Source organism: Taudactylus pleione, unplaced genomic scaffold (genome assembly GCF_031769625.1).
Source record: "Taudactylus pleione unplaced genomic scaffold, aTauple2 ptg000484l, whole genome shotgun sequence".
NCBI classification, from domain to species: Eukaryota; Metazoa; Chordata; class Amphibia; order Anura; family Myobatrachidae; genus Taudactylus; species Taudactylus pleione.
Genome location: NW_028284886.1, coordinates 354,228 through 464,931, shown reverse-complemented (window position 1 = coordinate 464,931; position 110,704 = coordinate 354,228). Strand labels below are relative to the sequence as shown.

The 110,704-nt window shown below is 47.6% G+C and overlaps 1 pseudogene; it reads right to left on the bottom strand.

Annotated features, from left to right (window-relative positions):
- Nucleotides 1-45,963: 45,963 nt before the first annotated feature.
- Nucleotides 45,964-99,195, bottom strand: LOC148502730 (hyaluronan synthase 3-like; annotated as a pseudogene).
- Nucleotides 99,196-110,704: the final 11,509 nt, after the last annotated feature.

The following is a 110,704-nucleotide window of genomic DNA, read 5'->3' as shown; positions in this document are numbered from 1 at the left end:
GTGATATTGTTGTAGTTTGTAAAAAAAATTAATTACAGGCACATTGTGTTAATGTTAATTACTGGCTCCTTGGAGGTACGTGCAGTAAAGGAGCAAAAGATATAGGCAGGACTGCTGTGTGATTTTCTGGCAGGGCCGGCAGGGAGTCAATCGCTCTGCCATAGCGTAGACGGTGTTGGTGGAACCATGTTATGCGATTGCTGTAGAGGCTGCGGCAATCACCGGACGTACTTCCCTGTGGCTCCACCCATGGCGTCGACACCACGGGGGAGCACACATCAGAGGTCACTTCCTCCTAGGTGACTCGGCAGTATTGCAGCTGGGGGAGCTACCAAAATGAAGACCGCGAGCTACCGGTTGGAGACCACTGGTTTAGGATATGTATTTAGAAGTTTAGAGATACTTTCCTGACATCACCACCACCACGTGCTGAGCCAGCTCTTCCTATTCTGTGAATGGGAACCAGATCGCATCGACACGGGTTACCCGTTCACACTGTATAGCGAGCCGGGTTGAACCCGTGTAAATACTGGCTGCTTTTGCATGTGGCCCACAAATGCTGGACAGCTTTATTGTTACACTGGAGTTTAGTTTTTAATTTGGACACAACTCTCCCAAATCTAATAGTGCATACACACGGTCAGATGAATGATTTGAAAGATTTTACAAACGATTTTGAACGATTTCTGAGAGCATTAAAATGAATGGAATCGTCCAAATCTGACTGTAAACACATCAGATGTCAGATATCGTTATCTGACAAGCGGGAACGCGCATCGTTCATCTGACAAACATGTCAGATATGTCAGAATTTGCTTCAGATATGAACGATTTCTAAAATCGTTATTGTACAGATCTGAAGGAAAATGTGACCGTGTGTATGCACCATTACTGACTCTGCACATGTTACACCTGTCCCACCTGCAATGCAGCATGGTGTTACCAAGGTGCACAGTCACTGGCTCTATCTTACTCTATTCCTAACAGGCCCAGTGTTAATAGACAAAACAGGTTAAACTGAGTTGAATATGAGTGTGAAAGATCTACATGGGGCCCTTTATATAGGAAATATCCACATAGGGCCCCTTCAATTGGAAATATCTACATGGGCCCATTATCTACATAGGCACATTATCTACACCTATATAGGAAATATATACATGGGTGCTCCTATATAGGAAATATATACATGGGGCCCTATACATAGGAAATATCTGCATGGGGACCTATGACATAGGAAATATCTGCATGGGGTCCTATACATAGGAAATATCTGCATGGGGCCCTATACATAGGAAATATGTGCATGGGGCCCTATGACATAGGAAATATATGCATGGGGCCCTATACATAGGAAATATCTGCATGGGGCCCTATACATAGGAAATATGTGCATGGGGCCCTATGACAGGAAATATATGCATGGGGCCCTATGACATAGGAAATATCTGCATGGGGCCCTATACATAGGACATATCTGCATGGGGCCCTATGAGATAGGAAATATCTGCATGGGGCCCTATACATAGGAAATATCTGCATGGGGCCCTATGACATAGGAAATATCTGCATGGGGCCCTATACATAGGAAATATCTGCATGGGGCCCTATGACATAGGAAATATCTGCATGGGGGCCTATACATAGGAAATATCTACATGGGTGCCCTTTAAGCACTTGCCTGGCGTAGTGGCATAAAATGTGTCAGATTGCCCACAGGCGGTTGCTGGAATGTCATTTTCCCGCAGCTGGCAGGCTCCGCACACCTGGTTGGCCCCTTGTCGTCCTCTGGTCACTGCCGTCAGCCTCTTCCTCCCCGGCCATCTAGATCTCCATCCTCGGGCAGGAAGCCAGGAGCTAAATGGTAAAATGGGAAAAGTTAGATGTTTATTAATCCAAAAATCAGGCTTTCTGCAGCACAACTGTTATTGTTGAACTACATCTCCCAGCTTTGTGTTTTGGTCAGTTACTAGGAGATGCAACAGCAGTCAGGTAACTTCAGTCTCATATGCCAGTCATGTGCTAATTACCAAATACCCCCTGATGTGTATTACTCACGCTCACTCCACAGCAATGTGACTGTGACTAGCTATAGAAATTGCCTCCATGTTTACCTCCATGCAATTTGAGTCACCCGTAATTTCTCTAAGTTGCGTATGCAGGCCCCAATGCGTGCGCAGTTCGCTAAAAGTCACTAGATCCATCACCCATAGCGAGCGATCGAGGCTTAACGTCCGAGTCTGAATCAGGCCCTGAGTCCTCAAGGCACCCTGACGGTCCAGGTTTTAAGGATAACCATGCTTGAGTACAGGTGACTTAATTAACTATTCTCACACCTTCAACATTTACCTCACATATATTATCATATACAGTGCATCAGAAAAGTATTCACAGCTCTTCACTTTTTCCACATTTTGTTATGTTACAGCCTTATTCCAAGATGGAATAAATTAATTTTTGTCCTCAAAATTCTACACACAATACCCCATAATGACAACATGTAAAAAGTTTTTTTGAGATTTTTGCAAATTGAATTAAAAAAAAAGTAAATCACATGTACATAAGTATTCACAGCCTTTGCTCAATACTCTGTTGATGCACCTTTGGCAGCAATTACGGCCTCAAGTCTTTTTGAATATGATGCCTCAAGCTTGGCACACTTATCTTTGGGCAGTTTTGCCCATTCCTCTTTGCAGCACCTCTCAAGCTCCATCAGGTTGGATGGGAAGCGTCGGTGCACAGCCATTTTCAGTTCTCTCCAAAGATATTCAATCGGATTCAAGTCTGGGCTCTGGCTGGCCATTCAAATACTTTCACAGAGTTGTCCTGAAGCCATCCTTTGATATCTTGGCTGTGTGCTTAGGGTCGTTGTACTGCTGAAAGATGAACCGTCGCCCCAATCTGAGGTCAAGAGCGCTCTGGAGCAGGTTTTCATCCAGGATGTCTCTGTACATTTCTGCATTCATCTTCCCCTCTATCCCTGATTAGTTTCCCAGGTTCCTGTTGCTGAGAAACATTCCCATAGCATGATGCTGCCACCACAATGCTTCACTGTAGGGATGGTATTGGCCTGGTAATGAGCGGTGCCTGGTTTCCTCCAAACATAACGCCTGGCATTCACACCAAAGAGTTCGGTCTTTGTCTCATCAGACCAGAGAATTTTGTTTCTCATGGCCTGAGAGTCCTTCAGGTGCATTTTGGCAAACTCCAGGCGGGCTGTCATGTGCTTTTTACTAAGGAGTGGCTTCCGTCTGGCCACTCTGCAATACAGGCCTGATTGGTGGATTGTTGCAGAGATGGTTGTCCTTCTGGAAGGCTCTCCTCTCTCCACAGAGGAATTCTGTAGCTCTGACAGAGTGACCATCGGGTTCTTGGTCACCTCCCTGACTAGGGCCCTTCTCCCCCGATCGCTTAGTTTAGATGGCCGGCCAGTAGTGGTGGTTCCGAACTTCTTCCATTTACGGATGATGGAGGCCACTATGCTCATTGCGACCTTCAAAGCAGCAGATATTTTTCTGTACCCTTCCCTAGATTTGTGCCTAGAGACAATCCTGTCTCGGAGATCTACAGACAATTCCTTGGACTTCATGCTTGGTTTGTGCTCTGACATGCACTGTCAAGTGTGGGACTTTATATAGACAGGTGTATGCTTTTCAAAATCATGTCCAATCAACTGAATTTACACAAGTGGACTCCAATTAAGTTGTATGAGCATCTCAAGGATGATCAGTGGAAACAGGATGCACCTAAGCTCAATTTTGAGCTTCATGGCAAAGGCTGTGAATACTTATGTACATGTGATTTCTTAGTGTTTTTTTTTTTTTATTTGCAAAAATCTCAAAAAACATTTTACACGTTGTCATTATGGGGTATTGAGTGTAGAATTTTGAGGACAAAAACTAATTTATTCCATTTTGGAATAAGGCTGTAACATAACAAAATGTGGAAAAAGTGAAGCGCTGTGAATACTTTCCGGATGCACTGTATGATCTTCCCAGTGCTGCACAGTTTGCAATTAATGATAATAGTAATGACAGCCTGTACCTACAGGTGCATAACAGTGAATATGTTCTATGTGCTAAGACATGGCCAATGTGGTGCTGAGAATATGACAATGCATGTGACATGATTATACAATTCTACCTGCCAATTCCTTAGATAAACCTCTGATCCACCTCCGGATCAGCCATCTACCGGTAGCTCAGCGACTTAAAGCTAGGGAGGGCACTTAAAGTTACAATCTAGTTTATGTTCTATTTCTTTCCATTTAGGATCACTTTCATGTTGTACTGTATGTATATTTATAGATTTTTGTTTTGTGGCATGGGCGGGGGTTGTCATTTTTTAAAAGTTATTATGTTATTTTATTTGTTTAGATATTACAGTTGATTCATTTATTTATTGGAGAAAGCAGTTGGTTAGGGGCCTTTTTGTATTTTCCAGCTCTTGTTAGCGGTAGTAATTTATTTTCTGGGCATTTGTTTTCCTTGGCATGTGTACAGCAAATTGCAGCATTTACAATATATTTTTTTTGCGTCATTCACCAGCAGAGATAGCGGTGTCACCAACCAGGGTGCATTGCCTAGGATGAGGCACCATCGCTGCCCAGTAGTGGCACCTGTGTTTGGCTTTCAGGGTGTTTGGAATGGCACCTTGCAGCCTAGCGAGCCAGCACAGAGTTACCATTCAGCTGGGTACACTCTGAGACGATGTGTACTGGAACTACATCGGCCGACGATCCCTCGTTCCATCCTCCTTTAACATGTATGGAGCCGCGCACGGGAGCGCGCACATTGTACATGCACACTGTAATATCTGTTGTTATGGCGCATACACACGGTCAGATGTGTCAGATGAACGATTGAACGATTTGACCAACGATTTGAACTATGAACGATTTCTGGCTGCATTAAAATGAATGGAATCGTCCAAATCTCACTGCAAACACATCAGATGTCAGATATCATTATCTGACCATCAGGAACGCGCATCGCTCATCGTTCAGACATGTCAGATTTTCCTCCAGATAAGAACGATTGAACGATTTTTGAAATCGTTATCGTTCAGATCTGATGAAAAATCTGACTGTGTGTATGCAACATTACGGTTTGGCCAAATCGGACAAATTGTAACGTCATTGTCTCAATGTGTGCCCAGCTTTAGGAAGCTCCAGGTGGTTAGGTTTTTCCTAGCGCTGGCAGTCCCGTCTCCTCGGCAAGGATGGTTACTCTGGAACGGCACTGATACCAAGTATGTAAACACCTGGGGAAGAATTCAAGTCAGCGCTTTTATTGCGGTGTGCCGATCCAGAACTGCACATCGCGCCCTCCAGCATCACAAGTTTTCCTCGCACCTGTTACAGGTGCAAGTGTAAAAGTGCGCCATTGGCCCTACCGTATATGGATGATATGTGCGCAGCCGCGGTGCACTGTATTGAATTCCACAAAATATGGGTAATAATCACAGAAACAATGGCCCTTGGAATGATTGCAGTACTGAATTAAATAAAAAGGGAGGTGGGATGTGGCCAGCCCCACACAAATCAGCTGCTGACCTCCAGCAATGTGAGTCGCTGTTGGGGTAACTTATTAAAAAATAACATAAAAAAGGTTAATCCGAGGATGCTGCGATATAGCAAGGGCACATAGAGGAGAAGATGAAGAGCAGAATAGTTAGAGGTCACTAATAAGTCACAGGCCACAGCCACACATACCAACATCCACAGACTATTCCCCTGCCTGGAATAACCCAGGAAGAATGAGTGGCATATAAGACTATGTATAGAGATGGGAGGGATCCTTGCTGATTGGTCTCCATGTTTCCTGCACTCGGATGGATCTGATAAATTAATTGCTCTGCACATTTTTGGCAAATCTGGAACGATTTGCAAATTGCTGAATTTCGTCTACATCACTTTGTCCATCCCTAGCTGTGAGTCTCCAGCCGCCGTGGATCTTACAGTTGAACGGCTGCCGGAAAGGCGCAACATAGTCGTCCTAGCCGGTCTCGCTACCCAGCTGATCGTACAAACTGTTCTTGGTGCTTGGGACATGGGGGCATAATCTGGCTTATCTAAAATCAGTTTTTATAGAAAATGTGATTAAAAACACATTTAATCAATAGCGACTTCAAAAGGCCTAATTCCGATATGCTTACTTATACATGTAATAGAGTTTATAAAGAATACATTTGCCATAAGGGGTGGGGTACAGCTTAATTGCGGAGCACTGTGCAAGTGGTGGGAGTGGTGGACGCATAAAAGTGCCTAGGGCAGCGAAAATTACATCTGGGTGGGGCTACAAACGCGACTTCTAACACTCCTATGAAGATATAAAGTATTTGTGTTGTATCCAATATGAATCAATGGACTTCTCATACTGCATGCTGTTCCCACCTACAACGCACACGACATCGCGTTAGTTCTACAGGTACAAGCTGTGATTAAAGTACAAATAACGCCCCTATCTTGTTTTCAATTAATAATGCCTAATAGCTAAAATGATTATTATTATTATTATAATTAGTTATCAACACATTTGATTGTTAATTTGACCTGTTATAAAATTCATATTGCCTCCACCCCGCATAATATTACACTTGTAAGGGATGTATGTGGTTGCCTTGGGCATCTGCCACCAGGGCTGGTGCAAGGGGTTCTCTGCGCCCAAGGGAAAATGTAAGCCTGCCCCCTCCTTCCCCAAATACCCACCACCCAGCTCCTCACACACGTCAATTTTGTATGATAAAAATGAGAGCTCTTGCCTGATCCTGACAGCTGGCTGGCGAGTCTGCAGTCCAGGTACCCGGAGGTCTAGTGCATAATGCTGCCTATACTCCACTGTTGCAGCAAGATATCTAGATGGGGGTGATTCTAAATATAAGGACAAAGTAATGCTCAACTCCCCTATGATATTGGCAGGCAGCAGCAAGAAGAGACTAACCACATTGCTGGTCAGTCGGGGCCGTTCTGCGCATACGTGACCCGATATTGCCGGGTCACACAGGTGTACTGTAGTGGAAGCTCGGACAGTGGCTATCAGGGGCAGATTCAATGAAAAATATAAAGAAAATAATGCATTTGTAAAAAAACAAAAAAACAAAACAAAAGCAAAACATATATACACACCTACACACATACTGTATATATATTTAACTTTTTTTAAAAGGAAAATATGCTTTATCTCACTAATAAAGAACTGCTTTACCACTTTCTCTATCTGGCACCCCCTCTTTTTGGACGCACGCACCTTTGGCGCACATGGGGTCTTGATTTCAAGGGAACATTTGTTGGGGGGTATGATGTCACACTATGGACCTCATTCAGAGTCGGTTGTTGCGGCTGCACGGTCGTAAGGGAAAAGGGGCCGGATATGCAAATGATGCACTCGCAAGTTGAGTCGTTAAGATCGGATCGTTAGCTGGCCGACGAAGGGGAGGATGCGGCCGTAAGACAAAAAATACGCCCCCTTCTCGTACGCATTACATGTCATCTCCGGGCATATAAGGATTAATCGAGACCATCGGAACTGGTCGTAGACCTTAAGGTTGACCATACCCTCTCTTAAGCTCTACGATCAAGTCAGTGTAAAAACCACCCATGTCACGTGTGCTATGACACTACTTTGTTAATTATGCACTCCCATAAAATGCCGTTTGCAAAGTCAGGCACGCCTGCGTTCGGATCTCCACTCCCCCGTTCACAAGCACCTTCCCCTGTTACCACCCACAAACGCCTCATCCTGTCACTCAAACTAACGACCTGGCCAAGTTCAAGGAGAGAGATATTTCCGATCGTAACAGCTAGTTTGCGCACGCGCATTGTGAATTTTACGCATGCGCAGTTTAGCGAACATCTGTGGCGTTCGACCGTGCGGCCGCAACGACCGACTCTGAATGAGGTCCTATGTCCATACATGTTTACTCAGTCTCAACCATGTCGACATTCTATATGTCGATATAATGACTACATACCCAATATACCCCAATAGAACATTACTGCACAAACCCACAATGTTAATACCCCCCCCCCACAGAAACACACAATTACAACACAACCTAACCACAGATAATATTAATACAGCACAAGATAAAAGTAAAGAACACCCCAACCCATACTTGTCTACTTTTGAAAAAGCATTTCAGGGAAAAAGCAGCACCTGTGAGCGCGGCGGTAAAGTGGGCGTGTCCTGCTACATCCGAGACGTGTGTCATACACCTGACTTACATCCAAATGTGAATGAGCCCCAAAGCAGTTAGTTAAGGTGCGTATCACTAGCCGATAGTGGAACAATGGTACGATTACAACATTGTAATCATACAGTCGTTCCTCTTCCCCTGCAGTGCCTACACTGACCGATATGCCATTCAGTGTAGACACCCTCCCTCATCCCTGAACATGGTGAATCTGTCATTATCGGCAGATTGAACAGCATGTTCAGGCGATGATTGATGTAGGAAATGACCAGCGGGAGTGCGCATCGCTGCTCGTTTCCGGACATTTTCATGCCCGATTTGTGCACGATTAATGAGCGATTGAACGATAACGATATCATTCAATCACTCATTTTAATTGGCAAATGGATACCCGCCTTAAGATCTACTTGGTGATGAAAACACACGGATTCTTCTCAGAAAATGCCTGTAGCCATAGGGATCATTGTGCCTTATACCCAATGCAGGGAAATGATACTAATGATCCCATTTGAATGTACATATCTTTTTGTTTTTTTATATAACAACTTCATAATGGGGGTAAGGTGCCCTCAGGGAGATTGCTGGAGTCTTCAGGGAGACAGGGAGATTGCTGCTATATCAGGGAGACAGGGAGATTGCTGCTATATCAGGGAGACAGGGAGATTGCTGCTATATCAGGGAGACAGGGAGATTGCTGCTATATCAGGGAGACAGGGAGATTGCTGCTATATCAGGGAGACAGGGAGATTGCTGCTATATCAGGGAGTCTCCCTGACAATCAGGGAGAGTTGGTAAGTATGCCCCAATCCCCAGATATCATTGAGAATTGCCCCTCCTCCACAGATCCTTACCTCTGCTTGTAGGAAGCTCTTCTCTGTGTGTGGTCTCCTCCCAACACTCACTTCACCCCAAGGAGCTGCAGGCAGGGGAAGGATAGGAAGGTGGCACATGTTAGGAGCAGAGAAGTAGGAGGGGGCAGGGACTCATGGAGGACAGCTAGCACTGCAGTACACCAGTGGTGTCAGGTCCCAGGGGAGGTAGCAGCAGCCACCATGCAGAGAGCAAAGGCTGGAACAGCTTATAAGTTCTGTGGCTGAGGCCAGGATTTAGTACAATAAGGATTTCTCTTTCACAGACATCTTTTATTATTGTGCTAGGCAGCCTCAATTCTGCCCCTCAGGTGTCGGCACCCTAGGCAGCTGCTATAAATCTGCCTGATGGCAGCACCGGCCCTGGCTGCCACAACTGCCAATGTTAAAACGTGCAGCTGCCTCTTCTATGAATGTCCTGATGGGTGAAGGTGACAACGTGACATTGGACAGTGGCCTCTGAGAGGTAACATACAAGTGCTCCTGTGTGAAGTCGAATTCAGGCATATAGTAAAGCCAGTGCTGGTGCTGAGGTAAATGGAAGCTTGTTACACATGGTGCAGTCTAAACGTACATTGGTGTATTGTACAATCAGCACTTGCTTATGCTCCCAGAATGCCCGGGAGTCTCCCAAATGTCTTAGAGTCCCCATTGACTCCCTGAAGAGCAGGTGTCCCTCCCACTTCCTAGTAAAATGGGTGTGGTATCAGTATTTGCATCCACACGACTCCGCCCTCTGCAATTTGCACTGAGGCAATTATAACGCGATTCATCCCTCCACGCCCCCCATAGCGGCCACCTGCATTTCCTGCAACACATTGTTATTGCTGGTTTTTATTATATTGCCTTCAATAAATGGTTGGTGCTTTCTTTCCCAAAATATGCTGCTATTTCATCAACTCTAAAACCAATACGTTTTCCACAGAAACAGATGACGTTGTATAATCGCTGCTTGCGGCAGCCTTTGTAGTTGCGCAAGCTGTTAGCTGCAGGAGGTAAAACGCTGGGGCTTGTGAATGAATTTTCATTTGATGTCCCCTCAGGCTCAGAGGTGTTGCCCTCAGAATTATGTGAGTGCTGTAATACCGGAGGATGCGCTACAGTTGCAGAACTGCAATTGTGCTTTGCATTGGAAAGGGCGGATATTACTGTACTGCTCAGAGCACACTAAGGACCTGATTCAAAGCCGCTCGCAAGCGCCCTGATGGTATGCGACTGCGCACGCTTTCTAAGGCGTGCATAATTAATAGGCAGCGTCATAGTACACGTCACATGCCTGTTTTTTACTTTGAAGTCCTCGCAGTGCTTGCGGTAAGGTAAGGCAACCACAAGCGCTGCGATCGCTTCCGATGGTCCTCGATGTACCAATGCTAGTGGGCGTCTCAACATACGCTAACAGATGTTTGCATACACAGAGCGATCGCTCGCACAGCCAAAGTGGGCGTGCTAATGCCTTTCCGAGCGGAAGCCTGCCATGGCATCACTTTGCTGAATTTGCATACGCTGGATGCGAGCGGCTCTGAATCAGGTCCTTAGGTCGTGACCAGTCCACGGCTCCTGTGGTGCAAAAATGGATCTTCTTGGGTTTGAACAAAGAAAATAAGTATTTCTCTTTTCCAGCAACACTGTAGCCTGATGCTTGGGCGTTCAGCATCCCTTCTTTCTACTTCAGGGTCCATAGGGTATCCACAGGATACCTTGGGGTATAGGTGTGACGTCAGTCGCAGGGCACCAAAGAGTTAAGCTTTCAGCCTCCCAGGATGCACTAGGTCCCCCTCCTATACCCCGCCCCCGAGCCAAGGCACCTCAGTTTAGTTTGGTGCCCGGCCGGAGTCGGGTGCACCTGTTGGAGTGGGGGCTAGAAGAGCCCCTGAAGATTATTCTTCATGCAGCTGTGGCTGCACAACTGGATGAACAGCATGGACAGTCAGTCCTGACGTCCATGCTGTCTTCCCTACACCCCGCCGGTACCAGAACGCCGGTACTGATCCGGGGATGCTGGTGGGCGTCTGGGGTCACAGCTAGCGGTGACCCCAGATGCTCCGGACCATGGCCGGATTCAAGGGGGACAGAGGTAAGCAGCGGGGTCCCGCGGTGGGTCCCCGCTGATCACATGGTCCTAAGTCCCCAGGCAGGGGGCTCCCTGGGGACTGGCTGCAGCGTGGAGCCAGGCGACCAACCTGCGCTTCCACTACCCCCTGGGACAGCGGACCGCAGCAGAGCGGTAGCGCTGCGGCGTCCCAGGGGTTAAATGCATGCCAGGGGAGCGCGCCTTCCCTGTCTCACAGCCGGCGCCTCCCCCGCTGCACACAGCCCTCTCTGCATGCTGCCGACTGGTCCTGTGGCAGCGCTCCTCCCCCAGGCCAGCCTCCTCTCTGCTCCTCGGCGGCCATCTTCTCCAGAACGCATGGTGAACGCTGCTGGAAGCGCTGGAAGGAAGCATCGTGGTCTGGGTCCCCCCGCATACCTCTCCTCCGCTGTGGTCAGGTCTGTGTATGCAGCGCTGTGTCCTACCAGGCCCTGTGTCTGTGTAGTTGAGTGATCAGCGCTGTTAGTGCAGGAATTGTTATTTTTCTGCATTGTATGTGACTGTGCTAGCGCTGCTGCCTGTAATCTTTTCTTCTCTAAACTGTCAGCTTTATTACTGTCCCTGTTCTTTCTGCTAAAGCCCTTGCGGTGCGGTGCTGCAGGGTGATTTTCCCCTCCGGCTACAGTGTACCACGTGCAAAGTACCGTTAGCGGAGGGGGAGGGTAGCGCGGAGGGCCTTTGCCGGCAGTGTTTGTCCATGGCGCGGCCTATTACGGTTACAGCACCGGTACAGGAGCCGCCCTGGGCTTGTTTCGCTCAGGCGTTAACAGCTTTAGTGGGCCAGTTAGCTCCGCAGCCCGCGTTTACTCCGATGGGTTTGTCCCAGCAGTCTGTGGTGTCGTCACCCATGCAGGGGTTCCCACGACAATTGGTGGTACCCCACAGTCTCCCTATTTCCCCGCTCCCGGGTTCTCAGGAGCCAGCGTGGGTTAACTCCCTGACGAGTTCTGTACAGCACTTGTCGGATGTGTTGCAAGGGGAGTCTGTGATGCGGTCTCATAAAAGGCCGGTGGCGTCTCTGTCCGCTCCTTATGAGGATGACGAAGGGACGTCTGATGATGGGGAGATTCTAGATCCTTACGATCAGGAACCTCTCCATACTAAGGACGCTGATGCTAAGTCCAAAGTATATATTCCTGGACTTATTCGGGCGGTCCGCACAGCCTTGGTGATTGAGGACGAAGTTCCCCCAGCGGCTAAATCTAAGTATGCCTTTTTCAAAGATGTGAAGGGCGATGCCACAGTCTTTCCTCTTTCGGGTCAGTTGGTGGACCATTTAGAGGAGGCGTGGAAACAACCTGGCAAAAGATACCAGCCGCAGAGACGCCTGGCGGTGGCTTATCCGTTCGCGGATAATTATTTTGCGAAGTGGGAATCCCCTCCACAGGTGGATTCTCACGTGACCCGTCTTGTCCGTAGTGCCACATTGCCGATGCCATCCATGTCCTCCCTTAAGGATGCTACGGACCGCAAGGTAGAAATCTGCCTGAAGTCCGCTTATTCCCTTGCAGGGGGGGCAGCACGGCCGGCTATGGCCATTTGCTGGGTTGCCAGAGCGATGGAGCGCTGGGCGGATTCATTAGAGGCTTCTTTTGAATCCGACTGTCCGGCCGATCAGGCGGAGTTGATTGGCAATCTCCGTGATTCGGCCACCTACATCAACGAGGCGGCTCTAGACATTAGTACTCTGGTGTCTAGAATTTCTTCAGCAGCGGTAGCTGCTCGTCGCACCTTGTGGCTGCGATCCTGGAAGGCGGACGCAGATTCCAAGAAAGGTCTGGAAGCGTTGCCGTTTACCGGAGAAGTTCTCTTCGGTCCGGATCTGGATAAGATTGTGGCCACGCTGGCGGCAGCCAAATCTGCCTGTCTCCCGTCGGCCGCTGCTCCTTCTGGTTCGGGACCATCGTCCTTTCGGTCATCTAGGGCCCAGGGCAGGCCCAAACCACAGTCGTTTCCTCGACAGGCTGGCCCTAAGAAATCGGTCAAGCCCCGGAAGCAGGCATGGAGTACCAGACGTCCGGCCCCCAAGCCAGATGACAAGCCTGCGGCCTGACGGTCCGGGCCTCCCTTTGGGGGATCCCAGGGTGGGAGGCCGCCTGCTACAGTTCGCCCAGTGTTGGTCGACCACTACGACAGACACTTGGGTTCTGGAGGTGGTTTCCCACGGATACGCCCTCTCCTTCCGGCACAGACCCCCGGCTCGCTTCTTCACCACGGGTCTCCCATCAGACCGGAACAAGGCTACGGAGCTGCGGAAGGTATTGCACACTATGCTCCAGGCTGGAGTTATAGTGGCGGTTCCATTCTCCCAGAGGGGCCAGGGTTTCTATTCAAATCTATTTTTGGTACAGAAACCCAATGGGTCATATCGTCCGATTCTCAACCTCAAAGCACTCAACAAGTCTTTGCGGGTCCCGAAGTTTCGGATGGAGACCCTACGGTCCATCATTCTGGCGCTGGAACCTGGGGACTACTTGGTGTCATTGGACATACAGGACGATTACCTGCATGTCCCTATTCTTTGGCGCCATCAACAGTTCCTCAGGTTTGCAATCAGCAGCGTCCACTTCCAGTTTCGGGCGTTACCTTTTGGCCTGGCAACAGCACCACGTGTTTTCACCAAGGTGATGGCGGTCATGGCGGCTTCTCTGCGGCTGCAGGGAGTCCGCATGTTGCCGTATTTGGACGACCTGTTATTGGTGGCAGGATCTCCAGAGCTCCTGTTACGCCACTTGGACCTGACCATTGCACTGCTGCAACGGCACGGCTGGCTAATCAACTGGCAGAAGTCCACTCTAATCCCGTCTCGGAGGATTCTGCATCTTGGAGCCTTATTGGACTCGGGACAGCAAAGGATCTTCGTGACGGAGGACAAGATCTCTGCTTTACAGTCAAGGGTGCGCAGTTGTCTGCACAGCCGCCGGGTGTCCTTACACTCGGCGATGAGGTTACTGGGCTCCATGGTGTCGGTGTTCGACATGGTGGAATACGCCCAGTTTCACTCCAGACCTCTGCAGCACCTGATCCTGTCCAAGTGGAACGGGCTGACTCAGTCTCTGAAGTCCCAGACGATTGTGCTCACCCAGGAGGTTCGCCTGTCCCTTACGTGGTGGTTACAGACGACCCACCTCAACAAGGGACGTCCGTTCTGGGTTCCAAATTGGGTCCTGTTGACAACGGACGCCAGTCTTCGGGGCTGGGGAGCAGTTTCGGGTCCACACTTGTTCCAGGGAAGGTGGACGCCGACAGAAGCGGAGCTTCCAATAAATATCTTGGAACTCCGTGCGGTCTTCAATGCTCTCCAGCAGGCACAGCGGTTTCTCCAGGGTCGCCCGGTGCAGGTCCAGTCGGACAACGCTACCACCGTGGCCTACATAAACAGGCAAGGAGGAACTCGCAGTCGGGCGGCTCTCGTAGAGGTCTCTCGGATCCTGGTTTGGGCGGAGCGCAATCTTCCGGCCATATCAGCGGTCTTCATCCCGGGAGTGCTCAATTGGGAGGCGGACTTTCTAAGTCGCCAGGACGTTCATCCGGGGGAATGGTCCCTGCACCCGGACGTTTTTCAACTACTGGTGGACAGGTGGGGTCTTCCAGAAATCGACCTCATGGCGTCCCGGCACAACAACAAGTTGCCGGTGTACGGGTCTCGCACAAGAGACGAAGGGGCGTCTCTGGTGGATGCTCTGTCCGTCCGGTGGACGTTCCGGTTCGCATACCTGTTCCCTCCGGTCTCCCTTCTTCCACGGGTAATCCGGAAATTCAAACAGGAAGGAGGGACGCTCCTGTTGATAGCTCCCGCGTGGCCCAGACGGCACTGGTTCTCAGACCTTCAGGGTCTGTCCGTGGACATTCCTCTGCGGTTGCCGCTACGACCGGACCTTCTGTCTCAGGGTCCTTGCCTTCACCCGGACCTGACTCGGCTGTCTTTGACGGCGTGGCTGTTGAGACGGCCATGCTGAGGTCCCGGGGGTTTTCCAGCTCTGTGGTGCGGACCATGTTACGAGCTCGGAAACCGTCTTCCGCGAGGATATACCATCGCGTGTGGCATACGTTCTTCCAGTGGTGTCGACCGAGAGGTTATGCACCGCGGGAGTTTCGTCTATCTCGGATTCTCGCCTTCCTGCAAGCGGGACTAGATCATGGGCTTCGCCTTGCTTCTTTGAAGGTACAGGTTTCGGCCCTATCTGTCTGGTTTCACCGTAGGATTGCTACAATCCCGGATGTGCGCACCTTTATGCAGGGTGTTCTCCGCATTCAGCCGCCCTTTGTTCCACCTGTGGCGCCTTGGGATTTGGCTGTGGTCCTGAGGGCTCTCCAAGGACCGCCGTTTGAACCACTGGGCTCAGTGGATCTTAAATGGCTAACAGCTAAGACTGTTTTCCTTCTGGCCATTGCTTCGGCCAGACGTGTTTCTGAGTTAGGGGCTCTTTCTTGTAGACCCCCTTTCTTGGTTTTTTATGGGAACAGGGCAGTGCTCCGCACTCGGCCCGAGTTTCTTCCCAAAGTTGTTTCCCAGTTTCATATTAACGAGGAAATAGTTGTTCCGGCCTTTAACTCACCGGGTCTTTCCGTGGGTGAGGCCTCTTTGGATGTTGTGCGGGCCTTAAGGACTTATGTTGACCGCACTTCTTCGTTTAGGAAGTCGGACGCTTTGTTTGTCCTCTTTGGCTTCCGTAAAAAGGGTTGGCCTGCTTCAAAGCAAACTTTGGCAGCCTGGATCCGTATGGCTATTTCTGAAGCTTATCTTCATGAAGGCCTACCGGTCCCTCCTTCTCTGAAGGCTCATTCCACTAGGTCTGTGGGTCCTTCGTGGGCAGCTCGACGTGGTGCCTCGGCAGTTCAGATCTGCAAGGCTGCTACGTGGTCTTCTGTCCATACCTTCGTGAGGTATTACAGGTTTGACACCTTCGCCTCTCAGGATGCTTCCTTCGGGCGGCGGATTCTCCTTTCTGCACAGGAGCGTCCCCACCCTTAAAGGATACTGCTTTGGGACATCCCCAAGGTATCCTGTGGATACCCTATGGACCCTGAAGTAGAAAATATGAGATATGGTAAGAACTTACCCTTGTTATCTCTATTTCTACGAAGTCCATAGGGTTCCACAGGACTCCCGCCCTGTCGCACCTGTGCTGCAGATGGGCTTTGCTCTGGTCACCGGTTTTCCGTCTCCCTCTGGTGAGAATGTGATTCTTGTATGTGTCCAGATCTTTGTTCTCTCTCTTCCTTCTCCTCCTCCGGCCTATGGCTTGGTAACTAACTTAGGTGCCTTGGCTCGGGGGCGGGGTATAGGAGGGGGACCTAGTGCATCCTGGGAGGCTGAAAGCTTAACTCTTTGGTGCCCTGCGACTGACGTCACACCTATACCCCAAGGTATCCTGTGGAACCCTATGGACTTCGTAGAAATAGAGATAACAAGGGTAAGTTCTTACCATATCTCATATTATTTGTTCCCGAACACATATTGTATCAGAGATGGACGGATTTGCACGGCCTCACACAAGCGGCTGTACAAATCCGTCCATCTCTGATATGAATGCAGAAGGAGGTGTCAGACACCCTCCTTGCTGCATTAGCAATCCCAGCACTGCGACTGACCTCGCAGGCTGGGATCATCATCATGATCGATAGTCGCTTGATCCCCCGCATTAGTTGATCGGATAATTGGACAGATGAACCCTGGGAAAACTACCATCGTCTCCACTATTCGTTACTAAATTGCCATTATTACCACAGATGGACCGGAGCACAAGATCTGAACCAGCTCCTGCCTTAAATCCTAAACCCTCCCGTCTCCAGGCGCTGAAGCCAAGAAAGACATCTGATCCTCCGGCTTCCAAACTGAAGACCAGAGGCGCCCTTAGGGGGAAGGTTTGCTGTACCACAGCACCTCCCACACACCTGAATTAGGGCTGCTCTGTGGTTGAGGGAGTAGAAGTCCAATCAAGTCCTCCCGTATCCCACAGCTGACTCTCATAAACACATCTGGGGTAGGTGCTTCCACAGCCTAACTGAAGACCACCTGTATCCCACGGCTGAAGCCTAGTTCCTGCCACCAAAGTGACTGCTTCCCGTGTCGCACAGCTGCAGCAATTATCTGTAGTTAGAGACAATTATAAATAAAATTCTGTTTGTATCTATTATTTATGTTGTGTCATAATCTGCTGGGATAGGGCAGCTGTGAGAGGTCTGGGGGCTTTTACCCAGGTTCCAATGCAGGGTGACATCAACTCCAGGGAAGGTGCAGTAATATCTCTGTGAGGAGAACGTCTTTATTTTCTGGGCCTGGAACTTAGGAATGACTGGAAGGTTGGGTGGGTCTGTTATTTCCCTCCCCCTCTCTTTATTCCAGTATTATTGTGTTATTATACCTGTACTGTATAAACAAGCACCTGTGTCACTAATATTGGGCCCAATAGTCATTATAGTCTTATGTAGAGTTGAACACAAGTTATGTAAAAATTGCTCTTATGCAGCGGCCACTCCGACCATTTATCTTTGTCTGCATAGAAAGCACTGGCTCATGTAATAACAACCAATCAGACGCTGGTGGGATTAAAGTAGCTGCTATAAATATATTTCCCATGGTCTTTTAGAGCATAATTTTATTGTTTCTGGTGCACTACAACCCCCAGACGTGGAGAGAGCTTAGTGCAGGTCTCCAGGGGTGAGTGGAAGCCGGGCTCTCCCACATCTGTAGCTATATCACATAGACTGGCAATTACCACTTGTGTTCGGGTGCATTCAATCAGACCTTAAACACATTTCCGTTCTCTTGAAAGTGTCTCAAACTCTATTTTAATGGTATAGCTTGAAAACATATATTTGGTCATTGGCTCATCTTTGTTGAGGGAACCCTACATTTAGGAAACTTTGGAATCTGCTTGACTTTGTGATCTGGCCCCACAGACATGTAATGTGTTTAGGACAGTGGTCGCCAACCTTAATTGAGGTGTGAGCTACTTTAGAAAGATGAAACCTCCTGAAGAACTACTAAAATTGTATAAAAAAAAAATCTGGCTAATAACCGAACAACTGAAGGTCATTTAATGAAAATGAAAAAAATGTTTCATAGACAATAACAATACATTTAATTATTACGGTGATATTGTTGTAGTTTGTAAATACAATTTAATTACAGGCACATTTCAATGTTAATTACTGGCTCCTCAGAGGTATGTGCAGTAGAGAAGCAAAAGATATAGGCAGGGCTGCTGTGTGATTTTCTGGCAGGGCTGGGTGGGAGTCAATAGCTCTGCCATAGCGTACACGCCGTGGGTGGAACTACGTTAGGCATTGCTGTAGAGGCTGCGGCAATCACCGGATGTGCTTCCCTGTGGCTCCACCCATGGCGTCGACACCACGGGGGAGCACACATCAGAGGTCACTTCCTCCTAGATGACTCGGCAGTATTGCAGCTGGGGGAGCTACCAAAATGAAGACCGCGAGCTACCGGTTGGAGACCACTGGTTTAGGATACGTATTTAGAAGTTTAGAGATACTTTCCTGACATCACCACCACCACGTGCTGAGCCAGCTCTTCCTATTCTGTGAATGGGACCCAGGTTGCATCGACACGGGTTACCCGTGCACACTGTATAGCGAGCCGGGTTGAACCCGTGTAAATACTGGCTGCTTTTGTATGCGGCCCACAAATGTTGGACAGCTTTATTGGTACACTGCAATTTAGTTTACAATTTGGACACACCCCTCCCAAATCTAACTCTCTCTGCCCATGTTACACCTGTCCCACCTGCAGTGCAGCATGATGTTACCAAGGTGCACAGTCACTGGCTGTATCTTAAGGTGCCCCAGATTGTGTAAAATATGGCCAAATCGTGAGGAAATCGTGAGTCCCCACTCACGATCACGATGCGATACGCGTCCCCGTTGGTCGCACATTGCATCGTCAGATCTGCCGTGCAGTAGGGCAGATCTGGCAATCTAGGAGGCGATGCACTGTGACAGTCTGGATGCAGGAGAGACCGTTTGAAGATTGGACACCAAATCGTGTACAGATTGTGTGGAGATCGTGTGCAGAGCTGCCGGGGAGAGTTTCAGGGGAAATCGTACACAAATCGTACACATCGGCTGATCGTGGGCAGATCGGTATTTGTGTGGGCACCTTTACTCTATTCCTAAAACAGGCCCAGTGTTAATAGACAAAACAGGTTAAAGGAATTGAATATGAGTGTGAAAGATCTACATGGGGCCCTATACATAGGAAATATATACATGGGGCCCCATACATAGGATATATCTGAATGGGTGCCCCTATACATAAGAAATATCTGCATGGGGCCCCATACATAGGAAATATCTGCATGGGGCCCTATACGTAGGAAATATCTGCATAGGGCAATTATACAAAGGAAATATCTGCAAAGGCCATATACATAGGAAATATCAGCATGGGCCCTATACATAGGACATATATGCATGTGGCTCTATACATAGGATATAGCTGCATGGGGCCCTATACATAAGAAATATCTGCATGGGGCCCTATACCTAAGAAATATCTGCATGGGGCCCTATACATAGGAAATATCTGCATGGGGCCCTATACATAGGAAATATCTGCATGGGGCCCTATACATAGAAAATATCTGCATGGGGCCCTATACATAGGAAATATCTGCATGGGGCCCTATACATAAGAAATATATGCATGGGGACATATACATAAGAAATATCTGCATGGGGACCTATACATAGGATATATCTGCATGGGGCCCTATGCATAAGAAATATCTGCATGGGGCCCCATACATAGGATATATCTATTTCTGGCCCTATACATAGGAAATATATACATGGGGCCCTATACATAGGAAATATCTGCATGGGGCCCCATACATAGGAAATATCTGCATGGGGCCCTATACGTAGGAAATATCTGCATGGGGTCCTTATACAAAGGAAATATCTGCAAAGGCCCTAAACATAGGAAATATCAGCATGGGCCCTATACATAGGACATATATGCATGTGGCTCTATACATAGGATATAGCTGCATGGGGCCCTATACATAAGAAATATCTGCATGGGGCCCTATACCTAAGAAATATCTGCATTGGGCCCTATACCTAAGAAATATCTGCATGGGGCCCTATACATAGGAAATATCTGCATGGGGCCCTATACATAGGAAATATCTGCATGGGGTCCTATACATAGGAAATATCTGCATGGGGCCCTATACATAGGAAATATCTGCATGGGGCCCTATACATAGGAAATATCTGCATGGGGCCCTATACATAAGAAATATATGCATGGGGACATATACATAAGAAATATCTGCATGGGGACCTATACATAGGATATATCTGCATGGGGCCCTATACATAAGAAATATCTGCATGGGGCCCCATACATAGGATATATCTATTTCTGGCCCTATACATAGGAAATATATACATGGGGCCCTATAAATAGGAAATATCTGCATGGGGCCCTATACATAGGAAATATATACATGGGGCCCTATACATAGCAAATATCTGCATGGGGGCCCCTTAACCACTTGCCTGGCGTAGTGGCATAAAATGTGTCAGATTGCCCACAGGCGGTTGTTGGAATGTCATTTTCCCGCAGCTGGCCGGCTCCGCACACCTGGTTGGCCCCTTGTCATCCTCTGGTCACTGCCGTCAGCCTCTTCCTCCTCGGCCATCTAGATCTCCATCCTCGGGCAGGAAGCCAGGAGCTAAATGGTAAAAAAGGAAAAGTTAGATGTTTATTAATCCAAAAATCAGTCTTTCTGCAGCACAACAGTTATTGTTGAACTACATCTCCCAGCTTTGTGTTCTAGTCAGTTACTAAGAGGTGCAATAGCAGACAGGTAGCCCACCGGTACACTTCAGTCTCATATGCCAGTCATGTGCTAATTACCAAATACCCCCTGATGTGTATTACTCACGCTCACTCCGTGGCAATGTGACTGTGACTAGCTATAGAAATTGCCTCCATGTTTACCTCCATGCAATTTGAGTCACCCGTAATTGCTCTAAGTAGCATATGCAGGCCCCAATGCGTGCGCAGTTCGCTAAAAGTCACTAGATCCATAAACAGGTGGGATTACACGCAACTCAGAATCAGGCCCTTTGTGCCCAATATCGCACTTAGGGTTATCTGCACTGCGAAGCCTGAGGCAAGACCACACAATTCAGCGGAATCACGTGATTGTCTGTCCATACCACGCACTTCACTAGGGAACGTGGGTTGGTGGCCTCCGGGAGACTTGCCCACTCTTCTGGGCATCCAGGAGAGTCACCCAAGATTCATGAATCTCCCGGATGTTCTGTAAGCAGGTATACTTATACTATTGTGCAGACACTGGGCCTGATTCAGAGCCGCTCGTAAGCGGCCGCTCGTTCGCTCCGAGCGATGTTCGCACATCTGCGCATGCGTATGGGTTGTAATGCGCATGCGCCAACCAGTCAGTGCAGTCGTAAATCGTGTGCTCGCAAAATGGCGAATGCCTGCTAATTTGAGTGATAGGATGAGGCGTTTGTGGGTGGTAACAGGGGAAGGTGCATGAAAACGGGGAGTGGAGATCCGAACGCAGGCGTGCCAAACGGTCAAAACGGGCGTTTAATGGGAGTGCATAATTAACAAAGCAGCGTCATCGACCACGTCACTTGGTTGTCTTTTACCGTGAACTGCTCGCATGATTGCTACCACAAGAATAGCGAGCAGTTCATACGCCTCTCGATGTACTCGATTAATCTAATAAATAGCGGAGATGACGTATGATGCGAGCGGCCAGGGGGCATCTTTACAAAATAGCGAGCGCATGTTTCGTTAGCTCGCTCGCTCAGACATAGAGGCGTCAACAGACCGCAAAGAGCGAGCGCTCAATTTAAATAGCCAGCCCCTTTTTCAAAACGACCGTCCGCAAATAGCGTCCGGCTTTGAATCAGGCCCACTGTGCCCAGTGGATAATGGGGCTGGCGCTGTACTAACCTTCAGCTGTATATAAGTAAAAAAGCTGAAAACATTATTAAAAAAAAAAAAAAACCTTTGTGTCCCTGAATACATATTATGTTCCTTTGTTATGTTAATGCAGTAATAAAGAAACGCCTCACACCTATTGGTAGTGAAATGAATGCAGCCAGTTAGTAACATGATAATCTGCAAATGATTAATGCTGACGTTTCTGCTGGTTTATGGTAAGGGGCAATTTTACCTTATTGGATGCATAATAGCAGCGCAGGGGCCTCATTCTACTCCGGCCAGGGTGTCTCTGTGCCTAGTTTGTATGTGTTCCCAGCATTCGTGTGAGTTATTTCCTCTCATACTGGTAAATTATTTGACGTTAAATTAATTGGTCCTGACTTGTGTATGTACCATCTATGCCTATGGGAAATTAGAGTGTAAGCTCCGCTGGAGCAGAAACGTATGTGCCTGAATAATGTTCTCTGATTATACAGCTCTACAGAATATGTTGGCGCTGTGTGAAAAAGAAATAACATAGTAACCGGATATTCTAGACCGACCATCGATTGTTTGAAGCAGAAGCCATAGTTACATGCATTCTGGTCTTACACGGTCCAGACAGTAATCTGAGTGAGGCCTTAATTACCACTGGTTGTGGGGTCAGCATCCCAGTGATTTATCGCAATAAACGGAACCGAGCTGAATCTCAGGAAAGAACTTAAGGTGCCCATCCACGTGCCGATAATACTGAGCGATTGCACGATTACGCCATCGTAATCATGCAATCGCTCAGTTATCAACTGCACATCGGGCATTTAAATGTCTAAAACGACCAGCAAGGCGTGCGCCCTCTGGTCATTTCTGACATCTATCATCGCCCGAACATGACGGTCAACCTGACGACCAGGGCTGGATTAAGGTTTGTGGGGGCCCCTGGGCAACAAACTTGTGGGGGCCCCTATATACCACCGTTTCTCGTCACCCTAGGATTTTTTTTTCTTTCTATTCACCTTAATGCCCCTCTTGCAATGCCCACTGTAGAAGTGCCCCTTATTCAATGTCCCCAGTAATTGTCCCCCTTATACAGTGCTCCTTATGCAGTGCCCCCTGTAGTAGTCCCCCCTATGTAGTACCCCCTGTAGTAGTGCCCCTTATGCAGTGCCCCCAGTATTGGTCTTCCCTATGCAGTGCCCCTTATATAATGCCCACAGTAGTGGTCCCCCCTATACAGTGCCCCCTGTAGTTGTCCCCCCTATGCATTGCCCTCATTAGTAGTACCCCCCTATACAGTGCCCCCAGTAGTAATCCCCCCTATGCAGTGTCCTTTATATAGTGCCCTCAGTAGTAGTTCCCCCCTATGCATTGCCCTCAGTAGTAGTTCCCCCCTATGCATTGCCCTCAGTAGTAGTACCCCCCTATACAGTGCCCCCAGTAGTAATCCCCCTATGCAGTGTCCTTTATATAGTGCCCCCAGTAGTATTCCCCCAAAAGCATTGCCCCCAGTAGTAGTCCCCCCTATGCAGTGACCTTTATATAGTGCCCCCAGTAGTATTCCCCCAAAAGCATTGCCCCCAGTAGTAGTCCCCCCATGCTCTGCCCCCAGTAGTCGTCCCCCTATACAGTGCCCAAGTAGTAATCCCCCATGCTCTACCCCAGTAGAAGTCCCCACCTATACAGTGCCCCAGTAGTAGCCCCCCCTATGCATTGCCCCCAGTAGCAAACCCCCCGTATACAGTGCCCCATGAAATGGCCCCCCTATACAGTGACCCTTGTAGCTGCCCCCCTATACAGGGACGCCTGTAACGCTCCCCCCATCCCCTATGCAGTGACAGTGCCCCACACACACACACGAAAAAAAAAAGCTTACCTGAATCCCCGCTCCTTACGAGAGTCCCGGCTCTTCTGTTGCACAGTTGGGAGAGACGTCAGCGTCATGATCACCAGCTGCGGGGGGGAGCCGGCTCCCTTCTGTTGTACAGCAGCCAATGAGAGTCTGTCTGACTATGTCACTATGTAGTCTACACTACACTAGCGGAGGGGACGCTAGCGGAGGGAGCAGACAGCGCAACGCTGCTAGTGGGGGCCCCTCCGTGTGTGGGGGCCCAGGGACGACCGCCCCTGTCGCCCCCCCCTTAATCCGGCCCTGCTGACGATGATTGACGGTCTACCGGGGATGATTGATGTGCATACACTGAACGTCTGAACGTTCAGTGTATGCACTTCTCCCCTAGGGAGGCAACGGCATTATTACGATGTCGTAATCGTGCCGTCACCCCCGCATCTACAAGTGGATGGGCACCTTTACTGTAAAGACAGATAAGCAGCGAAGGGATAGATACAAAGTGACAACAGATTCAGGGGCATGGCACCATATCTGCACCTTCAGGGCCGTAACTAGGGATGTGTGAGTGGTGCCTACGCCCAGGGCACAGGGGAGTGTCAGCGTCGCTGCTCCATGACACCTGCATTTGGTTTGCAGAGAGCCTGACACGGCACAATGCAGCCTGTAGAGGCGGCAGGAATGTCCCCTAACCCTACAGCTTGTAATGTCACCCGGAGTGTCTATAGGATGCGCCAGGTACTCCTCTGCTTGCTGGTCCCGTGACCTGGGCTGCACTGTAACTACTGTTGGGTTATTGACTCAATTGATTCTGAAATTAAATTTGTTAAAAAATTAATACAATTTCTGAATAAATAATTCACATCGGAGAATCAGACGTATCATAGTGCATGGAGAGTAATGCATCAACACACATGACTAGTCTATGGCCTTATACACTGAGCATCCAGCCCCTCACACACTGAGTGATAAACGCTAAACAAGGCTTGTCTGGCATTTATTACTACTGCCCTTTTAAAACTGAGCCAAAGGCGCTGATGATCGTTGGCTTTGACAAACCGCTCGTTAGTAAATCTACCCCTAATTCATCTTGGTTTGTTCTAGAGCAGTGGTTCTCATACTCCGTCCTCAGGATCCCTAACAGGTCATGTTTTCCAGACCACCTCGCTGGTGCACAAGTGTACTCAGGGCCGGTTCTAGACTTTGTGGAGCTCAGGGCGAAAGTTCCCAGTTGCGCCCCCCCCCTCCCCCCAAAAAAAGAAAGAACGAACTTTTTTTTAGATAACATAACATTACGCCACACATAGTAATGGCCTTTATAAAACATTATGCCACATGCAGTAATGCCCTTTATAACACACAATGCCACACGCGTAATGCCCTTTATAACACACGATGCCACACTCAGTAATGCCCTTTTATAACACACGATGCCACACGCAGTAATGCCCTGTATAACACATTATGCCACACGCAGTAATGCCCTTTATAACACACGATGCCACACGCAGTAATGCCCTTAATAACACATTATGCCACACGCAGTAATGCCCTTTATAACACACGATGCCACACGCAGTAATGCCTTTAATAACACATTATACCACATGCAGTAATGCCCATTATAACATATTATGCCACACGCAGTAATGCCCTTTATAACACATTATGCCACACGCAGTAATGCCCTTTATAACACATTATACCAAACGCAGTAATGCCCTTTATAACACATTATGTCACACGCAGTAATGCCCTTTATAACACACGATGTCACATGCAGTAATGCCCTGTACAACACATTATACCACACGCAGTAATGCCCTTTATAACACATTATGCCACACGCAGTAATGCCCTTTATAACACATTATGCGACACACAGTAATGCCCTGTATAACACATTATGCTATGTGCAGTAATAACCTGTATAATACATTGTGCCACACACAGTAATTACCTTTATAATACATTATCCCCAATTCAAATTACACCACACAGTAGTCCCTTATGTTATGACACAAAGTGGTGCCCCTTTTACATAATGCCAAAATTAGTGTACCTTATACACAAGGTCCACAGTAGTAGTGCCCCTAATACAATGCCCAGTAGTAAAGCTCCACAGTAGTAATTCCCCAATTAGTAATGCCCCCTATAGTAGTGCCCACAGTAGTAATGCCCCCCTATAGTAGTGCTCACAGTAGTAATGTCCCTTATTGTAGTTCCCTCAGTAGTAATGCCCCCCATTACTAATGCCCCCATTAGTAATGCTCCCCAGTAGTACTGCCCCCATTAGTAATGCTCCCCAATAGTACTGCCCCCATTAGTAATGCCCCCTATAATAGTGCCCACTGTAGTAATGTCCCCAGAAATAATGCCCACTGTAGTTGTGCCCACTAGTAGTAATGCCCCCTATAGTTGTCCCCCAGTAGTACTGCCCCCATTAGTAATGCTCCCCAGTAGTACTGCCCCCATTAGTAATGCTCCCCAGTAGTAATGCCCCCCATTAGTAATGTCCCCTTTAGTAATGCTCCCCAGTAGTACTGCCCCCATTAGTAATGCTCCCCAGTAGTAATGTCCCCTTTAGTAATGCTCCCCAGTAGTACTGCCCCCATTAGTAATGCTCCCCAGTAGTACTGGCCCCCTATAGTAGTGCCCACTGTAGTAATGTCCCCAGAAATAATGCCCCCTGTAGTTGTGCCCACTAGTAGTAATGCCCCCTATAGTTGCCCCCCAGTGCTGGTGCTTCCGACTGTAAAAAAAACAAAAAAAAAACAATACTTACCTTTAGCCGCGCTCCTGCTCCTGCTCCCGCTGCTGCTGCCGCTGCCTTCTGGTCAGACGGCGGCTCCTCGGATCTATGGGGAGACGTCATGACATCATGACATCCCTCCCATAGTACTCTCTGTCGGAAGCCGGAGCTCAGGAGTGAGCTCCAGCTTTCGGCTGCTGCTGCAGGGCGGGAGCTGGGTGCCTGCTGATAAAAAATATAAGCGGGCGCCCGGCAAATGCAGCGTCCCGGCGGCAGCTGGGGGGGGATTGGACCGGCACATTTTTTTTTCCCTTCTGATTTTTTTTTCGGTGGGGGGGGACTCAGTGGCGCCCTCTAGGTGTCGGCACTCCGGGCAACTGTCCTGCTAGCCCGCACCTAGAACCGCCACTGGGTGTACTCAGTACTAACCGACACATTTTAAAAGATCCACAGGTGGTCTGGAAAACATGAACTGTTGAGGGTCCTAAGGACAGAGTTTGAAAAACACGGATTCTAGTAGAAAGTGTCTGCGGATGCAATGTGTGACCAGATATAAGTACCCTGGTCTACTGTACACTAGTCTAGTGCTACATGTCTGTGTATTCAGTCTGGTTATCACTCCTCACTTTACTACTCTCCCAGGCATGATACATCTCCCCCAGAATCTATCAAGTGTAGATTTATACAGGCAATCCATTGCCAACACTTCTCCAAACACACTGGTCACCACAATACCCAATTATGTTCTGTACTTGTCATTAATGCTGTTAGCTATATAGGTGCAGGAATACAGGCAGCCACTGAGATCTCCACAGTTGCTAAAATGCACCAACATACTGTATTTTATGTTATTATATATACAATATTTGACCAGGGACAAGGTGCATGAATCATCCTCCTTATCAGCAGTGACAGGGTCACTCAGCCTCCACTGATGGGTGTGGTATAAGAGATAGACAGTAATTAGATAGACAATGTCTAGATAGACCCCAGATGATAGACAGTCAATAGGTCGATAGGTATAAAAAGGTCGACACACTAAAGGTGGACGTGTAAGAAGGTCGACAGGGTCAAAAGGTCGACATGAAAATGGTCGACACATGGTTTTTGTTTTTTAGCCCTAATCTGCACTTAACTCTAAGCCTAACCTTCCCCTTGGTGCCTAACCCTAACCCTCCTTTCTAGTGCCTAACCCTAACCCTCCCTTCTAGTGCCTAACCCTCCCTTCTAGTGCCGAACCGTAACCGTCTTGGTAAGTGCCTAACTGTAACCGTCTTGGTAAGTGCCTAACCCTAACCATCTTGGTAAGTGCCTAACCATGGGGGTAAGTGCATAAACCTAAAAAAAAAAAAAAGTGTCAATAAATTTTTTGTGTCGACAATTTTCATGTTGACCATTTGCATGTCGACCTTCTTACATGTCGACCTATAGTGTGTCGAACTTTTGAACCTGTCGACCTACTGACCGTCTAACATCTGGGGTCTATCTAGACATTGTCTAACTAATTACTGTCTATCTACAGTCTGGAACCCTCCACTGACACATTGTATAAGATAATTTATCCATTATGTTTATTGTGATTGCTTTCTGGTGGAAGCCTCTCAGTGTGGCCTCAGTGATGGTGGAAGGGCTTTCATGGGGTAGAGACAACACCAGCTAGATTGTACAGGTCTAACCTGGGCAATGCCAATCTACTGCACTTTAATGGCAGCTGAAGTGTTCCTAAACCTATATTACCCTATATTTAAAAAGCATAATATACAAACATAATTTAGCATGTCACTGGCCCTTTAAGGCATAAGTGGTGACATCAGAACCTGTAAGCAGTGTTATGTCATAAAGGGCATTGTCAGGTGACAGTTAAGAACCCTGCTGGCTGGCAATTCTGTACCACTGTGTGCCTGTAAGCCTACAGAGCAGCAGAGGTTTTTGTCAGTGAATTATTTACAATTTCCCAGAGAAATGAGAGAATTGGCCACGTATAGTCGTGGTTCTATACCATCAAGGAGCCCAGCTTGTAGCTCCACATTATTTTCATCCAGCCAGGACAGCTGCAGAACAAGTCCATATGCCACCATGAAGGGCACACATGGAGAGGAGAAACCTAGAAAGCCATATAGCCTAGGTGAGGACCTCTATGACTATACAGAGGAGGCAGCAAATAGAATCTACGCCAGGCTGCTACCTAACTCAGCCTCCAAACAGTCGCCTAACATGAGCCAGCAGGAACAGCGCTCTGCACAAATACATGGCATCAAAGCACAGCCATCTAGAGACTCTGCTGGTGATGGCTGTAGTAGGGCAACACTGGGCAAACCATCAGCATGTCCACTGCTCATTACTAAATTGCCGTTATTGCCACTGATGAATCCAAGGAAAACATTTGGACCAGTGTATAGTGCTTCAGATGTGAAACTCTCCCATCTCCCTCCATCGAGGAGCCCAGCATGTAGCTCTGCATCAACAAGTCCATTTTCATCCAGGCCGGACAGCTGTACAAGTCCATATGCCACCATGCAGGAGATACAGGTAGAGGGGAAACATGTCTCACCTAGAAAGCCATATAGCCTAGGTGAGGACTTCTACAGCTATAAAAAGGAGGCAGAAAATAGAATCTGCGCCAGGCTGTTACACAACTCAGCCTCCAAACAGCCGTCTAACATGGGCCGGCAGGAACAGTGCCCTGCACAAAGACACGGCATCAAAGCACAGCCATCTAGAGACTCTGCCAATGATGGCTGTAGCTGGGCAACCCTGGGCAAACTACCAGCGTCTCCACTGCTCGTTACTAAATTGCCGTTATTGCCATGGATGAACCTGAGCAAAATATCTGGACCAGCTCCTGCCTTAAATCCGAAACCCTCCCGTCTCCCGGCGCTGAAGCCATGAAGGACATCTGATGCTCCGGCTCCCAAACTGAAGACCAGAGGCGCCCTTAGGGGGAGAGGTTTCCTGTATCCCAGCACCTCCCACACACCTGAATTAGAGCTACTCTGTGGTTGAGGGAGTAGAAGTCCAATCAAGTCCTCCCGTATCCCACAGCTGACTCTCATAAATACATCTGGGGTAGGTGCTTCCTCATCCTAACTGAAGACCACCTGTATCCCACGGCTGAAGCCTAGTTCCTGCCACCAAAGTGACTGCTTCCCGTGTCGCACAGCTGCAGCAATTATCTGTAGTTAGAGACAATTATAAATAAAATTCTGTTTGAATCTATTATTTATGTTGTGTCATAATCTGCTGGGATAGGGCAGCTGTGAGAGGTCTGGGGGCTTTTACCCAGGTTCCAAAGCAGGGTGACATCAACTCCAGGGAAGGTGCAGTAATATGTCTGTGAGGAGAACGACTTTATTTTCTGGGCCTGGAACTTAGGAATGACTGGAAGGTTGGGTGGGTCGGTTATTTCCCTCCCCCCCTCTTTTATTTCAGTATTATTTTGTTATTGTACCTGTACTGTATAAACAAGCACCTGTGTCACTATTATTGTGCCCAATATTCATTATAGTCTTATGTAGAGTTGAACAAAAGTTATGTAAGAATTGCTCTTATGCTGCGGCCACTCCGACCATTTATCTTTGTCTGCATAGAAAGCACTGGCTCATGCAATAACAACCAATCAGACACTGGTGGGATTAAAGTAGCTGCTATAAATATAATTCCCATGGTCTTTTAGAGCATGATTTTATTGTTTCTGGTGCACTACAACCCCCAGACGTGGAGAGAGCTTAGCGCAGGTCTCCAGGGGTGAATGGAAGCCGGGCTCTCCCTCATCTGTAGCTATATCACATAGACTGGCAATTACCACTTGTGTCCGGGTGCATTCAATCAGACCTTAAACACATTTCCGTTCTCTTGAAAGTGTCTCAAACTCTATTTTAATGGTGTAGCTTGAAAACATATATTTGGTCATTGGCTCCTCTTTGTTGAGGGGACCCTACATTTCGGAAACTTTGGAATCTGCTTGACTTTGTGATCTGGCCCCACAGACATGTAATGTGTTTAGGACAGTGGTCGCCGACCTTAATTGAGGTGTGAGCTACTTTAGAAAAATTAAACCTCCTGAAGAACTACTAAAATTGTATAAAAAAAAAATCTGGCTAATAACCGAACAATTGAAGGTCATTTAATGAACATGAAAAAAAAGTTTCATAGAAAATAACAATATATTTAATTATTACGGTGATATTGTTGTAGTTTGTAAATAAAATTTAATAACAGGCACATTTCAATGTTAATTACTGGCTCCTTGGAGGTCCGTGCAGTAGAGAAGCAAAAGATATATGCAGGACTGCTGTGTGATTTTCTGGAAGGTGGGAGTCAATCTCTCTGCCGTAGCGTACACGCTGTGGTTGGAACCACGTTAGGCATTGCTGTAGAGGCTGCGGCAATCACCGGACGTGCTTCCCTGTGGCTCCACCCATGGCGTCGACACCACGGGGGAGCACACATCAGAGGTCACTTCCTCCTAGTTGACTCGGCAGTACTGCAGCTGGGGGAGCTACCAAAATGAAGACCGCGAGCTACCGGTTGGAGACCACTGGTTTAGGATACGTATTTAGAAGTTTAGAGATACTTTCCTGACATCACCACCACCACGTGCTGAGCAAGCTCTTCCTATTCTGTGAATGGGACCCAGGTCGCATCGACACGGGTTACCCGTGTACACTGTATAGCGAGCCGGGTTGAACCCGTGTAAATACTGGCTGCTTTTGTATGCGGCCCACAAATGCTGGACAGCTTTATTGGTACAATGCAATTTAGTTTACAATTTGGACACAACTCTCCCAAATCTAACTCTCTCTGCCCATGTTACACCTGTCCCACCTGCAGTGCAGCATGGTGTTACCAAGGTGCACAGTCACTGGCTGTATCTTAAGGTGCCCACACACATAGCGATATTTTACACGATCTGGCCGATTCCGACACATTTGAACGACAGATCGTGTAAAATATGGCCAAATCGTGAGGAAATCGTGAGTCCCCACTCACGATCACGATGCGATACGCATTCCCGTTGGTCGCACATCGCATCGTCAGATCTGCCGTGCAGTAGGGCAGATCTGACAATCTAGGAGGCGATGCACTGTGACAGTCTGGATGCAGGAGAGACCATTTGAAGATTGGACACCAAATCGTGTACAGATTGTGTGGAGATCGTGTGCAGAGCTGCCGGGGAGAGATTCAGGGGAAATCGTACACAAATCGTACACATCGGCTGATCGTGGGCAGATCGGTATGTGTGTGGGCACCTTTACTCTATTCCTAAAAGAGGCCCAGTGTTAATAGACAAAACAGGTTAAAAGAATTGAATATGAGTGTGAAAGATCTACATGGGGCCCTATACATAACAGGTTAAAAGAATTGAATATGAGTGTGAAAGATCTACATGGGGCCCTATACATAGGAAATATCTGCACGGGCCCTATACATAGGAAATATCTGCATGGGCCCTATACATAGGAAATATCTGCATGGGCCCTATACATAGGAAATAGCTGCATGGCACCCTATACATAGGACATATATGCATGTGGCTCTATACATAAGAAATATCAGCATGGGGCCCCATACATAGGATATATCTGAATGCGTGCCCCTATACATAGGAAATATCTGTATGGGGCCCTATACATAAGAAATATATGCATGGGGCCCTATACATAAGAAATATCTGCATGGGGCCCCATACATAGGAAATATCTGCATGGGGCCCTATACGTAGGAAATATCTGCATGGGGCCCTTATACATAGGAAATATCTGCAAAGGCCCTATACATAGGAAACATCAGCATGGGCCCTATACATAGGACATATATGCATGTGGCTCTATACATAGGATATAGCTGCATGGGGCCCTATACATAAGAAATATCTGCATGGGGCCCTATACATAAGTAATATCTGCATGGGGCCCTATACATAGGAAATATCTGCATGGGGCCCTAATCTGCATGGGGCCCTATACATAGGAAATATCTGCATGGGGCCCTATACATAAGAAATATCTGCATGGGGCCCTATACATAAGAAATATCTGCATGGGGACCTATACATAGGAAATATCTGCATGGGGCCCTATACATAGGAAATATCTGCATGGGCCCTATACATAGAACATATATGCATGTGGCTCTATACATAGGATATATCTCCATGAGGCCCTATACATAAGAAATATCTGCATGGGGCCCCATACATAGGAAATATATACATGGGGCCCTATACATAGGAAATATCTGCATGGGGCCCTATACATAGGAAATATATACATGGGGCCCTATACATAGCAAATATCTGCATTGGTGCCCATTAACCACTTGCCTGGCGTAGTGGCATAAAATGTGTCAGATTGCCCACAGGCGGTTGCTGGAATGTCATTTTCCCGCAGCTGGCCGGCTCCGCACACCTGGTTGGCCCCTTGTCGTCCTCTGGTCACTGCCGTCAGCCTCTTCCTCCCCGGCCATCTAGATCTCCATCCTCGGGCAGGAAGCCAGGAGCTAAATGGTGAAAAGGCAAAAGTTAGATGTTTGTTACTAAAAAAAATCAGTCTTTCTGAAGCACAACAGTTATTGTTGAACTACATCTCCCAGCTTTGTGTTTTAGTCAGTTACTAAGAGGTGCAATAGCAGACAGGTAGCCCACCGGTACACTTCAGTCTCATATGTCAGTCATGTGCTAATTACCAAATACCCCCTGATGTGTATTACTCACGCTCACTCCATGGCAATGTGACTATGACTAGCTATAGAAATTGCCTCCATGTTTACCTCCATGCAATGTGAGTCACCCGTAATTGCTCTAAGTAGCGTATGCAGGCCCCAATGCGTGCGCAGTTCGCTAGAAGTCACTAGATCCATAAGCAGGTGGGATTACATGCAACTCAGAATCAGGCCCTTTGTGCCCGATATCACACTTAGGGTTATCTGCACTGCGAAGCCTGAGGCAAGGCCACACAATTCAGCGGAATCACGTGATTGTCTGTCCATACCACGCACTTCACTAGGGAACGTGGGTGGGTGGCCTCCGGGAGACTTGCCCACTCTTCTGGGCATCCAGGAGAGTCACCCAAGATTCATGAATCTCCCGGATGTTCTGTAAGCAGGTATACTTATACTATTGTGCAGACACTGGGCCTGATTCAGAGCCGCTCGTAAGCGGCCGCTCGTTCGCTCTGAGCGATGGCCGCACATATGCGCATGCGTATGGGTTGTAATGCGCATGCGCCAACCAGTCAGTGCGGTCGGAAATCGTGTGCTCGCAAAATGGCGAATGCCTGCTAATTTGAGTGACAGGATGAGGCGTTTGTGGGTGGTAACAGGGGAAGGTGCATGAAAACGGGGAGTGGAGATCTGAACGCAGGCGTGCCAAATGGTCAAAACGGGCGTTTAATGGGAGTGCATAATTAACAAAGCAGCGTCATCGACCACGTCACTTGGTTGTCGTTTAGCCTGAACTGCTCGCATGATTGCGGTAGGAAAATGCTACCACAAGAATAGCGAGCAGTTCATATGCCTTTCGATGTACTCGATTAATCTAATAAATAGCGGAGATGACGTATGATGCGAGCGGCCAGGGGGCATATTTACAAAATAGCGAGCGCATGTTTCGTTCGCTCGCTCAGACATAGAGGCGTCAACAGACCGCAAAGAGCGAGCGCTCAATTTAAATAGCCAGCCCCTTTTTCAGAACGACCGTCCGCAAATAGCGTCCGGCTCTGAATCAGGCCCACTGTGCCCAGTGGATAATGTGGCTGGCGCTGTACTAACCTTCAGCTGTATATAAGCACAAAAGCTGAAATTATTAAAAAAAAAAAAACCTTTGTGTCCCTGAATACATATTATGGGCCTGATTCAGACACACTCGCGAGCGGCTGTCCGCTCGCAAGTGGGTCGATGGTCTGCACTGAGCATGCGCATGACGGAGGGAGCTCCGTCGTGCGCATGCGCCAGACACGACGAACGAAGGACTTTCCTTCGCTCGTTGTGTCCGATCAAAGGGGGCGTGCTGTCAATGTTGATTGACAGCACGCCCCCTTTGGTGGGCGTGCCGGGGGCGTGCCTCCCTGACGGGGGCGTTCCCACGGGAACGCCTCCCGTCAGAAGCCGGCCCACTGACATCACTAGTGATGTCAGTGGGAGTGATTTTGGCTCTGATAGAGCCAAAATCTCTCCGGAGTTTGCGGTTGAAAACCTCAACCGCAGGCTCCGGCTCGCAATTTCGATGGTCGCGATGGTCACGACCATCGCGGCCATCAAAATGCACGCTCGTATAGCCTGTGGGTGGTGACCCACAGCTATACGAGCGTCCAGGAGGACGCTCCATGAAAATGGAGCCCGGCCCTCATTCAGAGCGTGCGCTCTGCTCAGAGCGTACGGCTCTGAATGAGGGCCTATGTTCCTTTGTTATGTTAATGCAGTAATAAAGAAACGCCTCACACCTATTGGTAGTGAAATGAATGCAGCCAGTTAGTAACATGATAATCTGCAAATGATTGATGCTGACGTTTCTGCTGGTTTATGGTAAGGGGCAATTTTACCTTATTGGATGCATAATAGCAGCGCAGGGGCCTCATTCTACTCTGGCCAGGGTGTCTCTGTGCCTAGTTTGTATGTGTTCCCAGTATTCGTGTGAGTTATTTCCTTTCATACTGGTAAATTATTTGACATTAAATGAATTGGTCCTGACTTGTGTATATACCATCTATGCCTATGGGAAATTAGAGTGTAAGCTCCGCTGGAGCAGAAACGTATGTGCCTGAATAATGTTCTCTGATTATACAGCTCTACAGAATATGTTGGCGCTGTGTGAAAAAGAAATATGATAGTAACCGGATATTCTAGACTGACCATCGATTGTTTGAAGGAGAAGCCATAGTTACATACAGACTGGTCTTACACGGTCCAGACAGTAATCTGAGTGAGGCCTTAATTGCCACTGGTTGTGGGGTCAGCATCCCACTGAGTTATCGCAATAAACGAAACCGAGCTGAATCTCAGGAAGGAACTTAATCATGCAATCGCTCAGTTATCAACTGCACATCGGGTATTTAAATGTCTCAAATGACCAGCAAGGCGTGCGCCCGCTGGTCATTTCTGACATCTATCATCGCCCGAACATGACGGTCAACCTGACGACCAGGGCTGGATTAAGGTTTGTGGGGGCCTCTGGGCAACAGACTTGTGGGGGCCCCTATATACCACCGTTTCTCGTCACCCTAGGATTTTTTTTTCTTTCTATTCACCTTAATGCCCCTCTTGCAATGCCCACTGTAGAAGTGCCCCTTATTCAATGTCCCCCAGTAATTGTCCCCCGTATACAGTGCTCCCTGTAGTAGTCCCCCCTATGCAGTGCCCCCTGTAGTAGTGCCCCCAGTATTGGTCTTCCCTATGCAGTGCCCCTTATATAATGCCCACAGTAGTGGTCCCCCCTATACAGTGCCCCCTGTAGTTATCCCCCCTATGCATTGCCCTCAGTAGTAGTTGTCCCCTATGCATTGCCCGCAGTAGTAGTCCACCCCTATACAGTGCCCCCAGTAGTAATCCCCCTATGCAGTGTCCTTTATATAGTGCCCCCAGTAGTATTCCACCAAAAGCATTGCCCCCAGTAGTAGTCCTCCCATGCTCTGCCCCCAGTAGTAGTCCCCCCATACAGTGTCCAAGTAGTAGTCCCCCATGCTGTACCCCAGTAGTAGTCCCCACCTATACAGTGCCCCAGTAGTAGCCCCCCCTATGCATTGCCCCAGTAGCAAACACCCCCATATACAGTGCCCCCATGAAATGGCCCCCCTATACAGTGAACCTTGCAGCTGCCCCCCTATACAGGGACACCTGTAACGCTCCCCCCACCCCCTATGCAGTGACAGTGCCCCACACACACACACAAAAAAAAAAAAAAGCTTACCTGAATCGCGGCTCCTTACGTGAGTACCGGCTCTTCTGTTGCACAGTTGGGAGAGACGTCAGCGTCATGATCACCAGCTGCGGGGGGGAGCCGGCTCCCTTCCGTTGTACAGCAGCCAATGAGAGTCTGTCTGACTATGTCACTGTGTAGTCTACACTACACTAGCGGAGTGGACGCTAGCTGTGGGGTGCAGACAGCGCAACGCTGCTAGTGGGGGACCCTCCGTGTGTGGGGGCCCAGGGATGACCGCTCCTGTCGCCCCCCCCTTAATCCGGCCCTGCTGACGATGATTGATGGTCTACCGGGGATGATTGATGTACATACACTGAACGTCTGAACGTTCAGTGTATGCACTTCTCCCCTAGGGAGGTGACGGTACTATTACGATGTCATAATCGTGCCGTCACCCCCGCATCTACAAGTGGATGGGCACCTTTACTGTAAAGACAGATAAGCAGCGAAGGGATAGATACAAAGTGACAACAGATTCAGGGGCATGGCACCATATCTGCACCTTCAGGGCTGTAACTAGGGATGTGTGAGTGGTGCCTACGCCCAGGGCACAGGGGAGTGTCAGCGTCGCTGCTCCATGACACCTGCATTTGGTTTGCAGAGAGCCTGACACGGCACAATGCAGCCTGTAGAGGTGGCAGGAATGTCCCCTAACCCTACAGCTTGTAATGTCACCCGAAGTGTCTATAGGATGCGCCAGGTACTCCTCTGCTTGCTGGTCCCGTGACCTGGGCTGCACTGTAACTAGTGTTGGGTTATTGACTCAATTGATTCTGAAATTAAGGGCCTGATTCAGAGCCGTTCGCTATTTGCGGTCGTTCGTTCAAAAACAAGGGGTGGCTATTCAAATGATCCGTTCGCAAATTGCAGTCTGTTCACACCTCTAAGTCTGAACGAGCGAGCAAAACATACGCTCGTTTATTTGTTAAAAACGCCCCCTGGCCGCTCGCACCATACGTCATGTCCGCTATTTATTAGATTAATCGAGTACATCGACCAGCGTATGAACTGCTCGCTATTCTTGTGGTTGGTTTTTGCTACCACAATTTTGCGAACAGTTCTGGCTTAAAAAAAACCCAGTGACGTGGTCAATGACGCTGCTGTTTTAAATATGCACACCCATAAAACGCCCGTTTTGACCTTTAAGCACGCCTGCGTTCTGATTTCCACTCCCCGTTTTCAAGCACCTTCCCCTGTTACCACCCACATACGCCTCATCCTGTCACTCAAATTATCAGGCATTCGCTATTTTGCGAGCACATGAATTTCGGGCGCACTGACTGCTTCGCGCATGCGTATAACGATCCGTACGCATGCGCAGATGTGCGAACATCGCTCGGAACGAGCGTACTGCCGCTAGCGAGTGGCTCTGAATGAGGGCCTAAATTTGTTAAAAAATTTATACAATTTCCGAATTCATAATTCACATCGGAGAATCAGACATATCATAGTGCATGGAGAGTAATGCATCAACACACATGACTAGTCTATGGCCTTATACACTGAGCATCCAGCCCCTCACACACTGAGTGATAAACGCTAAACAAGACTTGTCTGGCATTTATTTGTACTGCCCTTTTAAAACTGAGCCAAAGGCGCTGATGATCGTTGGCTTTGACAAACCGCTTGTTAGTAAATCTACCCCTAATTCATCTTGGTTCGTTCTAGAGCAGTGGTACTCATACTCCGTCCTCAGGATCCCTAACAGGTCATGTTTTCCAGACCACCTCGCTGGTGCACAGGTGTACTCAGGGCCGGTTCAAGACATTGTGGAGCTCAGGGAGAAAGTTCCCAGTTGCGCCCCCCCCTCCCCCCAAAAAAAAGAAATCACTTTTTTTTAGATAACATAACATTACGCCACACATAGTAATGGCCTTTATAAAACATTATGCCACATGCAGTAATACCCTTTATAACACACAATGCCACACGCGTAATGCCCTTTATAACACACGATGCCACACTCAGTAATGCCCTTTTATAACACACGATGCCACACGCAGTAATGCCCTGTATAACACATTATGCCACACGCAGTAATGCCCTTTATAACACACGATGCCACACGCAGTAATGCCCTTTATAACACATTATACCACACGCAGTAATGCCCATTATAACATATTATGTCACACGCAGTAATGCCCTTTATAACACACGATGCCATACGCAGTAATGCCCTTTATAACACATTATACCACACGCAGTAATGCCCTTTATAACACATTATGCCACACGCAGTAATGTCCTTTATAACACATTATGCGACACACAGTAATGGCCTGTATAACACATTATGCACACACAGTAATGCCCTGTATAACACATTATGCTATGTGCAGTAATAACCTATATAATACATTGTGCCACACACAGTAATTACCTTTATAATACATTATCCCCAATTCAAATTACACCACACAGTAGTCCCTTATGTTATGACACAAAGTGGTGCCCCTTTTACATAATGCCAAAATTAGTGTACCTTATACACAAGGCCCAGAGTAGTAGTGCCCCTAATACAATGCCCACAATAGTAGTGCCCCTTATACAATGCCCACAGCAGTGGTGCCCCTTACACAATGGCCCCAGAAGTGGTGCCCCCATGCAGTGCCCCCCCATTAGTAGTACCCCCAGTGGTAATGCCACCTATAGTAGTTCCCCCAGTAGTAAAGCTCCACAGTAGTAATTCCCCAATTAGTAATGCCCCCTATAGTAGTGACCACAGTAGTAATGCCCTCTATAGTAGTGCCCACAGTAGTAATGCCAGTAGTAATGTCCCTTATTGTAGTTCCCTCAGTAGTAATGCCCCCCATTACTAATGCCCCCATTAGTAATGCTCCCCAGTAGTAATGCTCCCCAGTAGTACTGCCCCCATTAGTAATGCTCCCCAGTAGTACTGCCCCCATTAGTAATGCCCCCTATAGTAGTGCCCACTGTAGTAATGTCCCCAGAAATAATGCCCACTGTAGTTGTACCCACTAGTAGTAATGTCCCCTATAGTTGTCCCCCAGTAGTACTGCCCCCATTAGTAATGCTCCCCAGTAGTACTGCCCCCATTAGTAATGCTCCCCAGTAGTACTGCCCCCATTAGTAATGCTCCCCAGTAGTAATGCCCCCATTAGTAATGCCCCCATTAGTAATGCTCCCCAGTAGTACTGCCCCCATTAGTAATGCTCCCCAGTAGTAATGCCCCCATTAGTAATCCCCCCAGTAGTACTGCCCCCATTAGTAATGCTCCCCAGTAGTAATGCCCCCCATTAGTAATGTCCCCTTTAGTAATGCTCCCCAGTAGTACTGCCCCCATTAGTAATGCTCCCCAGTAGTACTGCCCCCATTAGTAATGCTCCCCAGTAGTACTGGCCCCCTATAGTAGTGCCCACTGTAGTAATGACCCCAGAAATAATGCCCACTGTAGTTGTGCCCACTAGTAGTAATGCCCCCTATAGTTGTCCCCCAGTGCTGGTGCTTCCGACTGTAAAAAAAACAAAAAAAACACAATACTTACCTTTAGCCGCGCTCCTGCTCCTGCTCCCGCTGCTGCTGCCGCTGCCTTCTGGTCAGACGGCGGCTCCTCGGATCTATGGGGAGACGTCATGACATCATGACATCCCTCCCATAGTACTCTCTCTCTGTCGGAAGCCGGAGCTCAGGAGTGAGCTCCAGCTTTCGGCTGCTGCTGCAGGGCGGGAGCTGGGTGCCTGCTGATAACAAATATCAGCGGGCGCCCGGCAAATGCAGCGTCCCGGCGGCGGCTGGGGGGGAATTGGACCGGCACATTTTTTTTTCCCTTCTGATTTTTTTTTTGGTGGGGGGGGACACAGTGGCGCCCTCTAGGTGTCGGCACTCCGGGCGACGGCCCTGTTAGCCCGCACCCGCACCTAGACAGTAATTAGATAGACAATGTCTAGATGGACCCCAGATGTCAGACAGTCAATAGGTCGACAGGTACAAAAGGTTGACACACTAAAGGTGGACGTGTAAGAAGGTCGACAGGGTCAAAAGGTCGACATGAAAATGGTCGACACAGAATCTATCAAGTGTCGATTTATACAGGCAATCCATTGCCAACACTTCTCCAAACACACTGGTCACCACAATACCCAATTATGTTCTGTACTTGTCATTAATGCTGTTAGCTATATAGGTGCAGGAATACAGGCAGCCACTGAGATCTCCACAGTTGCTAAAATGCACCAACATACTGTATTTTATGTTATTATATATACAATATCTGACCAGGGACAAGGTGCATGAATCATCCTCCTTATCAGCAGTGACAGGGTCACTCAGCCTCCACTGATGGGTGTGGTATAAGAGATAGACAGTAATTAGATAGACAATGTCTAGATAGACCCCAGATGTTAGACAGTCAATAGGTCGACAGGTAGAAAAAGGTCGACACACTAAAGGTGGGCGTGTAAGAAGGTCGACAGGGTCAAAAGGTCGACATGAAAATGGTCGACATGTGGTTTTTGTTTTTTAGCCCTAATCTGCACTTAACTCTAAGTCTAACCTTCCCCTTGGTGCCTAACCCTAACCCTCCCTTCTAGTGCCTAACCCTAACCCTCCCTTCTAGTGCCTAACCCTCCCTTCTAGTGCCGAACCGTAACCGTCTTGGTAAGTGCCTAACTGTAACCGTCTTGGTAAGTGCCTAACCCTAACCATCTTGGTAAGTGCCTAACCGTGGGGGTAAGTGCATAAACCTAAAAAAAAAATGAAGTGTCAATAGATTTTTTGTGTCGACAATTTTCATGTCGACCATTTTGCATGTCGATCTTCTTACATGTCGTCCTATAGTGTGTCGAACTTTTGTACCTGTCGACCTACTGACTGTCTAACATCTGGGGTCTATCTAGACATTGTCTAACTAATTACTGTCTATCTACAGTCTGGAACCCTCCACTGACACATTGTATAAGATAATTTATCCATTATGTTTATTGTGATTGCTTTCTGGTGGAAGCCTCTCAGTGTGGCCTCAGTGATGGTGGAAGGGCTTTCATGGGGTAGAGACAACACCAGCTAGATTGTACAGGTCTAACCTGGGCAATGCCAATCTACTGCACTTTAATGGCAGCTGAAGTGTTCCTAAACCTATATTACCCTATATTTAAAAAGCATTATATACAAACATAATTTAGCATGTCACTGGCCCTTTAAGGCATAAGTGGTGACATCAGAACCTGTAAGCAGTGTTATGTCATAAAGGGCATTGTCAGGTGACAGTTAAGAACCCTGCTGGCTGGCAATTCTGTACCACTGTGTGCCTGTAAGCCTACAGAGCAGCAGAGGTTTTTGTCAGTGAATTATTTACAATTTCCCAGAGAAATGAGAGAATTGGCCACGTATAGTCGTGGTTCTATACCATCAAGGAGCCCAGCTTGTAGCTCCACATTATTTTCATCCAGCCAGGACAGCTGCAGAACAAGTCCATATGCCACCATGAAGGGCACACATGGAGAGGAGAAACCTAGAAAGCCATATAGCCTAGGTGAGGACCTCCATGACTATACAGAGGAGGCAGCAAATAGAATCTACGCCAGGCTGCTACCTAACTCAGCCTCCAAACAGTCGTCTAACATGAGCCAGCAGGAACAGCGCTCTGCACAAAGACATGGCATCAAAGCACAGCCATCTAGAGACTCTAATGGTGATGGCTATAGTAGGGCAACACTGGGAAAACCACCAGCATGTCCACTGCTCATTACTAAATTGCCGTTATTGCCACTGATGAATCCAAGGAAAACATTTGGACCAGTGTATAATGCTTCAGATGTGAAACTCTCCCATCTCCCTCCATCGAGGAGCCCAGCATGTAGCTCTGCATCAACAAGTCCATTTTCATCCAGGCCGGACAGCTGTACAAGTCCATATGCCACCATGCAGGAGATACATGTAGAGGGGAAACATGTCTCACCTAGAAAGCCATATAGCCTAGGTGAGGACTTCTATGGCTATAAAAAGAAGGCAGAAAATAGAATCTGCGCCAGGCTGTTACACAACTCAGCCTCCAAACAGCCGTCTACCATGGGCCGGCAGGAACAGTGCCCTGCACAAAGACACGGCATCAAAGCACAGCCATCTAGAGACTCTGCCGATGATGGCTGTAGCTGGGCAACCCTGGGCAAACTACCAGCGTCTCAACTGCTCGTTACTAAATTGCCGTTATTGCCATGGATGAACCTGAGCAAAATATCTGGACCAGCTCCTGCCTTAAATCCGAAACCCTCCCGTCTCCCGGCGCTGAAGCCATGAAGTACATTTGATGCTCCGGCTCCAAAACTGAAGACCAGAGGCGCCCTTAGGGGGAAGGTTTCCTGTACCACAGCACATCCCACACACCTGAATTAGGGCTGCTCTGTGGTTGAGGGAGTAGAAGTCCAATCAATTCCTCCCGTATCCCACAGCTGACTCTTATAAATACATCTGGGGTAGGTGCTTCCTCATCCTAACTGAAGACCACCTGTATCCCACGGCTGAAGCCTAGTTCCTGCCACCAAAGTGACTGCTTCCCGTGTCGCACAGCTGCAGCATTTATCTGTAGTTAGAGACAATTATAAATAAAATTCTGTTTGAATCTATTATTTATGTTGTGTCATAATCTGCTGGGATAGGGAAGCTGTGAGAGGTCTGGGGGCTTTTACCCAGGTTCCAAAGCAGGTTGACATCAACTCCAGGGAAGGTGCAGTAATATCTCTGTGAGGAGAACGTCTTTATTTTCTGGGCCTGTAATTTAGGAATGACTGGAAGGTTGGGTGGGTCTGTTATTTCCCTCCCCCTCTCTTGTATTCCAGTATTATTTTGTTATTGTACCTGTACTGTATAAACAAGCACCTGTGTCACTATTATTGTGCCCAATATTCATTATAGTCTTATGTAGAGTTGAACAAAATTTATGTAAGAATTGCTCTTATGCTGCGGCCACTCCGACCATTTATCTTTGCCTGCATAGAAAGCACTGGCTCATGCAATAACAACCAGACACTGGTGGGATTAAAGTAGCTGCTATAAATATATTTCCCATGGTCTTTTAGAGCATGATTTTATTGTTTCTGGTGCACTACAACCCCCAGACGTGGAGAGAGCTTAGCGCAGGTCTCCTGGGGTGAGTGGAAGCCGGGCTCTCCCACATCTGTAGCTATAACACATAGACTGGCAATTACCACTCGTGTTCGTGTGCATTCAATCAGACCTTAAACACATTTCCGTTCTCTTGAAAGTGTCTCAAACTCTATTTTAATGGTGTAGCTTGAAAACATATATTTGGTCATTGGCTCATCTTTGTTGAGGGGACCCTACATTTAGGAAACTTTGTAGTCTGCTTGACTTTGTGATCTGGCCCCACAGATATGTAATGTGTTTAGGACAGTGATCGCCAACCTTAATTGAGGTGTGAGCTACTTTAGAAAAATTAAACCTCCTGAAGAACTACTAAAATTGTATAAAAAAAAAATCTGGCTAATAACCGAACAATTGAAGGTCATGTAATGAACATGTAAAAAAATGTTTCATAGAAAATAACAATGCATTTAATTATTACGGTGATATTGTTGTAGTTTGTAAAAAAAATTAATTACAGGCACATTGTGTTAATGTTAATTACTGGCTCCTTGGAGGTACGTGCAGTAAAGGAGCAAAAGATATAGGCAGGACTGCTGTGTGATTTTCTGGCAGGGCCGGGTGGGAGTCAATCTCTCTGCCATAGCGTAGGTGTTGGTGGAACCATGTTATGCGATTGCTGTAGAGGCTGCGGCAATCACCGGACGTGCTTCCCTGTGGCTCCACCCATGGCGTCGACACCACGGGGGAGCACACATCAGAGGTCACTTCCTCCTAGGTGACTCGGCAGTATTGCAGCTGGGGGAGCTACCAAAATGAAGATCGCAAGCTACTGGTTGGAGACCACTGGTTTAGGATACGTATTTAGAAGTTTAGAGATACTTTCCTGACATCACCACCACCACCACGTGCTGAGCCAGCTCTTCCTATTCTGTGAATGGGAACCAGATCGCATCGACACGGGTTACCCGTTCACACTGTATAGCGAGCCGGGTTGAACCCGTATAAATATTGGCTGCTTTTGCATGTGGCCCACAAATGCTGGACAGCTTTATTGTTACACTGCAATTTAGTTTTTAATTTGGACACAACTCTCCCAAATCTAATAGTGCATACACACGGTCAGATGAACGATTTGAACGATTTTACAAACGATTTTGACCAATTTCTGAGAGCATTAAAATGAATGGAATCGTCCAAATCTGACTGTAAACACATCAGATGTCAGATATCGTTATCTGACAAGCGGGAACGCGCATCGTTCATCTGACAAACATGTCAGATATGTCAGAATTTCCTTCAGATATGAACGATTTTTAAAATGGTTATTGTACAGATCTGAAGGAAAATGTGACCGTGTGTATGCACCATTACTCTCTCTGCACACGTTACACCTGTCCCACCTGCAGTGCAGCATGGTGTTACCAAGGTGCACAGTCACTGGCTCTATCTTACTCTATTCCTAACAGGCCCAGTGTTAATAGACAAAACAGGCTAAACTGAGTTGAATATGAGTGTGAAAGATCTACATGGGGCCCTTTATATAGGAAATATCCACATAGGGCCCCTTCAATTGGAAATATCTACATGGGCCCATTATCTACATAGGCACATTATCTACACCTATATAGGAAATATATACATGGGTGCCCCTATATAGGAAATATATACATGGGGCCCTATACATAGGAAATATCTGCATGGGGACCTATGACATAGGAAATATCTGCATGGGGTCCTATACATAGGAAATATCTGCATGGGGCCCTATACATAGGAAATATGTGCATGGGGCCCTATGACATAGGAAATATATGCATGGGGCCCTATACATAGGAAATATCTGCATGGGGCCCTATACATAGGAAATATGTGCATGGGGCCCTATGACAGGAAATATATGCATGGGGCCCTATGATATAGGAAATATCTGCATGGGGCCCTATACATAGGACATATCTGCATGGGGCCCTATGACATAGGAAATATCTGCATGGGGCCCTATACATAGGAAATATCTGCATGGGGCCCTATGACATAGGAAATATCTGCATGGGGCCCTATACATAGGAAATATCTGCATGGGGCCCTATGACATAGGAAATATCTGCATGGGGGCCTATACATAGGAAATATCTACATGGGTGCCCTTTAAGCACTTGCCTGGCGTAGTGGCATAAAATGTGTCAGATTGCCCACAGGCGGTTGCTGGAATGTCATTTTCCCGCAGCTGGCAGGCTCCGCACACCTGGTTGGCCCCTTGTCGTCCTCTGGTCACTGCCGTCAGCCTCTTCCTCCCCGGCCATCTAGATCTCCATCCTCGGGCAGGAAGCCAGGAGCTAAATGGTAAAATGGGAAAAGTTAGATGTTTATTAATCCAAAAATCAGGCTTTCTGCAGCACAACTGTTATTGTTGAACTACATCTCCCAGCTTTGTGTTTTGGTCAGTTACTAGGAGATGCAACAGCAGTCAGGTAACTTCAGTCTCATATGCCAGTCATGTGCTAATTACCAAATACCCCCTGATGTGTATTACTCACGCTCACTCCACAGCAATGTGACTGTGACTAGCTATAGAAATTGCCTCCATGTTTACCTCCATGCAATTTGAGTCACCCGTAATTTCTCTAAGTTGCGTATGCAGGCCCCAATGCGTGCGCAGTTCGCTAAAAGTCACTAGATCCATCACCCATAGCGAGCGATCGAGGCTTAACGTCCGAGTCTGAATCAGGCCCTGAGTCCTCAAGGCACCCTGACGGTCCAGGTTTTAAGGATAACCATGCTTGAGTACAGATGACTTAATTAACTATTCTCACACCTTCAACATTTACCTCACATATATTATCATATACAGTGCATCAGAAAAGTATTCACAGCTCTTCACTTTTTCCACATTTTGTTATGTTACAGCCTTATTCCAAGATGGAATAAATTAATTTTTGTCCTCAAAATTCTACACACAATACCCCATAATGACAACATGTAAAAAGTTTTTTTGAGATTTTTGCAAATTGAATTAAAAAAAAAGTAAATCACATGTACATAAGTATTCACAGCCTTTGCTCAATACTCTGTTGATGCACCTTTGGCAGCAATTACAGCCTCAAGTCTTTTTGAATATGATGCCTCAAGCTTGGCACACTTATCTTTGGGCAGTTTTGCCCATTCCTCTTTGCAGCACCTCTCAAGCTCCATCAGGTTGGATGGGAAGCGTCGGTGCACAGCCATTTTCAGTTCTCTCCAAAGATATTCAATCGGATTCAAGTCTGGGCTCTGGCTGGCCATTCAAATACTTTCACAGAGTTGTCCTGAAGCCATCCTTTGATATCTTGGCTGTGTGCTTAGGGTTGTTGTACTGCTGAAAGATGAACCGTCGCCCCAATCTGAGGTCAAGAGCGCTCTGGAGCAGGTTTTCATCCAGGATGTCTCTGTACATTTCTGCATTCATCTTCCCCTCTATCCCTGATTAGTCTCCCAGGTTCCTGTTGCTGAGAAACATTCCCATAGCATGATGCTGCCACCACAATGCTTCACTGTAGGGATGGTATTGGCCTGGTAATGAGCGGTGCCTGGTTTCCTCCAAACATAACGCCTGGCATTCACACCAAAGAGTTCGGTCTTTGTCTCATCAGACCAGAGAATTTTGTTTCTCATGGCCTGAGAGTCCTTCAGGTGCATTTTGGCAAACTCCAGGTGGGCTGTCATGTGCTTTTTACTAAGGAGTGGCTTCCGACTGGCCACTCTGCAATACAGGCCTGATTGGTGGATTGTTGCAGAGATGGTTGTCCTTCTGGAAGGCTCTCCTCTCTCCACAGAGGAATTCTGTAGCTCTGACAGAGTGACCATCGGGTTCTTGGTCACCTCCCTGACTAGGGCCCTTCTCCCCTGATCGCTTAGTTTAGATGGCCGGCCAATAGTGGTGGTTCCGAACTTCTTCCATTTATGGATGATGGAGGCCACTATGCTCATTGCGATCTTCAAAGCAGCAGATATTTTTCTGTACCCTTCCCTAGATTTGTGTCTAGAGACAATCCTGTCTCGGAGATCTACAGACAATTCCTTGGACTTCATGCTTGGTTTGTGCTCTGACATGCACTGTCAAGTGTGGGACTTTATATAGACAGGTGTATGCTTTTCAAAATCATGTCCAATCAACTGAATTTACACAAGTGGACTCCAATTAAGTTGTATGAGCATCTCAAAGATGATCAGTGGAAACAGGATGCACCTAAGCTCAATTTTGAGCTTCATGGCAAAGGCTGTGAATACTTATGTACATGTGATTTCTTAGTGTTTTTTTTATTTTATTTGCAAAAATCTCAAAAAACTTTTTACACGTTGTCATTATGGGGTATTGAGTGTAGAATTTTGAGGACAAAAACGAATTTATTCCATTTTGGAATAAGGCTGTAACATAACAAAATGTGGAAAAAGTGAAGCGCTGTGAATACTTTCCGGATGCACTGTATGATCTACCCAGTGCTGCACAGTTTGCAATTAATGATAATAGTAATGACAGCCTGTACCTACAGGTGCATAACAGTGAATATGTTCTATGTGCCAAGACATGGCCAATGTGGTGCTCAGAATATGACAATGCATGTGACATGATTATACAATTCTACCTGCCAATTCCTTAGATAAGCCTCTGATCCACCTCCGGATCAGCCATCTACCGGTAGCTCAGCGACTTAAAGCTAGGGAGGGCACTTAAAGTTACAATCTAGTTTATGTTCTATTTCTTTCCATTTAGGATCACTTTCATGTTTTACTGTATGTATATTTATAGATTTTTGTTTTGTGGCATGGGCGGGGGTTGTCATTTTTTTAAAGTTATTATGTTATTTTATTTGTTTAGATATTACAGTTGATTCATTTATTTATTGGAGAAAGAAGCTGGTTAGGGGCCTTTTTGTTTCCAGCTCTTGTTAGCGGTAGTAATTTATTTTCTGGGCATTTGTTTTCCTTGGCATGTGTACAGCAAATTGCAGCATTTACAATATATTTTTTTTTGCGTCATTCACCAGCAGAGATAGCGTTGTCACCAACCAGGGTGCATTGCCTAGGATGAGGCACCATCGCTGCCCAGTAGTGGCACCAGTGTTTGGCTTTCAGGGTGCCTGGAATGGCACCTTGCAGCCTAGCGAGCCAGCACAGAGTTACCATTCAGCTGGGTACACTCTGAGACGATGTGTACTGGAACTACATCGGCCGACGATCCCTCGTTCCATCCTCCTTTAACATGTATGGAGCCGCGCATGGGAGCGCGCACATTGTACATGCACACTGCAATATCTGTTGTTATGGCGCATACAAATGGTCAGATGTGTCAGATGAACGATTGAACGATTTGACCAACGATTTGAACTATGAACGATTTCTGGCTGCATTAAAATGAATGGAATCGTCCAAATCTGACTGCAAACACATCAGATGTCAGATATCGTTATCTGACCATCGGGAACGCGCATCGCTCATCATTCAGACATGTCAGATTTTCCTCCAGATAAGAATGATTGAACGATTTTTGAAATCGTTATCGTTCAGATCTGATGAAAAATCTGACTGTGTGTATGCACCATTATGGTTTGGCCAAATCAGACAAATTGTAACGTCATTGTCTCAATGTGTGCCCAGCTTTAGGAAGCTCCAGGTGGTTAGGTTCTTACTAGCGCTGGCAGTCCCGTCTCCTCGGCAAGGATGGTTACTCTGGTATGGCACTGATACCAAGTATGTAAACACCTGGGGAAGAATTCAAGTCAGCGATTTTACTGCGGTGTGCCGATCCGGAACTGCACATCGCGCCCTCCAGCATCACAAGTTTTCCTCGCACCTGTTACAGGTGCAAGTGTAAAAGTGCGCCATTGGCCCTACCGTATATGGATGATATGTGCGCAGCCGCGATGCATTGTATTGAATTCCCCAAAATATGGGTAATAATCACAGAAACAATGGCCCTTGGAATGATTGCAGTACTGAATTAAATAAAAAGGGAGGTGGGATGTGGCCAGCCCCACACAAATCAGCTGCTGGACTCCAGCAATGTGAGTCGATGTTGGGGTAACTTATTAAAAAATAACATAAAAAAAGGTTAATCCGAGGATGCTGCGATATAGCAAGGGCACATAGAGGAGAAGATGAAGAGCAGAATACTTAGATGTCACTAATAAGTCACAGGCCACAGCCACACATACCAACATCCACAGACTATTCCCCTGCCTGGAATAACCCAGGAAGAATAAGTGGCATATAATATGAGATATGGTAAGAACTTACCCTTGTTATCTCTATTTCTACGAAGTCCATAGGGTTCCACAGGATACCTTGGGGTATAGGTGATGACGTCAGTCTTCAGGCACCACAGAGTTAAAGTTTTCAGCCTCCCAGGATGCATCTGGGTCCCTCTCCTATACCCCGCCCCCGGGCCAAGGCATCTCAGTTACGTCACAAGCCATAGGCCGGAGGAGGAGAAGAAAGAGAGAGAAGAAAAAAAATCTGGACACTCACAAGAATCACATTCTCACCATAGGGAGACGGAAAAACCGGTGACCAGAATAAAGCCCATCTGCAGTACAGGTGCGACAGGGCGGGAGTCCTGTGGAACCCTATGGACTTCGTAGAAATAGAGATAACAAGGGTAAGTTCTTACCATATCTCATATTTTCTACTTCAGGGTCCATAGGGTATCCACAGGATACCTTGGGGATGTCCCAAAGCAGTATCCTTTAAGGGTGGGGACGCTCCTGTGCTGAGAGGAGAATCCGCCGCCCGAAGGAAGCATCCTGAGAGGCAAAGGTGTCAAAAGCGGAATACCTCACAAAGGTATGGACAGAAGACTACATAGCAGCCTTGCAGATCTGAACTGCAGAGGCACCACGTCTAGCTGCCCACGAAGGACCCACAGACCTAGTGGAATGAGCCCTCACCAAGGAGGGAACTGGAAGACCTTCATGAAAATAAGCTTCTGAAATAGCCATACGAATCCAGCCTGCCAAAGTCTACTTTGAAGCAGGCCAACCCTTTTTACGGAAGCCATAGAGGACAAACAAGGCGTCCGACTTCCTAAAAGAAGAAGTGCGGTCAACATAAATTCTCAATGCCCGCACAACATCCCAAGTGGTGTCACCCACTGAAAGTCCAGGTGAATTGAAAGCCGGCACAACAATTTCTTCATTGATGTGAAAACTGGATACCACTTCGGGAAGGAATCCCGGACGAGTGCGAAGCACCGCCCTATTCCTATGAAAAATCAGAAAAAGGGGGTCTACAAGAGAGAACCCCTAAATCCGAAACCCTTCTGGCCGAGGCAATGGCCAGAAGGAATATGGTTTTAGCTGTAAGCCATTTAAAGTCCACTGAGTCCAGTGGTTCAAACGGCGGTCCCTGGAGAACTCTCAGGACCACAGCCCAATTCCAAGGCGCCACCGAACAAAAGGTGGCTGAATGCGAAGAACACCTCGCATAAAGGCGGGCACATCAGAGAGCGCAGCAATCCTACGATGAAACCAGACTGACAGGGCAGACACCTGCACTTTCAGAGAAGCCAGGCGAAGCCCATGATCCAGTCCAGCCTGTAGGAAAGCCAACACCCTAGACAGGCGGAACTCCTTAAGGGAATACCCTCTAGGTCTACACCACTGGAAGAAAGTATGCCACACACGATGGTAGATTCTTGCAGAGGAAGGTTTACGAGCTCTTAGTATGGTTTGCACCACGGAGCCAGAAAAACCCTCTGGACCTTAGCATGACCGTTTCAACGGCCACACCGAGTCAGGTCCGGGTGAAGACAAGGACCCTGTGACAGCAGATTCGGTCGTAATTCGTAACCTCAGAGGCGCGTCTACTGACAGACTCTGGAGGTCAGAGAACCAGTGCCGTCTGGGCCACTCGGGAGCTATCAACAGTAGCGTACCTCCTTCTTGATTTGAATTTCCGTATTACCCGCGGAAGAAGGGCAAACAGAGGGAAAAGGTAGGCAAACTAGAACGTCTACTGGACGGACAGGGCATACACCAGAGATGCCTTTTCGGCTCTTGTTCGAGACCCGTACACCGGCAACTTATTGTTGTGCCGGGACGCCATGAGGTCTATCTCTGGAAGACCCCACTTGTCCACCAGACTCCGAAAGACGTCCTGGTGTAAAGACCACTCTCCCGGATGCACGTCCTGCCTGCTGAGAAAATCTGCTTCCCAGTTGAGGACTCCCGGGATGAACACTGCTGATAATGCTGGGAGATTGCGCTCCACCCAGACCAGAATACGGAACACTTCTGCGAGTGCTGCTCGACTTTGGGTTCCTACTTGCTGGTTTAAATAGGCCACCGTGGTGGCGTTGTCCGACAGGACCTGCACAGGGTGACCATGGAGAACCGGCTGTGCCAGCTGGAGAGCTCTTGACACCACATGGAGCTCCAAAATGTTTATTGGAAGCTCCGCTACCGCTAGAGTCCATCTGCCCTGAAACAAGTGTGGACCCGTGACAGCTCCCCAGCCCCGGAGACTGGCATCCATTGTTAACAGGACCCAGTTCGCAACCCAGAACGGGCGACCCTTGTTGAGGTGGGTCGTCTGCAAACACCAGGTTAGAGACAGGCGAACGTCCGGAGTGAGCCCCATCGTCTGGAACTTGAGACACTGAGGCAATCCATTCCATCTGGACCGGATCAATAGCAGCAGAGGTTTAGAGTGAAATTGGGCGTACTCCACCATGTCGAATACCAACACCATTGAGCCCAATAACCTCATTGCCGAGTGTATCGACACTCGACGACACTGCAGACAACTGCGCACCCTCAACTACAAAGCAAGGATCTTTTCCTCCGTCACAAAGATCCACTGCTGCCTGGAGTCCAATAAGGCCCCGAGGTGCAGGATCCTCTGAGACGGGGTGAGAGTGGACCTCTGCCAGTTTGTCAACCAGCCGTGACGTTGCAGTACCGCAATCGTCAGATCCAGATGGTGTAAAAAAAAAAAAAGCTCTGGAGACCCCGCTATCAACAGGAGGTCGTCCAGATAAGGCAACAGTCGGACTCCCTGCGTCCGCAGGAGAGCCGCCATGACCGCTATGACCTTGGTGAATACCCGTGGAGCAGTCAGCAGGCCAAAAGGCAGTGCCCGGAACTAGAAATGTTCGTTGCAGATTGCCAATCTGAGGAACTGCTGATGGCGCAAAAGAATAGGGACATGCAGGTAAGCGTCCTGGATGTCCAATGACACCATGTAGTCCCCAGGTTCCAGTGCCAGAATAATGGACCGCAGGGTCTCCATCCGAAACAGAGGCACCCTCAAGGACTTGTTGAGGGCCTTTAGGTTTAGTATTGAACGGTAAGACCCATTGGGTTTCTGCACCAAAAATAGAATGGAATAGAAACCCAGGCCCCTCTGGGAAATTGGAACATGCACTGAAACTCCGGCCTGGAGCATAATGTGCAAAACCTTCCGCAGTTCCGAGGCTTTGCTCCGGTCTAGCGGAAGGCCTGTCCCGAAAGGAGAGGGCATACCCGTGAGAGACCACCTCCTGAACCCAAATGTCTGTCGTAGTCCTCGACCAGCAGTGGGCGAACTGAAGCAGGCGCCCCCCACTTTGGGGTCCCCCAAAAGGAGGCCTGGACCGTCAGGCCACAGGTTTGTTATCTGACCTAGGAGCCAGACGTCTGGTACTCCAGACCTGTTTCTTGGGCTTGGACAATTTCTTGGTCCCAGCCTGCCGTGGAAAGTACTGTACTTTAGGCCTACCTTGGGCCCTGTGAGTCCGAAAGGACGACCCACCAGCAATAGAAGGCATCGTAGCAGACTGAAGACATGCAGATTTTGCTGCTGCCAACGTAACTACAATTTTGTCCAGATATGGACCAAATAGTACCTGTCCAGACCTTCTAATCCCTTTTTGGAATCCGCGTCCGCTTTCCAAGAACGCAACCATAAGGTGCGACGAGCAGCCACAGCTGCAGAGGAGATCCTAGAGGTGAGCATACAAATATCTAAGGCCGCTTCATTAATGTAAGTGGCCGAGTCTTGGAGATTGCCCACCAACTCGGTCTGTTCAGCCGAACAGTCAGAGTCCAAAGACGCCTCCAAATTATCCGCCCAGCGCTCCATAGCTCTGGCTACCCAACACACGGCCAGAGCCGGTCTGGATGCTTCCCTGCAAGGGAATAAACGGATTTGAGGCAGATCTCCACCTTGCGGTCAGTGACATCCTTCAAGGATGACATCGAAGGCATAGGCAACGTGGCACTTTTGACTAGGCGTGTGACATGTGAATCCACTTGCGTAGGGAATCCCACTTAGAAAAATAATTGACCGCAAACGGATAAGCCACGGCTAAGCGCCTCTGGGGCTGAAACCGTTTACCTGGATTTTTCCACGCCTCCTCTAAATGATCCACTAATTGATCAGAAAGAGGGAACACCGTAGCCTCACCCTTAATATCCTTAAAAAGGCATATATGAATGTGGCCACTGAAGGATCAATATCCTCAATAACTAAAGCCGAGCGGACCGCTCGAATAAGACCAGGGATATACACCTTGGACTTAGCATCCGGCTCTTTGGTACGGAGAGGTTCTTGGTCAGATAGATCCAGAATCTCCCCATCATCTGGCGTCTCATCGTCATCCCCATAAGGAGCAGATAAAGACGCCACCGGCCGTTATGAGGCCGCAACACAGACTCCCCCTGTAAAACATCGGACAAATGCTGAACCGATGTAGTTAGAGTATTAACCCACGCATGCTCCGGAGAAACCTGGGAAGGGACAGGGAGACTGTGGGGTACCATCAATTGTCTCGGGAACTCCCGCATGGGTGACGACACCACTGACTGCTGGGACAAACCCGTCTGGGTAAACGCAGGTGGCGGAGCTAGCTGGCCCGCAAGGGTTGTAAGCGCCTTAGCGAAACAAGCCCAGGGAGGTTCCTGTACCGGGACCGTGACCATAATCGGCCGTGACAGTGCCAGGCACTGGGGACATAACCCCTCCGCGTTACCCTCCCCCTCCGCTATTGGTACCTTACATTTAGTACACATGAGCTGGAGAGGAAAGTCAGTCTCAGACATGATGGTAAGTATGTGACACTCACACCTATACTTGGTATAGTGTGAATAACACCCTGCACACCACGCACCGCAAGGGCTTTGAGCAGAGCAAGATCAGGGACAGTAGAAAGTGAAAGTACAGACAGCAGGCTAGCAGTTAGTCACATACAATGCAGAAGAAACAAATCCCTGCACTATTAGCGCTGGTTCTCAACTACTCAGACCCTCAGGCTGGTAGGACTCAGCGCTGCATACACTGACCTGTGACAAACAGAGGAGAGGTATGCTGGGGGACCCAGACCGCAATGCCACAGCTCACAGGCTTCCAGCAGCGTTCACCATGCTTCAAAGATGGCCACCGAGGAGCAGAGGATGAAGGAGGCCGGCCTGGGGGAGGAGCGCTGACACACTATGGCCAATCAGACAGAGCAGAGAGGCTGTGTGCAGCAGGGGAGGCGCCAGCTGTGAGACAGGGAAAGCGCGCTCCCCTGGCATGCATTTAACCCCTGGGACGCCGCAGTGCATGCCGCTCAGCAGCGGCCCGCTGTCCCAGGGGGTAGTGGAAGCGCAGGTTGGTCGCCTGGCTCCACGCTGCAGCCAGTCCCCAGGGAGCCCCCTGCCTGGGGACTCAGGACCATGTGACCAGCGGGGACCCACAGCGGGACCCCGCTGCTTACCTGATATCCCCTGGGATCCGGCCATGGTCCAAGACATCTGGGGGCACCGCTAGCCGTGACCCCAGATGTCTACCAGCATCCCCGGATCAGTACCGGCGTTCGGGTACCGGCGGGGTGTAAGGGAGACGGCATGGACGTCAGTACTAACTGTCCATGCTGTACTCCCAGATGTGCAGCCAGCGCTGCCTCTCAAAGAAACTTCAGGGGCTCTTCACAGCCCCCTCTGCACAGTGCCTCCGACTCCGGACAGGGACCGACGAAACTGAGATGCCTTGGCCCGGGGGCGGGGTATAGGAGAGGGACCCAGATGCATCCTGGGAGGCTGAAAACTTTAACTCTGTGGTGCCTGAAGACTGACGTCATCACCTATACCCCAAGGTATCCTGTGGATACCCTATGGACCCTGAAGTAGAAAAGACTATGTATAGAGATGGGAGGGATCCTTGCTGATTGGTCTCCATGTTTCCTGCACTCGGATGGATCTGATAAATTAATTGCTCTGCACATTTCTGGCAAATCTGGAACGATTTGCAAATTGCTGAATTTCTTCTACATCACTTTGTCCATCCCTAGCTGTGAGTCTCCAGCCGCCGTGGATCTTACAGTTGAACTAGGGCCCACCAGGCCACGGCTGCCGGAAAGGCACAACATAGTCGTCCTAGCGGGTCTCGCTACCCAGCTGCACGTACAAACTGTTCTTGGTGCTTGGGACATGGGGGCATAATCTGGCTTATCTAAAATCAGTTTTTATAGAAAATGTGATTAAAAACACATTTAATCAATAGCGACTTCAAAAGGCCTAATTCCGATATGGTTACTTATGCATGTAATAGAGTTTATAAAGAATACATTTGCCATAAGGGGTGGGGTACAGCTTAATTGCGGAGCACTGTACAAGTGATGGGAGTGGTGGACGCATAAAAGTGCCTAGGGAAGCGAAAATTACATCTGGGTGGGGCTACAAAAGCGACTTCTAACACTCCTATGAAGATATAAAGTATTTGTGTTGTATCCAATATGAATCAATGGAGACCCTCGTCCGTCTGTTGCATTTCTCATACTGCACGCTGTTCCCACCTACAACGCACACGACATCACGTTAGTTCTACAGGTACAAGCTGTGATTAGAGTACAAATAACTCCCCTATCTTGTTTTCAATTAATAATGCCTAATAGCTAAAATTATTATTATTATTATTATTATAATTAGTTATCAACACATTTGATTGTTAATTTGACCTCTTATAAAATTCATATTGCCCCCACCCCGCATAATATTACACTTGTAAGGGATGTATGTGGTTGCCTTGGGCATCTGCCACCAGCAAGGGGTTCTCTGCACCCAAGGGAAAATGTAAGCCTGCCCCCTCCTCCCCCAAATACCCACCACCCAGCTCCTCACACACGTCAATTTTGTATGATAAAAATGAGAACTCTTGCCTGATCCTGGCTCAGGGTTGCCTACCCTCCCGATTTGGGCGGGAACCTCCCGATAATCGGGTGCAGCTCCCGCCCCCCGAAAAGGCAGGCAAGCCTCCCGGCAGCCGGCGATCCCCCCGACATCCCTCCGCAATTTACTCTTAACCCCCACTGCGAGGGAAGCCAGTGATGTGATTCACGTCATTTTGGCCCCGTCCCCAAAATGACGTGATCGCGTGACCCCACCCACGTCACACCTACAAACGTCAGGCACCCGTCCGGACACGCCCCCTTTTTCAGCCACGCCCCCCGCTGCCCTGCCGATCTGGCTACTCCCTCCCGGAAGGAGCAGCCAGAAAGTCGGCAACTATGTCCTGGCTGGCGAGTCTGCAGTCCAGCTACCCGGAGGTCTAGGGCAAAATGCTGCCCAGACTCCACTGTAATGTTCAACTCCCCTATGATATTGGCAGGCAGCAGCAGGAAGAGACTAACCACATTGCTGGTCAGTCGGGGCCGTTCTGCGCATACGTGACCCGATATTGCCGGGTCACACAGGTGTACTATAGTGGAAGCTCGGTCAGTGGCTTTCAGGGCCAGATTCAATGAAAAATATAAAGAAAATAATGCATTTGTAAAAAAAACAACAAACAAAAGCAAAACATATATACACACCTACACACATACTGTATATATATTTAACTTTTTTTTAAAGGATAATATGCTTTATCTCACTAATAAAGAACTGCTTTACCACTTTCTCTATCTGGCACCCCCTCTTTTTGGACGCACGCACCTTTGGTGCACATGGGGTCTTGATTTCAAGGGAACATTTGTTGGGGGGTATGATGTCACACTATGAACCTCATTCAGAGTCGGTCGTTGCGGCCGCACGGTCGTAAGGGAAAAGGGGCCGGATATGCAAATGATGCACTCGCAAGTTGCGTCGTTAAGATCGGATCGTTAGCTGGCCGACCAAGGGGAGGATGCGGCCGTAAGACAAAAAATACGCCCCCTTCTCGTAAGCATTACACGTCATCTCCGGGCATATAAGGATTAATCGAGACCATCGGGAACCATCGGAACTGGTCGTAGACATTAAGGTTGACCATACCCTCTCTTAAGCTCTACGATCAAGTCAGTGTAAAAACCACCCATGTCACGTGTGCTATGACACTACTTTGTTAATTATGCACTCCCATAAAACGTCGTTTGCATAGTCAGGCACGCCTGCGTTCGGATCTCCACTCCCCCGTTCACAAGCACCTTCCCCTGTTACCACCCACAAACGCCTCATCCTGTCACTCAAACTAACGACCTGGCCAAGTTCAAGGAGAGAGATATTTCCGATCGTAACAGCTAGTTTGCGCACGCGCATTGTGAATTTTACGCATGCGCAGTTTAGCGAACATCTGTGGCGTACGACCGTGCGGCTTCAACGACCGACTCTGAATGAGGTCCTATGTCCACACATGTTTACTCAGTCTCAACCATGTCGACATTCTATATGTCGATATAATGACTACATACCCAATATACCCCAATAGAACATTACTGCACAAACCCACAATGTTAATACCCCCCCCCACAGACACACAATTACAACACAACCTAACCACAGATAATATTAATACAGCACAAGATAAAAGAACACCCCAACCCATACTTGTCTACTTTTGAAAAAGCATTTCAGGGAGAAAGCAGCACCTGTGAGCGCGGCGGTAAAGTGGGCGTGTCCTGCTACATCTGAGACGTGTGTCATACACCTGACTTACATCCACATGTAAATGAGCCCCAAAGCAGTTAGTTAAGGTGCATATCCACTAGCTGATAGTGGAACAATGGTACGATTACAACATTGTAATCGTACAGTCGTTCCTCTTCCCCTGCAGTGCCTACACTGACCGATATGCCATTCAGTGTAGACACCCTCCCTCATCCCTGAACATGGTGATTCTGTCATTATCGGCAGATTGAACAGCATGTTCAGGCGATGATTGATGTAGGAAATGACCAGCGGGAGCGCGCATCGCTGGAGTTTCCGACATTTTCATGCCCGATTTGTGCACCATTAATGAGCGATTGAACGATAACGATATCGTTCAATCGCTCATTTTAATTGGCAAATGGATACCCGCCTTAAGATCTACTTGGTGATGAAAACACACGGATTCTTCTCAGAAAATGCCTGTAGCCATAGGAATTATTGCGCCTTATACCCAATGCAGGGAAATGATACTAATGATCCCATTGAATGTACATATCTCTGTGTTTTTTTATATAACAACTTCATAATGGGGGTAAGGTGCACTCAGGGAGATTGCTGGAGTCTTCAGGGAGACAGGGAGATTGCTGCTATATCAGGGAGACAGGGAGATTGCTGCTATATCAGGGAGTCAGGGAGATTGCTGCTATATCAGGGAGACAGGGAGATTGCTGCTATATCAGGGAGTCAGGGAGATTGCTGCTATATCAGGGAGACAGGGAGATTGCTGCTATATCAGAGAGTCTCCCTGACAATCAGGGAGAGTTGGTAAGTATGCCCCAATCCCCAGATATCAATGAGAATTGCCCCTCCTCCACAGATCCTTACCTCTGCTTGTAGGAAGCTCTTGTCTCTGTGTGTGGTCTCCTCCCAACACTCACTTCACCCCAAGGAGCTGCAGGCAGGGGAAGGACAGGAAGGTGGCACATGTTAGGAGCAGAGAAGTAGGAGGGGGCAGGGACTCATGGAGGACAGCTAGCACTGCAGTACACCAGTGGTGTCTGGTCCCAGGGGAGGTAGCAGCAGCCACAATGCAGAGAGCAAAGGCTGGAACAGCTTATAAGTTCTGTGGCTGAGGCCAGGATTTAGTACAATAAGGATTTCTCTTTCAGAGACATCTTTTATTATTGTGCTAGGCAGCCTCAATTCTGCCCCTCAGGTGTCGGCGCCCTAGGCAGCTGCTATAAATCTGCCTGATGGCAGCACCGGCCCTGGCTGCCACAACTGCCAATGTTAAAACATGCAGCTGCCTCTTCTATAAATGTCCTGATGGGTGAAGGTGACAACGTGACATTGGACAGTGGCCTCTGAGAGGTAACATACAAGTGCTCCTGTGTGAAGTGGAATTCAGGCATATAGTAAAGCCAGTGCTGGTGCTGAGGTAAATGGAAGCTTGTTACACATGGTGCAGTCTAAACGCACATTGGTGTATTGTACAATCAGCACTTGCTTATGCTCCCAGAATGCCCGGGAGTCTCCCAAATTTTTAGAGTCCCCATTGACTCCCTGAAGAGCAGGTGTCCCTCCCACTTCCTAGTAAAATGGGTGTGGTATCAGTATTTGCATCCCCACGACTCCGCCCTCTGCAATTTGCACTGAGGCAATTATAATGCGATTCATCCCTCCACGCCCCCCATAGCGACCACCTGCATTTCCTGCAACACATTGTTATTGCTGGTTTTTATTATATTGCCTTCAATAAATGGTTGGTGCTTTCTTACCTTACCGCAGTGCTTGCGGTAAGGTAAGGCAACCACAAGCGCTGCGATCACTTCCGATGGTCCTCGATGTACCAATGCTAGTGGGCGTCTCAACATACGCTAACAGATGTTTGCATACACAGAGCGATCGCTCGCAAAGCCATGGCATCACTTTGCTGAATTTGCATACGCTGGATGCGAGCGGCTCTGAATCAGGTCCTTAGGTCGTGACCAGTCCACGGCTCCTGTGGTGCAAAAATGGATCTTCTTGGGTTTGAACAAAGAAAATAAGTATTTCTCTTTTCCAGCAACACTGTAGCCTGATGCTTGGGCGTTCAGCATCCCTTCTATTTGTTCCCGAACACATATTGTATCAGAGATGGACGGATTTGCACGGCCTCACACAAGCGCCTGTACAAATCCGTCCATCTCTGATATGAATGCAGAAGGAGGTGTCAGACACCCTCCTTGCTGCATTAGCAATCCCAGCACTGCGACTGACCTCGCAGGCTGGGATCATCATCATGATCGATAGTCGCTTGATCCCCCGCACTAGTTGATCGGATAATTGGACAGATGAACCCTGGGAAAACTACCATCGTCTCCACTATTCGTTACTAAATTGCCATTATTACCACAGATGGACCGGAGCACAAGATCTGAACCAGCTCCTGCCTTAAATCCTAAACCCTCCCGTCTCCAGGCGCTGAAGCCAAGAAAGACATCTGATCCTCAGGCTTCCAAACTGAAGACCAGAGGCGCCCTTAGGGGGAGAGGTTTCCTGTATCCCAGCACCTCCCACACACCTGAATTAGGGCTGCTCTGTGGTTGAGGGAGTAGAAGTCCAATCAAGTCCTCCCGTATCCCACAGCTGACTCTCATAAATACATCTGGGGTAGGTGCTTCCTCATCCTAACTGAAGACCACCTGTATCCCACGGCTGAAGCCTAGTTCCTGCCACCAAAGTGACTGCTTCCCGTGTCGCACAGCTGCAGCATTTATCTGTAGTTAGGGACAATTATAAATAAAATTCTGTTTGAATCTATTATTTATGTTGTGTCATAATCTGCTGGGATAGGGCAGCTGTGAGAGGTCTGGGGGCTTTTACCCAGGTTCCAATGCAGGGTGACATCAACTCCAGGGAAGGTGCAGTAATATCTCTGTGAGGAGAACGTCTTTATTTTCTGGGCCTGGAACTTAGGAAGGACTGGAAGGTTGGGTGGGTCGGTTATTTCCCTCCCCCTCTCTTTATTCCAGTATTATTTTGTTATTATACCTGTACTGTATAAACAAGCACCTGTGTCACTATTATTGTGCCCAATATTCATTATAGTCTTATGTAGAGTTGAACACAAGTTATGTAAGAATTGCTCTTATGCTGCGGCCACTCCGACCATTTATCTTTGTCTGCATAGAAAGCACTGGCTCATGCAATAACAACCAATCAGACACTGGTGGGATTAAAGTAGCTGCTATAAATATAATTCCCATGGTCTTTTAGAGCATGATTTTATTGTTTCTGGTGCACTACAACCCCCAGACGTGGAGAGAGCTTAGCGCAGGTCTCCAGGGGTGAATGGAAGCCGGGCTCTCCCTCATCTGTAGCTATATCACATAGACTGGCAATTACCACTTGTGTCTGGGTGCATTCAATCAGACCTTAAACACATTTCCGTTCTCTTGAAAGTGTCTCAAACTCTATTTTAATGGTGTAGCTTGAAAACATATATTTGGTCATTGGCTCCTCTTTGTTGAGGGGACCCTACATTTAGGAAACTTTGGAATCTGCTTGACTTTGTGATCTGGCCCCACAGACATGTAATGTGTTTAGGACAGTGGTCGCCAACCTTAATTGAGGTGTGAGCTACTTTAGAAAAATGAAACCTCCTGAAGAGCTACTAAAATTGTATAAAAAAAAAATCTGGCTAATAACTGAACAATTGAAGGTCATTTAATGAACATGAAAAAAAAGTTTCATAGAAAATAACAATGTATTTAATTATTACAGTGATATTGTTGTAGTTTGTAAATAAAATTTAATAACAGGCACATTTCAATGTTAATTACTGGCTCCTTGGAGGTCCGTGCAGTAGAGAAGCAAAAGATATATGCAGGACTGCTGTGTGATTTTCTGGAAGGTGGGAGTCAATCTCTCTGCCGTAGCGTACACGCTGTGGGTGGAACCACGTTAGGCATTGCTGTAGAGGCTGCGGCAATCACCGGACGTGCTTCCCTGTGGCTCCACCCATGGCGTCGACACCACGGGGGAGCACACATCAGAGGTCACTTCCTCCTAGTTGACTCGGCAGTACTGCAGCTGGGGGAGCTACCAAAATGAAGACCGCGAGCTACCGGTTGAAGACCACTGGTTTAGGATACGTATTTAGAAGTTTAGAGATACTTTCCTGACATCACCACCACCACGTGCTGAGCAAGCTCTTCCTATTCTGTGAATGGGACCCAGGTCGCATCGACACGGGTTACCCGTGTACACTGTATAGCGAGCCGGGTTGAACCCGTGTAAATACTGGCTGCTTTTGTATGCGGCCCACAAATGCTGGACAGCTTTATTGGTACAATGCAATTTAGTTTACAATTTGGACACAACTCTCCCAAATCTAACTCTCTCTGCCCATGTTACACCTGTCCCACCTGCAGTGCAGCATGGTGTTACCAAGGTGCACAGTCACTGGCTGTATCTTAAGGTGCCCACACACATAGCGATATTTTACACGATCTGGCCGATTCCGACACATTTGAACGACAGATCGTGTAAAATATGGCCAAATCGTGAGGAAATCGTGAGTCCCCACTCACGATCACGATGCGATACGCGTCCCCGTTGGTCGCACATCGCATCGTCAGATCTGCCGTGCAGTAGGGCAGATCTGACAATCTAGGAGGCGATGCACTGTGACAGTCTGGATGCAGGAGAGACCGTTTGAAGATTGGACACCAAATCGTGTACAGATTGTGTGGAGATCGTGTGCAGAGCTGCCGGGGAGAGTTTCAGGGGAAATCGTACACAAATCGTACACATCGGCTGATCGTGGGCAGATCGGTATGTGTGTGGGCACCTTTACTCTATTCCTAAAACAGGCCCAGTGTTAATAGACAAAACAGGTTAAAAGAATTGAATATGAGTGTGAAAGATCTACATGGGGCCCTATACATAGGAAATATATACATGGGGCCCCATACATAGGATATATCTGAATGGGTGCCCCTATACATAAGAAATATCTGCTTGGGGCCCCATACATAGGAAATATCTGCATGGGGCCCCATACGTAGGAAATATCTGCATGGGGCCCTTATACAAAGGAAATATCTGCAAAGGCCCTATACATAGGAAATATCAGCATGGGCCCTATACATAGGACATATATGCATGTGGCTCTATACATAGGATATAGCTGCATGGGGCCCTATGACATAGGAAATATCTGCATGGGGCCCTATGACATAGGAAATATCTGCATAGGGCCCTATACATAGGAAATATCTGCATGGGGACCTATGACATAGGAAATATCTGCATGGGGCCCTATACATAGGAAATATCTGCATGGGTGACCCTATATAGGAAATATATGCATGGGGCCCTATACATAGGAAATATCTGCATGAGGCCCTATGACATAGGAAATATGTGCATGGGGCCCTATGACATAGGAAATATATGCATGGGGCCCTATGACATAGGAAATATATGCATGGGGCCCTATGACATAGGAAATATCTGCATGGGGCCCTATACATAGGACATATCTGCATGGGGCCCTATGACATAGGAAATATCTGCATGGGGCCCTATACATAGGAAATATCTGCATGGGTGACCCTATATAGGAAATATCTGCATGGGGCCCTATGACATAGGAAATATCTACATGGGGGCCTATACATAGGAAATATCTACATGGGTGCCCTTTAACCACTTGCCTGGCGTAGTGGCATAAAATGTGTCAGATTGCCCACAGGCGGTTGCTGGAATGTCATTTTCCCGCAGCTGGCCGACTCCGCACAGCTGGTTGGCCCCTTGTCGTCCTCTGGTCACTGCCGTCAGCCTGTTCCTCCCCGGCCATCTAGATCTCCATTCTCGGGCAGGAAGCCAGGAAATAAATGGTAAAAAGGGAAAGTTAGATGTTTATTAATCCAAAAATCAGGCTTTCTGCAGCACAACAGTTATTGTTGAACTACATCTCCCAGCTTTGTGTTCTAGTCAGTTACTAGGAGATGCAACAGCAGTCAGGTAACTTCAGTCTCATATGCCAGTCATGTGCTAATTACCAAATACCCCCTGATGTGTATTACTCACGCTCACTCCACAGCATGTGACTGTGACTAGCTATAGAAATTGCCTCCATGTTTACCTCCATGCAATTTGAGTCACCCGTAATTTCTCTAAGTTGCGTATGCAGGCCCCAATGCGTGTGCTGTTCGCTAAAAGTCACTAGATCCATCACCCATAGCGATCAAGGCTTAACGTCCGAGTCTGAGTCAGGCCCTGAGTCCTCAAGGCACCCTGACGGTCCAGGTTTTAAGGATAACCATGCTTGAGTACAGGTGACTTAATTAACTATTCTCACACCTTCAACATTTACCTCACATATATTATCATATACAGTGCATCAGAAAAGTATTCACAGCTCTTCACTTTTTCCACATTTTGTTATGTTAAAGCCTTATTCCAAGATGGAATAATATGAGATATGGTGAGAACTTACCCTTGTTATCTCTATTTCTACGAAGTCCATAGGGTTCCACAGGATACCTTGGGGTATAGGTGTGACGACAGTCACAGGGCACCATAGAGTTAAGCTTTTCAGCCTCCCAGGATGCACTAGGGTCCCCTTCCTATACCCCGCACCCGAGCCAAGGCACCTCAGTTAGTTATCAAGCCATAGGCCGGAGGAGGAGAAGGAAGAGAGAGAAAAAAGATCTGGACACATACAAGAATCACATTCTCACCAGAGGGAGACGGAAAACCGGTGACCAGAGCAAAGCCCATCTGCAGCACAGGTGCGACAGGGCGGGAGTCCTGTGGAACCCTATGGACTTCGTAGAAATAGAGATAACAAGGGTAAGTTCTTACCATATCTCATATTTTCTACTTCAGGGTCCATAGGGTATCCACAGGATACCTTGGGGATGTCCCAAAGCAGTATCCTTTAAGGGTGGGGACGCTCCTGTGCAGAAAGGAGAATCCGCCGCCCGAAGGAAGCATCCTGAGAGGCGAAGGTGTCAAACCTGTAATACCTCACGAAGGTATGGACAGAGGACCACGTAGCAGCCTTGCAGATCTGGACTGCAGAGGCACCACGTCGAGCTGCCCACGAAGGACCCACAGACCTAGTGGAATGAGCCTTCAGAGAAGGAGGAACCGGTAGGCCTTCATGAAGATAAGCTTCAGAAATAGCCATACGGATCCAGGCTGCCAAAGTTTGCTTTGAAGCAGGCCAACCCTTTTTACGGAAGCCATAGAGGACAAACAAAGCGTCCGACTTCCTAAACAAAGAAGTGCGGTCAACATAAGTCCTTAAGGCCCGCACAATATCCAAAGAGGCCTCACCCACGGAAAGACCTGGTGAGTTAAAGGCCGGAACAACGATTTCCTCGTTAACATGAAACTGGGAAACATCTTTGGGAAGAAACTCGGGCCGAGTGCGGAGCACTGCCCTGTTCCCATGAAAAACCAAGAAAGGGGGTCTACAAGAAAGAGCCCCTAACTCAGAAACACGTCTGGCCGAAGCAATAGCCAGAAGGAAAACAGTCTTAGCTGTTAGCCATTTAAGATCCACTGAGCCCAGTGGTTCAAACAGCGATCCTTGGAGAGCCCTCAGGACCACAGCCAAATCCCAAGGCGCCACAGGTGGAACAGAGGGCGGCTGAATGCGGACAACACCTTGCATAAAGGTGCGCACATCCGGGATTGTAGCAATCCTACGGTGAAACCAGACAGACAGGGCCGAAACCTGTACCTTCAAAGAAGCAAGGCGAAGCCCATGATCTAGTCCCGCTTGCAGGAAGGCGAGAATCCGAGACAGACGAAACTCCCGCGGTGCATAACCTCTCGGTCGACACCACTGGAAGAACGTATGCCAGACGCGATGGTATATCCTTGCGGAAGACGGTTTCCGAGCTCGCAACATGGTGCACACCACAGAGCTGGAAAACCCCCGGGACCTCAGCATGGCCGTCTCAACAGCCACACCGTCAAAGACAGCCGAGTCAGGTCCGGGTGAAGACAAGGACCCTGAGACAGAAGGTCCGGTCGTAGCGGCAACCGCAGAGGACTGTCCACGGATAGACCCTGAAGGTCTGAGAACCACTGCCGTCTGGGCCACGCGGGAGCTATCAACAGGAGCGTCCCTCCTTCCTGTTTGAATTTCCGGATTACCCGTGGAAGAAGGGAGACTGGAGGGAACAGGTATGCGAACCGGAACGTCCACCGGACGGACAGAGCATCCACCAGAGACGCCCCTTCGTCTCTTGCGCGGGACCCGTACACCGGCAACTTGTTGTTGTGCCGGGATGCCATGAGGTCGAACTCTGGAAGACCCCACCTGTCCACCAGCAGTTGAAAAACGTCCGGGTGCAGGGACCATCCCCCGGATGAACGTCATGGCGACTTAGAAAGTCTGCCTCCCAATTTAGCACTCCTAGGATGAAGACCGCTGATATGGCCGGAAGATTGCGCTCCGCCCAAACCAGGATCCGAGAGACCTCTACGAGGTAGGGACACCCGGCGGCTGTGCAGACAACTGCGCACCCTTGACTGTAAAGCAGAGATCTTGTCCTCCGTCACGAAGATCCTTTGCTGTCCCGAGTCCAATAAGGCTCCAAGATACAGAATCCTCCGAGACGGGATTAGAGTGGACTTCTGCCAGTTGATTAGCCAGCCGTGCCGTTGCAGCAGTGCAATGGTCAGGTCCAAGTGGCGCAACAGGAGCTCTGGAGATCCTGCCACCAATAACAGGTCGTCCAAGTACGGCAACATGCGGACTCCCTGCAGCCGCAGAGAAGCCGCCATGACCGCCATCACCTTGGTGAAAACACGTGGTGCTGTCGCCAGGCCAAAAGGTAACGCCCGAAACTGGAAGTGGTCGCTGCGGATTGCAAACCTAAGGAACTGTAAGCGTCCTGTATGTCCAATGACACCATGTACTCCCCAGGTTCCAGCGCCAGAATGATGGACCGTAGGGTCTCCATCCGAAACTTCGGTACCCGCAAAGACCTGTTGAGTGCTTTGAGGTTGAGAATCGGACGATACGACCCATTGGGTTTCTGTACCAAAAAAAGATTTGAATAGAAACCCTGGCCCCTCTGGGAGAATGGAACAGGCACTATAACTCCAGCCTGGAGCATAGTGTGCAATACCTTCCGCAGCTCCGTAGCCTTGTTCCGGTCTGATGGTAGACCCGTGGTGAAGAATCGAGCCGGGGATCTGTGCCGGAAGGAGAGGGCGTACCCGTGGGAGACCACCTCCAGAACCCAAGTGTCTGTCGTAGTGGCCGACCAACACTGGGCGAACTGCAACAGGCGGCCTCCCACCCTGGGATCCCCCACAGGGAGGCCTGGACCGTCAGGCCGCAGGCTTGTCATCTGGCTTGGGGGCCGGACGTCTGGTACTCCATGCCTGCTTCCGGGGCTTGACCGAATTCTTAGGTCCAGCCTGTCGAGGAAACGACTGGGGTTTGGGCCTGCCCTGGGCCCTAGATGACCGAAAGGACGATGGTCCAGAACCAGAAGGAGCAGCGGCCGACGGGAGACAAGCCGATTTGGCTGCCGCCAGCGTGGCCACAATCTTATCCAGATCCGGACCGAAGAGAACTTCTCCGGTAAACGGCAACGCCTCCAGACCCTTCTTGGAATCTGCGTCCGCCTTCCTGGATCGCAGCCACAAGGTGCGACGAGCAGCTACCGCTGCTGAAGAAATTCTAGACACCAGAGTACTAATGTCTAGAGCCGCCTCGTTGATGTAGGTGGCCGAATCACGGAGATTGCCAATCAACTCCGCCTGTTCGGCCGGACAGTCGGAATCAAAAGAAGCCTCTAATGAATCCGCCCAGCGCTCCATCGCTCTGGCAACCCAGCAAATGGCCATAGCCGGCCGTGCTGCCCCCCCGCAAGGGAATAAGCGGACTTCAGGCAGATCTCCACCTTGCGGTCCGTAGCATCCTTAAGGGAGGACATGGATGGCATCGGCAATGTGGCACTACGGACAAGACGGGTCACGTGAGAATCCACCTGTGGAGGGGATTCCCACTTAGCAAAATAATTATCTGCGAACGGATAAGCCACCGCCAGGCGTCTCTGCGGCTGGTATCTTTTGCCAGGCTGTTTCCACGCCTCCTCTAAATGGTCCACTAACTGACCCGAAAGAGGAAAGACTGTGGCATCGCCCTTCACATCTTTGAAAAAGGCATACTTAGACTTAGCCGCTGGGGGAACTTCGTCCTCAATCACCAAGGCTGTGCGGACCGCACGAATAAGTCCAGGAATATATACTTTGGACTTAGCATCAGCGTCCTTAGTATGGAGAGGTTCCTGATCGTAAGGATCCAGAATCTCCCCATCATCAGACGTCCCCTCGTCATCCTCATAAGGAGCCGACAGAGACGCCACCGGCCGTTTATGCGGCCGCATCACAGACTCCCCTTGCAACACATCCGACAAGTGCTGTACAGAACTCGTCAGGGAGTTAACCCACGCTGGCTCCTGAGAAACCGGGAGCGGGGAAATAGGGAGACTGTGGGGTACCACCAATTGTCGTGGGAAACCCTGCATGGGTGACGACACCACTGACTGCTGGGACAAACCCATCGGAGTAAACGCGGGCTGCGGAGCTAACTGGCCCACTAAAGCTGTTAGCGCCTGAGCGAAACAAGCCCAGGGCGGCTCCTGTACCGGTGCTGTAACCGTAAGGGGCCGCGCCATGGACAAACACTGCCGGCAAAGGCCCTCCGCGCTACCCTCCCCCTCCGCTAACGGTACTTTACACGTGGTACACTGTAGCCGGAGGGGAAAATCACTTTCAGACATGATGGCACCACGTATGTGACTCCTCTCACCAATTATATATTAAATAGGCGAGAGACCACCCTGCAGCAACGCACCGCAAGGGCTTAGCAGAAAGAACAGGGACAGTAATAAAGCTGACAGTTTTTAGAAGAAAAGTTACAGGCAGCAGCGCTAGCACAGTCACATACAATGCAAAGAAAATCAATTCCTGCACTAACAGCGCTGATCACTCAACAACACAGACACAGGGCCTGGTAGGACACAGTGCTGCATACACAGACCTGACCACAGCGGAGGAGAGGTATGCGGGGGGACCCAGACCACGATGCTTCCTTCCAGGCTTCCAGCAGCATTCACCATGGGTTCTGAGAAGATGGCTGCCGAGGAGTAGAGAGGAGGCTGGCCTGGGTGAGGAGCGCTGCCACAGGACCAGTCGGCAGCATGCAGAGAGGGCTGTGTGCAGCGGGGGAGGCGCCGGCTGTGAGACAGGGAAGGCGCGCTCCCCTGGCATGCATTTAACTCCTGGGATGCCGCAGCGCTACCCCTCTGCTGCGGTCCGCTGTCCCAGGGGGTAGTGGAAGCGCAGGTTGGTCGCCTGGCTCCACGCTGCAGCCAGTCCCCAGGGAGCCCCCTGCCTGGGTACTTAGGACCATGTGACCAGCGGGGACCCACCGCAGGACCCCGCTGCTTACCTTTGTCCCCCTTGGATCCGGCCATGGTCCGGAACACCTGGGGTCACCGCTAGCTGTGACCCCAGATGCTCACCAGCATCCGCGGATCGGTACCGGCGTTCTGGTACCGGCGGGGGTGTAAGGAAGACAGCATGGACGTCAGGACTGACTGTCCATGCTGTACATCCAGATGTGCAGCCACAGCTGCATTGGAAGAAGCTTCAGGGGCTCTTCTAGCCCCCACTCCGACAGGTGCACCCGACTCCGGCCTGGCACCAAACTAAACCGAGGTGCCTTGGCTCGGGGGCGGGGTATAGGAGGGGGACCCTAGTGCATCCTGGGAGGCTGAAAAGCTTAACTCTATGGTGCCCTGCGACTGACGTCACACCTATACGCCGTGGTATCCTGTGGATACCCTATGGACCCTGAAGTAGAAAAATTAATTTTTGTCCTCAAAATTCTACACACAATACCCCATAATGACAACGTGTAAAAAGTTTTTTTGAGATTTTTGCAAATTGAATTAAAAAAAAAGTTAATCACATGTACATAAGTATTCACAGCCTTTGCTCAATACTTTGTTGATGCACCTTTGGCAGCAATTACAGCCTCAAGTCTTTTTGAATATGATGCCTCAAGCTTGGCACACTTATCTTTGGCCAGTTTTGCCCATTCCTCTTTGCAGCACCTCTCAAGCTCCATCAGGCTGGATGGTAAGCGTCGGTGCACAGCCATTTTCAGATCTCTCCAGAGATAATCAATCGGATTCAAGTCTGGGCTCTGGCTGGGTCACTCAAATATTTTCACAGAGTTGTCCTGAAGCCATCCTTTGATATCTTGGCTGTGTGCTTAGGGTCGTTGTACTGCTGAAAGATGAACCGTCGCCCCAATCTGAGGTCAAGAGCGCTCTGGAGCAGGTTTTCATCCAGGATGTCTCTGTACTTTTCTGCATTCATCTTCCCCTCTATCCCTGATTAGTCTCCCAGATCCTGTTGCTGAAAAACATTCCCATAGCATTATGCTGCCACCACAATGCTTCACTGTAGGGATGGTATTGGCCTGGTAATGAGCGGTGCCTGGTTTCCTCCAAACATAACGCCTGGCATTCACACCAAAGAGTTCGGTCTTTGTCTCATCAGACCAGAGAATTTTGTTTCTCATGGCCTGAGAGTCCTTCAGATGCATTTTGGCAAACTCCAGGCGGGCTGTCATGTGCTTTTTACTAAGGAGTGGCTTCCGTCTGGCCACTCTGCCATACAGGCCTGATTGGTGGATTGTTGCAGAGATGGTTGTCCTTCTGGAAGGTTCTCCTCTCTCCACAGAGGAATTCTGTAGCTCTGACAGAGTGACCATCGGGTTCTTGGTCACCTCCCTGACTAGGGCCCTTTTCCCCTGATCGCTTAGTTTAGATGGCCGGCCAATAGTGGTGGTTCCGAACTTCTTCCATTTACGGATGATGGAGGCCACTATGCTCATTGCGACCTTCAAAGCAGCAGATATTTTTCTGTACCCTTCCCTAGATTTGTGCCTCGAGACAATCCTGTCTCGGAGATCTACAGACAATTCCTTGCTCTTCATGCTTGGTTTGTGCTCTGACATGCACTGTCAAGTGTGGGACCTTATATAGACAGGTGTATGCTTTTCAAAATCATGTCCAATCAACTGAATTTACACAAGTGGACTCCAATTAAGCTGTATGAGCATCTCAAGGATGATCAGTGGAAACAGGATGCACCTAAGCTCAATTTTGAGCTTCATGGCAAAGGCTGTGAATACTTATGTACATGTGATTTCTTAGTGTTTTTTTTTTTATTTGCAAAAATCTCAAAAAACTTTTTACACGTTGTCATTATGGGGTATTGAGTGTAGAATTTTGGGGACAAAAACTAATTTATTCCATTTTGGAATAAGGCTGTAACATAACAAAATGTGGAAAAAGTGAAGCGCTGTGAATACTTTCCGGATGCACTGTATGATCTACCCAGTGCTGCACAGTTTGCAATTAATGATAATAGTAATGACAGCCTGTACCTACAGGTGCATAACAGTGAATATGTTCTATGTGCCAAGACATGGCCAATGTGGTGCTCAGAATATGACAATGCATGTGACATGATTATTCAATTCTACCTGCCAATTCCTTAGATAAGCCTCTGATCCACCTCCGGATCAGCCATCTACCGGTAGCTCAGCGACTTAAAGCTAGGGAGGGCACTTAAAGTTACAATCTAGTTTATGTTCTATTTCTTTCCATTTAGGATCACTTTCATGTTTTACTGTATGTACATTTATAGATTTTTGTTTTGTGGCATGGGCGGGGGTTGTCATTTTTTTAAAGTTATTATGTTATTTTATTTGTTTAGATATTACAGTTGATTCATTTATTTATTGGAGAAAGAAGCTGGTTAGGGGCTATTTTTGTATTTTCCAGCTCTTGTTAGCAGTAGTAATTTATTTTCTGGGCATTTGTTTTCCTTGGCATGTGTACAGCAAATTGCAGCATTTACAATATATTTTTTTTGCGTCATTCACCAGCAGAGATAGCGGTGTCACCAACCAGGGTGCACTGCCTAGGATGAGGCACCATCGCTGCCCAGTAGTGGCACCTGTGTTTGGCTTTCAGGGTGTCTGGAATGGCACCTTGCAGCCTAGCGAGCCAGCACAGAGTTACCATTCAGCTGGGTACACTCTGAGACGATGTGTACTGGAACTACATCGGCCGATGATCCCTCGTTCCATCCTCCTTTAACATGCATGGAGCCGCGCACGGGAGCGCGCACATTGTACATGCACACTGCAATATCTGTTGTTATGGCGCATACACACGGTCAGATGTGTCAGATGAACGATTTGACCAACGATTTGAACTATGAACGATTTCTGGCTGCATTAAAATGAATGGAATCGTCCAAATCTGACTGCAAACACATCAGATGTCAGATATCGTTATCTGACCATCGGGAACGCGCATCGCTCATCGTTCAGACATGTCAGATTTTCCTCCAGATAAGAACGATTGAACGATTTTTTAAATCGTTATCGTTCAGATCTGATGAAAAATCTGACTGTCTGTATGCACCATTACGGTTTGGCCAAATCGGACAAATTGTAACGTCATTGTCTCAATGTGTGCCCAGCTTTAGGAAGCTCCAGGTGATTAGGTTTTTCCTAGCGCTGGCAGTCCCGTCTCCTCGGCAAGGATGGTTACTCTGGTACGGCACTGATACCAAGTATGTAAACACCTGGGGAAGAATTCAAGTCAGCGCCTTTATTGCGGTGTGCCGATCCGGAACTGCACATCGCGCCCTCCAGCATCACAAGTTTTCCTCGCACCTGTTACAGGTGCAAGTGTAAAAGTGCGCCATTGGCCCTACCGTATATGGATGATATGTGCGCAGCCGCAATGCATTGTATTGAATTCCCCAAAATATGGGTAATAATCACAGAAACAATGGCCCTTGGAATGATTGCAGTACTGAATTAAATAAAAAGGGAGGTGGGATGTGGCCAGCCCCACACAAATCAGCTGCTGACCTCCAGCAATGTGAGTCGATGTTGGGGTAACTTATTAAAAAATAACATAAAAAAAGGTTAATCCGAGGATGCTGCGATATAGCAAGGGCACATAGAGGAGAAGATGAAGAGCAGAATAGTTAGAGGTCACTAATAAGTCACAGGCCACAGCCACACATACCAACATCCACAGACTATTCCCCTGCCTGGAATAACCCAGGAAGAATGAGTGGCATATAAGACTATGTATAGAGATGGGAGGGATCCTTGCTGATTGGTCTCCATGTTTCCTGCACTCGGATGGATCTGATAAATTAATTGCTCTGCACATTTCTGGCAAATCTGGAACGATTTGCAAATTGCTGAATTTCTTCTACATCACTTTGTCCATCCCTAGCTGTGAGTCTCCAGCCGCCGTGGATCTTACAGTTGAACTAGGGCCCACCAGGCCACGGCTGCCGGAAAGGCACAACATAGTCGTCCTAGCCGGTCTCGCTACCCAGCTGAACGTACAAACTGTTCTTGGTGCTTGGGACATGGGGCATAATCTGGCTTATCTAAAATCAGTTTTTATAGAAAATGTGATTAAAAACACATTTAATCAATAGCGACTTCAAAAGGCCTAATTCCGATATGCTTACTTATACATGTAATAGAGTTTATAAAGAATACATTTGCCATAAGGGGTGGGGTACAGGTTAATTGCGGAGCACTGTGCAAGTGGTGGGAGTGGTGGACGCATAAAAGAGCCTAGGGCAGCGAAAATTACATCTGGGTGGGGCTACAAACGCGACTTCTAACATTCCTATGAAGATATAAAGTATTTGTGTTGTATCCAATATGAATCAATGGACTTCTCATACTGCATGCTGTTCCCACCTACAACGCACACGACATCACGTTAGTTCTACAGGTACAAGCTGTGATTAAAGTACAAATAACGCCCCTATCTTGTTTTCAATTAATAATGCCTAATAGCTAAAATGATTATTATTATTATTATTATAATTAGTTATCAACACATTTGATTGTTAATTTGACCTGTTATAAAATTCATATTGCCTCCACCCCGCATAATATTACACTTGTAAGGGATGTATGTGGTTGCCTTGGGCATCTGCCACCAGGGCTGGTGCAAGGGGTTCTCTGCGTCCAAGGGAAAATGTAAGCCTGCCCCCTCCTTCCCCAAATACCCACCACCCAGCTCCTCACACACGTCAATTTTGTATGATAAAAATGAGAGCTCTTGCCTGATCCTGACAGCTGGCTGGCGAGTCTGCAGTCCAGGTACCCGGAGGTCTAGTGCAAAATGCTGCCTAGACTCCACTGTTGCAGCAAGATATCTAGATGGGGGTGATTCTAAATATAAGGACAAAGTAATGCTCAACTCCCCTATGATATTGGCAGGCAGCAGCAAGAAGAGACTAACCACATTGCTGGTCAGTCGAGGCCGTTCTGCGCATACGTGACCCGATATTGCCGGATCACACAGGTGTACTGTAGTGGAAGCTCGGTCAGTGGCTATCAGGGGCAGATTCAATGAAAAATATAAAGAAAATAATGCATTTGTAAAAAAAAAAACAAAAAAAAACAAAAGCAAAACATATATACACACCAACACACATACTGTATATATATTTAACTTTTTTTAAAAGGAAAATATGCTTTATCTCACTAATAAAGAACTGCTTTACCACTTTCTCTATCTGGCACCCCCTCTTTTAGGACGCACGCACCTTTGGCGCACATGGTTTCTTGATTTCAAGGGAACATTTGTTGGGGGGTATGATGTCACACTATGGACCTCATTCAGAGTCGGTCGTTGCAGCCGCACGGTCGTAAGGGAAAAGGGACCGGATATGCAAATGATGCACTCGCAAGTTGAGTCGTTAAGATCGGATCGTTAGCTGGCCGACGAAGGGGAGGATGCGGCCATAAGACAAAAAATACGCCCCCTTCTCGTACGCATTACATGTCATCTCCGGGCATATAAGGATTAATCGAGACCATCGGAACTGGTCGTAGACCTTAAGGTTGACCATACCCTCTTTTAAGCTCTATGATCAAGTCAGTGTAAAAAACACCCATGTCACGTGTGCTATGACACTACTTTGTTAAATATGTACTCCCATAAAACGCCGTTTGCAAAGTCAGGCACGCCTGCGGTCGGATCTCCACTCCCCCGTTCACAAGCACCTTCCCCTGTTACCACCCACAAACGCCTCATCCTGTCACTCAAACTAACGACCTGGCCAAGTTCAAGGAGAGAGATATTTCCGATCGTAACAGCTAGTTTGAGCACGCGCATTGTGAATTTTACGCATGCGCAGTTTAGCGAACATCTGTGGCGTTCGACCGTGCGGCCGCAACGACCGACTCTGAATGAGGTCCTATGTCCATACATGTTTACTCAGTCTCAACCATGTCGACATTCTATATGTCGATATAATGACTACATACCCAATATACCCCAATAGAACATTGCTGCACAAACCCACAATGTTAATACCCCCCCACCCACACACACACAATTACAACACAACCTAACCACAGATAATATTAATACAGCACAAGATAAAAGTAAAGAACACCCCAACCCATACTTGTCTACTTTTGAAAAAGCATTTCAGGGAAAAAGCAGCACCTGTGAGCGCGGCTGTAAAGTGGGCGTGTCCTGCTACATCCGAGACGTGTGTCATACACCTGACTTACATCCAAATGTAAATGAGCCCCAAAGCAGTTAGTTAAGGTGCGTATCCACTAGCCGATAGTGGAACAATGGTACGATTACAACATTGTAATCATACAGTCGTTCCTCTTCCCCTGCAGTGCCTACACTGACCGATATGCCATTCAGTGTAGACACCCTCCCTCATCCCTGAACATGGTGAATCTGTCATTATCGGCAGATTGAACAGCATGTTCAGGCGATGATTGATGTAGGAAATGACCAGCGGGAGTGCGCATCGCTGCTCGTTTCCGGACATTTTCATGCCCGATTTGTGCACGATTAATGAGCGATTGAACGATAACGATATCATTCAATCACTCATTTTAATTGGCAAATGGATACCCGCCTTAAGATCTACTTGGTGATGAAAACACACGGATTCTTCTCAGAAAATGCCTGTAGCCATAGGGATCATTGTGCCTTATACCCAATGCAGGGAAATGATACTAATGATCCCATTTGAATGTACATATCTCTGTGTTTTTTTATATAACAACCTCATAATGGGGGTAAGGTGCACTCAGGGAGATTGCTAGAGTCTTCAGGGAGACAGGGAGATTGCTGCTATATCAGGGAGACAGGAAGATTGCTGCTATATCAGGGAGTCAGGGAGATTGCTGCTATATCAGGGAGACAGGGAGATTGCTGCTATATCAGGGAGACAGGGAGATTGCTGCTATATCAGGGAGACAGGGAGATTGCTGCTATATCAGGGAGACAGGAAGATTGCTGCTATATCAGGGAGTCTCCCTGACAATCAGGGAGAGTTGGTAAGTATGCCCCAATCCCCAGATATCATTGAGAATTGCCCCTCCTCCACAGATCCTTACCTCTGCTTGTAGGAAGCTCTTCTCTGTGTGTGGTCTCCTCCCAACACTCACTTCACCCCAAGGAGCTGCAGGCAGGGGAAGGACAGGAAGGTGGCACATGTTAGGAGCAGAGAAGTAGGAGGGGGCAGGGACTCATGGAGGACAGCTAGCACTGCAGTACACCAGTGGTGTCTGGTCCCAGGGGAGGTAGCAGCAGCCACCATGCAGAGAGCAAAGGCTGGAACAGCTTATAAGTTCTGTGGCTGAGGCCAGAATTTAGTACAATAAGGATTTCTCTTTCAGAGACATCTTTTATTATTGTGCTAGGCAGCCTCAATTCTGCCCCTCAGGTGTTGGCACCCTAGGCAGCTGCTATAAATCTGCCTGATGGCAGCACCGGCCCTGGCTGCCACAACTGCCAATGTTAAAACGTGCAGCTGCCTCTTCTATAAATGTCCTGATGGGTGAAGGTGACAACGTGACATTGGACAGTGGCCTCTGAGAGGTAACATACAAGTGCTCCTGTGTGAAGTGGAATTCAGGCATATAGTAAAGCCAGTGCTGGTGCTGAGGTAAATGGAAGCTTGTTACACATGGTGCAGTCTAAACGCACATTGGTGTATTGTACAATCAGCACTTGCTGACGCTCCCAGAATGCCCGGGAGTCTCCCAAATTTTTAGAGTCCCCATTGACTCCCTGAAGAGCAGGTGTCCCTCCCACTGCCTAGTAAAATGGGTGTGGTATCAGTATTTGCATCCACACGACTCCGCCCTCTGCAATTTGCACTGAGGCAATTATAACGCGATTCATCCCTCCACGCCCCCCATAGCGGCCACCTGCATTTCCTGCAACACATTGTTATTGCTGGTTTTTATTATATTGCCTTCAATAAATGGTTGGTGCTTTCTTTCCCAAAATATGCTGCTATTTCATCAACTCTAAAACCAATACGTTTTCCACAGAAACAGATGACGTTGTATAATCGCTGCTTGCGGCAGCCTTTGTAGTTGCGCAAGCTGTTAGCTGCAGGAGGTAAAACGCTGGGGCTTGTGAATGAATTTTCATTTGATGTCCCCTCAGGCTCAGAGGTGTTGCCCTCAGAATTATGTGAGTGCTGTAATACCGGAGGGTGCGCTACAGTTGCAGAACTGCAATTGTGCTTTGCATTGGAAAGGGCGGATATTACTGTACTGCTCAGAGCACACTAAGGACCTGATTCAAAGCCGCTCGCAAGCGCCCTGATGGTATGCGACTGCGCACGCTTTCTAAGGCGTGCATAATTAACAGGCAGCGTCATAGTACACGTCACATGCCTGTTTTTTACTCTGAAGTCCTCGCAGTGCTTGCGGTAAGGTAAGGCAACCACAAGCGCTGCGATCGCTTCCGATGGTCCTCGATGTACCAATGCTAGTGGGCGTCTCAACATACGCTAACAGATGTTTGCATACACAGAGTGATCGCTTGCAAAGCCATGGCATCACTTTGCTGAATTCGCATACGCTGGATGCGAGCGGCTCTGAATCAGGTCCTTAGGTCGTGACCAGTCCACGGCTCCTGTGGTGCAAAAATGGATCTTCTTGGGTTTGAACAAAGAAAATAAGTATTTCTCTTTTCCAGCAACACTGTAGCCTGGTGCTTGGGCGTTCAGCATCCCTTCTATTTGTTCCTGAACACATATTGTATCAGAGATGGACGGATTTGCACGGCCGCACACAAGCGCCTGTTCAAATCCGTCCATCTCTGATATGAATGCAGAAGGAGGTGTCAGACACCCTCCTTGCTACATTAGCAATCCCAGCACTGCGACTGACCTCGCAGGCTGGGATCATCATCATGATCGATAGTCGCTTGATCCCCCGCATTAGTTGATCGGATAATTGGACAGATGAACCCTGGGAAAACTACCATCGTCTCCACTATTCGTTACTAAATTGCCATTATTACCACAGATGGACCGGAGCACAAGATCTGAACCAGCTCCTGCCTTAAATCCTAAACCCTCCCGTCTCCAGGCGCTGAAGCCAAGAAAGACATCTGATCCTCAGGCTTCCAAACTGAAGACCAGTGGCGCCCTTAGGGGGAGAGGTTTCCTGTATCCCAGCACCTCCCACACACCTGAATTAGGGCTGCTCTGTGGTTGAGGGAGTAGAAGTCCAATCAAGTCCTCCCGTATCCCACAGCTGACTCTCATAAATACATCTGGGGTAGGTGCTTCCTCATCCTAACTGAAGACCACCTGTATCCCACGGCTGAAGCCTAGTTCCTGGCACCAAAGTGACTGCTTCCCGTGTCGCACAGCTGCAGCATTTATCTGTAATTAGAGACAATTATAAATAAAATTCTGTTTGAATCTATTATTTATGTTGTGTCATAATCTGCTGGGATAGGGAAGCTGTGAGAGGTCTGGGGGCTTTTACCCAGGTTCCAAAGCAGGGTGACATCAACTCCAGGGAAGGTGCAGTAATATCTCTGTGAGGAGAACGTCTTTATTTTCTGGGCCTGGAATTTAGGAATGACTGGAAGGTTGGGTGGGTCGGTTATTTCCCTCCCCCTCTCTTTTATTCCAGAATTATTTTGTTATTGTACCTGTACTGTATAAACAAGCTCCTGTGTCACTATTATTGTGCCCAATATTCATTATAGTCTTATGTAGAGTTGAACAAAAGTTATGTAAGAATTGCTCTTATGCTGCGGCCACTCCGACCATTTATCTTTGTCTGCATAGAAAGCACTGGCTCATGCAATAACAACCAATCAGACACTGGTGGGATTAAAGTAGCTGCTATAAATATAATTCCCATGGTCTTTTAGAGCATGATTTTATTGTTTCTGGTGCACTACAACCCCCAGACGTGGAGAGAGCTTAGTGCAGGTCTCCAGGGGTGAATGGAAGCCGGGCTCTCCCTCATCTGTAGCTATATCACATAGACTGGCAATTACCACTCGTGTTCGGGTGCATTCAATCAGACCTTAAACACATTTCCATTCTCTTGAAAGTGTCTCAAACTCTATTTTAATGGTGTAGCTTGAAAACATATATTTGGTCATTGGCTCCTCTTTGTTGAGGGGACCCTACATTTAGGAAACTTTGGAATCTGCTTGACTTTGTGATCTGGCCCCACAGACATGTAATGTGTTTAGGACAGTGGTCGCCAACCTTAATTGAGGTGTGAGCTACTTTAGAAAAATGAAACCTCCTGAAGAGCTACTAAAATTGTATAAAAAAAAAATCTGGCTAATAACTGAACAATTGAAGGTCATTTAATGAAAATGAAAAAAAATGTTTCATAGAAAATAACAATGCATCTAATTATTACGGTGATAAAAAAAATTAATTACAGGTGTAAAAAAAAAATTAATTACAGGCACATTTCAATGTTAATTACTGGCTCCTCGGAGGTACGTGTAGTAAAGGAGCAAAAGATATAGGCAGGGCTGGGTGGGAGTCAATCGCTCTGCCATAGCGTAGACGGTGTTGGTGGAACCATGTTATGCGATTGCTGTAGAGGCTGCGGAAATCACCGGACGTGCTTCCCTGTGGCTCCACCCATGGCATCGACACCACGGGTGAGCACACATCAGAGGTCACTTCCTCCTAGTTGACTCGGCAGTACTGCAGCTAGGTGAGCTACCAAAATGAAGACCGCAAGCTACCGGTTGGAGACCACTGGTTTAGGATACGTATTTAGAAGTTTATAGATACTTTCCTGACATCACCACCACCACGTGCTGAGCGAGCTCTTCCTATTCTGTGACTAGGACCCAGATCGAATCGACACGGGTTACCCGTTCACACTGTATAGCGAGCCAGGTTGAACACGTGTAAATATTGGCTGCTTTTGCATGTGGCCCACAAATGCAGGACAGCTTTATTGTTACACTGCAATTTAGTTTTTAATTTGGACAAAACTCTCCCAAATCTAATAGTGCATACACACGGTCAGATGAACGATTTGAAAGATTTTACAAACGATTTGAACGATTTCTGACTGCATTAAAATTAATGGAATCGTCCAAATCTGACTGTAAACACATCAGATGTCAGATATCGTTATCTGACAAGCGGGAACGCGCATCGTTCATCTGACAAACATGTCAGATATGTCAGATTTTCCTTCAGATATGAACGATTTTTAAAATCGTTATTGTACAGATCTGAAGGAAAATGTGACCGTGTGTATGCACCATTACTGACTCTGCACATGTTACACCTGTCCCACCTGCAGTGCAGCATGGTGTTACCAATGTGCACAGTCACTGCCTCTTTCTACATCAGGGTCCATAGGGTATCCACAGGATACCTTGGGGTATAGGTGATGACGTCAGGCATCAGGCACCATAGAGTTAAGTTTTCAGCCTCCCAGGATGCACTAGGGTCCCCCTCCTATGCCCCTCCCCCCGAGCCAAGGCAGCTCAGTTTCACTGGTGCTCGGCTCGGAGTTGGAGCACCTGTTTAGAGGGGGGCTAAGGATAGCCCCTGAAGTTATCTGCGCGGCAGCTGTGGCTGCCCATCTGGAAGTACAGCATGGACAGTCAGTACTGACGTCCATGCTGTCTTCCCTACACCCCGCGTGTACCAGAACGCCGGTACTGATCTGGGGATGCTGGTAAGCATCTGGGGTCACAGCTAGCGGTGACCCCAGATGTTTTGGACCATGGTCGGTTTGAAGGGGGCAGCAGGTAAGCAGCGGGGTCCCGCGGTGGGTCCCTGCTGATACATGGTCCAGAGTCCCCAGGCAGGGGGCTCCCTGGGGACTGGCTGCAGCGTGGAGCCAGGTAACCAACCTGCGCTTCCACTACCCCCCTGGGACAGCAGACCGCAGCTGAGCGGTAGCGCTGCGGCATCCCAGGGGTTAATTGCATGCCAGGGGAGCGCGCCTTCCCTGTACACAGCCGGCTCCTCCCCCGCTGCACACAGCCCTCTCTGCACCTGCCGATTGGCCCTGTGGCAGTGCATCTCCCCCATGCCGGCCTCCTCTCTGCTCCTCGGTGGCCATCTTTCAAGAAGCATGGTGAACGCTGCTGGAAGCTGCTGATCGGTGGCATCGCGGTCTGGGTCCCCCGGCATACCTCTCCTCCATTGAAACAGGTCTGTGTATGCAGCGCTGTGTCCTACCAGGCTCTGTGTCTGTGTAGTTGAGGATCAGCGCTGATAGTGCAGGGATTAATTTCTTTGCATTGTATGTGACTGCTGCTAGCACTGCAGCCTGTACTTTCACTTTCTACTGTCAGCCTTTTCACTGTCCCTGCTCTTCTTCTGCTAAAGCCCTTGCGTTGCGGTGATTGCAGGGTGGTTCTCCCACTATACTAACGAGTATCAGTGAAAGGGTCACATACTTACCATCATGTCTGAGAGTGAATTTCCTCTCCAGCTTATGTGTACTAAGTGCAATGTACCAATAGCGGAGGGGGAGGGTAACGCGGAGGGGCTATGTTGGCAGTGTTATTTATTGGCGCGGCCAATTACTGTCACGGCTCCACTACAGGAAACGCCCAGCAGTTAGTGGTGTCGTCACCCATGCAGGGGTTCCCGAGACAACTTATGGTACCCCACAGTCTCCCTATTTCCCCTACCCAGGTCTCTCAGGAACCTGCGTGGCTTAATTCACTGACAAATTCGGTACAGCATTTGTCAGACGTGTTACAAGGGGAGTCTGTGTTGCGGCCACATAAGCGGCCTGTGGCGTCTCTGTCCGCTCCTTATGTGGTTGACGACCAATGATGGGGAGATTCTGGATCTATCTGACCAAGAACCTCTCCGTACTAAAGAGTCGGACGCTAAGTCCAAGGTTTCTATTCCTGGTCTTATTCGGGCAGTCCGCACAGCTTTAGTTATTGAGGATGATGATCCTCCGGTGTCCAAGTCCAAATATGCCTTTTTTAAGGATATTAAGGGTGACACTACAGTGTTTCCTCTTTTGGGTCAGTTAGTAGACCATTTAGAGGAGGCATGGAAACACCCTGGTAAACGCTATCAGCCTCAAAGACGCTTAGCGGTGGCTTCCCCTTTTGCGGACAATTATTTTTCTAAGTGGGAATCTCCTCCACAGGTGGATTCTCATGTGACATGCCTAGTTTGAAGTGCCACATTGCCCATGCCCTCCATATCCTCCTTGAAGGATGCTACGGAACGCAAGGTGGAGATCTGCCTAAAGTCCATTATTCCCTGGCGGGGGGGGGGGCATCCAGACCGGCTATGGCCGTATGTTGGGTAGCCAGAGCTATGGAGCGCTGGGCTGATAGTTTGGAGGCGTCTTTGGATTCCGACTGTTCAGCTGAACAGGCCGAGTTGGTAGGTAATCTCCGGGATTCGGCCACTTACATCAATGAAGCGGCCTTGGATATCAGTACCCTCACATCTCGGATTTCTTCGGCAGCTGTTGCTGCTCGTCGCACCTTATGGTTGCGATCCTGGAAGGCGGACGCTGATTCCAAAAAGGGCTTGGAAGCTTTGCCTTTTAATGGAGAAGTCCTATTTGGTCCGGATCTGGACAAAATTGTGGCCACGCTGACGGCAGCCAAGTCTGCATGTCTCCCGTCTGCTGCGGTCCCTTCCAGTTCGGGTACGTCGTCCTTTCGGCCTTACAGGACTCAGGGTAGGCCTAAAGCACAGTCTTTTCCCCGACAGGCTGGACCCAAGAAATCGGCCAAGCCCAGGAAACAGGCCTGGAGTACCAGACGTCCGGCCCCTAAGTCTGATGACAAACCTGCAGGGATCCCAAAGTGGGAGGCCGCCTGCTGCAGTTCGCCCAGTGTTGGTCGGTAACCACGACATACAATTGGGTTCACGAGGTGGTTTCTCACGGGTATGCCCTCTCCTTTCGGCACAGGCCCCCATCCTGATTCTTCACCACGGGTCTTCCCTTAGACCGGAACAAAGCCATGGAACTGCGGAAGGTTTTGCACACTATGCTCCAGGCTGGAGTTATAGTGCCTGTTACATTCTCCCAGAGGGGCCAGGGTTTCTATTCCAATCTATTTTTTCTGCAGAAACCCAATGGGTCGTATCGTCCGATTCTCAACCACAAAGCCCTCAACAAGTCCTTGCGGGTGCCACGGTTTCGGATGGAGACCCTATGGTCCATCATTCTGGCGCTGGAACCTGGGGATTACATGGTGTCGTTGGACATACAGGACGCTTACCTGCATGTCCCTATTCTTTTACACCATCAACAGTTCCTCAAGTTTGCAATCCGCAACGATCACTTTCAGTTCCGGGCGTTACCTTTTGGCCTGGCAACAGCACCACGAGTGTTCACCAAGGTTATGGCGGTCATGGTGGCTTTCCTGCGGCTGCAGGGAGTCCGCATGTTGCCGTACCTAGACGACCTTCTGTTGGTAGCAGGATCTCCAGAGCTCCTTCTACGCCATCTGGACCTGACGATTGCGGTACTGCAATGGCACGGCTGGTTAATAAACTGGCAAAAGTCCACCCTGATCCCGTCTCAGAGGATTCTGCACCTCGGAGCCTTATTGGACTCCAGATAGCAAAGGATCTTTGTGACGGGGGAAAAGATCTCTGCCTTACAGTTGAGGGTGCACAGTTGTCTGCAGAGTCGCCGTGTGTCCCCGCACTCTGCGATGAGGTTACTGGGCTCCAGATGGTGTCAGTATTCGACATGGTGGAATATGCCCAGTTTCACTCCAGACCTCTGCAGCAATTGATCCTGTCCAAATGGAAAGGACTGCCTCAGAGTCTAAAGTCCCAGACGATGGTGCTCACTCTGAAGGTTCGCCTGTCCCTAGCCTGGTGGTTGCAGACAACCCATCTCAACAAGGGTCGTCCATTTTGGATGGCGAACTGGGTCCTGTTGACAACGGACGCCAGCCTTTGGGGCTGGGGAGCAGTCACGGGTCCACACTTGTTCCAGGGCAGATGGACTCAGGCAGAAAAGGAGCTTCCAATAAACATCTTGGAACTCTGCACGGTTTTCAATGCTCTCCAGCAGGCACATCGGGTTCTCCAAGGTCACCCCATGCAGGTCCAGTCGGAGAACGCCACCACCGTAGCCTACATAAATCGGCAAGGAGGAACCCGAAGTCGGGCGGCACTCGTAGAGGTGTCCCGCATCCTGGTCTGGGCAGAGCGCAATCTCCCGGCCATATCAGAGGTATTCATCCTGGGGGTCCTCAACTGTGAGGCGGACTTTCTCAGTCGCCAGGACGTTCATCCGGGGGAGTGGTCTCTGCACCAGGACGTCTTTCAACTTCTGGTGGACAGGTGGGGTCTTCCAGAGATCGACCTCATGGTGTCACGGCTCAACAACAAGTTGCCGGTGTACGGGTCTCGAACAAGAGACGAAAAGGCGTCTCTGGTGGATGCTCTGTCCGTCCAGTGGACGTTCCGGTTTGCTTATCTCTTTCCTCCGTTTTCCCTTCTTCCACGGGTAATCCGGAAATTCAAATAGGAAGGAGGGATGCTCCTGTTGATAGCTCCCACGTGGCCTAGGCGGCACTGGTTCTCAGACCTTCAGGGTGGGTCTGTCCGTGGACTTTCCTCTGCGGTTGCCGCTACGACCGGACCTACTGTCACAGGGTCCTTGTCTTCACCCGGACCTGACTCGGCTGTCTTTTTTTTATAAATTCTTTATTTAAATTTTCAATGGAAAAAAAAGAAATATTTGCATTTCTAACAGATATACATACATAAAGTAATATTTGCTCTTACATTTACATTTTAAATTGTAACAATAATATGCAAAAACCGAAATAATCAAAACAAAAATCATAATAAAGACAAAAACAGAGGGGGAAGGAAAAGGCAAGGGAAGAAAGGGAAGGAAGAGTTAAGATGAGAAGATGTGCAAACGGGACAAGTATGAGAAACATACAAATTACTTCCTGTTATTGAAACAACTGCGTAGTAGCACAGCATCCACTCAAATCTTCTTATCGGTTAGTCTCGTAGGCAGCTAAAAATAATAAACTTTAGCTTGGAGTCTGAGGGATAAGTTCCTTATATGACTGAGAAAGTTTAAATTCTAACCAATTAAACCACCGGGTAGTAAAATCAGACTGTTTTTCTGGGGTAGAATAAAATATGTCATCCATGTACATATAAAAATCAAATTTTTGACACCAATCCCATATGGTGGGAGGACATTGGGAACGCCACCTAACCGGAAGTACAGCTCTCGCTGCATTATTCATATGTCTCAAAAGGGATTTTTTATATTGAGAAATAGGAATGTCCGAGTGGGATAGCAACCAGAAGCCTGGGCCAGTGGGAACAGAAAAACCAAGTATGTCTGATGCCAAAGCTATAACTGCCGCCCAAAATGGGGTAATCAAGTCACATTCCCACCAGATGTGAAATAACGATCCTTTATCCTTCTTACATCTCCAACAAAGAGCAGATACTCCTGGGAATACTTATGTAAAACATCTGGACAGCGGTACCACCTCGTCAATACTTTAAATTGTGTTTCCATAGTTTCTAAACTAGTAGAACAGGCATTAATGCATTGAAAAACTTTATCCCAATTTAATTGTATTTTCTTAGAGGCCATGTCTTTATCCCAAGCATCCTGGTATGTCGAAGTAGCCGGGAGAGAAGTGGATAGGAGAATTTGATAAATAACAGAAATAACGTGCTTAGGAGCGGTGTCAACCGTACATAATGAGTCAAAGGGAGTCAGAGCTCTCCCCATTTGAGCACACCCACCTAAAGAGGCCAAAAAAGAACGTATTTGCAGATAGAACCAATAATCTTGTTTATTTAACTGCAAATCGCTAGCTAAGGTGGTATAAGATTTAATTGCCCCCTCAGAGACCAATCCCCCCACTTAGTAACACCCAAGGCACTCCATTTGGCCGCTACATGACCTGAGGTTCCGGGTGTAAACCAAGGGTTGTGTATAAAGGGGGTAAGGGGGGAAATTAAAGAAGAGACACCAGTCCTCTCTCGCAGTTTCCACCACAACTTAAGAGTCGGTCCCACGGTAGGATGATCTGAACTGATAACCTTATTACACCACGGAATAACTGATAAATGTAAATTCGTAGAGGCAGATTCAATAGCAACCCATTGTTTCTCTTGCGAGTTACGAAACCAATCCACAATCCTATTAAGGACCGCGGCCTGGTAATATGCTGTAACCATCGGGAGTTGTCTATCGCCTTGCAATTAAATCTCGGTCTCCTACCATTCCATACAAAATCCCTCAAAACATTGTGAACTATTGAAAGAAAGCGGAGTGGTAAAGCTGTAGTTATGGTTTGAAATAAATACAACAATCTGGGAAGTACATTCATTTTTACCACATTCATTCTACCCAACCACGACAGTTTCTTTGGAAGCCATCTAGAAAAATCGGATCGAATCTTATTGAGAAGGGGGACATAATTTAAATCATATAAATTAGACAATTTGCAAGGTATTAATATCCCCAAATATTTCAACTGAGTGGGATGCCAAGTAAATGGAAATGAGGTCTGAAGAGCAGAAACAGTCTCCATTGAAGCGGTAATATTCAAAGCAGTGGACTTAGTATAATTTATTTTGAAATTTGATATCCTGCCGAATCTATCAAACTCCTCCATCAGGTTAGGGAGCGAGGTCACAGGATTCGTTATTACTGCCAACAGGTCGTCCGCAAATAGAGCAAGACAATGTTCCTGCGTACCAATCTGAAGGCCAGTAATATTAGGATTGCTCCTGATCGCCCTCGCCAATGCTTCCATACAAATTACAAAAAGTAAGGGCGAAAGTGGGCAACCCTGTCACGTGCCATTGGTAATATGTATGGTGTCCGACAAAACCCTGTATAGCGATATAATCTTTTGGAGAAAGACTTCACTCAAGCCCAATCGCCTCAGAACTGCCAACATAAAACACCAGTCTACCCGATCGAAGGCTTTTTCTGCGTCCGTGGAGAGAAGTACCATCGGTATCTTATTTGTGGTAGCATACTCTATCAAATTGATAACTTTAATAGTATTATCTTTAGCTTCTCTCCCCGTCACAAAGCCAACCTGGTCAGAATGAACTATGGTGGGTAACCACTGCTTGAGTCGGTTGGCTATAAGCTTAGCATGCAATTTTACATCTACATTAAGAAGAGAGATAGGCCTATAACTTTCGGGGAGACATGGATCTTTCCCTTCTTTAGGTATAACCGTGATATGAGCGCCCGGGGACTGGCCAGAGAAAGGGGTCTCAGCCGAGACACCATTACAGGCACGTAAAAGAAGGGGAAGCAACCGATCCTGGAAAGCCTTATAATAAGTAACTGGGAACCCATCAGGACCAGGGATTTTCCCACTTGGGGTCGCTTTAAGAGCATCTAGCAATTCTACCTCCGTAAAAGGGACATCTAAAGCCTGGAGCACCTCAGTAGAGAGAGCCGGAAACTGAATACCATCCAGATATCTCTGCATCTCCAACTCATGACGCAAACAGTCAGATGGGGATCGAGTTGAGGTCAAATTATAAAGATCCGAATAATATTTTTTAAATACATTCGCGATCTCCGAGTCAGAGGAGCAAAGAGTACCCGACGCATTTTTTAGTTTTTGGATATATGTGTGAGACCTCTGCTCCCGAAGTGCTCTCGCCAAAACCTTCCCTGGCTTATTCCCCCATTGATAATATTTATGGCGGCAACGCCTAAAGGCCTTCTTAGCTCCCTCATTCAATAGAGTATTAAGAGATTCTCTAGCTCTTTGTAGCTCTACATATACATCAGGAGCAAGAGATCCTTTATGTGACTCTTCAAGCTTTTTAATTTTGGTAAGTAAAGAGTCCCTGCGTTCCGTTTTTTGTTTTTTAATAAGTGATCTCAATTGTATACATCTGCCCCTGATGACACACTTATGGGCCTCCCATATCGAAACCGGGGAAACATTGTCAGTCACGTTGGACTTAATATTGATTAATGGCCTCTAGCAAATGAGCTCGGCAACTAGTGTCTCTAAGAAACTGTTCATTAAATGTCCAGCGCCAGTGACGATGCGATGGATGACTGCCTCTCAATCGCAAGGAAATAGGTGCGTGATCTGAACCCGTTATTTGGCCAATTGCCATATCTTCTATTAAATCTAAGTGGGAATGACCCATAAAAAAATAATCAATATGAGAATATGACTTATGTGGTGGAGAATAAAATGTATAATCTCTCTCGACAGGGTGCTGCAACCGCCAGGTATCCATTAGCTGAAATTCATGTAAGATCATTCTAAACTTAGAGACTCTTTGCGGGATGATCTGGGAGCACCAGAAGAGGTATCTAATTGGGGTTCAAGAACCCAATTAAAGTCACCCCCCACTATAAATATACCCTCTATATGATGTTCAATGGCTTCCAAAGATTCACGCAAAAAATGTGATTGGCCTGTATTAGGGAAGTATAAGTTAACAAAAGTGTACCGCTGTCCAGCCATCGTCACTTTAACAAGTAAACCCCTACCATCACCTATCAATACCTCTTGAGGATCAGATAAGTTCAAACCCTTGGAGAATAAGATGGCAACCCCTCTAGCCTTAGCGCCAGAATAATTATTAAAAAACCCAGAAGTGTAATGGCGGGAAAGTAAATTAGGGGCGGCATCTCTTTAAAAATGTGTCTCCTGCAGGAAAGCTACATCAACCTTGTCTACATGGAGTAAATGGAGGAGATTAGATCATTTCTCTGGAATGTTAAGACCTTTGACATTATTGGAAAACAATAACAAATTAGCCATAAGTAAAATAACGTTTACGGACCCATCGACGGGGCCCCTGATCCGTATTGGTTGTCTCACTTGTCCGAGACATGCACACCGACTTCTGAGGGGGAGGGGGGAGACATGGGTGCAGGAAAAAACATAGGGATAGGGGGACAGACAGAGACAAAGACATAAACAAATAAACAAATAACAGCACAATGTGAAAGCCCATATTACTGAGCAAACCTAGTAAACCTAGTAATAACACACATCTAACAAGTAAACATGTATAACTCTCTGCATAAGAAGCCGTGTGAGGCCTATACGGGGACACGGTCAACATATATACAGCAGAGAAAGGGGGAATTGAGGGTACTAGTGTCCATGACACCAAACCATAATCTCGTCCAAACTCAACATAAATCTCAAAATAAATCTCAATCAAAGATTTCTATCTAAAATATTCAGAATAATATAAGAAAATACACAGCAGTGGAAACAGTTCGAAAACTACAGCAATTAGATAAAATATTAAGGAAATAACCATATTAGAACATGGCTAAAGTATTTGGCACAACAACAAGTACTATAGAGCACATAGCTAACTAATGAGATGGTTTAACTCAAGTGGCTGCCGAATTATCTTCATCAGGGGAGTGACGCGACCCGTGCCTGGAAGATTTACTTTTCTGCCAAGCTTCTTTCTTAGCAATGGGAGCAACAGATGGTTCCACAGGGTCGCACCAGTTCGGAATAGATATTGTAGGAAGACCCAACGTCGAACAAAATTGCGGTATATCTTCATGATCTTTAAGGATACATAGAACTCCCTCATGAAACACGTGAACACTCAAAGGGAATCCCCAGCGGAACCTAATATTCTTTTTCCGCAATTCCTCAAGTAGTGGTCGGAGTATTCGCCTCTGGTGTAGCGTGTGCCAAGATAAGTCCTGGTATATTTGTATAGAATGTCCATTAAAGTCAATGTTGTCGACTAATCGAGCTTTTTTCAATATATCCTCCTTGGTCGTGTAATAGTGCAGACGACATATAATATCCCGTGGCTTTTCCGAAGGCATGCCTTTTGGGCGCAGTGCTCGATGTGCTCGGTCAAAGTGTATCTGAGAGTCTGGTGCCGCCTCCAACTCATTAAAGATTTTTGTCAGTACATCTACTAGACCTTGTTGTGGTATTTCCTCTGGAACCCCTCTAACTCTTAGATTGTTTCAGCGTCCCCTATTGTCAATGTCATCCAGTCGGCGCTGCATATCAATCAACGCTCTAGATTGGCGACGACAAACAGCATCCAGGTCAGCAATTTTATTGACAACCTCATCACGATGCTCTTCTAGTGATTCAACTCGTTCCACCACTTGTGTCAAGTCTGATTGGAAAGCCGCTAAATGGACCTTAACAGATTCCTGTAGACGTTGTTCCAACGATTGCAAATCTTGGATATCCTGTCGTGTCGGCAAGGAGCGCAAATGAGTTAAAATGTCACTGATTTCTGAATTCCTATTCTGAGTTGAGGGTGACAGGTGAGGAGAATGAAGTTCAGGAGTCTGACAACCCTCCGAGCTACCTGAAGCCATCGGGGAAGACCTGGTTGTAGTAGTGTCTGTTGTAAAGGAAGATGTGGCTACAAATAGAGTATGAAAAGCTGTGGTCTTAGTAGATTTAGCTGGAGTGGCAGAAGATTTTTTAGTAACGCTGCGTCTCCCCATAAGGTAATACTGTGTGATGCTTCAATTTAGATTAACTTTTATGGTCGGTATCATGATACAGGTTCCCCTCAACACAATGTGATCATGGTCTAGCGGGTATCCTCCTAATCAAGTAAGCCACATTCTGCCAGGCAGAGACACACCCCTTTCAAATTGGGGCATGAAGGTGTACAAGTATGCAGCCGATAAAATAAAATAATGGAGCCCAGGTAAAGTACAGTGTCGGCTGTAATAGTTGATCAGCTGAAAAGGGAATTTATAGAATAGAGATACCACGTACTGCCACACGAGGGAGCCAGAGCACTAAGAATCAGAGCTTTATAGTTAATAGTGATGAAGCAGTGCTTTAAAGTAGTGTATTTTCAATATCAGTGCACTGACAAGCCATCAGCACACAAAAAAAAAATGTCGCACAATACCTTGCAAATGTCTCTCAGGGTCTAGACAGCCGGGCCATGCGTAGATATCACTCTAATATCCTTTAACAGCGGCGTCCCCTACCTAAGGTCACAACTACAGCAAGGTGGGCCAGTCACAACCTGCAGAGGCAATACACCTCCCGGCTCTGCAACCTATGCCCCCTATACCGGAGATACAACCAGGTAGATGCTGTAAGAAGATCCTCCACGGGTAATAACAGGTGTTGGCGCTAACCCAGGTGTTGGACAGGGGATCAGCAGACCAAAATGGCGCCTTATCGCGGGTGCACGGGCCCCAGCATCAGCGGTGTGCCTGCGGCAGGAGGTGAGGCCACTGGGTCAGGGAGACTCTAGAGAGGGCTGTGTGAGTCATTCATCAGCGGCAGCTGCGTCCGGCGGCAACCCCCGGCAACTACTACAGCTAACCAGGAGCAGTGGAGCAGCCGCAAGCCATGTCTCCCCGCTCTGGACGAGTCCCACAGACTGCGCACAGCGGGAGTGTCGGCGGGCAGCCAGGACACCCAGTCCGCCTCAGGCAGCAGAAGATCACTTCCACGGCACCAGTCAGATGTCCCGCCGCGCGTCAGCTTAGAAATAGAGGCCCCGGCTTCAGCTTCAGGGCCGACTTCTAGGCCTCAGCTTCCAGGAGGGCTCCTGATCCTTCCCCCGCTCTGAGAGCCTAGCCGCTGCCTCAGGTAAGGCAGTCAGGGTCTCCAGGCACAGTTTGCGCCCAAAATCGGTCCCACCAGAAAGGCTATGGGCCGTGTAATCCGGGACCCGGCAGGAGCTGTATCCAGATACGTCTGCCCATGGAGGTGTTTCTAATGGTTTTATATAATACTATATTTCTTTGGACCCCATTAGATCATATATCATATGTGGGAACATGTAATACAAGTTACTGTATGTTAGTGTGCTCTAAAGCTACATACACACGGTACGATCTGTACCACCAACGACTTGAAAGATATCTTTCAGTGAAGTCATCCTGCCACATCTCGGAACGGGCAAAGTTGACGATATCGTCTAGATTGGCCTGCATGTACGGACGATCATAGATATCGCTATCGTTCATGTGGGAGCGCACATCGTTGGTCGTTCACTGCATAAAAATTAATGATATATCGTTGAACAATATCGTTCATATCATTCATAGATATCGTACCGTGTGTCTGCACCTTAAGCAAAGCATGATATAAATTGCTTCATCGTTCTTACCTGCACATAGTCCACACTGTCCCCAAGGGCCCGGAACGCAGTATACATAACCTCTCGCTTCCCTCCCCACTTCTGCATGATACAGGAGTAATGGAACTTCTGCACCAGTTCCCGGACCCCTCTTTCACCCTGCTGGCCCCCCTCTGCCGTTTCATGGTAATTGTTGTCCCACAAGTAGCAGCATGTGCCTTCCGATCCCATCACCTCTCGGAAGATGTCCATCATGTATCTGTCTTCCTCCGAATTTCCGTCCACCACCATGACCACTCACAGGTGGGGGTAGGAGAGACGTCGGACTGACTGCAGACATTTTCTCAGGTACTCTGGGTCTCCCTGATAGGCTGCGATGCACAGCGCCACTGTGGACCTGCGTGTAGGGATTCTCCCACCTGTCCGCATTCGCCTGTGCTCCAGGAAAGCAAAGAGGCTCTGAGTGAGCAGGTGCAGGCCCAGGATGGCTCCGTACAGCCCGAAGGAGAGGTGGTGATGGTCAGTGTGTATAAACTGGTATCCCGTCACATAGGCTGCGAGTATGCCCCCCAGGACCAGCAGAGCAAACAGGCTTGTGCCAAGGATCTTCAGAGCACTCTGCAGCCGTCCAGGCATCTGTGCCAAAAGAGATTGAGGCAGTGAGGAATGAGCATAGACAAACTCATATATAGAGATACCTGCAGCACCAAGTCAACACATGCAAGCCTCCCAGTCTACGTGCAGTGTCTGCCAGTACAGTACGCAATTACATTTGGTAATTGTTTTAATTATATATGCGATTCACTGTCTTCTTACATTGCAAGAGTTCACTTTAGAACAAAAGAGCAAAATATCCCTTAGCCAACAAATCGGATGCCCCCATATGCCCAAATATAGAATTGCTGACAGCAGCTCATTGACTCTGGATAATTAGGGCTCACTTACTGGTAAGTGAAAACCCAGTGGCTGAGATAAAGATTTCTTTCTTTTCTTAATGTAAACCTCAGTTCTCAGACGACTGATCTGCCGAGAACAATTGCAGCCGCCTACAGAAGCTAAATTGCCAGTTAGGCAGAGACCTGTTATCCCGCAGTTATGTCTCCAATCTTGTGTTATTACCAGGCGGTTTCGGTCACAATAACTTCAGACGTGTTCATTTACTGGGAGCACCGATTCCAAACGCTATGCAAGGTCAGAGCAATATATATAGGGCAGGGGTAGGCGGCACAGGGCGTGCTCCAGGGGTTGTGGAACTACAAGTCCCAGCCAGAGGCTGAAAGACATTTCTTGGACTTGTAGTTCCACAATTGTGATTCAGCCTGATCTCACGTAACCTCCCGCGATTTTCCCACCAACTTTTTTCTCGCCAAGACTGAAGGAGTTAAAGAAGAGGAGGAGGAAATGGGAACGCTACCTATTAATGACCATCCTGGGAAACAGAAGACATCAAACGGCTTTAATGCTGAGGGGCGGGGACAGCTGGTAATGACAGGTTACAGCTATGGGAGACTCCAGCTTGTCTTTAAATGAGACTTCTAAAGGAAGGATCATGGCTACAAAGCCTAAAGGTACTGAACCTGATGCCCCAGCTGTAAGCTCAGCCATGGGAGGCAGAACGTGGAGTCTCAGGTCTCCTTTATAAAGGGCTGTCCTGATTATAATTCCCCCTTATTATAACTGCTTCAGATCATTCTAAATTCATTTATTTTAATTGTGTATAATAATAAACTCTTATTTTTCATGTTCCATACACTTTACAAGTGTTTGACTTAATTTGGATTGGATTTTGTGTTTCCATCTGTGCTCTTCAGCGCTGTGTTTGTATAATTAGGACGTTATATGTATCAGAAAGTACTTGCAGTTGTGCGCACTCTCCGGGGTGTGATCACCTAAGAACCGGAATCATCCAAACAATAAAGCTGCATACACACACAACGATTTTTTGAATGATTATCGTTAAACAATATCGTTTAACGATAATCGTTTGAAAAAATTGTTCACTTTCTGAGTCGAACGATTATCGTTCATGCGCGTTCACGTTTGTAGTTTAGTCAGACTTGTTAACTGAATGATTTTCATTAAGGGAACATGCAAAAATCGTTGTGGTAGTTAAAAAAAATCGTTCATTACACTTTAAAAAATCTGACAGATAATCTGACAGAAAATCGTTCATAAAATCGCTGGTAACAAAATCGTTGAGTGTGTATTTAGCTTTAAGCTCCATACACACACAACGATATAGTAAATGAACGATTTAGTAAACGATTTTCGTTCATCTTTTCAAGGGAAAAATGAACGAAAATCGTTTACTAAAATCGTTCATTTACTAATTGTAGTGAACGATTTTTGCATATTCCCTTACTGAAAATCGTTGAGTTGGTCAGTCTGACTGAACTACAAATGTGAACGCGCATGAACGATAATCGTTCATCGTTTTAACTCAGAAAGTGAACGATTTTTTCAACGATTGAACGATATCGTTATCGATAATCGTTCAAAAATCATGTATGCATGCATGTTAAAGGGGCCTATCCATTAGCAGATCTTTCTAAAAGACAAAAGATTATCCCTTGAAAATTTCGGTGGCTGCGGTGACAGATATCTGTCATGTACATGACAGATTTTTGCAAACGACGAACGATATTGCATGACATCATTCTGGGAGTGGATTTTTTTTAATGTTTCTATTCATTTTCATTAAAAAAATCGTTTGTCGTTTACCACGACAGATATTTCTAATATCTGTCAGCGATAAACGATAATTGACCAACATGTTGGAGAGACAAAAGACCAAATTTGTCGGCCGCGGGAATGCGCATTTTTATCGTTCAGAGCCTATCCATTAGCAGATAAATTGAACGATAAATCGTTCATCGTTCAAATTTATCTGCTAATGGATAGGCCTCTTAACTATTCAAAAATCCCTTTCTCAGAGGATCCACTTCATATGGAGTTCTTTAAACAGGGGAGGTATTTCCCACCTTTGTTACGGATATTCGCTCCCCCAGATAAATCTTTATTGTAATCCACTCTCTTTCCTCCGTATGGACATATAAACAAAAAGATAAGGACACCTTTTCTATGTGTATATACGCTAACTGGAGCGGGGTTTGGGGAAACCAATAAGGAGGGAGTTGATGGTATTTTAAGGAGAGATGACCACCAGAGGTATACACCTTGATAGAGGCCATAGGAGAGCCGAAACGTGTTGGTGGAGTCAGGAGAGAGGCAATCCAGGTTGAGATAGCAGGGAACTGTGGATTCTTTCACGGAACCAAAAGTACTCCAGTACCTATACCCGGGAGGTAGCTGGCACAACTTCAAACTCGTGAGTTAGCGTGTGTTACATCCATCAGCACCCCACTTAATCTGATACGCTGCTTCCTATGTCATTGTGGAGGTTATGTGGTGATGACTTTACTTAATATTTTGTAGCAATAACCAATACTTTACTATATATGATATCTCCTTGTTTATATGTCCATGAAGTGGATCCTCTGAGAAAGGGACTTTTGAATAGTTATTGTTTGGATGATTCCGGTTCTTAGGTGATCACACCCCGGAGACTGCGCACAATCGCCAGTACTTTCTGATACATATAACTGTTTGAGGTGTGAGACAACCTCAGTGTATTGGACGTCGCACTATTGTGTTGAAGCGCTGGTTGCTTTATATATTAGGAAGTGTTTATGGTCATTAGGCCTGATTCAGAGTGGTGCGCTATGCCGATTGTTTATACCGACTGTATCCAGAGAGCGGCCTTGTGTCTATATCCATGGTCAGCAATACATTCTAATGTTATAAAGATGTGGCCAGAGCTGGAACATGCATCAGGCAACCTGGGCTCTCGACGTTTTCATTTGTTTGGGTTAAATTATTGGGAGAAAGGGCTCAAAGCATTTCTTGTCTAATGTCCCACCAGGCTCTGGCCATGGCTGAAGGACACAGAAAGATAATGCAGTGTGCTTAGTAATACATGTAGAAGACAACATATTGAACTCATGTGAGTATTGAAAGCCACTTCATGGGCCCTAGACAGTTTTTTGCTTAGGGCCCTTTCTATACCCAGCCATGCATGATGGGACATATAAGGTTCTGTATAGAGTGTAGGCTTCAGTTATTTTTGACGCTCCATATGGTGTGTCCCAGACCTGTCCTGCCAACATGGTCTGATATTTCCACAAAGCCTGCAGAACCACAGAGAGCCGCAGTCGCCTCGTGGGAAGTAAAAACTGTATGTGTAAAATGAGATACAGATATGTCCACATACATCTTACTTCCGTGCGCATTAAGCAGCCCTTCTAGTGGCGCGACTCGGCAGCACCGAGCACAAGCAGCTTTTGTTGGTTAAAATGATATGCAGCATGCCTATATTCTGTGTGCGCCTGTATCTGCATGCCAAATGCTACGTTACAGTATCATAGCCGCTGACACTGTAACGTAGCATTTTGTATGCAGATACACCCGCAGCTGCACACAGAATTTAGGCATGCTGGGTATCATTTTAATCAGCAGAAGCTGCTTGTATGTGTTATTCGCGTCGCTTTGTGAATAAGACGCATTTTAAGGGAAAGTGTCACACATAAAGACGCAAGGCGCTACCGAGTCGCACATCTCCCACCTTATTGCGTAACGCAACTTGTAGCGCACGGAGCATAGATATATGTGGACACATCTGTAGTACTAATTCTTTTTTTTTACGGTCTCTGTTTCAGACCTGAGAGTCAACCAGCAGCCTCACAAGTGTCACTAACAATCACAGCCTTATCTCAGCTATTCATATTTTACCTGCATGTTTGTGAATGTCATCAGTAACAACAGTATTTATACAATGCAATGTGCATTTAACAGCTAATCACCAACAAGGGCTGTGCAAGCACCAGACCCGAGTCCTCCTGCAGGCACTGAACACCGGACCCTCTTTAAAAATCTCCTGTTAAGGCATTTTAAGTTTAAAAAAACACATTAGGCTTCTTTGTATAACTGCTGTGCGAGGTCTGGGGTTTTCCTCCCATGTAAGCTATTCTGTCCCTGCAATGCAGGCCTGATGCAATTATTTAAAATACTTTTAGAAAGTCTGGAACTAGGCCGTGCTGCAGTGCACACCCACTGAGCTCCACCTGTGCCATCTTTCCTTCCCAACAATGTTATTAGCCTGCCCACAGAGCTTGCACTCTACTGTTATGTCCTCACAGGCAGGAGCAGGATTTCTACAAAGGAAGATTCTAACTTGGCATCTCGCTAATACCTGCATTATACATAGTGATATTATACATAACATGCTGCTCTGGTTCGGTCTGCGAATTATGCTGCCATGCAGAAAGACGCCAGCGAGGAACGTGCACAGTGTCAGCAAAGCCATTAGTACAGCAAACAATATTCATATGTACACAAGGGGGTCTGGTCTACAAAGGGGAATCACCACAAAGCACCTGAAAAGTTGACTAAACTCTGTGGAGAGGCTATATGTATTGTATGGGTACATACTGTAGAACAGAGGCGCAACGCCCCAGTTGTTGTGGAACTAGAAGACCCAGCAAGGGAATGCTGGGACTTGTTGTTCCATAAGAGTTGAAGACCCATGAGTTCTATACCTTGGATCTGGGGGGCGTGAGCACAGAGATCTAGGAGAATAGATCTGTAACTGCAATGAATGAGGGGGAAGGGGTCTGACAAGCATTGCTCTGGTGACAAGGACATGAGGAAGGGGATTTACTATTCAATTAGCTGCATGATCATAGTCCTGCTGCCCAGTGACACAATGCAGAGAAGCAGCCACATGCATTTATACACTTACACAGAATGGTGCGTATCACTGCCTGCTTTACATTGCATATATATATATATATATATGTGTGTGTGTGTGTGTGTGTGTGAGGGGGAATGGGTGCATGGATTCTAATATATAGATATTTATCCCCCGGCTGCAATACTCTGATGCTGCACAATGTATCCATGTGTAAGAGGACACACACACACACATATATATGTACACCCAGTGTGGTCTCACCGTTCTGTAGCCCCCTCCGGATTATTGCACAGTCCCCTCACTTGCAGCTCTCAGCATCTTCTCTTCCTCGTCTCCTCAGGCAGCCTGTGCACTCCGTACTACTGAGCACGTTATCAATCCTCTGCTCTCCCCGGCATCCTGTCAGCACTACACCGTGCGTACTCTGCATCACTTTACACTGCACCCCTCTCAGTATCCTCATCTCTCCTACACTCACCTCACCTCCCTCCATCAGCAGGTTGCATTAACCTCTAACTCCCCTCCCCCTAGCCCACCACCGTCTACAAATCAGCCTCAGTCACAGTGACACCCCCCCACACACACACGTTATACACCCCACCTTATCACCAGGCACCTCCTCTTATGCCCCAGTGAGGGGTCTCCCATGTGCTGTAGTTGCACCGTGACCTGCAGCACTATCAATGCCAATGAATGAAACCATTCTGCAGAGACTTGCCCGACTCAGCCATTGGATGCTGGTAATGGTTAGTTTGCTGCTATTTAGTTGTTCAAATTCACATAAAATGTATATTTAGACCCAGGAGCCACCAACAGCTGTCACTATAAGGAATTTGGCAGCAGGTGTTTTTAGGACTGGTGGTCTTTCAGTGCAGCAGGGAATTATAATGGGACAACTGCACCAGCAAGAGGCTGATTTACAGCAGGCAAAGGGTGGTCCCCTCCTGCACTAGTGACACTGGACAGTACACGGACAGTAAGAGCCTGGGACAGTGTGAGACTTATTAAGGCCCTTTATGAAGACTGCAGAGTTCCTGCTTAGACACTAAAATCACATCTAGGAGTTTATAGCTATTTTTAAAAATATATATGTTATTGCCCATGTACATGTTTCCGTAACTCCTACATTATGAGGCCAATTCTGAATTGGAGGAAGGATCCAATGCAGGCAGATAAATGCATACCACGCACAGAAAGAAATCAGCGCAGGTGCTGTACAAGGCGCACAGACATGGACGAAGTTTGCAAGTGCGTACGGATTGATACGCCCATCAACAAAGCATTCTTTCTGTCCAATGGGATTTTCTGGGTGGTGGATGAGCAGCGACTATGCGGACGCACGGAAGTAATTTGTCTCATGGGAAAGTAAGGGGGCGTGTAAGCCGGTTTCTGTGTGCGGACGCAGTTGGGGTCCGGCTTATGTGTGTGGACGCAGGTGGGGTCCGGCTCATGTGTGTGGACGCAGGTGGGGCGCCTGTTTCTGGTGGATCTTTTGCACCCAGCACGATATTAATAATGGCGGCTGCGGCCGGTAAAACAGTGGGCGAGATGGACTTCCGCATGCAGATGCGCGGATGTTCGGTATACACGGGCGCATTCTCGCATAAGATAGTAAGATGGCTGCTGCTGCCATATGGAAAAGCGTCTATTATGTATTCTAGCACAGTTCTATCCGGGATGAATTCATCAATGAATGAAACTCATCAAGGTAACATACCCTTGTTTTTTAAACTTTTACTGGGAACAATCTAAAAGAGAGATAAAAATGTTTTCTATCAGCATAATATAATAAATATAAAGATTTAATAAATATAAGAAATTATCAGATTAGTTAAAAAGTTTAGGTGATAGTTAAAAGAACACCCAGGTGCCACTACAAACGTATCAAACATCATATAGCATAAAACTCCTGATGACACTGTTAAAGGAGTAGGACAGAAATGGGCTGGTTAAAAATGGAGATGCCCTCAAAGAAACCACTTCAAATCAAAGTTCTGATTTAGGGGGTCATTCAGACCCGCTCGCGAGCGACAGGACGCTCGCAAGGGGTCGATGTTCCCCCACTGCGCATGCGCACGACGGAGGGAGCTCCGTCGTGCGCATGCGTGAGACCCGGCGAGCGACGGGCTCTCCATCGCTCCGGGCCTTGCACCAAAGGGGGCGTGCTGTCGATGTTGATTGACAGCACGCCCCCTTTGGTGGGCGTGCCGGGGGCGTGCCTGCCAGATTGAGGCATTCCCATGGGAACGCCTACCGTCTGAAGCCGGCCCCACTGACATCACTAGTGATGTCAGTGGGTGTGATTTTGGCCAAAATCACTCCAGGGCTTGCGGCAGCGAGACCCTACCGCAGGGTCTCCGTCGCAAGCCCGATGGTCGCGATGGTCATGGACGCTCGCATAAGCTGTGGGTGGTAACCCACAGCTATGCGAGCGTCCGAAAGGCCGCTCCAGATTTACATAGGACGGCCCTGATTCAGAGCGAGCGCTCTGGTCAGAGCGTTCAGCTCTGAATCAGGCCCTTAATCCTTTAGGACTGAGTGTGTGGAATTTACCATCCATGTGATTGTGCTGGCGCCCACACATCATCATGTTTTTTTGGACACATGTTTCTCTGCCTATGGTTCCTTTAGTACCCACCCTATCATATTTTATTAGCTATTTTTGGGAAAGATTGACCCAATACTTCGTTCTGACCTTTATTGGTTCTGATTTTGGATTTCATGGATTTTTAATATAGTCACATTTTTTTGCTATGTGCATTACGAAATAAATATCTTTGTATTATATTCTAGGCATTTTTGGAGGTTTTTGAAAAGATACCTTGATGAATTTCATTACGCACCAGAAAGTGTGAGTATGGGTACGCATCCACTAAATATACATTTAACAGGTAAGATTGATTTCAACCGAACAACTGCCTGATTGAAAGAAACCTTTATATGCTTCCTAGCACACCTTACATGTGTAAGTCAGGTGTGTGAATTGCCATTAATAGTTATAGATTCATGAATAATTGTTTGGAAGATATTTTTATGTGTCTGGGAACACACTTTACAACTATAAGTCAGGAAAACGACCAATAACAACGTTTGTGGAAAAAGGAAGAAAACAATCCTATGTTTTCTAGATAAGTATTCTCCTTCTGTTATCCCTTGACTTCACACACAGACAGCGCCCCCACTCTATGCCACACCTATTTTTTTAAGTCCACAGGTGTATTCATCATTTACTGACACATTTTAAAAGATCCACAGGTGGAGCTAATTATTTCACTTGCAATTCTGTGAGAAGACCTGCAAAACATGCACTGTGTGGGGTCCTGAGGACCGAGTTTGAGAACCTGTGATCTAGACAAGCTCCTGCCAGAGACCTGGTGCTTCTTCCAATTCCAACCCGTCCATGGACCCATCTGCACATGGATTTCGTGACTGACTTGCCAGTTTCCAATGGTTACACCACCATTTTCGTGGTGGTCGATCGTTTCTCAAAGATGGTCCATTATGTTCCACTCAAAAAACTACCCTCCGCTTCTGAACTGGCTCAGTTGTTTGTACACCTTATATTTCGTCTGCACGGACTCCCAAATGAAATTGTATTGTACCGTGGGGTAAAGTTCATGGCCAAAGTTTGGAGAGCTCTCTGTTCTACTCTGGAAGTCAAATTAAATTTCTCTAAAGCCTATCACACTCAAAGTAACGGATCCAGAGAGGGTGAACCAGGACCTGGATAACTTTTTAAGGATTTACATATCGTCCTCCCAAGATAACTGGTCTGACTCTCTTCCTGGGCAGAATTTGCACACAACTCCTCTTACCATCCCTCATCCAGTCAGTCACCATTCTATGTGGTTTATAATCTCCATCCTATAGTTCCTGTGTTTAAAAACCTGATGTTCCTGCAGTTGAATCTACTCTATGTCAATTTGCTCAGATTTGGACACAAGTTCATGCAACTCTCCTCCAGACCAGCGTTATAAAAAAGGGGCAGATAGGAAACGTAGAGCTGTTCCCAAGATGCAAGCAGCTCTGGCTTTCCGTTGGTATAAAAAGTGTACAATGCTATTTTTGAGGGTAAAATCACAACCAGATGAAGTGTGACATATATAAACAGCTTAATGAATGAATTAAAATTGATTGCAATTAAAATAAGATATAAGACTTAACACAATCTGAACATATAAAACAATTTAGCAATCAGATGACATTGAGCACCTTATCTCTGTGACGGGTAAGTTTGTGTGATATATAGGGATAAATACTGGAAATGTCCTGTTTCTATATGACTCCGTAATGGTGGACAACAGATGTTAATGACTTGATGCTAAGCCCAGTGGGAATATACAGTCTCGTACCAACTCACAATAATGAGGGTCCTCCTTGTAAATAAGCGGAACAGCAATCTCGCTTTGGTAGGTCCCTTGGAGAGATGTATGAGAATTGATCCCTGGAGGCTTAGGTACTTGTAGTCCAACCGTTATCCACTTCCCCAAGTGGGGTAGCAAAAGATGTCCAGGAGTCTGGTTCAGGTCACAATATCCATAATACAAAGATGGGTATTCCAAAAGTTCCCGACAGAGTAGGAGGCTCCACCTCTAACGCGTTTTGCTAGGTAACTCCCAGCTTTATCTTACATGTAGTAAGTGTTATATCCACAGTGTGCCTCATAAGATGTGCCAATTTATACAGCTGCTGTGGAACAAATACCTATTAGAGCGCCTGATACCAAAGATATCTTTGTATTCTTCAATTTGAGGTCTGGCTTTCCACCCGCAACTTACGCCTCAGGGTTCCGTCCATGAAAGCACCCCGGTTCATCGATCCTTTCTCCATCATTGAGGTCATTAACCCTGTGGCTTACCAACTAAAACTCCCTTCTTACCTCAAGATTCCTAAATCATTTCACATTTCCCTACTAAAACCTCTTGTTCTCAATAAGTTCCTCAAAGTCCTATCTTCACCTCTTAAGGTTCTCACTGAGAAAGGGGTAGAATTCGAAGTGAAACATGTCCTGGACTCCTGCTTTCAATATGGATATTACAGTACGTGCTGGACTGGAAGGGTTACAGCCCAGAAGAACGATGCTGGATTAAAGCAGACAATGTTCACGCTCCTAGCCTCATTCGCAAGTTCCATGCCTCTAACCTAGAGAAGCCTGGGAAGTGTCTGGAGGCCACTCGTAAAGGAGGGGGTTCTGTCACAACCAGAGTTGTTGAACCTGGCGAGTCGCGGTCTCTGCCTGTGCTTTGGTGCGGTCCTACTAGTGGGGGTGCAGATGTCTGAAGGTTGGCGCGAGGTGCGCGTGGATGTCCGAAGGGTACAGGCCATATGGTGATAGGTGAGACTGGCAGTGCTGCCACGCTGGGGATTGCTGGGCGCCGCCATCTTGGTATTAGGCATGTGACCTGAATGGGCCAATCAGGTTGGAGCATCTTGTGTGTACTCTCAGCAGCCTATCATGCACATTCCCATGGTACTTAAGGGTGTTCAGCATATCCTCTAGTTGCCAGTGCAACGTATACACAGCACAAGCTGTGTGAGAGTTCTCTGTGCTCCTTAGCTTGGTGTGATAATTGCAGTCCCAGCAGTGCTCCGTTTCCTGCTCTGTCGCCATCACAGGCTGTTCCCGCATACCCGCATCTACCCTGCTATACCCTGATACTCGCCCCACGGTTTGTGAACCCTCCAGCACTCTGGACAGAACCCACTCCAGTACTTCAGACCTCTGGCCCTGATTCAGAGCCGGACGCTCTGACAGAGCGCTTGCTCTGAATCAGGGCGTCTTTTTTTTTTTTGTTTTGGAGCGGCCTCCTGGCCGCTCGCATTGCTGTGGGTTGCCACCCACAGCTAATGCGAGCGGCCAGGATAATGGTCGCAATGGTCAAGACCATCGCGACCATTGGGCTTGCGACGAGACCCTTGTGTTAGGGTCTTGTGGCTGCAAGCCCCAGAGAGCTTTCGGCTCAAACAGAGCCGAAAGCTCTCCCACTGACATCACTTGTGATGTCAGTGGGTCTGCACCCCGACGGTAGGCGTTCTCATGGGAACGCCTCCGTCTGGGCAGCCACACCCCCGGCCCGCCCACCAAAGGGGGCGTGCCACTCAACATCGACAGAACGCCCCCTTTGGTGCGAGACCCGGAGCGACGGTTTGACCGTCGCTATCCGGGTCTCGCACATGCGCACGACGGAGCCGGCTCCGTCATGCGCATGCGCTCTGGGCCACCATCGACCCGGTTGCGAGCACTCAGCGCTTGCGTCCGGGTCTGAATCAGGCCCTCTGTTCCTCATTCACACCTCCATTGGACTTTTGTTTTTTTGTGTCAGACAACTGCTCCAAGCCTCACTAATTGGACTTTTCTGCCTGACACCTGTTTCCAACCTCATTAATTGGACTTTGGCCCTCATTCAGAGCCGCTCGTTAGCGGCAGTACGCTCGTTCCGAGCGATGTTTGCACATCTGCGCATGCGTACGGTTTTTAGTACGCATGCGCGAACCAGTCAGTGCGGCCGAAAATCGTTGGTACGCAATATAGCGAGGGCCTGCTATTTTGAGTGACAGAATGAGGCGTATGTGGGTGGTAACAGGGGAAGGTGCTTGAAAATGGGGAGTGGAGATCCGAACGCAGGCGTGCTTAAAGGTCAAAACGGGCGTTTTATGGGTGTGCATATTTAAAACAGCAGCGTCATTGACCACGTCACTGGGTTATTTTATAGCCAGAACTGCTCGCAAATTTGTGGTAGCAAACACCAACCACAAGAATAGCGAGCAGTTCATACGCTGGTCGATGTACTCGATTAATCTAATAAATAGCGGACATGACGTAGGATGCGAGCGGCCAGGGGGCGTTTTTAACAAATAAACGAGCGTATGTTTTGCTCGCTCGTTCAGACTTAGAGGTGTGAACAGACTGCAATGTGCGTACGGATCATTTGAATAGCCACCCCTTGTTTTTAAACGAGCGACCACAAATAGCGAACGGCTCTGAATCAGGCCCTTTGTTTTCCTGCAAGACATTTGTTTTCAACCTCCCATCACTTGGACTTGTGTATTTTCTGCCAGTTTATATAGCTATTACCATTTCATGAATAATAATATTCCTATTAAACTTGCTGCATTCCAATACTACAAACCCATTCCTGTTTCTTCTCCTGCATCCAATCCGGGTTCAAAAAATAATCCAGACCTGACAACATGCAAATAAGGGGCACTACTGTGCATGATGTGTATAAATGACACTTCTGTGGCATTGTATAAGCGACACTACTGTGGCATAATGTGAATTATAGGCACTACTGTCTGGCATAATGTGCATTATGGACACTACTGTGGCATAATATAAAATGTGGGCATTATTGTGGTAGAATATGAATAAGTGGCACTATAGTGGCATGTGAATTGCGGGCACTTCTGTGTGGCATAACATGCATTGTGGGAATTACTGTATAGCATAATGTGAATAAGGGGGACTATTGTCTTGTATAACATGAATATGAGGCACTACTGTGGCTAAACGTGTATAAAAAGCACTACTGTGTGGCATAATGTGAATAAGGGGCACTACTGTGGCGTAATGTGAATTGGGGACACTATTGTGTGGCATGTGAAGTTTCTGCACTTTATGTGGCTTAATGTGAAATGGGGGCATTATATTACTGTACATATAATGTAACATTACTTATTTTGATGTATATATTTTAATAGTGGAATTACTTTAGCGGGTTGAACTATATATAGCCCTCCGTGTTCCAGTTTTATACTGCCCCTAATGTTTATTTTTATTTCCCTTTAATTTGCCCCTAAATGCTGGACACGCCCCCTACATGGACACGCCCCCTCCCCACACTTGTGGGGAGGGGGTGGTAGCACACACATGCTCTGGGAAACCATGGCTACACGCTACACTTCGGACTACATATGTGCACCCCAGGAGAAGGGTCTGGATAGTGGGGGGTGATTCTGTCCATTAAGTGTCGGGTTATCAACATTACAGTGGTATCATATACAGGATCCATATAGGTAATTGATTAATAAATATCCACTGCTACACAACAACCAATATAATTAATAATAATGTGCAGCGTACATTTGTTTTAATAATTTTCCATCACTTTTTGCACATCTATAAACTTTTAAAATTTATCTTAGTTTAAGAGGATCTCATGGAGAAAGAATGAAATTACATTAAATGTGCCTTTAAATGATATTGAACAAAGTTTAATACTTTTATCCATTTATTTTGATCCCTAGTGCAATGTGACTTTAAATGAGCTCGCTTGCTACATCTGTGTCGCGCAGACCTCAGTTCAAGGCTGCAAACATCGATTTTGTCCATACAGCGCATTCGCAGATGAGAATTTACGCACTTTTACGTATGGCCATCCCATGCTGAGCTAGACACAACCTGGGCGGATCTGTGCTTCTTGCAAGAGTGTCACAGGTGCGTCGTGGGCGCAAATCAAAAGCTCCATGCGATTCTGATTGGAGCGTACGGGGAAGGGAAGCCTGTTTCTGACAGATCTCTTGCAGCCAGCAATGGGGTTGGTGCATGTGCAGATGCGAATGGAGGTTGCCGCGGTCAGCGTAAAGTCAATGGTTGGCACTGTTTTCCGTTTGCACATCCACGATCCCCCGCATTAGTTGATCAGATAAATGTATTAGCATAAGGTAGTAAATCAGGCTTCCGCAGCTACAGTAGCCTTCATTCTAGCACCCTGCACATTTCACAACCTGTGCAGTTCATCTTTCCTGCCCGGGGTGTCACTCTGCTCTGGTGTAGCAGAGCAGATAGCGACACCCTAGGCAGGGAGGAGGAACTGCATGGGTTGTGACAGGTGTAGGGTGCTTGAATGAAGGCTACTGTAGCTGCGGGCATTTATCCGATCAACTAATGCGGGGGATCAAGCGACCATCGATCATGATGGTGATCCCAGCCTGCGAGGTCAGTCGCAGTGCTGGGATTGCTAATGCAGCAAGGAGGGTGTCTGACACCTCCTTCTGCATTCATATCAGAGATGGACAGATTTGTACAGCCGCTTGTCTGCGGCCGTGCAAATCCGTCCATCTCTGATACAATATGTGTTCGGGAACAAATAGAAGGGATGCTGAGCGCCCAAGCATCAGGCTACAGTGTTGCTGGAAAAGAGAAATACTTATTTTCTTTGTTCAAACTCAAGAAGATCCATTTTTGCACCACAGGAGCTGTGGACTGGTCGCGACCTAAGGACCTGATTCAGAGCCGCTCGCATCCAGCGTATGCAAATTCAGCAAAGTGATGCCATGGCAGGCGCTCGCTCGGAAAGGCATTAGCACGCCCACTTTGGCTGTGCGAGCGATCGCTCTGTGTATGCAAACATGTTAGCATATGTTGAGACGCCTACTAGCGCACGTCATCTCCAGGAAGTGTATTAAAACATTGGTACATCGAGGACCATCGTAAGCGATCACAGCGCTTGTGGTTGCCTTACCTTACCGCAAGCACTGCGAGGACTTCAGAGTAAAAAACAGGCATGTGACGTGTACTATGACGCTGCCTGTTAATTATGCACGCCTTAGAAAGCGTGCGCAGTCGCATACCATCGGGCCGCTTGCGAGCGGCTTTGAATCAGGTCCTTAGTGTGCTCTGAGCAGTACAGTAATATCCGCCCTTTCCAATGCAAAGCACAATTGCAGTTCTGCAACTGTAGCGCACCCTCCGGTATTACAGCACTCGCATAATTCTGAGGGCAACACCTCTGAGCCTGAGGGGACATCAAATGAAAATTGATTCACAAGCCCCAGCGTTTTACCTCCTGCAGCTCACAGCTTGCGCAACTACAAAGGCTGCCGCAAGCAGCGATTATACAACGTCATCTGTTTCTGTGGAAAACGTATTGGTTTTAGAGTTGATGAAATAGCAGCATATTTTGGGAAAGAAAGCACCAACCATTTATTGAAGGCAATATAATAAAATCCAGCAATAACAATGTGTTGCAGGAAATGCAGGTGGCCGCTATGGGGGGCGTGGAGGGATGAATCGCGTTATAATTGCCTCAGTGCAATGTTGCAAATTGCAGAGGGCGGAGTCGTGGGTTGCAAATACTGATACCACACCCATTTTACTAGGAAGTGGGAGGGACACCTGCTCTTCAGGGAGTCAATGGGGACTCTAAGAAATTTTGGAGACTCCCGGGCATTCTGGGAGCGTAAGCAAGTGCTGATTGTACAATACACCAATGTGCGTTTAGACTGCACCATGTGTAACAAGCTTCCATTTACCTCAGCACTAGCACAGTGCTAGCTGTCCTCCATGAGTCCCTGCCCACTCCTACTTCTCTGCTCCTAACATGTGCCACCTTCCTGTCCTTCCCCTGCCTGCAGCTCCTTGGGGTGAAGTGAGTGTTGGGAGGAGACCACACACAGACAAGAGCTCCCTACAAGCAGAGGTAAGGATCTGTGGAGGAGGGGCAATTTTCAATGATATCTGGGGATTGGGGCATACTTACCAACTCTCCCTGATTGTCAGGCAGACTCCCTGATATAGCAGCAATCTCCCTGTCTCCCTGAAGACTCCAGCAATCTCCCTGAGTGCACATTACCCCCATTATGAAGTTGTTATATATAAAAACACAGAGATATGTACATTCAAATGGGATCATTAGTATAATTTCCCTGCATTGGGTATAAGGCACAATGGGGGAGATGTAAGAAGCCCAGAAACTGTATCAGCGCACATAACGTATGATATGTATGATCGGGGGTCTGGGCGGTAAATGACAGGGGAGCTATGCGCCCCTGTCATTATCGGCGCTGCTATCTACAAGATAGCAGCGCCGATAGCCTGGGCTATGTACAAACGGTCAAATCGTCTGACCGTTCGGCCGGCTGTAGCTGTCGTTATCGACACCTATCCCCACAGCAGGGACAGCGCTGTCCCTGCTGCGGCGGCTACCGGCTCCAGGCTGCATACGGGGATCTCGCGATACTTGCGAGATCCCGTGCATGCTCACTGGAGCCGGCCAGGACAGAGACACAGCGCATCAGCACTAGGCTGATGCGCTGCTGTCTCCAGCGGGTAGCGCCGGAGGGGGGAGTTAAAGCTCCCCCTCTCCGGCCGATGAGATGTTTATACATCTCATCGGTAGTGCTTCCTGCTTCGCCTCGGTAAAGAGGCGAAGCGGGAAGCGTTATAGCGGCACGGTAGGTGCCGCTATAATACATCTACCCCAATGATCCCTATGGCTACAGGCATTTTCTGAGAAGAATCCGTGTGTTTTCATCACCAAGTAGATCTTAAGGCGGGTATCCATTTGCCAATTAAAATGAGCGATTGAACGATATCGTTATCGTTCAATCGTTCATTAATCGTGCACAAATCGGGCATGAAAATGTCGGAAACGACCAGCGATGCGCGCTCCCGCTGGTCATTTCCTACATCAATCATCACCTGAACATGCTGTTCAATCTGCCGATAATGACAGATTCACCATGTTCAGGGATGAGGGAGGGTGTCTACACTGAATGGCATATCGGTCAGTGTAGGCACTGCAGGGGAAGAGGAACGGCTGTACGATTACAATGTTGTAATCGTACCATTGTTCCACTATCGGCTAGTGGATACGCACCTTAACTAACTGCTTTGGGGCTCATTTACATGTGGATGTAAGTCAGGTGTATGACACACATCTCGGATGTAGCAGGACACGCCCACTTTACCGCCGCGCTCACAGGTGCTGCTTTCTCCCTGAAATGCTTTTTCAAAAGTAGACAAGTATGGGTTGGGGTGTTCTTTACTTTTATCTTGTGCTGTATTAATATTATCTGTGGATAGGTTGTGTTGTAATTGTGTGTGGGGGGGTATTAACATTATGGGTTTGTGCAGTAATGTTCTATTGGGGTATATTGGGTATGTAGTCATTATATCGACATTTTATATCGACATGGTTGAGACTGAGTAAACATGTATGGACATAATGTGACATCATACCCCCCAACAAATGT